The following is a 144,179-nucleotide window of genomic DNA, read 5'->3' as shown; positions in this document are numbered from 1 at the left end:
AGTGTGGAGATGGCAGATGGGTTGCAACGATTTTTGTAATTCCATGAATGCTTTCGTGTACATTTATTTTAGATACCATATTTGTGGCATAACTGTCTAAGCTTACTCCCTGTTGTCATCTCTAGTTTGGATCCTACCAACCCCACAGCCGTTCGAGTGACCCTTCCCACTCTATACTAGCCAATCATGGGTATTTGTTAGGTTGTGGAGCAGGGCACTCTCCTTTAAGCCTGCTTGGCTTGATGTTTCATAAGTGGCAGTTCAAAACGATGGCTGCCCTCATGTGTTTGAGAATCTTCCCAGGCTGTTAGGGTTCGTTCAAAGGGAAAAAGGTCTAGCTAGAAGGTGGGAACTGGTGAAGACTTGGGAATGGGAGAAAATTGGAAATAAAATATACATTCAGTGATTCAGTGATGTACTAATATTAAATTTCTCTTTTAGGACTGTGGAAACAATAATTTCCTTCTCCAAAAAGATGTGTTTCACTTTTGTATCCTATTATGCATTGCTGTTAACATTAAAGATTTGACAAAAGAAATACAGCAGATAGTACCAATATGAATTTGCCTCTAAAGCCTCTATTATTATGTATTTATGTCATATGGGCATATAACCTCTCAGATATTGTACCTTTCAGCAGCCATTTAAATGAATATTCAACATATGATTTAGGGGAAGTATTCATTGAAAGGAAATGACTTTAGTTTTCCCATTTATCCCATATCCTAAAATAGTACTGTACGCTTTGATTGTTTCAAGAGGTTTGAGAAGTGATTTATGTGGCTGGCTTCTTGTGACACAATAACATCATCATAACATCGGTTTTGACTTAATGCTTCTCCCAAAACCAATTATTTACTTTGATTGTCTTATTTTTCTAAAAATGTTTACTTACAAAATTAAATAGAAAGGAGAGATGGCAGGAAATGTGTGCCTATGTGTTCTCATGCTAATCAGTTGGAGTACAATTTCCTAATTTTATTGCCATTTTTCTTTCTAAAATATAGTACAGAAAATTCCATTCTACCTGATCAAATGCTCTTACTACATCAGAGGAGAACAAATCCATCGTTTGTTAGTATGCAACGCTCAGACAAGCTTCCATTCAAAAGCCTTTGTGATGAGTGTTTGCCCCACATTTTTGTCCCCACATTAAGTCAGCTTAAATGAAAGAAATTGGTCTGAGAACATTTTGTTCTGTAAGTTCTATACTAGGTGCACATTTATTCAAGGAACAAGCATCTTTAAATGCAATTGATGAGTTAGTATGCATTGTGAGAATGTTTGCATACACCGTTGCTGGGCATTCTAAACAGCTTTTAGGACATCTGCCCAACCTAACTGGTAAGCAATAAAACACACACTGAATGGTTCAGACAAACAAGCACTACTAGAAATATAGCTTTCAAGTGTAGAGATATGATCCTGCCTGTGATTCTGTGAATCACTAGCACAATCCCTTATAACATGACCTCTCTAACTAAGAACAATGCTAATGAAATTCCTTACAACATGTACCTATATTCTTATGACCATACTTATTAAGAACAGTGATTTTAAATCAACACTAATTCAAAAGTCTCCACTACTGTGTTTAAGTTTTTATATCTTCAGATTAAGTAGTTAAACGATTATGAAATGAACATCACCTTTATACTGCATGATCTGCCAATAAGCTTTTAGTATTTATTTTCCTGGTCAGCCAGGAACTCATGTTGGTAAAAAGACCGAATGAAATGAAATGATGCACAGAATAGTTATCTTTTTATTTTTATCATTACAACAACCTATAGAAACTAAAACACTGTTAGTATGGTTTAACCAGGCATCTTGTTGTATAGTAATTATATGTAGCTATTCACTAGTTACAGTTCCAGCTGTCTAGTCAAACCAAATCAGTCAACCACTGTTACCTATTAGCTTAACAGTTACTCAGTACACCTGTGAGTTCAGGCCTCAACCACTGTTGCTATGGGTAGGGGAATAAAAGGATTTTTTTCCCCCCAATAGTCACACATCACTGGTTACAAACTGTAGTGGACAGCAAGCAGCTCAAAGTCTCCACCAACATGACATCATCTAAAGAACCCCAGTGTTTGATGCAGATGACACTGCTGAGTCTACTTACATAACAATGCAATGCTTGTAAAGTAGCAGGGTTGCTATTTGGTGTATGTGTGATATAGTCAGGGCCTGCGTGTGGTAGTACTCACCTCCAGGATCTTGCAGCGTTCTGAGTCACAGTTGCTGTCCTCACATGGGTGGAACATGCCCAGAGTCACACAGTTCAGCAGAATTACCAGCATGCTGGCTCGCTCAAACCATGTATGGAACAGCAGTCAAGGAAAAAAAGCACTCCCGGAAGAAAATAACTTAAAAGGCACCTCTTCATGTACTCAAATTTGACACATTTGACAAAATTGACAACTGTGGCAAGTTGAGAAGTTATGACATTATATGAGATGACCAAGCAAAATATACTAAAACAGCATTAAGGACAAATATATATATATATATATATATATATATATATATATATATATATATATATATATATATATATATATATATATAGAGAGAGAGAGAGAGAGAGAGAGAGAGAGAGAGAGAGAGAGAGAGAGAGAGAGAGAGAGAAAAGCATATTGTTTTATTAAACAATAATAAATAATAATATTGGTAAAGGAATGAAAAAAATAGAAAGGGATGAAAGTTTAGAGGAGAATTATATTACTATGTTACAAAGAAATTATTAACAAAAGTAACATAATTGAATTTACAAAGCAGCCAGAAATATCATTACAGATTGCTCTGTCAGGGCTACAGCAGGGTCAAATTAGCTAAATGTGTTAAAAGAAAATAATGATTTTGTCATTAGGTTAGTCACTATTTCTCTTGATTTACTTGTGGGGGATGAATGATCCTCTACACACGGCTCATAATTGATCACCCAGTAGGCGAGTGTCATGTCCTCAGAAGGCTGATGTCCAGCTAGGGGTCGTGCTCACACATTTATATCTAAATTAAATGCAGGAATGGTAATGGACACATAGGGGGCTGTCTGAACACTGAGGCAACAGACAAAGAGCAGCTCATTCTTCTCAATTACTGGTAAAGGCAACACCAAAGGGACACAGTTAAAATAGCAGTGATAACAGCTGGGAGGATGCAACATCAAACAAGAAACTTCTAAAGGGGATCTCGCTGCCAGTAGAGGTCTACACCAAAGTCATGGGATATACTGCCATATTGGCTGCACAACTGAACAAGAAAAGGGTATGAAAGACTTGCTGTTTACAATCCTCCCCCCCCCCCCCCCCCAAGGACTTTTCAACACGCCTCACTCACACACTCTGAGAAGCGTTCTTATCACAGTACAAGTACCCTTTCTTGTCAAGAAAGCCCCCTATCCTTAATAAACACTGTCACAAGAAGCAGAGAGTCTCATCTGGAGCCAGGTTTTATTCCCACTGACAAATACCAAGGCATGTCTTGGGTTGCAGTTACAGTTACAGTCGCCCAAAACGAAAGGCCCTGCTTGCACAGATCAGCTGAAGCTGTAATGTATTCTTCATGAATAATGTAAAAGACAGAGTGTGTCTCACTCCAGCAGTCGGGGGGGTAATTACAAGCTGCTAACTGCTGATGGGCCTCATTGTTCTCCACACTGCACTGGAGCCTCAACTAGATAGATGAGCGTTAGTGGAGGCTGATATAACGATGGACTTGGTTGGGTACATTCAGCAGGTGATGAAGCGCCTTAGAAAAGTGGCCTTAGTAAAATCTCTGAGTTAAGATGCAGAACCCTTTTACTTAAGTAATCAGGAATTGCCTAGTGGGCCTTTAACCTGAGTGGTAACAATGTCTTTGATGTGCACATTTCCAACTCTGTTTAAAAAAAAGGTTACTTGTACTAAAACGCTTAAGACATAAATCTGTATATATGAGTACATAATTTGCACTGATTGCACTTTAGACTTATACGGGAATTCATGACAAGCTGAATGCAGCAAATGTGGTGTGAAAATACAGAGTGACGAGAACACCCCCATGAACCCTATGCTCTTGGAAGTGTAATGGTATTTTTTCTATGTCCCTGGCAAAAAAGGGTGCACACAAGGACATGTTCTGCCAGCAGTTCGAGCGTATCCGTCCTCTCCTCCATACTCTGGAACAGGCACCTCCAAACGCCGGCACAATCTGTCACGTGGACGCCCAATGCTGTTCTCCCACCACTAACCGAGTGTAGGCGGAGTGAGCACACAGTCGGCAGCAGCATCAAAACCTCATCAGCACCCCACGCGCCATAGCCAAATTCACTTAGTGGGGCCTCTTCATACACCAAAGCCTTGCTTTCTCACTCCTCTAACAAGGCTAAAGGAGCAAGGCAGAGGCTTGGCATGCCTGTGCTTCCACTGCTATCTCGAACCGGCTCCCCATTTACAGGTGGATTCTGCAGACTAACAGCAGAAATCCAGCTGGCAAATGTAATTGAAGAAGGTGACATGAGTTAAACTGGCCACGCTGTGCTGAGGAATGTTGGGCTGAATGTTCACTTTGATCATATATTTACAAAAAATAGTGTAAGCACATAAATGCTGGTCTAATATAAAGGCATTTTCAATATTTTGAATAAAGCAAGTGTAACATGACACATATTTCAATACAGCTTTCTATATAAAACCTACATTATATGCACACTATGTATATGCAATATGTTCTAATAACAATAAATGGAACATTTTATAGAATGTTACAAGAATGTATTTTCACCATTTAGTGAAGACTATGTGAGGTAAAAAAAAAAAAAAAAAAAGTTGGCTAGACTCTTCTAACATCCTAATATGTAAATTGGAATAATATACTGTTATTTAAATTTCAAAACATGTAAATCACATATTGAGAACAATATTGTAGGTGGAGTGTTTATCTTATACAGATTATTGTGTGCACAGAAAGCAAGAAGAAGTCTCATTGACTTTGGGCTCCTCAGGCTCCTGAGAGCCATACAGGAGCCAGGCTATGGTCTGCTAATGGCTTCCTCTTTATCTGGTTGGCTCTAGTGCTGGCTCCGTCTTGGCATGCTGTCCTCAGATGCGGACCTCCTGACACGGCCGTGGGCCAGGTCTTCACCCATATTACAGGCCCCAGTAATGCTGTACCTAAAAGCCGGACTTTAAAGCAAGCAAGACTGACCCCAGCGAGGCTCCAGAAACACTCTGCTCCTGTTGTAGAATTTGAACAATCATCAGCTGAAGATTGCATAGCCTCATGTCATCTTTGTCAGTACATTTGGTAAAGTGTCATGTTTCATAAAACTATCATGTCATGAAAATCTTGACATAGCACAATCACTGAGAGTGCATTAACCTGTGGAGTTTACCGGTGTGTAACCAGTATGATTAATAATGCCTCACGAAAAACTCAACTGTAAATATGTCAATAATTTAAATACATGTACAAAGATTTAGATGTATGTCTCAGCCAGTTCCATGGAGGGATAGAGTGATCAAACAGAAAATGGCGCTCACTATAGTCAATATTTCATGAGATGTCTCGCTGACTCTTTGCTCTCCCTGACACATTCTCACTTTTCCTTTCGTAAAAGAGCACCTATCTGTCAATCATACACAGAGAAAAAGGGTAAAATAGCAACAAAAAAAATCTGAGAGAAGGGAGAAAAAACGTGGATTTGTAGAAGTTTGGGGAGAGATAGGAGGTCGTTGTGGTATTATCATGTTTTCATCTCATACTTGAGACTAAGTTTTCTTCCCTCCACACTTTGTAAAGTTTCAGAATTGAACATAGCTCAGACCCATACAATGGCAGTGCAGCATGCAAGGACCTCCAGATAGTCCAACATACACTGGACATCCAGTTAAGAATCAAATGAAACTACAGGAAGAGATGTAGTGCCACAGCACGGTTTAGTTTTCAGGCAATAAACGATGAGTAAGACAAATAGGTAACATTCATTTAGCACTGAAGAAGAACAACTTGACAATGCAAACCAATGTTTACTGAGCTCAAAGCAGAGAAAAGAAGCAGGAACGCTGGCAGAGACTGCCCTCTGCTCTACACAAGGGAATCCCTCGCAACCAGAGGAAAGAGCTAATGCAATATGTTGCACCAAGTGAAAACCTAATCCCTTCTAAAAAATTGTATGCCAAGTCCCCAAATGAGGCTTTCAAGTGAGAGGCTGACTCTTCTGAAATGCATATGTACAGGCATGGGAAACCATAGAGGAATCAGGGGTGTATAACATGCAGGAAAATAAGGAGAACGTCAATGCAGGTCTCCTTATGAAGTGTTTAATGAAAGTAGCTAACGAAGGGGAAAAAATGACGTAATGACAATGACCAACAAAGAAACAAAAAAGGCTTATAAAGAGACACAAAAGACTTATAATTATATTAACATAACAAGCCCAGGTGGTGTGGCTAATGAGGAACAACACACACCACCTGACGGAGGTGTAGAAAGAAATCGAAACAGATAGATGTATATCAGAAAACAAAACAAACAAAGCCACGTGGCTTATGGGGGGGGTTTGGGGCGTATCATTGCAGGAGGTAAAGGATCTGTGATGCCAACACACTGCCACAGGAATATATCGTCTTTCACCAGCCATTAAAACCTCATTATATGGTTAGAATTGCAAGCTTTCATAACATTTGAAAAAGAAACCATACTAAATGCAATATGTCATGGGGCTGCTTCAGCATGGCTTTGATGCTACTTGACCTCTGCCTTTGCTTTTACATACATTAAGGCTCATTACACACCAACAGTAAGAGAAGTATAGTTACAGTCAGAATCCCAGGGCCACACCAGGACACCGAGAACACAATAAGCGCAGTGTGACAAGCTCTTCGCTGTTTAACACTAACCCTGGGTCAGATGGGGCCTCTTCGCTAGGAGAGTTTTTCGTGCTCATATGCCAACGATTTTCTGTCACAGGGTATTAGCTTGTTTAGTCTCTCAAGGTTCGGGATCACATTGCTGTTCCCTCCCTGTGGTCTCTCAATGTGTCCCGGACTTTTCCACCATCTGCTTGTGTGTTCTTACACGGCTGGGTCCTCTTGGGCCAGCAAAGATGAATGGGCCACTAGAGCTTAGACCCAATTACAAACCTACCCAGCCAGGACTTCAGCCGCAATCCTATTCCCTGGACAGCAGCTATGCGGCTAATCTCTACTGCAGTATATTCCCAACACAACCCCAACAGCACTTTTTACATGGCAATACTTCTTGAGGATTTGTTGTCAGCCACCTGATAAAACACTACCCTCACACCATAGTGCCCATATTCTGACCTGGACATGCACAATAATAGGAAATATGAAAATGTCACGGAAAAAATATATTGACAATTATGCTGCTCCTGGTTTACAGAAATTGCTGCAGAACACTGCATGCACAGACACGGCACGTCCTTCAGGCATTTCAAGAAGAGCTTCCTGGAGTAATTCCACCACAATTACTTTGCTGCTTTTTGCTGATGAAAGCTGCCCTCTGTGCTTTGTCACCTGATGAGGAAGTTCAGCACTCCGAAATAATATAAAAGGGCTTTCCAAAGGAGGGGGTGGGGGGGCGTGCGTGGCCAGGCAAACTCCTGATTTAGCAGGAGGTAAAGCTCGCCAGGCAGCTTTGATTACTTTGCTGTGGGGAGACAGCATACTTACACACATGAAGGAGCTGACCTCAGTAGACAGTGGTACATGAAGCAGTGCTAAGATCTCTCAGGAAATGTCACTCCACTATTGATCTGAGCCATTTAAAAGAGCTAATACAACAAAACCAACACAACCACCTCCATATCATAAGTATCAGTACAGTATAGAACACTGTACAGAATAAAAGGTATAGTGGCATGCTTTTGGGGCCACAAGTCTATTGAGAGTTCCCTTATTCAGTTGACAGAAGGAGATTATTTATACATATTTTAATAGCTTTATCTTAATCACTCTTGTTTATCTTTCTCTGAGACACTAAACACATCATTCCCCATCATGTTTCATAAACTCAAGAATATGTTCTCTTTTTTTCAGAGGCAATCTGTCTAATTTGCATTCACTTCTTTATTGTGCAAGAACATGATATGAAAAATATATAAATATATATTTGCACTGCCAGAAAATTTGTTTCTAGATATTATATTGGATTTAATTTAATTCCTGATGTAATAAAAATAATTACTAAAGGTAAAATATTATTGTTATCAGCACTATCTATGAAATGCAAGATTTGCAATTCAAAGGAAGCATCTCTTTTAAAATACAGAAAGAAATTACTCCACCACATTATTTAAGTGTTATCTTCAAAGTATAAACCAATCACTGCTTGTTGTACTATTCACTTAACTGACAACAAAATAATAATTGAGGCATTATTTTGCTGAACCATGATTCTTTCTCATGAAAGCCAATGTTGCCTAGCAACAGACATTTCAGCGCACAAAGGAACAGAGGTGTTTCCTGGCTCAAGCAAGTCTGCTGTAAGAGTTATTCACCAGTGCAACAAGGAAAGGAATAAAACACAAATAGACCTAATTGTGTGCAAAATCTATGCCAGTGCTAAAACTAGGGAATTATGTTTTGATTTAATAGTTTTTAACTGCCTTTTACAACCCTTAGTCCCAGCCCTTCCCCACTATAATAGATATTTAAATTATACAGCTTTTATTGGGATTGATGCAATAAATACTGCTATGTATGAGAATGTGAAAGGGTAGTAGGCCAATGGCAGTACCAGGAAAGGGTGGCTCCTGTCTCTGGCCAACAGTGCCCTGCAGGCACAAAGCAATCAAGCTCCCTCATCCTCACCACCTCCACAAAGTGACTGCAGCCTAACACTGGGACACTGGTGCTCACTGATAAGCCATTCGGCTCACCACAGGAGCATCCCACACCGCAGGAACTATGGTCTGGTTTAAAAAGCCCATCATCGTTGAATGCATGTGGCTATATTTGTTATTTTTCAGTTATATAAGATTACTGCAAGCAAGCCTACAGTAACTGTAAAGGGATAGCGGTTTCTATGACTGTGTGGAGGTCTGTGTCATGTTTTATTAATACCACGCTGCCTCTGATCCTTTCCCCAGCAGAACCTGAACAAGAATAAGGTGCTGCCCTCTAGCTTGAATTCATACTCTATCTATTACTCCTCTGAATCTCAGGGGAGCTTTGTATTTAGGTAGGTGGTCACCAGTGGGGAGGGTCATTCTGCCATCTCAAACTGTTTCCCTACAGTTGACAGCTGTTCTCTCATCCTCCATACACTACTGATGTTCTTGGATGCTTGCATGCAAACCTACGCTTCTAAAGTTTTGCCAGTCTGTGCACAGCTCACACTCAAACATGGAACATTTCTGGGACATATTTAATAGCACTTAATATTACTGATTAGCCTTTCCCTACTTGGCAAACATTTTCACATATATCATACATATCTTTTTCAAGTGGTTCAGTGTCTCTGGATGCAATGTTTGCTTCTCCATGTGTGTTTTCAGGATGTTGGGATGGATATGGAGGGAGAAAGAGTGAGTCAGGGAAGTTGGCACAGTCTGACCCAGTCCTTCACTCAGCAGGGAGAAGAATTAAATTCACATTCATCAGCATTTCCTGTCAGCACAACTATTACAATCCACTAAAACCCCACTCCAATTACAGTCAAATAACCACTCCAATTACAGCAACCGCACTCTCAACCGCACAAGCCTCTCGCTGTACCACAGAACCTAAACTACAGCCCATCTGCCACAAATAGAGTAAACGGTGAAGTCTTATGCTAAAACATTTGGTACACAATGTAACAGAGATGCACCAGTTCAAGGTGAACAGTTAAACAGGAACAAGTGAAGTCATCCCATTTTACATATATTAATTACAATCATAACTTTTTTACTATGAGTCTATCAAAATGTGCACTTCCGATTCCAAATCCCCACTAATGGTCCACTAATTCTGGGTTTGTCTAGTCAAACACTGCACAGAACTGTGTCATTTTGATTTCACAGCGAGAGTGAATTATTATTATCTGCAGCATCAACTCTACGTGTCATAAATTAAACCCAAAGGAGACTTATATTTTCCTTCAGTCTACTGACGGCACCTAAACTCAGACTCCCCGAACCCTTCAGCTTCTCTTTCACTCTGGTTTCTTAAACTGTTCTAAACACTTTTCAATCAGAACATAATCTCGGCTTTAACCTCTCTTAAACAACACAGAAACTGTGAAAGTAACACTTTTACATTTAGATTAGCAATTATACTTATGCATTCTTAGCATACAAATGGACACAAATGCATGCTGTGCTGCAATGCAGTTAACCACACAAAATAAAATGTAGATCATCTACAGTGTGAATTAGCTTTGTAGACACAAACACACACACACACACACACACACACACACACACACACACACAAGCACATACATAGCCATTTGATCATGATTATGCTTTAAAATCATATATTTCACCATCAGTAGTGAGCTAACGTCATGTTCTGATGCACATGTGCTTCACTGGCACTTTTTCTGGTGTGCTCACCTTTCACCACATCAGCATTGTGAGGGCGGGCGTCACTCAGGGGAGCTCAGTGGGAGCTCTGGCTGCGGTGCTCTTTGAGCTGAGGGTCAGAACACATGTGTGTTGCTGGCAAGGCCTGAGTTTGACACCAAGTGTGGTTCTTGCCCTCAGCCTTTATCACAAGCATCCTCAATTCAATGTCCTAAGGAAGCAAAGTGTCTAGGCAGAATTCCCTCAGCTTAAACCATAAGCACACCCGCGTATTTAACCCGCCAGGCTTAGCCGCACTCACCTGTAAAGGCTTTACAAAAGTGGATAATTTCATCCATACAGCAAGTATTTGTACTGCAGTAGTTGTATCAGTTTACCTGTTATTATAAAATACAATTTTTAAAAAACATTTTTTTTTATTCTAGAAGGAATTCCAGTTTTTGAATAGATGCAGGTTTTTAGGAAGGAAAAATATAAATTACTTTAAAATAAAGGTGGGTGGAGCTAAATGGTCCAAAGACATGTTTGTTTCCTAAGGCAAGAAATCGAAATCACAAAGAAGTTTAATTTGCAATTTTGTAAATTGTTAGAAATGTTAAGCATCACCATAAACCTCAGGATACATTTTACTTCCCTTAGAAGCAGTCAGAGAATCAGACCCGTCTTAGCAGTTGCTGTTGAGGAAGCTGCTTTTGGAGAAAGACATTTTCTCAAGAAGTACCATTGGATTCCAGGCACAAAACCACAACTAGCAGCAGTTTATTACAAATGCGCTCTTAGATATGTTGATGAAGTACACAACCATTATTACATATAAGAGCCTATTTGTGTACAGGAGGCTTACCTTCGGTATTAGCTCTGAATACTGTATCTTTCAAAGGATTATAGAGATCGTGGTGAAAGACCTGGATTTAACTGTACACATGACCTGCTAATAATGGGCAACAATGAACTGTTGTAGGACTTTCAACAGATCCTACAGCAGCTCCTGGAAAACAGGCTTCAAGTACAAACACTGAAAGGTGAGATTATCTGAGCCACATGTTGGATGGAAAGAGAATGCTTGACCCCACCCCCTGATTTCAGAGAATAGTAAGCATAGTGGCAATCAAAGGGGGAGAGAAGAGGAGAAAATGCTGGAAATCCAACCAGCGGTTCACTCAACCCTACCTCGATTAAAACATGTTGATCTGGGATACGATGAATGGTATCTTAGTGTTTTCTGAAAGAGATCTCCATCATAGATGGGTGAAGTAGAGGGAGCAGTGAAGGAGGACTGCCCAGACTTTTACTTGGACTTCTGCACTGGGGTGCAGACAGAGGAGGTGTGGAGGGTGAGAAGAGTCACTGCTGCTAGAGATTAAAGTGGTTTAGCCATGCAAGTTCACACTGCTGCTGCTCTAGAACCTGTTCTCAAGCCAGACTCAAGCTTTCTCACTTAATCCTTGCTTTGTGAAGTCTTCTTTAATGTTGGGCAGTCATCAACTGGAGCTCCATGAAAACTTTCTTCTCAAGTGCTGACATGCACAGGCTCTTCACAGGGTAGGGAGATATGGAAGAGATATGCCAGGGAGGAAATCACTGGTGGAATCATTTTAATATGTTTATTAAAACTTTAGGTATTAGGAATATTAAACTTAGCACATCACCAATTCGACCCTGTCATGTACTGTGCTGTTGTTCATCCAGGAATGACTTTGAATGCATTTTAAATTATTTGTAGTAGATACAACTGGAGATACATAGTCCGTGCATTACAGCATGGTGCCTCTTCCAGGATTCAAATGTATCACTGCAAGCTGTAAGGTACTCTAGGATATTTCAGATCATTGGATAGCTTACACTAGAAGACCCCTAACAACATCAGCCATCAGAAAAACAATTCCTTCTCAAGGCATCCATCTAAGAAGGTTGGACCAGCCTTCCTCTGAGATTCATCCACCCCCTCACATAAAGACTGCAAACATGACAAAGATCTAAGCGCTACCAGTTCCATATAATTCCATAGTCTGCTATTTCACTATGTATATGAAAGCATGTCTGGGTGGTAGCATGTCTGGATAGTAGAGTGTAGGTTAGGTCTCATCATTTAGCTTCAGGGGAATTTATGACCCCCTCCCAGCACTGCACGCACCAGAAGTGAAGTTGGCAATAACTCCATGTGAAAACGCCTGTTCAGTAATTCACGTCTGCAATGGCAGATGAGACAGAAACAAATCAAGCACTCCTCCTGAGCTGGGGAAGATGAATAAAACATTTGAAGCCAAAAAAACAGAGAGAGGCTCATTTAGAACAGTTTCCTGACACGTGAGGAGAGCACACGGCTATTTTTACATGACAGTCAGCTGAAGGCAGGGAGGATCCTGAGAGCAGACTCAGTGAGCTCAGTGAGCTGCTGTACTCCAGTATTCATAGACTCATCTGTGAGGTAAACACATATACTCCAAGTAAATGTGGGGACAAATTTAAGATAAAACTGTTAGTACAGTGAACTGTTCTACTGAATATGTGCAAACAGGACATGATTGTTGGAGCTAACTTTACCAAATCCACTTGTGGGTAAAACCCAAACTCAGTGAACAACAGTACAACACAATGGCTTACAATGTGTTAATAGTCATCATAAATGAAATCACATATGACGATACGCCGATGCTAAAAGGCACAAAGACCTTTACAAAACGGACTTTTCTGTTCCGATAAAGGTCTGTTTTGCTTCTGATTACGGTCTGGACGTCCTTTTTGTCCAGAGAAACTCCAAATGTCCATCTTTTCCTGGTTAGCAATAGTGCTTGTGTCAGTCAACTCTTTAGTTTCACACAATAAAACCAACTTGCATGATTCATTAAGAGTTATCTTGACCATCAATACTCTTCGTCACATTGCAGTGCAACACCAAAACTGGCAGCAGGACAAGGTTACATCATTTACTTCAAATTCATGTCACTCTTTTATTTTTAAGCTATTGTAGTTCAGAGTAAGCCTATGACCCAAAAGTAAAGCCAACCTTTGTGAGCTTACTGTCTGTTTTGTTGTGCAAAATTAATATTGGACTGACTAAGAGAATAAAAACTCCTGTAGTCAACCACCAGTTACAATAGGCAATATTTGTCTTCAGAAAAATTGTCTGGCAGAATGAAATTAGCTATAAACAATTAACATCATTTCACGACGGGCAGTGCATTGTTTGTAAGGGGGCAGCTTGGTGGGAAATCCACCCACATCCAGAGCGGAGTGAGCTGTTTGACAGCACACCAACTCCCCATGCACTTGTTTGGGTTGTTTGTTTGTTTTTATGAGGGGGAGGGGGGTGTTTTAAAAAAATAAAGCCCCCTCCTCCAGCACACATTAAAGAGTTTGCTTTGTTTTTGGTTTTCGTGGGAATTCTTTTTTGTAAAAACAGCCTTTGGAATCTCAACTTGTCTACCTTAGTAATTAATCACTGACCACAAATCTCATTTGTTTCTCATTGATTCCTGCCAGACTGAATGATCTGAGTGGAGGCCTCATTAGAGGGAAAGGAGACCATGTCTTCCACCCAGCTCAGTAAGACAGGTGAACTGTATGGCCCAACTGATACACAAGTGGAGCAGTGTCCTGGTCCTCACCAGACACAGAGAGAGAGAGAGAGAGAGAGAGAGAGAGAGAGAGAGAGAGAGAGAGACTTCTGGCACTATTTTAACAAAGACATACATAAAGTTGAACGAATATGAAATGTGATGCGGCTACATACTGTCAATGTGATTTTAGCACTTTGTCTTGAGCAAAATATTCAATAATGAAAATAACCCTAAGCTAATAAATCAGTATAGCAATGCCCAGGACAGAAATTATGTTTTCTGAGCCAGTTCCAGCAGTGCAGAGTCCTGAAGACATGCCTGAACAAATACATCTATAATGACAACAGGCTCATGTTATAATCTACAATAAAGGGTTTACACAATATTCAGTATCTTTGTCTTATTACAATTTAGCAATCATACTGTTGTGTCTAAGATATCCTTGCAAGACATAAAATGAGTCGTGTTCAAAGACACATAAGGAATATTTAACAAAACAAGATAAAAAGGACATGAATCTCTCCATGCATTAATGGAGTTTCAACAAAGATCTGTCTGACTGGAATAGTTTTGTCTTTACCAGTCCCTACATGCTCTTGTGCAGTTGTCTATAACTACTGACAAAATGCTAAAAATCAACACAAAAAACACCTTTGGTTACCTTCCAAAGTAAATGATAAAGATGAACACAAAGGTCACAAAAGAGCTTTACAAATTAAAATATTAAAATTACTTCTCAAAGAATGGTCAATAAAGTCAATAATTTTTTTATTCTTAAGGGCATTTGATTCACTATGAATGCCAGTACTCTACATATTACATAACATTGAACTCATATGAATAATCACACAAACATTTATACATGTGGGAAAAATGCATTCATTCATTAAAGAAATATCCGTACTAAACAGCAACTGTGAATTTTCACATATGAAGTAAATAAGGTGTAGAAAGCAGTAGTTGTATCTCCTCTGAACTTATCCTGTACTACAGTAATTCACCATTTTTATAAAGCTGTTTTAGCCAATTCAGAGCACTTGATTGAAAAAGAAACGGTGAGATAACATTATATAAACTGTATGTAGGTTCTGAAACAATTATATTTGCTTAAAAAGATGCTACTGACTTGGATAAGCATTCATATTTATAGTGGAACTGAAGTGCACACTGGCTTAATTAGAAGTACAGACTCCTCACAGGGCAGGGACATATGGAGGAGATATTCCAGGGAGGAAATTGCTGGAGGTTTCATTTTAATAAGTCTATTAAAACTTTAGGTAAGAAAGAATATTAAACTTAGCACATTGACAATTCGACCCCTTTATGTATAGGTCAAGAAAGACTTGCAGAACTAATACTACTGTACATTATTAAACAGATTACGTTCTCTATTTAAAATCATCCCCTTTCCCTTGTATATTTCTATTAGAATAAAATGGTAGGAAAATGGGAGCAAAAACAAAATATGTTTTATATATATTTAAGAAATACATCTTAATATTAACAATGCAACAGTATTTGTGTAAGAATAACTGGCCAGTATGACTTGTGTTAAGCATAAATAATGGTTCATATGCTAACATGCTAACATAGCAACATTATTAACTCCTCTAGATCTTGATTTAGGAAAGGCAGAGGAATTCAGCACACAAGTAGATCTGGAGCCATCTGGTTGACATGAGGCTTAATTTCAGTGGCCTTCTAGCACAAACAGCACATAGAAGGTGGGGGGGTATACTGATGAATTGGGCAGGCTGGGTGGTCTTTTACAGTGTAGAGGGCTGCTTCTGCCTGTGAATTCACTGACATCTACTCTATCATTGTCTACATTACATGACTGGTTCCACGGTGAGAAAGAATTTGTATCTCACTCAGAAAAGCTCTGTAGTCTTTAGCTGCAGATGTTTCATATCTTAGAAACATCTCCAGCTAAAGACGGCAAAGCTTTTCAAAAAAATCCCCTATCTTCATAAATCCCTGTGCTCCTGTATGAGATGCTCAGGAAAGGGTAAGATACCAGAATAGCTCGGACAATCTCCTGGCAGCTCACAGCCCATTATAGTGAGTAAATAAAGCAGAACGCCTGCTTGTTCACTAACGAACCATAAATAAGCCACAGGAGAAAGAAGCCCCTGGATACACACAGAGGCCAGCTGGTTGAATCTGTGGGTTGCAGATCTTCATGCAGACACAGAAGCACTAAAAAGGTACAGCGAGTAACCAGCATGATGTCACCCCAGCTTGAAATGAACAAAACTGCAGCACATATGCAACACAGTGAAATGAAGGACTTCTAGATTCCAATTGTAAAAGTCCTTTGGCTGGCTTGCAACATAGAGGTAATCATCTTCACAAACACTTGAACATTTAATAAGATTAAATCACTCTTCTGAAATTTATTACAGGTTTACCAGACATTTAACAGAAATCAGCAGGGAGTCATGAAAGTGGGAACAGAGTATTCCAACTGAAAATCCTGTCAATTTATATCAGGCCATTTTTTATACCAATAACTGTTGGGGGAATGTTAATGGATCACTGAATCTTTTCTGGTTTCCAACCCCTCTTTCCTGACCTGCAAAACATGCTCCTAGACACACTAATGTTGAATCAAATTTCAGTGAATTGGAAATGCATGTAAACACACAGTGACTTTCCATGGCAACGCAGTTGGGTTTGACAGTATGTTTACACTCCAAAGAACTTGGTACTTTTCATTTTCTTGTTGTTAGGAGATCTTGTTTCTATGGTAATTTTGCACTTAAGCAGATATAGTGGCCATTTTAATAACCCCTAAAAAGAGGACATCACACCCCCAAACGGAGGACATGTGTGGGGAGCAGGGATATGACACTACAACACAAAATTAAAACTATAATATATCTAGCTAGCTAACAGAGTTGACCAATTTGATCTAGAAATTACTAAATTACTGTTTTACTCAACAAACTTGAGACCTACTTGCAGTATTTAAATATGGCATAGTGTACAGAAGGCATGAAATTCATCTTTTCTACTCTTCAAAAGGAAAGGATGTACTGATTACTGAGAACTGAAGTTGATTTGGTATTTTCACACTATTGCAAACGTCCAAATTGTCTATCATTTAGAGCACAGACTTTCTATATTGAGCTGGTAGGTGAGGTACAAGGCAATCTTGTAAACCAATGAAATTCAAGGTATTGACATATACGTGACATATTGACACGCTAAAATAATACCGGAAAACAACTACCAGTAAACTCCAGGAGGATAACAAAGTTAGACAGAGGACAGGGAGCTGAAAAACTGGAGGATCCAGCATAAAAAAGGTCGTCTGGTCACCCTATACACGGACGATCTTCCTTTTAGGGAGGTGGCCATGTTGTAGTTATGCAGACATATTGAAATCATTACATCTTGGACAAATATTGTGTTTTGTTTTTGTTTTGTTTTTCTCCAATTTGCCTGAAGTGTATTGATGCACCACACAAACAAAGTAGCTCGCACTTTGCCTCATGACCATGTATCTGAAAAGGTGTTTGTTTTCTGACGTATTAGACTTATTGTTCTTCAACGTGAAGTATGCTATTACAAAGCTATCTATCAAAAAAAAAAACATGCAGAGGCAACCTTTAACACGGCTTAATACTGTGTTCTGTAAAAACAGTAAACAAATTATTAACCATGCATGGAACCAACAGCAATACCAAGCAACAGTTCCATAAAGAGGAAATAATCTGAAGATGATCAATTGAGATTAAGAGACAGAAGATTGCTGGGACAGAAGGAAAGATGTGCAAATATGAGAAACCCAAGAAACTAGCCAAGGTAATTCAGACAGAATGTGCAATCTGAGTAAACAATCTCAGGAGACTCCGTGTGCAAGAGCTGTGTGGGCGAGGACAGAAGGAAGAATGAACAGAAGGGAAGCAGAAGCAGATCAGCGAGAGAATATGGGCAAAGCGAAGTTCACTTCCTGCTTACTTCCTGCTCATAAAACCTGAAAGGAATGATGTTTTTGCAGGTACATGAACAAGGCTGAAGGCAAATGAATAAAGTGCATCAGACAGATGAAAGAGAAAAAGAAAGGGATAACCGGATGTCCGGGATGGGGGTAGGAGTCAAAGCCCAGACCAAGGAAAGAACTGTCATTTACAGACAGCACCTTTAAGAGTCTTTCTGACACTTTAGGGGTCTCTCAGGTTCTCAGATTCTATATGTCTGTTCATATAAGCTTCTGTTTCCTTCAGGCAGCCAAGAGCTAAACAGTGAGAAAAGTAAGGATGCAAGGATTATGGTACACTAGGAGACCAAGGCAAGGGAGGAATGCTCAGAGGGACATCTACGGGGACTATGTTTGCCATTCAACCCAGCACAAACAACAGATTATTATGATACTATCTCAACCAAATGATGATTGTTACTTCATGAATTATTTATCAAAATGCTGCAGAGTTTCTTTAAGCGGTAGTAACAAAAACAGTTTGAACTTTAAAAATAAATAAATAAATAATATAATATAAAAGTATTAAAAAGTAATATAAAAGCTTGTTAAACATGTACAAGATGTCACACTATGAAACTGCCGCTGCAGTATTTGGGGCTGGAAGGGATTAAATAGTAGCACCTCCTAGTGGAGGAGATAGGTGGTTTTTTGCTGGGCCCACAGGTGATCATCTGTGGGTCTACAGGTGATCGTTAAATAATTACTGCTGCGGGAGGGCAGGACAACGCAAGTTGAAGAACTTTTTAGCAAGCAAAGCTAAACTAGATGGAGTAAAATCCCTAACAGACGAGTAACTGGACCGTGCCTGTAGTGGACAGTAGTCAAAACTGTAGTCTGACTGTAGTCAAAACTAGCATCTGTATATATCATATACAGACTACTCACATTAACGTCTCGATCCTTGGTGTACATATTTTGGAGCCACTCACATGGGCTAAACATACTGATACAAACAGATTGTGGTGAACCCCTGCATCCTTAGGTCCTTCTACACATGAACTATTGAAAGCATCCTGATTGGTTATGTTACTGCCTGGTACTGGAACTGACCCACTCTAGACCACAAAGCCCTGCGGAGGAAGGTGGGGCCTATCCAACACATCACCAGGGTAGAGCTCCCGTCCGTCCTGGAGCTGTACACCAAGCACTGATTGAGGAAGTCCTGGAGGATCGCAAGAGACTCCACCCACCCAAGCCCTGGCATCTGGCAGACAGTAACAAAGCATAAAACCCAGACCCAGCCAGTCCTGAGACAGCTTCTTTCTTCAGGCCATCAGACCACTGAATAGTCAGTAGATACAGACATGTGGTCTGCAGTCACACAACAAACCTAAAAGTAACATGGATAATCTCAGCCTCACGCTCATAAGACCCCTAGTCCCTCTGCACTTTGTTGCTACTGACAGTGTTATTTAATGGCTCACTGCACACAACACGCATTTTGCAGTGTTGATGCATATTAGATAGGTTGTTTGAATTGTACGTTATAGTATGTATTGTAGTGTGCCGTGCGTATGATGCACGGATGTTAGTCTGAACGATGTATATATGACTGTGTATGATAATGTGTGTAGTGTATGTAATGTGTATGATTTTATGTATTTCATACTGCAGTGATGTACTGAGCTAAACCCCTAAGATTTTCACCTTCAATCCTTTATAAGTGCGTTGTAACAATAAAACTGATTAGATTTGGCAGGTATTCTGGCATTCATGTTAACATAAATGTGTGGTTAACATCATAAAATAACCATGATTTTTTTTCATGTATAATCAATTTTTATTTACAATGAAGCTTCCACATATTTGTCCTGTCTTCCTTCCTCTTGGATAATTACTCTGTTCATTTTCCAAATTCATGTATTAATTAACTGTAATATTTCAGCTATATCAAATCTATATTTGATCCATAAATTCATATTTAGACACCCGAACAATAGTGGTAGGCAGCAAGCACTCAACACATCTTTATTTCAGTGTTGGACTGGCATGATCAGCTTTACTTAACGGCTTGTCCAAATGTCACTCGCAACCTCACAGGAGTGCACTGCCTCTGTCAACACGGCCACAGGGTGGATTCAGCACCACTGGACACACAGTGCAAAAGGTAATGTAGGCAACAGGACTGGAGTAATCACAGGACCAAACAAAGACATTTTCTTGGCAGCACTGTAATTCACAAACACAAAAACCATGAACTACACAGCAGTCATACATGAACACACACTGAGAACATGTGCTGCAAAACAAAAAAGCAGCAGCAATCAATTCCTGTTTGCTGTTTCGTCTCATGAAGTTGCTGATTCAGACCACTGTCCACACACAAGGGTGTTCTTTTGCTGTTGTTAAGAATCAAACCACTTAATCCTTCTCCCACTCACTTGTGATCCCTTTTCAGGCAAAAGCCCAACAAACATAGAATGGAGAAGTTAAAAAAAATTCTGCAGACATTCAAAAAAAGAAAAGAAAAGAAAATGAACCAAAAGGAAAGGAGTCCTGACTGTTTCCTGAGTGTACATAACACTGCTTGTAAGGATTGGTATGATCAATACAATTCATCTAAACTTTTTCATTTTGATAATATCAGTGACATCTGGTAACTGTTGCAGCCCTCACATACAACTAATAAAACATGCAGCCAAATTTACTGCATGATCCAATTTACTCAAGCAGATAAAAATCTAGCTTTAAATTGTTTCTACAAAAGTTGATATGCAACTATAATGAAAACTATATATGGTAATTTCCCTTACACATTACTCTCTCTGTCAAGCTGTTTTATCATACATTCTCTAATTTCTCTTTGTATATTAATAAAACATTATCTTCTTTCTGCCTGGTTGCACTAATTTTGCTTTATGAAATAATTCTGCTGTCAATAATCAATAAGTCACACAGCTCTACCTGGGCTAAGAGCTAAGTGTCCAGGGTCTGTGGAAGAAACTGCATAAAAATGCTTGCACTTGTCAGATTCAACACAATCCTTTCATTATTTATCATGCTATTGCGGCAGACAGAATTACAAATTGGTGACAAATCCTTTAAAGTCCAGAAAACAGCACATCAAATGAACTCTAGTCACCGTGTGCATGATATCTGTATCTTCTGACAACACCAACTGATTTAGACAGTCAGGGCCCTGACATTGTCCCCTGCACTGCACTTCAACACTGCAACTTTAAAGACAGTCTTACAGTTATTGTAAAGAGGGCTTTTCCTCGCTCTACTACACATCAGAAGGTTTATTTGTACTGTCATTATTCATGGTTTGTACACCATACACGACTTTCAACAGTTGCAGTTGACGGAACCTTTTGGCTGTTGAATGGAATGCATTAGATCTGACAGTGTAGATCAGAGTTTCCTGTAATCATTAGTGAACCTTAATGGAAAGGAAGAGCAGCAGCCTCAGATTATCTTCGTGGCGATCATGTGTGCCTTAATGCAAGGTATTTAAAAGTGACCTTTCAATGTCCTTCCTCTGCTAAATACACATCTATTATACCACTTTAAAAAAGGATTGTTTAGAGTTAGACTTCAAATATTAAAAAGCCATATTTAAAAGAAAATCTTCTGCTAGAAAGATACTATCCGTGCATAACTCCCAGTAATACTAGAATATGCAATTATGCTTTGGAATTCAGAACTGGTTCAGTATTTGAGACAATACTATAATGTAGTGGATTTAACAGAACATTTATGTAAGACCACAGACAGGCTGATGTGTGAAGCATGTGCAAGCGTACTACATCACTTCTGAAGACACCGGGACATTTTTTTTCAGGTCCTACACCACCATCTTTATTTATTAATTAATTCATTTATTTATTTATTAACATATTGCAGTCCTCAGTTTATATGAAAAATGTCCTGGTTATTACTCAAATTTCTTTACATCTTTATATAATTTTAAAGCAATAAAAATGTTTTCTATGTAAATTTGCTTCCAACATAATCCTACAGGTAAGGGAAGGAATGTTTTTCACATCGTAGATGAACACAGGTTAAAGGGGGAAAAAACCTGTTCAGCTGTATCAAAAGATCTCCCTTAGATGGAAACCTGGCGCCCTGGAGGCATCTAGATAGTCTCTGCTGTTCCCAGCTCAGTCCCACTCATTATGGCCCACATATCGGAGTGGAGTCTGGGCCTTTTGGAACTCGTGTGTGATCGGAGAAGCAGTATTCATCTCTATCACTCTTGCCCCACCTCCCACCCCACAGCAGCTATGCCTCTCATAGCCAAAAGCCCAAGTACAATCAAAACCAGTAGATGAATATGATTCTGTGTGTACTGATGAGACAGATTTGTTTGAAAAATTTCAGAACCAACCAGTGGTTGCTTCAGTAATTCTATAAGGGAGGGAGACTTGCATTTGGAAGCTTCTCTCAAGTACCATGTACTGACATAAAAAACATCAAAACTCTACTTACCAGTTCATATTCCAGAAGCTTCAACTTCACCAAACTGCAGCCCTGTGCTATTAGAGCTAATTTGTCCACTTTCGGTTGCAGCCCAGGCAAACAATGGCTCCCTTTTCAGGATGCAAAGAGATTCCATGCTTGTGGCTGGCGGTTTAACCAACAGTTACGAAGGACTGGAAGAATTCTAACAGACACAAAACCTTGATTTTAAGTAATTCTGCATTAAAACACTGCATGAAAACACTGGTTTTCAGACTACACGGACTAGCACTGGGACTGCATCTACAAAGATTATAATCAAAATCTAAACACAAGAAAGGCCCAAAATATCCAGTAAGATTATCAGGGTCCAAACATTTGTAATAGCATTCATTAAGCAGATTTGGCTTTGTGTGTAAGTGTTTTGGTATTGTTATCTTATGTTACACTAAACATAATTGAAGTTTTCTTTCTGACATAACAGATCCAAACAAAAGTGACTATATCCTCACTATCCGCACTGAACAGCAAGACGGAACTCTTAACTGTGAGACCGAGAGTTGTAGTGAGTGTGCCCTCAGGAACACTACTATGTATGAGACTACACAAAGCCCCAGGACGTGCAAGGAGAAGAGCAGAAAGTCAATAGCACAAAGCAATAGTTACTGTCCTGAAATGCCGAGTGCATGGCCTCAATTCATCAGATAAACTAATAGTTGCAAATAAACACATAAGGGATAGAAACGGAACTTGTACTAAGAGAAGTTTTCAAGAACACACATAATAAACAATTGTTTACACACATAATTTATAACATAAATTAAGGATTAATATAATAATAAAAATAAATAATGTAAATTAAGGATTAAATAGAGGAAAGCAATAATCCAAAAATAATTCAGACTCCACCCAATAAGAAATCATCTGACCTGGAGCTCTTTGATGATTTGGGATGGATTATATCACACAAGATATATATGGCTGCTTGTTACAGTTTACAGCAGCAAAAACTTTAAATCTCTCCTCAAATCGTGATAAAGACGTATTTGTCACAATTTTAATTTTTACACTTAACTGCTAACAAACTGGCTCATACCACAACACAGGCCATTTCAAGTGTTAGTTGTGTTTTCAGCGCTTTACCACACACTTTTGCAATAGAGTGGTATCACATATGCAGTAGCATAGTGATTTTAATACAGAAGAGTTTAAAATGAAGTACAGAGCCATAATTTTCACCAACCATATGAAGAAGCTCTAATTTCAAAGGGTTACAGATCTGAACAATCAAGGCCTTTCATCTATTATAGCTTTGGCATCCTGCCAAAGCATAAGCAAGGAGTTTGAAATAAGGTATTTTCCAAAACAATAACTGTTTGCTTTCCACACAGCTGAAAATGTCAAGAATGCCTCTCTCTCTTGAAAAAGAAAAAAACCTGTAATTAGCCAGTTCTTGATTCTCTTCTGTGTGCTGCTCATTAAACGACTTATCGCCACATCCTTGGCTGTTTTTGAAAGGCAGAAAGTCTGATTAAAGCTTCAGATAGTGAAGGCGTAGCCTTGATTAATATTTCAAGCCTGCAGGAACAGTGTGGCTGTAAAGGAATGCTTGACTCTGTGGAGGATCTTCTACGCTTACAGAAATTGCAAGGCCTGCTTTTTTTGAGGCCTGCGCTCACAGGGTCATTAACGCAGAACACACTGACTTCATCTGGTTTGTGTTACCTCGGAATCAACAGGGAAGTGCAGGGATTCTCAGACCCTATTGGCTAAGAGCAAACAGTGCCTCTATCTCCTATTGGTCTACCAATAATAGACCCCCTCTTGAGCTGTGAGTGCATTTTCAGGAACATTGAGGAGCTGTTGCAAATAAAGTTGTCTTCCCCCAAAACATATATATATATATATATATATATATATATATATATATATATATATATATATATATATATATATTTATTTTTTATTATTTTTTCCTAATTATAAAAAAGCTATTAATACCCTCGGGCAAAGATCTGTGGCCTGATTAAGTAGCCTTAGCTTTCCATAGCCTTAGAAAGATGCAGTGAAATGAGGTGTTTCTGAGGTTGCTAAGAGGCAGACAAGCACAGCCACCCACACAGACATCCACACTAGCAGACGAGTGCTCAGGCTGCCATTGCGGCAGCTGGAGCCCACGTGTAGACAGCGCATGGCTGAACTGAGGTCAGGTGGAAACTACCACAGCTGCAAAGCTAGGGGCCTTTCCAGAGTGGGAGAGCCCTTGTGTGCTTTCTTCAACCCAGCATGGTCCAGAGCACGTGGAGATCAGAAGAGGCTTCCCCAAGAGGAGAACTCTCCGAACGTTCTCAAAACAAAAGGCGGGCAGGGGGTGGAGAAAGAAAGAAAAGAGACTGACTTTACGAGTTTATGAAATCTGATCTGTTTTTCAGAGAATATAATTACTGGCCCATGAAGAATACTTCTGAGAAAAAAAAAATCTATGACTGCTCTCAGAGGGATATAGTATTTATAAAGCATTCATATTAATCAGCATATTATGCAAGGCAAATGTGTTTTCTCATTTAATCAGCCACTGTGTAAGCCAAAATAGTCCAGACACACTGTCTAGACCAAATGTTTCACTCCTTTCAGATTAATTGATAGTATGACATGAGTGTAAAATTTAATTTAAACTGCAGGAGCTAAATGGCCGAGATATAAAAGCAGTGAGCCAGATATTCAAGATTTATGCCCCTTAACTCCCAAACATTTCAGCAAACTATATCAAATCTATAGTCTCATACAATCATGTTATGCTGTTACGATTGCAAGTATTTGTAATGATAATGTTATAGGCTAATAAATCATTAAAAGGCACGTGGTTCTAGAACCACACTTTGTACAATAACCCTTAACTTTCATAAGCTTACCAATCAGATTCTGAGGAGTAGAAAGCAGTGCAGTCTAGTGCACTTCTGCTGTTTTGTGATGTATTATCACCTCCAAATGCTACAGAATTCAATAATGATGAATGCACCCTAGTACAGACTAAATAAATCTCTTACTTATGCACTTGCATTGACAGTAACATTTTATTTTGAGGCACAGCAGAGGAAAAGCAATGTTACGAAAAATGTTGAAATTGTTACTGAAGAGTTTTTGTAATGTGTGTGTGTGCGTATGTGCGTGTGCACATGCGTGTGTGTGTGTGTGTGTGTGTGTGTGTGTGTGTGTGTGTGTCTTAGAAGCACTCTTTGAAGTAGTGGTTGGGGCAATGTATGAGACTTCCTGGTAGGCCTTAATGAGGCCAAGGAGAAGGCAGACTGATGTAAAGTATGTTGACAGCAGGGCTTTGGTGGCGTTTGACTCTCCATAAAGTTCATAATGCCTGAGGTCTCTATAATGCGACTACAGCAGGCTCCAAATGCCAAAACCTGTGGAGACTACACACACACCACACTCAGCCTCTAATCTAAATGTCTCTAAACATTTTAATTGAAAACAAAGTAACACAAATTACCTTTCTGTGCATAATGAGGTGAGGAGAAGGTGTTTTGTAAGTGGTAGTTTTAATAAAGCATAGAAACACACTTCTTCAAAGATCACAGTCATTCAAATGAGTGTTCCGCTTCCCAGCAGAACATCCGAGGCGGAGCATGACAGTAGTAAGCAATAAAGCACAATCATGAGTGAGTGGGAAAGCACAAACCTCTAGAGAGGTTTCTACCCAACCCCCAATGGTGATCATCCCTCTCTGTGTGGTTACTCAAACCCCACATCCAGCATCGTCAACTACTCCAAGCCCAACTACAATGATGAACCAGAATATGATCATATCTGAGCATGAAAACACATAATCAGATATGATGACAGCATCTAAGTAAAGCATGTTAGATTGATGAGTGCAAAAAAAGAAAAAAGAGATGTAGAATTCCTGGAGCGCTCTGGCTGCACTATGCCACCATGTTAACTCTCCTGCAGAAGCCAACACATGGATAGGAAGAAGTTACTAACTGGGACCTCCTCCCTCTTTATTCTTGATTAAGGACTTCTTTTGCACAGGACCATCAAGAGCATAATAATATGATGACATCGTAATGACTTAACATTCTGGATCCACATTTTACTGACAATTATAATGAAAATGCTTTAGGCAGAGAGAATTTAAAATAAATTTTGATGCTCTATGGAGTCAGTGAAATTTTGGGGGCAATATTTTGCATCTAATATCTCATGATTACACTTTAAAGCTTTCATTATTATTTTAAAAATGAGAATTTTGCAGTTATTTGGAGCTGTATGTTTTTTATGTTGTTTTTGGGGGTTTTTTACAGGAGTTTCTGAACGTATGGCTTTCACAAGCACCTGTTGCAGCAGTACAATGAAGTAATGCGTCAGTGGCAAAGAATCCGGACTAGACCTTTATTGTGTATTCCACCCTCTGCTTCTACATTTGTAAAGAGGAGGGATGGATATAAAAGGGCAGAAGGAAACAGGTAATTATTGCAGGAAATCTGAGCATTTTCAGGGCAGATTTCTGCTCTGTCGTTTGCCAGTGAGCACAGAAATAACACCATCAGCAGCTGAGTGGTGCTCTAGAAGAATGTTGACAGGCCACCATTTCATTTCTGCCTTGGGAAACACTACTAAATTAGCCTTTTCATCCATTGAGATGCTACTTCCTCTTTTTTAATAGGTTTTCCTCAGTTTCCCTAATAATGTGGGAATTAAAGCATTGCTTGAGAAACTGCCACCCTCACTATTGTGGATGTTTGGAGAAGATTTAACATTAAGCATATTTGCATATTTGCAGGTACAGAGAAATTGTATATTTTCATTGCTGACTTACTGACAGTATTAGCACAGAGCTCTGAACTCTCTCAACATCATACCATCTTATAAAACTGTTTGAGTCTGTCAGATAAAATATATGAGACATTAATGGGCCGCTCTGTAAGAAAAAAAAACAACACCTCAAAAACACACAAAAGGACTGGCTTGTAAGCAAATCACATAAGTATTAATATCTTCACATGAAAACAAGGGCACTCATAAAAATTCACATTTTTCTTTATGAAAACATTTTCTGCATATTCAAAGTGCATAAAGATGTTGGGATAGCTTGTTTTGTTATAGTCTATGTATCTGTTTGTAAAGGAACAAATTTTTAAAATTAAAAGGTGAAGCACTCACACATTTCCCTTGGGTTACTGCACCAATTATGAATGTGTATTTTAAAAAATTAGCATGAAATCATTGTTGACATTCACTTAATGGCTAGTGTTCTGTTCTTTATCAGATGTTACCATATGAAATAACAGCACAACTGAAGGTAAACACTGCATTGCTGCCTTACTGAAATACTTAAGTTTCTAAAAGTACATTTTCTCTTTTATTATAAGCCTTGTGGAAGCCTAGGAAATGCAAATATTTCATCATATCTTGCTTAGAAGCAGAAAACAGGAGCTTTAAAATTCTAGGAAATGTAGAAAATGCATGTTTTGAATAGAAGTGGAAACTTCCTTTAGTGTTGATTTATCAATACTTTGACAGGAGAACACTACGTAAAACTGCATTCCAAATAAGAAGAAATCACTCCTCATTAAGCTAGCTTGTGCGCTCGTTACTCATTATTCCAGTACATGATGTGTTTTTCATAAGCGGCGTAGCCACTAGGATAAACATGGTCTCGTTCTCAGAGCTATGTTCCCCCAGCATAGGGCAGATTCGCGGCACACACAGGCTGCCTACAATAGCAGCACGAGGTATGTGAAGTGTTGCCATCTACGCACCCCTCTAATAAGCACCCATCCCCTTCCATAATCACCTCAGGCTCGCCTCACTCACTTCTCCGGCCTACTTTCGCTCTCGTCCATCCTTCTCCTCCTCCACAAGTTTGAGACTTTTCATGCAGTATTTATGAGGAGAGGTCTAGGGACAAGAGGAATCTCTTCCAGCCCCCAATTCATTTCTTCTATGAATGAAAAAAAAAAGAAAAGAAGCTATTTCCAGCAGCTACAGGGAGGCAAGCGAGTGTTTGTGCGTCCGGGCTCGTTTCGTGACCTTTAAGCATTATTCTATTGCTTCATCTAGAAGAGCGGCCGCTTGAAGAGTGTGGGGGAGTCAGAAGTATAGATCAAGTGGCAAGAATAGAAGAAATATCAATGGCAGAAGAAGTCAATAAAGTGAGATCCAATATGACGGAGTATATTGGAGTACCACACACTCTCTTTTTAATAGCGGATAAAAATGATTTGGAAGCTGTAGAAATTGTTCCATAGTGAGGTTATGTTTCTCTGTAAATACACCCATGGATCTACCTAAGACCATTATCACTAATAGTCAACATTAGTCTGATTTAATTATTAGAGTAATGCTTAGTGTGAGACAAGGGCTGTCAGTTTGCCCAGGGTTGGCTTTTTGACTAAGCCTAATTCCCTTAGGGTTGTTGGGGTTTTTTTTGGTTTTTTGTTTGGTTTTTTTAGCCTAGTTTAGAAGAAATACAATAACAGCCACTCAAAACTGAAACAAAAGACTGAAACTTTTTTCTGATAGCATCAGCATAAATACAAAACAATGCACACAAAGTTTTTTTTCCTGAAAAACAAGTGGTGTTAACCGTCTGCTGCCAACCCAGATGAAGCATGATCTGGCAACCCAGTTGAAGCATATAAAGTGATTATTTGGAGGACAGAAGGCTATATAAGTAACTTGGTTGAGCCTCGCTGAGGGAAAAGCCCATCTGAGCAACTGATGTCTGACATACATATCATTTAAAACATTTATAAAATTAAACATATCAGACATGGTTTAATATATCTCACTTGGCTACCAGGCCTAATTAATTCAGTCTGCCCCTGGTATTTGAAGACGAAGCTATGCCAAATGTTTGAATGAAATCCATTTAATCTGAGGTATGAATCTTGCAAAATGTCCAACACCACATCTGCTCTGGTAGTGTTTTTAACTAAGTTATTATTTTGGTCTGATAGAGTAGAGCTCATAAGTGATTAGAATGGGAAATGTTTTGCTTAGCCCAAGAATTATACTTCCATGACCACACAAACACAATCATAACACAAACAGACTAATTTTATTGTACTGACTGGCAAAGTAGTTGTTTGTGTAGCCACCAAACTGCAACCCCTGCATTTGGGTTGTAACTCAATCATTCAAGCTTGACTAAAGAGTTTCAAAAATCAGCTGAAATTATTTCTTCCTATATTGCTTAGTCATACATGTGTGCCTTTAAAGGACAATGAGTTCAAAACATAGTCATTTGCTTCTTTTGATACCAGAAAAATGTTCAAGAACTCTGATCAGGCCAGGCAAATGAAATCAAAGCAAAGCATGTTAGGTCAGCATACTAAATCTGAAAATGTCAAATGTGTTTCTAATTATATGATTCATCCTCAGGAGTGAATTCCCTTTGAACTATGCTCAGGTATATGCAACTATCGACGATCAACTATCAACCATCAAGCACTTTTAGCATGCACTTCTCTCTGCAGACACTTCTGTCTTCATTCCACCACATCACACAGGCCTGTAGATGCAGGCATGGCAACACCCCAGAACAACTACACCCTATGTACGTGCTCTTCCAAGAGAGCAAGAGTGTCCAAACAGGCCACTACACATGCAACAGTAAGGGAGACAGAGGGGGCCAAAAGACGAGATAAACAATTTACAGCTCTGTTCTGTGTCTGCCCAATCCACGTGCCCTTTCACACACACAAACACTCAGGTGGGTCTGAAGCAAAACACACAGACATTGGCAAGGGTTTTACAGACATCTGTGCAACATAGATGTTGGGAAGTATGATAGCACATACCCACCCAACCCACCATCGCCCTCAGCGGCAGAGTTAGATGAAAGTGTAGGTGGAATTTTCACAGCAGCACGCTGTGTCATCCTAATATAGTGGTGTATGGATCTTCTGTATTCTTAGGTAGGAAAAAACTGTCATTTCGCACTCGCTGAGACACAGCAATTAGTCATTCTGTGGTAGTGTACAATTTATTACTGGTCCACCATATTTCACACATAAACATCCCTCAGGAAGGTTTTCTTTGTTTTGTCAAAAATCTTCCAAAAGCATGAGGTAAGGTATGAGGGAATTAAGCAGACTCAGTAAAGTAGAGTATCTGCTGCAGAGTTCATTAAAGGGTGGCATTTACTACAAAGGCTCCTAAAGAATGCTTCAGTGGACCAACATAAGAAAAGCCCTCCTGTGGATTCCCCAAGTTGAGGAAACGCTCTTGACACTTTTTTCTGAATCTGTCATGGTTTCTCTGTGTTTTTGCAACCTGAGATCCCGAATTTAACCACAGGGAGGTACCTCCAGTCAGTAGGAGGTACAAAAAAAAAAATCAAAAAAAAAATCCCTGCTTCCGATTCCATTCAGACATACAGTAAGTGAAGCTGTCCTCACAGACACATTCTGCTCCAGTGAAAGGTACTAATCAAGCCCTCCATGCATGATTTTAAACACTTCCTCACCCACACAGTCTCTCATAGCCTCCTTCCATTTTTTTGCCCACGTCTACCGGCTGCAAAAGGCATGGCTATATGGACACTAAGGAATGTTATATACATTACATGTAATGTCATGTAACAACAAGCCCTTTGCCTCGTGAGAAACTGTGGAGGAAGCAATTATACACTTTGAAATATTTTAGTGCAATGTTACTAAAAAATCTGCAGAAGGTAGAAAGAAAACAATAATACTGCAATACCATTCTGACAGCATGGAGAAATCCACTGAAGCTCGAGCTGGTTGGCTGTGTTTGTCAAGCGCCTTTCGCTGTTGTGGTATTTGAGTGTGGTTGGCAGTAGTGCACTGTGTGAAAACCTTACATTAATGTTCTAGGAGAAACACAAGTACAGAGCATAATGTACCCTAACTTTTAAAAAGCTGTAACATGTAGAGAATGATTTTAGTGTACTGTAGAAATAAAAACACCAGAATTCAAGATACTGAATATTTCTTCCAGGAGGCCAGCACTGAGCGTTGCCACATTGTGAGAAATTACAAACAATTTTTCACGTCATGAAAATTAAATGAAATAAGAAATAAAAACAAAGTGTGATAGCTTTATCGCCATAACCAAGAACACTTCAGTGTGGGACACTTTATAGGCTTCATTAGAAGGCGTAACTGTGACTGAACGCTCGCCTCCCGTGAGTCACGTGGTTTGGCCAGCCACGTGCAGTAGGAGGACTTTAATTTGTGGCCACGCCTGCGCACACCTGCACCTCGTTTTGTCTGTGTGCGTTTAAACTCACGTCAGGGTGTGCGGCGTCGTTGGTCATTGTGGATGCAATGTCTAAATGTAACGTGTTTGTTAGATGTGTCCTTGTGTATTGTGTTCGTTTAACGTCAATCGTTTCTTGTTAATGTTTAGCGTTTGTAATACGTGAGTGGCGCTGTCGTTTATGTTATTAAATGTTCGTCCCTGTCGCGGAAGTCTGTGCGTCCTGCGGCACTCGGGCCACCAAACGTTACAGTAATGTTAAAATCTTCACAGCTGGTCATTGATTAGCTCTCTGGAGTGCCATTTAGGGCGAAAGAGTTTTTGATAAAAAATCAATAGAACAATGAAAAAGAAAAAATGATATAATGTATAACGCAATGGTTAATGGCAAGTGCGACAGGACCGGGAACAAAACTCATCAAGCTGCGTGTTTGGTTAATGTCACTATGCATGTGAGTCCGGAGGAACCGCTGGGTACATGTAAGACGCACCGTGGCACTGCAGCCAACAGTCTATTATCCCAATCCCTTGACAGCTATTGCCATGTCTCCACATCTTAGGCGACCTCCCAGCCAAAGGTACCGGTAAAGAGGAATGTCTATGACTGTAATCCCAAATACCCTCGCGGCCAAAAAGTAGCAATCAAATGCAATGTCAGGCCCTTTGAACCACAGCTGTAGTGTCGACATGCTAATGGTCCACACAGCACTAAATGCTCCTGGGCTCTCCTGGGTCGAAAGAGAGAAAACGACAGCAAAGGCCCTCACCAGCAGCAAGGACAATAGCAAGCAGGGGGAGGCAGCGTGGGCGACCGCTCCCGGACCAGAGGCCATAAACAGCCACAGCTCACATTATCACCATGTAATGATGCACCAGTAAAGCCACGATGAGGTCCTCATTTGCAATTCATAACACGGCTAAATTACCCGACAGTGATTTATTTATTTTGGTTTAGTGAGCGGGTAAGCCCCTCACAAGGGATTAAAGCACACTCCATACTGATGAGCAGTCCCCATTAAAGCCATTAGAAGACATTAGATTTGAATGGGTGCAGAAATACGCAGATCATCATTGGTGCAAAGCGAGGGAAGGATGCCATGATGAAGGTATGCTGAACTTCTAACCATTACTGGAAGGCCAATTCAGTGACCAGCCATGCAGCAGTCTGAGCTCAGGAAAAATGGCCATAGCAATTAGAAAGATCCAAATGTAAACATACACACAGACATACACAGATGCAAAAATAAACCTATAGATCAACATACTTCCTTCTTTAAAATAATTATGAGTGCTCCTAAGAGAATGAGTGGAATTGAAAATGTCACTATTGATCTATTTAGTACCTTATTAGAGAGCTTAACGAAAACATACTGTGTTGGCTAGAGTAACAAGCGCAAGCAGGGTTGAGATGTCCTAAGCAAACAGACACCAGAAGCTGACAACAGAAGAGGGTTAAGAACTCGCTGCGTGAAGATGGCATCTCTAGGACTGGACTCATGAACCTCAACCTCAAGTTTCCACACCAACATGGTGAAATGGGTGAACTTGAAATATTTCAGAGTCATAAAAAGGCAGACAATGGGGACTCACTGTGCACACAACTCCTGGCATATTAGAGGTACTGCAAGATAGAGGATTGTTACATACAGTTCACCATTCTATATACAGCAATGTTCATAAAGACAAATATATACTGGCTGACTGAGAACACACACACACAGATGATGCCATAACTGAGCATCGTACTGCAGTTCCTGACTTTATCCTTATCACCAACTCCTCCTCAGACGGATCTGGCATTCAAGAAGGAGTTGAAGTCCCCACTCTTCCATTCCACATCCATTTGAAGAAAAAAAGAGTAGCTCAGACTCAAAGAAAGTAAGTAGAGCGAGAGAACAGAGAGAGCGGGAGGGAGGAGCAAGAAGAAGCGCAGAGGGAGAGCCAAAGTCTGCCAGCCACTTCTGAAGTAACACCGTAAGACTCGGAAATGTCTGTATCAGGAGCAGGGAGCTGATTAGGAGAGAGGCAGGCTGCCTGGCTCTAATTTCCTTCCGATTATTTCAGAGCAGTTTTCATTCATCTTGACTCTGATGAGTCCGCGTCAGATGCCGATAAGAGAAGTGGTTGGAGGGTGCAGATGCTTGAGACCCCATGATGGTGAAAGCACCACGTGAACATGCGCAATGACGTCAGATATGAAGCACAGGGTAGGAACCACACCATCTGGGAGAATAAACCCTTCGTTAAATAATTAAGATGATGACATTTATGATCATTCTATAATATGGTTGAGACATGTGGTAAGTTGTGGTTGATGATATCATTTCTATGTTATTAGAGTGCCTGGTAGAAAGTTGCTTTTCTGCATCCAGACAACTCTAGCTATGATATCATCTTGGCCACAGAGACACTTTGCTAATGCAGATGGCTGTGGCCCAAGAATCATTAACATAGCTGTAATGTTAACACAGGACAAGTAAGAGGATAAAGTGAGAAACACAATGAACTCACTCGCTGCAAGTTACTCAACAACCACATCTTCAGGACACATTGCTTCTAGATTGGAAAACACTATTTGTGATGGGAAACCACTTAACCAGAGTAAGTCTAGTTATTGTCAGGAAGTGGAAAAGCAATAATTTTTGCAAGTGTGACTGTAATATCTGCCAAGACAATTCAAGTCTTAAAGGTACATTCTAAAGGAATAGGCTACAGGCTCCCTGAAGGACGCGCCATTTTTTGCATCAGGTAATTCCCTAAGCTTCCCAAGAAGTGGCATTGTCACAAACAATCACTCAACTTTAACCCAAAAATAAGAATTCATCGCATCCACAAAATTCATCCCATTATCTGTGAGAAATGTGAAAATAAAAGGCACAAAGCATTCTGGGTGTTACAGTAACCATTACAATATGGACTGATTTCGTCTTGACTTTCTGAAGTTTGTCTGTCTCATAATTAACATAACCTTCTTTGAATGCTATGCATGTATAATTCACAACAGTTTGTTAACCATTATGAGAGGAGCTGAACATATTACAAAACGGCATTATTATGACAACATTCTTTCAACCTACTCAAAGTGCATAACATGGCCATGTGTAAACCGTAAGGTAGTAGATGCCATCACATCACAGACTGCACAAGTACGGAATCCATTAATGTGGAATTCTTTTCAGCACCACAAGTGCTCTCTGAATGTATATAAATACTGTATACGAAGAGTAAACCAGAATGGCTCTTCCGTGTATATAAAAAGACATCTAGTCGAGGTGACACTTCATCATAGTCTGCAGCCCACACAGTGGACCCTGCTGTGTCCTTCCTGCTCCCAGAGCACATATACTGGAATGCACCAGGTGATAAGGAAAGTGTCTGTGTTACCAGAATGTCATTCAAAACCAGTCTGTGTGTTTAATCCAAAAATGGAGACATTGCCATCTTACGCTTCTTATAACTTCTTCTATTCTTTCCAGCATCAGACTTTCCAGTCTTTACATGTTTAATGATAAAGTCCCTATAGTCACCAGCATTAATGAAACAAAATTACTAATTAATAATATAGCTCATTAGGTAAAATGTTAAAATTTTATATATGTATATATTTACATCAAGTAGAGGCTAAATTGTGAAAGATTCATATGTCAAGTACGATATTTGTAAAACCCTAACCATTTAGCAACTTTTCAGTTGCTTTTTTTTGCTCCTCCGCACTACCCTACACACCCTCACATCCTAGACCTCCTCCTTCATGCTCTAAGTCTGAAATAACATGATGTTAAATCAGAGCTACAGATAGGCCTCTAAGCTGAAACATATGCAGTGCGTAAGTGGAGTGCAATCAGACTGATCCAGCCATTTTGAGCAATCCCCAGTGCCATACATTACCAAATTATTTAGCTCGGCTTTGATGCGTTCATACTGGCTAAGAAATCCCACAGCTACTGGTTGTAATTATAGCCTAGTCTCTCAATATCACAAAGAAGACAAACTAAAGCTGTCGTCAAACTAAAAACTGACAAACTGAAACTGTCGTCACGCTTCGTTGCACCCTCACCAAAACATTTTATTGCTCACACTGAGGTGGTTAAAACTACTGTATGTTTTTTAAGGAGAACACTTGTATTTCACACTGTTGCCACTGATATGTTATCATAGTTCTCCTACTGCTGCAGAAGTACTACTGAAAGTAACTGTTTTTTATGTATTTATTCAGAACCAATAGTACAATTGTCATTATTCATGATTTTGCTTTGCAACCATTTCATGCAGGTCTACCCTGTTTATCATACTGAGAAGGTTAACAGTCAAATTATGTGCAATCTGGTTAAAGTCTTGCGGTCCTACTTTTAAGATCTGACTTTGGATGTATGAAGCCATGCGGCTCTTGATGCCTGTTTGCCTTCATACAAATGTACAAAAGGTTCTTTTGAATAATGAACAATTGAGAGCTTCCAGTTCTCACAATACAATACAAGCAGACCTAGTCACCCTACCAGGCTAGGTACAGTCATAATCATGCATTACATCAGTGAGCTGTCCAAATCCCATTCCTAACAGGCTTTTTGGGGGAAGCATGATAACGACTTCTGCAAACTACCACCCATTCAGCCAAAAATAGCTACAGGAGCATTACACGAAGATGGCTTCTGATGGGAGCAGACATTATATGTGGAAAATAAGTACAACAAATTCAAAAGCCTGTTTAAGTTGGTTACGAATGGATAGAAAGACAGAGAGACAGAGAGAGAAAGAAAGAAAGGGAGGACTAAAGCGAATGGAAGAAATCTTTCCCTCAGGACATTCACACTGTTTGTGCCCATTCCCTCTATCTATAAATCAATCTCTCACTCTTCTGCAACCCACTCCTCTCTGCCTGCCTCCTCACTCCCTATCCACACCCTGCAGTTTCTGGCATTTCAAACAAGTTCCCAGCTGATTTTCCACGCCAAAAGCATTGGTGAGCTTTTGGCTGCCCAGGTGGAGCAGAGCGTCTGGTCAGTGACCATGTAGAGGACACTGGCCAAGGCCTGTGACATTCAGAATGGGGTAGTGGATTGTGACTCTTCAATACATTGTCCTGTGCACAGTGAGGGGTCCTGACCTCAGAAAAACAGCATGAAGAACAGAAGAACTAACATCTGATCTTAAGAGTACTACAATCCGAAATGGCATTGAGTGAGACACACACACACACACACACACACACACACACACAACCCATGCCCTCAGTGCATTTAAAACATTAGAGTCTGGAGTGGCTGAGCTGGCACTCTGAAGAGAAAGCCTGGTGTTTGACAGACGGGACTGCAGTGCCAGCTCAGTGCTGAAGAGGCCGAGGCGGATTTGGCTTTAACCCCGCTTAGCTCAAACTATTTACACTTGTGCTGTGCTCATGACATGATAATCCCGTCGAGACTGTTGTGCGTACCGCAGTGCATATTGGGGGATTTGCAGGCTGGGGGTGTCTCTGTGTGCTCAGGCAGAACAAGGAGAACTTTTCACCTCTGCTGACGATGAGACCTGGTAATTATAAGGCCAAACAAAGAAGTGGAGAATTTCACATTACCCTGGTTTCAAAGGATAAGGGACAATTTGTATCAGAAATTCAGTAAGCAGGAAATGACAGGCAGACATTGGAGAAGTATGGCATAGAGGTTTATGCCTACTCGACTTATCTGAATTGGCTGACCACAGCCACAGTGATTAACAGTAAGGGTCTGTGCAATGTGCATGTAGTGGTTTAAAAAGGCAATCACTGGGACCTTGAGGGGCACGACAGAAAGCGTTTGCCCTCTCATCGGAGTCCGAGGGAGCAAAATTGGCCCTGATCTCTGGGTGGGAGGGATGGCACTACTCTGTCAGTGTCATTCACTGCGGCACTAGCCAATCGTGGACGTCTGTGTGTTTGCACTTGCTGATGAGGGCAGTTACTGTTACTGTAGCTAGTCGGTGGGTGGGAATTGACATAACTACTAAATTGGGAGGGGGAAAAAATAGGAAAGGAATTTTGATAAAGCCAGACAGATAAGCTTGCAGTGTAAAAGAACCCGTTCCGAATGTAAGTTAGATGAATTGATTATAAGAGGTATAATGTGATTCTGTTGTATAATGTGATTCTTTTGTTGTTATAATCAGTATAGTCAAACTACAGAGAGTTCATTAAAATGTTTTCCTCATTGTTTTGTAGTCCAACATAAACAATTATATTAATAATCTTCCAATTTGTATTCAGATCTTAATGATTGTTTACTACCATGCTTAATGAATGTTTACAACCATTTCAGACTGAATTACAAATTTGTTTGTTAGATGTACTGATCATATTCATCTTATATTACTGTTAGGAATGGTGTCATATTGCATCAGTAACCTTTGAAAAATTGCCAAAGGTTTCACCACCACTAGAAGAGCCAGGGATGGGTAAGAGTAGGAGAGAAAGCTGGATATAAGGTCCTGGGAGACTGAGGATGCCGAGAGGCCAGATCACGCAGAAAATACTTAATGGTTATGCTGAGAATCCCCCAGACAACCCTGAAAAAGTGACCTCTGACCCCCTAAGGATGCCACAGTACCAGACCAGAGTGACGTCACGCTGAGAGAGTCTGGGGCAGATGCTCTTAGACATAAACAAAGCAATAGACATAGCAAGTAGATAATATGTTTTAATAGATTTATTATATTATTGGAAGATAAGATTATTTTTATAGCTACCGAAAAGAATCATGTGTTTAAGGATGTTTGCACCTGCAAAATTCAGTTCCATCATATTGTTCCTTGAACATCTGTGAGGATTATACAAAACATGTATTCAACAGCACATAAAAGGAGCTGTTTTAATGTAAGGTCAGCAAAAGTGCTAGCTTGTTTTTGCATGGAAGATTCCATGCGTCACAAGCTATTTGTGACATAGTGCCTAACCCTGCTGGTCCAAGAGCCCAGATGTACATCTTCTACCACTTTATTCCACATGTTACACATTATAGTGGATACCAGAATTGGTCTGAATTGCACACATACAGTGCAGTCTGCAAGTAATTGACAACGAAAATGTATGGGGTTTTTTTGGATTTGCACTCCAGCACACTGTATTAAAATGAAATAATGAGGTTAAAGTACAGAATATCACTTTCAGAATATCACAAATTACTTGTGGTCCTCTGAAATGAGAGGAGCATGTATGAAAAGAAATGGTCACCCAATACAGTGTAAGTATGTTTGATTTAAAGATGACATTCTAAGCATTAATTCTGTAGTCATCATGTCAGTGTGCTGGAGAAAAGAGTTAAAACACTACAACTTGTGTCACTGTCCAGTCATTTAGAGAGCCCACTACAGAAATCCAGTCCCAAAGACTCTAGGAACCATTTTTAGCAGGTAAAAAGCCCATCCCATAGGGGCAGTGGTAGATCAGTGGTTAAGGTGCTTGACTCAAGCCCCACCACTGCCAAGTCGCCACTGTTGGGCCCCTGAGCAAGGCCCTCAAGTGCTCAAGTTGTACTCAGTCATAATTGTAAGCATCAGGTAAAATGTACAGTTTTTTGGGCCCAACCCTTTTTCTTTGTCGGGGGTTTGTTTTGCAAAGGAGAACAGAAGTGCATAAATAGATTAAAAAAACCAGCCAAAATCCCACAGTGAGGGAGAGATAGCAGTCGGGGCTGCATACCAGGCAAGCCCCCTGGGGTACTGAGACAGGAGCAACACACAGAAGTCTCCACAAGGCCCGCCCCATAGCCGCTCTCATGACTACCATGTGACAACAACACTGGCCTTCCACGGAAAACACATGCTGTTTGCGAGCAGCTCACCAATGCATATACCACCATAGTTCTAAACTGCTAAAACAATTGACCTCTTGAACTACCTCACCATTCTCAGAGGAGGGGTGCGGAGAAGAGAGCTTCAGGTTTGTGTGCTGCAGAGCGAGGATAATGAGTGGGCTGAGCCAGTCATGCTGTTCGGAAACCCACCATTGCGCCACTCCACTTTACCCATCTTCCCTGCAACTACACAACTGAGAGAAGCATTACTATCTATACCAGCATATCAAAACAAACAATAACTCACTGGCTTAAATGCCCAGTTCCCATGTCTCCATAGCACACAGCAGAGAAGTGAAGAGAGTGGAGAAAGTGGGGAGGACAGAGAGAGAGAGAGAGAGAGAGAGAGAGAGAGAGAGAGAGAGAGAGAGAGAGAGAGAATACAAAAATAAAGAAATGAAAAGTCAGAGCTGACAAGATGCAAGAGGTGAGGTGAAAGGCAGAACAGCTTTTTTTTTTTTTTTTTCCAAAGTGTGAAAGTGGGACACATCAACAGGATAGTGAGCTGGCAGCTTAAGCATCACCAGCCTCCTGGCCCACTGTCCCCTATGACGGACTGCTGGAGGAATTGATTAGCAGAAGAAAGCTGGGTGAAATTCCAGCCAGCAAATCACTGTGGGTTCACCATAGAGTCAGCCAGGAAGAGCTCACTCCCCAGCTTCCTATGACCTGAAGATCCCACACTCACTGTCGCTCTTATAGACCAATACTTTGATCAAACGGCTGGTGTTTTACACTGAGGAAGCAGGACTCAAAAACTGAACTAAAGGCAAACAATTGGTTCTTCAAAGCAAATAATATATGCCTTTGGCAAAGACAGTTCTCACTTCACAAATTTACAAATGACACATTGAACATTATAATTCTCAGTTAAAACCTATTTACAAAACATTTTCCAGACAGATGTCTGTCTTGTTCCCGGTCACTGATATACTGCCCCTGGAGAAGCATCAGTTTAGCACTCTGCTCAACAACCACCCCTATAGCCCCTTATGCATAGAACTGACAGCTCTTGGACATATAGGTAATTCAAAGTTTTTATAAATAACCATTCAGTCACAGAGAAGTCAGCATCCTTAGAAAAAAAATTTAAAAAAAAATAAAAAAAAACAGGAGAGACTGGGCAGAGAAAATAAATCTCTGCAGATATATAGCTGTGAACAAGTACAACTACTCATAACATCTGCACTCAGAATCCCAAATTAAAATGAATGAACTAAAACAGGTCGATCATGCTTCATGCTGTTTTTCCCACTGCTCAGAGAGGGAGCTGAAGTGAATGGGACTGTAATGGAGCGATTAGACCTTCTTGCTTTGTTTTCACCCTCTGGCCAAGGAAACACCTAAATGAGTTGTTGTTCTTGCGCTGGGGCCAGAAACTGTTCGGTGTCACTTATTTAAACAATCTTGACTGAGCAACCAATCAGATCGCTCTGATTTTTTTTTCCCTTTTCATTGTTTTATTGGAGAAATGTTTTGGTTGCTAAAGTGGCAGAAGGTATTTCCTCATATCATAGGCTGATGTCAGAGTCTCTTGGCAGCCATGGCCACATTCTAGAAGGGCAGCACAAGCCCAAGTAGCACCAGAGTACCCAAATTTGATCTAGAGGTAATCAGATCAACAACATCTGCATTCCATCCGCAATACACTCAAATTCGCTGCATTCCCCAAACACACATCATTCCACACCCAACGTATAGCCATGGTAAAACATAAAAGTACATTAATAACTGATTAACAGATGGGTAAATATGCTTTGCCTGATCACAATGCGATAGCAGCCCTGTGAGAGAGAACGTTCGTAGTATGAACACAACTCTAGTGCAGCAACTGCTAGCCTTTACATTTTACATGTTAGCTGAAAAACGTGTTGCTGAACCATATCTCAATGGACACAAAGCAATGTGTGAACAATTACTGGCAGTGGGGCAGAAAGTAAACAAAACAGGAGAATCACACAGGGAGGGAATAAAGGAATTGCGTGAGCTAGGTTCTACTTTCACTCGTCGACAGAGAGAGGTGTGGGACTTTGGAAGGGAGGCACCGGCAAGAAATCTAAGTCTCTAAACATATCAGGCTCCTTTTACAATCTGCTATGGAATTTAACATTCTATTTTATTGTTCTTTCGAGGCAGCTCTGAAGCTACTAGTCTCTGTTTTCTCATGCCAGAGACGGTACAGGCTACTCTAACCTCCCACACTTCCACTACATTGCATGTGCCAAAAGGGCTCTCAATGCACCACCGGCGTTTTCTCTTACATCTCTACACTGACGTGATTCAGCCAAGAGACGGAGATTCCTCTGCTTTATCGCGGTCTAATCTTCTGATGAAGTAATTGGCATCAGCACCTGTAGTCACTGACTGGAACAGCTACAGAATTATAACTTTGTCCTCATTCCTCCTGTATTACCTAACAATCTGGCAGAACACTGCAAATAATAGGGGGACTGACTTTAAAGGGGTTGAGATGCTTTTCAACAGGATTTGAAGGTTCATGGTTAGATCCCCATTTGAACATGCCATTCCTTGAACAGCACTCTTGAACTGGTCATTCCTATGTTCCCAGGGTTCTGTGTTCCTCATATTTATATGGTTCATAAAATGAACATGACAAAGGGTCCTGATGTTTACAGGATGTTATGTTCTAAGAGTCCAATGTTCCCAGGGTTCTATGTTCTAAGAGTCCAATGTTCCCAGGGTTCTATGTTCTAAGAGTACAATGTTCCCAGAGTTCTATGTTCTAAGTGTCCAATGTTCCCAGGGTTCTATGTTCTAAGAGTACAATGTTCCCAGAGTTCTATGTTCTAAGTGTCCAATGTTCCCAGGGTTCTATGTTGTAAGAGTCCAATGTTCCCAGGGTTCTATGCTCTAAGAGTCCAATGTTCCCAGGGTTCTATGTTGTAAGAGTCCAATGTTCCCAGGGTTCTATGTTCCCCAGCTCTATATAGCACATAATGGGAACCCGAAAAGATGTTTGCTAACTTTGTATTCACTTAATATGACATATTGTTGGATCTTGGCCAAGGGGTTTTCGGTTTCCCTGTTATATAGAGAGCTGTATTGCTCTCTATATTATAGGCCTAGGGTTAGGGTTAGGGTTAGAGTTAGGGATAGGAGAGTTGTATTGTAACAGAATATTGAATTGGAGAATATAGAACCCTAGGAACTTGGACATACGCCCCTCATCAGCCTGAGGTAAAGTGATACAAATGTATTCATAATGTAGAGGCATTGCAGTAGTATTGCAGTATGGAGCAGGACATTAGTATTGTGGTGCGGAGCAGGACATTAGCATTGAAGAGCAGGACATTACTGACGGGAAGGACATTAGCATTGTGGAGCAAGACAGTAGTGTTGCATTGCTGAGCAGAACATAAGCATCGTGGTACAGACCAGGACATTAGCTTCATGGTACACAGTGCAGGTGTCCTGCACATTAGCATTGTGATGTGAAGCAGGACATTATCTTTGTGGGGCAGAGCAGAAAATGGAGCAGGACATTAGCTCTGTGGTTCGGAGTAAAACAATAGCATTGTGCTTCGGAGTAAAACATTAGCAGTGTAGTGCCGAACAAGATATTAGCATTGCGCTGTGGAGCAGGATGATAAACACAGAGCGCGAATCACCACACGCTCACTCTTGCTCTGACCTCTAAAACCTCACACAAGGGTTTCCATTAATCCAAAACGAGCAGGACGCACAAAGAGCTCTGAGAGAGCAAGACAGAAGAAGACATGGGGGGAGGACGGATGCCGGCCCATTTTCCATAAACTCACGATGAATCGCACCGTCGCCACTGCTGAGTCCAACGGTTCCCAGCATTTGCGGGTGACTGAGATGCACAGGTTAGCCTGGCCTGCCAGGTCCCCAGTGTTCCCTGACCATGGCCTGAGAAAAACAAAGGGGCCAAGATCCCTCACTCCCAGCGGCCTACTTAGAAAAGCAAAGTGCTCCTGCATCCACACTCAATTATATGCGACAGAAATGGCTCACCCTAGACAGGAGGCATATTTCTTCATTATTCAAATAATAATTACAGGCAGTGGGGACCATACACTATGAGGCGTCCAGGAACATTGCTATAATAAATGAGCATATACTTATAACTAAAACTTGAAACGACAGAATTTCGTAACAATACCGAAAGAATAGAACATGCTCTGCCTGCAGAAAGACTGCCGCAGTAGCCAGTGTTAAGTGAGAAGTTTAAAAAAAAAAGGGAAAAAAAGCCTTAAATAAAATAGCCAGACCATGTAAACACTGAGACCTTTTCAAGCTTTCATGGGACAAATGATGTGGAGTTGGTATAAACACAAAACATAAAAGTAAAACATACTGTCAGTGTTCCCTGTGTATTACTTGCTCTTACGAACACTAACATACACAGAATCCTCTGCCAGATAAGACTGACAGAGCTGCAAACAGCCTCGTCTCCCAAAAGACTGACGGAGTAGGGCCATACTGAACAGAAATGCAGACGCCGTCTGCTCTGGTGGAGGGGACAGAGCAGGCTGCTCGTCTGGGAAGTGATCATTACCTTATGAGGAAAAATACTCAGCTCCAAATAAAGTTTGTCATATTAAACAAATCCCATTTTACATCTCCTCCAAAGGAGGAGCCCACACTCTAAAAAACCTTTTGGTCTGAATGAATTAGGCTCCCATGTCACAACAGAAATACGCTACTTCATAAGCTCCTTTATATGCTACTTCATAAGCTCCTTCATACGCTGTTTCATAAGCTCCTTCATAAGCTCCTTCATACGCTACTTCATAAGCTACTTCATACACCACTTCATAAGCTACTTCATAAACCACTTCATAAGATACTTCATAAGCTACTTCATAAGATACTTCATAAGCTACTTCATAAACTCTTTCATTATTTCAGTGGCTTCATAACATGAAGGTAAACTAAATGAATACATTCTCACAACAGGACCCAAAAGTGGCCACACAAAAGCATAAGTGAAGCTGCATCAAACTATGCGCATACTTCTCTGCCTTTGACTGTTTTATCTCACCCTCCTTGGGCTCTAATTTATGCTTAGGCATCTGCCTCTGTTGTTGCTGTTTACAAACTGTTAACGAGAGAACTGTTAATAAGGCATGCTGTGCACGTACAATTCATAATGCAAATCATATCAACTTAGACACATACCACTCACACCCATTCATGTGCAAGCAGGCACACACAAGCACATGAAACATTACTGAGGCACTACTGAATGCGGGTCTCCAGCCACAGAGCACCACACCCGCTGACGGGTGTTGTGTCGCTTCATCAGGTCACCAGGCCCTTGTGTGCCAGCCAGGCTGCCTGTCATTCATGACACGTCACAAAGCACCAGGAGTGCTCACATATGCGAATGCTACAGAACTAGAATGGACTGGGGATCAGAGGTGCTTTAATCATTCTCTTTGATATTATCACTTTGACAGCCATAGGTACAAAAGCACAAATCTGCAATAAGGCCTGGCGTGCCAAAATTCTGCAGCCGTATTCACAGTGAATAATCAATCAAACATGAAATCAAAGGATAGTTTACTATAGTGTAGTGTGACTTAAAATTAGTTTACACAAGTGCTTATAATTATATTGTGTTTTATACAGTTTGGACTCTTCTCTTTCTTTTCTTTTCATGGAGGAGAAAGAGTTATTGCTTATGGTAAAAACACAGTCTATAGCAGCAGTGATTAGGCATGACTGTGGAATTGCATCTATTGGCTTGTCTGCTCTCAGACAGCCAGCCTCAGCTCTCTTTTGCACTCTCCATAACCAAATCCCAGACAACCGGTCATCTGTGATAAATTAGCACCTCAAAAGGGTGAACAGTGGAAAAGGGACGCCCTCCCCTACTCCGGTGACGTCTGCAGGGTAGGTACACACGCACACCCACGCACACCCAGGTGACTGTCACTGCAGATAACGGCGCTTTCAAGCGTGTGTGGTGTCACTGTCTTCTTCTGTCATCCTCTCATGGTCTCATAGGTCACATTAGCACCTCTCCCTCCTCGTCTTCCTCAGCCACCCTTCAGTGTTTGACATGCACCACTCCGACCAAATCCCGGGGTTCCTTAATAGAATTTCAACCAGCAGCATAGCAGAAAGAGGAAGGAGCCTGTCAGTGCTGCTCCAGAGTATTTTCATAAGGCTTGAGCCTGTGGGAAAAAAAAGGTTCCTTGAAAAAGCAGCAAATCCTTTCTGTTCAATATATGGTCCACTGCTATTTTTTTTAGTGTTCATGTCAATTCTGAGAATCACTGAGATAAGATGCAAGCAGTGATCCAGCAGTACAGACTGTATTACCTGGACCATTTCAGCAAGGTTCACACATGTTGGAATGCCCTGCAGTTCAATCTCGTTCCAATGTCAATTCTAATTAATTAAACCAATGATACCCATTTGAAATAAATCATATGCATACGGTATATATTTGCATGTGATCACTGATCAATTAATTGCACTGCTGTAATTGCACTGCTAAACTATGCAGGTCTTCAAATACAAAATGGAAGATGCAAAATTCTCCACTCCAACAGAGACACAGTGTTGCACACACTGCCGAGCATGAGACCTCCCCACACTTCACTGAGATGTGCTAGATCACAGCAAGACATCAAAGTTGCACACACAACCACAACCACAACCAGAGACGCACACACGCATACACACACACACACACACACACACACACACACACACACACACACACACACACACACACACAGTTTAGACAAATTCAGACAAAGCCATTGGCAATAGTAACAAAGGCTAAATTTGATTACAAACAGAAAAAAATGTAGAAATGGCAAAATGAACTCTTAAAGTGTAGTCTGGCAGCCTGGCACGCATGAACGGTTGCCATGTAGCGTGAAGTGGCAGTGGTGGCATGTTCCATGCCAGCAAGCAGTGGAGGCACTGTGGTAAATGACAGAGAAAAAAACACAAGAAAATCCAGAATGCACATACAAAACAAACTGTCCCATACACCCAAAAAGTTAGACAAGAGGAGAAAAAGAGACAGAATTCTGGTGTCTGTTCCCTTCACTTGTGAAATCCTGAGGGGCAAATAATCCAGGCCTGTCTGTGACCGCTCTTTGTGAACCCTGCCAAAAGGAGCACCTCCCCTGGTGTGCTACCAAACTGAGATGGTCAATGGAGATGTCAGCCTGATGGGCAACACAAAAACCAAGGTACACGCGGACTGTCACACCTTAACCGCACTCTAGGCAAGAAACCATAGCAACAAAGCAATGGAGGGCTGAAAAGGAGAAAGAAAGGAGTGAGATGGAAAAGAGAGAGAAAATAAAACCGAGTGGGGAAAGCAGGAGGAAAGAAGCAGTTTTTTTATGAAGGAGAACTGATTTCCATGACAACGCTGGCTGAGGAAGGGCAAGTAGTTATCATAGCAGAAGGAAAAGTACTCAGCATACAGTATTGTACATCTACTCATTCCAACGATTGCCAGAATCTGAACTCTCTGGAGGGAAAAAAAGCTGATTAAAATAAGACACCAGTCGTAAAGCAGGAGAGAGGGTGAGAGAAAGGGAGAGAGAGAGAGAAAAACAGAGAGAGAGAGAGAGAGAGAGCGAGAGAGAGCGATCTGGGAAGCCTGTGCATGACAACTGGCTGCTGTTCAGGGGGCGCATTCGTCCTAAAAGCTGGGATGTTTTGTGAGCACTTATCACCATGCCAGATCAGAAGAGAGCTTGCAGTGAAAGAGAGATGGGGATGAGGGTCTTACACTCATAGCTGAAGGCTTTTAAAAAAGGCACAAGCCCACCAATGGAGGAAAGGGAGGAAAAAACCACCATACTGCAGTGCCACTGGCCACTGCCAACAGTTCACTCAGCCTCCCTGCTCACTAAGTGTCCAGATTTCCTAGAGGGAAGAATCTAGCTAAATAATTCACATTTATGCTTGATTTATAACAGCTCTTGTTTTTCAAAGAGCTTCTGCAAGGTGTTAACCAACCAATAGATGCCTGTAAAATACAGCAGGTGCTATTTTGGAGGTGGAAGTGATTATTCACTGCACAGACTACTATCATAGCAGCGCAGCGCTAGAATACTCAAGCACAGTCACAGTTCAAGGTTTCTCCCAATTAAACACACCTTCAAAGGATAAGAACTGTCATAATAATGCTTACATGATTATTCTGGCAAATCAGTTTAAAAGAGTTTGTTAGAGTAAGTTACTTTGTTTGTCTAACTCACAATGTTGCATCGAGCAATTATGTCATATAGCTGCAGTTAAAACATTTATACCACCTCCGGTATGTGGGTTGAGCATCCTACTAAGCGGCAGAGCATTGTGAGGTACACCCAAATGCCACAAGGAAAAATAAACCGCACTATCTCCACTACATCCTGCGTTAGATAACAATCCAAATGTCCTAGTACTAACATGCAGTTTTAAAAGTGGCTCGTGCTGTAGCACCACGTTTCTGTGCCAGTCCAGACAGGCGCCGCGGCTCGGCTCTCCGCCAGGTCACCGTAGCAGCGAGGGCAGCTTGGAGGCGGGAGCCCCCCCGGGGTGTTCCCCGGACACCCGCCCGCCATAGCGCGTGCACACCGCTCCGATGATTACACCGCGCACGACAAGATAAATGGTGCGGCATGAGAGAGTCAGCAGCCAAGCCTCTCATTTGCTTCCCATGGGACGGTGTGCGTACCACAACAAGCCTGTGGCCTTTCTCACTCCTCCCTCTGATGGGGTGTTTGCTTGTTCTGAGCTCAGAGGAAGGAAATTATGTAGAAACGATAAAAGTTGCTGTCACGTCGCATGTCAGTGCCCATTTCTAGGTTGCCGTTTCCTTAGTGATCCTTCAGGAGGGCAAGGGGATGTCTCGGTTTCATGTCTCATGGAGCACGGTGGGTGGTGGAAGGTCTCAGATCTACAGCTCCCTTTTGGCACTTGTTTCATCAGCCATTTGTCCTGCTCAGGGCCATTATAACCTGCAGCGTCAGGAAGGAAAGCGCTCATGACTTCGGTTCAAAAATGCACTGCTTTGCTGTATGATGCCTTCTCAATTATTCATGCCAATATTCTTTGCCTATGCCGACTATATTAAGCCACATAAACAACGAGGGGCACATAGCTAATGAACTGCCCTGCACTTTTAAGGGTCAGTGCAATATTCAGTATAGCCCAACCATTGCTGAGTAATGCATACCACAAATTTGATGAAAACCAATGAGTGTCATGGGGTTTTGGAAAGATAACCCAGTGGAATAAAGGTATATGGTGTGCACACACACACAAGCATGCACATGCGCGCACACACACACACGTGCACACAGGCACGCACACAAATTGCCTCACACCAAAGCAAACGCTGCGAGACTGCCACCCATGTGAAGTTAGGAATTAAGTATTCGTGTCCCTTTGCAATGTGTGCGCTTCTTTTTGGATTACCTGAAGAATATGAAATGCATTTTTATCTCATTAACTTTGCTTGAATTCCATAGTCACTCAAAATAACTTTCAAGATGAGGAAAAAGGATACCCAGGTGAAATGACATGCTTGGCTGACTTTGCCAAACTGAACAAAGTCTTGCTGTACACTTAATTAAAACAATTCAAATTTTAAACTGTCTAATGCTTGACTGAAGAACACAGCAGAATCACAAAAGATCATATCTGAAGCATTCTTAAAGTGACCATAATCTAGTGATGAGAGACATGTAGCCATCACGCTTTTAGCCATTTCTGTGTTATCACCCTTCTAAATGGGCTTTTCCAATTTTCCACTTCATAACAGATGAGCATATAAAGGACAAGGTATTAAAGACCCCAGAGAGGGAGAGAAACTCTTTTTACTTTACATTACTATCCGAACAGTGAAACTGCCATTTCACTTAAACAGAACGCTATCAGTACCAATTTTTGGTAATGATTTTCTGTGCCTTCATTCAGTTATTCAGGTACATAAGTATACCTATAATACATATGCCACCACAAATACACGATCAGTTAGATGTTAGATAGAGACAAACGTCTATACACAATTAAGATGTGTCGCTCTGACCACTCACAAGAAATATTTGACCCCCCACCCCACCCCCCAAAAAAATGCTTGTGCTTTGCAGAGGTACCATACCTTAACAGATATTTATTCTAATTAAACTGAGCTCTTCAACATTTTAAAACTGAACCAACAAAGACTACACCCTTGTCTTTTTTGAGAGGGGAGTCTTGATCACTCTTTACCATATACTTGTATAGCTCCGGCAGGAATCGTATCCACTTCGTAAAGCTAAAAAGAATTACTTTCATTTGTTCACGTTGTTCCGTCTTATCAGATGCTGCTCTCCCAAGCAAGTAAAATGCAGAGTGTAAACTAACATTTCCACCCCTGACAGCAGGCCCAGAATAGGGTATGACGCTCACTGCATTATCTTACACATACTGGGACTGAAATCAGACCCCATGAAGAGGTACATAATAAAGGCTCTCGCAACAACAGACTGCAGCCAAGGTCCCTGGATTCATTTCTGTCTTCATGTTTTTCCTCCTCATAACTTCTACAGGCATTTGGACGAGTGCACTGCAGTGCAAGGGAAAGTTAGGACCCAGCGGACTCACGCCAATGTACTGTTGCTCTCCTGTAAATTAAAAGCAGACTTGTATTTTTCTTTTTTCCTCCCTTCTGAGAGAGGGAGGGGACAAGCAGGGCAGGCGGACAGGGTCTGGAACTGGTTTTGTAGCCACATCTTGTAGGAAATCCTGAACAGAAAATGTTAATGAGAGACACGAAAACCACCAGAACTGTGTCTCCCCTCCTCCCTTTACTCAGTGTGACAGCAGCACATATAGGCGAGAAGGCTAGCCCCAGCTAGCGCGCGCACACACAGACACACACACACACACACACACACACACACACACACACACACACACACACACACACACACACACAAAGGATCTCACATACAGCATTAGAACATTAAAACTCCCTCCCCAAAGCATACATAACTACACCAACCAACAAAATAACAACCCCACAATAAATTCCAATAATAAATGGGGGTTGGGGTTTAGAAAAATAAAACCAAATAAAAATTAAGACGTGTTCTGGGGAAGCCTGGCTGCAAAACTTAATCTGGCCCAGATCACAAAGACTGGTATGTACACTTGTTGCATGCAAGGCTCTAAATCACGGGTGCCCTCTGAGCCGAAAGCAGATTAAAACCCACAGTGGAAGGTAAAAGATAGAAGTACAACCGTGACCAAGAATACTGTGCGCACAGGGAGGTCACAGAATCTCCCACTATTGTGATGTTCTACTTTCAGAATTAGCTGAGGATGGCTCCAGCATTTGCCAACTTTTGCCATCTCCTCACGGTACAGTGCGGGCTCATCTCCTGCTATGGTCAGAGGTAATGAGGTGCACATTCACCTCTGAGCAGGACCATGGCTTGCACCGGCGAGGCGGCCCGGCCTCGCATTCAGGTGGGACCTGCCTCTTCCTCGCCCGCTTAAGCTGAGCTGCATCCAGCAGCACCACCTACAGTCATTAACCATAATGGGGTGGGAACTTTGAATGTCACCGTCACTTCTTGTCAATGGACAGCAGCAACATATCGAGCCTTTCCCTTATTGTCTTACTGTTAGCCACTTGCAAAATGGACCCTGATAAAAAGCAATGAAGCAGTACATTGTAATTAGTGTACAGTGAAGGGATTCTGGGAAGGTTGTACAACACCTATACCCCCCACCCCCACCCCCAACCCCCTTCAGGCTGGCAGAGTTGTGACTGCAGAAAATATTGAGGTGTGCCTACTGGAAGCCATTTTTTAATTATGACTGCCGTAGGAGACTGCTTGGATAAGTGCTAGACAACAATTATTAGAACACAATGTGACTCCTCTTACCCAAGACACTTTGGCCTTTAATTTGTAAAGAGGTATACTGTTACATTTTACTCTGTAAAGAAAAACATGCCTTGGACAAATGGGCATACTTTTTTTTTGCCAAGGGGCCTGTAAGAGATACATACAATGACAAACATACGTAGTGTAGCGAAAAAATGTAGCTTCCTTTATGTAACACCCCTCTTCCGTCCTGCTTCAAGAGATAATTAAAGGATTAAAGGATAAAGGACTAAAGGATTTTATCTTCAATAAGAAATGGCTTTTTTCAATTTGCAGACACTCTGTCCCAGACAGAGAATTCTGATTACAGATGTGATGACACAGGGCCTCTGAAGTCTGGGACCATGAGCAGTAGAGCGGTGGAGAGTCGTGTTGTGGGAGGTGGACTAGAGATAAGCACTGGTCAGTCCTGGGGTCTATCACTGCCACCTGAGACCCACATCCAGCGGAGCATGTCCAAAAAAGGGGCTAAGAAGGAGGTAAAGAGGCTAGGCTGACACTCCAGCAGGGGATGACAAGACAATCAGGAATGCCTCACCTCGTGAGCAGTGACACCCCCCCTCCCACACACACACACATCTCTCACACGCACATACCCTCTTGTGCATAGCCACTCAGCAAGCAGAGGCAACAAGTCAGTTTTCTGAAGCAAATGGTCCAGGCAAAGGAGATGTAAAATACCAGCTGGCAAATAGGTGTGAATGCAGTAAAACCAGCCTTAAAAACCCAGCCTGCAATGCAAAGGACTCTAAGAGGCACATGGGGCCATCGCAGTCAGTTTGAGCTTTGTTTTATGTGAAATGACGAAAGATGGATCATATGGTTACTTTTATCCAAAGAGTGTCTCTGAGGGATAAGCAAGGTTCAGTCCCAACGGTAATAATACTAAAGAGGAAGCAAATCGTGGTAGAGGTAACAAGCTTCAAAGGTCCTGTGGGAATCTGGTTAAGCTGGCCAACATATATCCCACACCTCCTTCTAATTCATTTTCTTTCTTTCTGTCTCACTCTCTCGCGCTTTCTTTCTCTCTCTGTCTGTCTCACTCTCATGCCATTCCCTTCAGCCTGTCTCCTCCACTACTCTAATGAGAAAAAGCTGGTAAGAAAATCCTGGCTTGATTCCTGTATAAACTTACAGACATCTCACGGAAAAGCCCAGGGAGAAGAAGAAGAAAAAAAAAGGAGGGGACAGAAGGAGAGAGAGAAAAAAAGAGAGAACGAGGGAGTGACAGGCTATTGAACAGAGTAAAGGAAAAGCATATATGCTATATCAAAATTTAAAAAATAGGAAAAACATAAGCATTGTCTTTAAAACCTGACATTATCCCTCATAATATAGAAAATGTATAATACATTTGTTCCTCTGATAACTACTGTTTAGTTCATTTTCATTTTCTCAGTCATCATCAGTGATTAAGTAAAACAAATGGGGCAAGGTGGCAAACATCCAAGGTAAAGTAGATGAATGTGCTGATTTTGAAGACATGAAAGCAATATGCAGCAGAACACAAAATATTCGTAAAACTGTCTCACTACACACACACACACACACACACACACAAACACACACACACACACGCGCACGCACGCACGCGCACACGCGCACACACACACACACACAAACACACACAAACACACACACACACACGCGCGCACACGCACACACACACACACAAACACACACACACAGACACACACACACAGATTTGGACCTGGCTTGTGGGTCCATTGTGTGGTTTTAACTGCATGCCAAAAATATTGCTTACATGGCCACCAGAGAAGAACACTACTAATGCCACAAAGAGATAAAATTTAAAAAACTGCACATGCCCACGTGCAGGTAAGGACACCTACACACACACAGAGACACAAACACACAGACACACAGAGGTAAAAACACACACACCCTCACACTCAGCACAAAGGGTCACTATAGCCACTGCCCTGGCACAAATACAGACACATGAAATTAGCTGACTCACAAACTCAGAAAAATACTGCCTGATACTTCTGAATTTTCTGACAAGTCTAAAAGCCCAGTTTACAGCTATATGCTATGTTTATGGCAAACAACCAAACCCACAAACACTCACATTTATTCAGGAATAAATGGCAGGTGCCCTTCTCCCACTATGCACATACACATGGATAATTGCACACATGAACAAAGCGCTTTAAATATGCCTGATAAAATGAACAATTCATACTGAAATGCTCTGAAGCTATTTTTTCTAAGGAAATATCATATACATCAAAGTTTCAATCGAACTCCATCAGTATAGCAGATAGATGTGAAACAGAGGGGTAATTTAAAGGACAGACGAGCTGTAATTATAACTTCCATCCCTGTTCAAATAGCTGCCTTATAGATGGGTGGCTTTGACAGGCAACCATAATGAGCCTCTGTACATTAATTCAAGTCCCTGGCATATATGGTATCCTGCCTGAAATGTGTTATAGGAGAAAAAACCCAGAAATGATAGAATTATGAAATATTCAACAGTGTGTAATGACCATTTTCTGAATGGCAAGACTGACATCAAGCCTTTTTTAACGCTTATTTCCTAGAGGCCAAAGAGTGAAATCAGCAGCTCGTTTGTGATTAATTGACAACAGTTATGGCCATGATTGCTTCAGGACTCAAACATCTTTCTTCATAAATCAACAATGCTATAGCATTTGGCAGGGGAACTGGCAATTAGAGCAGGAGTAACAATGCATATGAAGTACGGTGCTGCCAAGTCGAGTGCACTGCTGGTGTTATGGGAGCACGGAGACAGTGGCAGGAGGAGCCAATAGCTCCAGCACTTTCAAAAAGATTAAGAGTGGAACACTGAGGATGGGATAGTTTCCTAATGAGCAGAGCTCCTTAAATGCTCCATCCCATATCCTGAAAAAAAAACAACAACACAGCAGCCTTAGAACATGTCTTTGGAACGAAAAGCCATTTGCCTGAGTTGGGCTACTAAGGAGGGACTCTTATTATGTAAAGGTGTAAAGGAGTAAAGGCACTAGGCAATTTCTGCAAGTTATCACAGTTCAGAACTTTGTTAAATGGACATGGGTGAACACCCTGCAAACGCCTCCCAGCAGCGTGTGGCTGGGAAGACTGCGTGTGACGGTATTCCTCAGTGGCATATGTCAGTGAAGCACAGAGCCAAAAACCTGATAGCAAGATTAGCAAGCTCACCACTTCGAAAAAGCCTGCAAAAATCACATACCTGACAAACACAGGTAAAAGCACACACAAGCCATGAACACTCACAAACATACACACGTGCCTCGGGCTAAGGCAGCCTATAGCTCGCGTTTGCAGAGGGAGTAAGAACTGTTATGAACACTCCAAATTCCACGAGCTGATCACTCAGTATTCCTGTGGTAGAAATAGGAAGTGCTATGCACCCTGTACTGCACATACATACGCAAGCGCAGGGTTTTATTGTGGGTTGTTTCAATCCTAAAGCACATCAAGACACTTGTGAACCAGGGAAGTTATACAGTCTATAAAGCAGGAAGACCAAGATAAAATAAATAAATGAATGAAAATAACAAAACTGAAAGTAAAAATTGTCTTCTAATATTTTGCTTTTTTCCCTTTATGAGCCATAGATATGAGAAATAGTCTTCTAGCCCATCATTTTCTGATGAATAAGAAAGTGTTCACTTCATGTTCTGTTACTTTAAAGAGGGATCAGATAGCCAACAACTGCTTCATCATTCAAGTGGAAGAAAGAAAGAAAGAAAGAAAGAAAGAAAGAAAGAAAGAAAGAAAGAAAGAAAGAAAGAACAGAGTCATTTTCCACAGCAGTGAAGATTGCTCTTGTGCTAACCAGACTATTGGCTGAGAGGCAATACCTTCGGGATTCCACTGTACCCGCCATCCAATCACAAGCATTTGTTGAGCTAGCAGTGAGAATTTTCCAGACACCACATTGGAGACTCTTACTCCCTTGCCCATCTCCCTTCTCTTTCTCTCTCTCTCTCTCTCTCACACACACACACACACACACACACAAACACAAATACATATACAAATACTCACACATGCACATAGACATGCACACACACATCAGCATTGCTCATACTTCACAGCACCAAATATTGACTTCTCCAACCAAGAGAAACCAGAATAAGTCGTATAGAAAGACATCAGCCAGGGCTATAACTTGCCATTCAGAACCGAGCTCAGGGATTGGACAAATGAACCATGGACACAAACAAAATGAATCATAAGGCCAAAACAGAGCCATTAACTGACACACCGATGCATGCACACTGCAAATCAGATGGCTGGAGAGAATTGAATTTTTCAAGAAAACAGCTTATGTTGCATAGTTACTTTGTGATTCATTGTGGTGCAGATGTACAGAAATCATCATAACACCGCTTAAGACAGAAGGAACAGAAGGGTTGGCAGTGACAGAGGTTCAGAGTAGCTAAAGTCCATCAATAAGTGTCGCCATATACTTTCAAACTGGGAACACACTTTTTCATGTTTCCAATGGGAAGATGATCGCATCTACATTATAAACTAGTTTCAAAGATTGACCTTTATTGGAAAGCCATAGAGATGTATTAAAGGCCAAACATGTACACTACGTATATAAATAAATCCTTCCTTCAGTCAGCCTACCACAGTTAAGCCACATGCCAAGTCACAACAATGATTTCAAGCATGGAAAGCACCATTTGAAAAATCGGAGCACAGAGATATATCTATTGATAGATCTGTAACTGCCTCAGTACACAAATGTATATCTATATTTATAGAATGTTAATAACAATTGGGGTACTTTTCACTATATAGATTAACACTCACTGTTTTTTTATTATTATCATCATCATCATCATCATCATCATCATGATCATCATCAATGCTCACCACATCCCAGCACAATTCTTATTAGAACACCAATACAAAATACACTTGTGTATATACATTTCACTGTCAAAAGTATGCAATATTTTTCCTCAGTCAAGTTAACTCAAATTCAACTGCCTATTGTGTCTACTGACCTATAATGCAGTCCCTCAGGTGAACCATCACTATGCAGTTGTATGGCAGGGTGGAATCTGCAAGAAGGAATTTTCTTTCTAATGTTCAATTAATCAGTTCCCTTTTGGCCCGGTCCTTTCTTAAACAGATGGGTATCTGGGACCTCTGCACCAAGGAGTATGCAAGAAGAATATGGAAACGGGGAGAGGCGAGTGGGCCCTGTTCTCTCTGAGGAAGCCCAGAGGTCCAACACCTCTGTAATTGTTTAGGCCAAGAGAACCACACTGTCTTCCCTTGTCCAGCGGCAGTCTGTGAGGGCCATCTCATAGGGCTGCATGCCTGTAGCAGAGACGTGGGCTTGTGTGGTGAAGAGGAGAGCCCGAGGGGGGCCCGGCAACAAGCAGCAAGCAGGAGTGTGTTTGACTGGGCAGCCTTTCAGAGCCCGCAAGGGATCATCATCTTTCCTCACGAAGAAAAACAAAGCATGTGCACCCAGACATCACAGTCAGGTCCAGCCGGCTCGCCCATCCAAAAAGGCATTCTTTCCTTCCAAAGGGGCAGCAGCGAGTGCGCCTGAAACCAAACAGAGCACCTACGCTCAGAAGCTGCATGCCTGCCCCAGCCTGACTTCTCCCTCCCCTAGTAGGACTCTCACATAGCAACCAGGCGCCCACCCCTGCCCCCAGTCACCCCGGCCGCTTGCCGCCCTTGGAGTGCGAAAGGCAGCAGCAAGTGTTGGGCATGCACCCTCAGGATTGATCATCGCTTCCAGATATATTTCACTAAATGGAATGACTTGGTGGAGCCGCTCACAGCTCACGGCCAGTGCAGATTGATTGAATTTCACTTACAAAATGAAGTAGCTAATAAATCAGTATAGTTTGCATATCAAATAAAGCCCCTTGAAATGAATGGTTCCATTTGTGATTCAGCATATATACGCCCACTGCAGACAAACTGCGAACTTAATCTGAGAGCTGTATAATGCATGTGAAGAGCAGGTAGAGACTTCACTCTCCCATGATCAGTAAAGGGCAGTAACGCTACACAGCAGGTGACTCAAAGAAAGGTCACTAGAAATGCCTGCAAGACAGACACCATGACCAGGCAGCTGAGTTTAACGGATTCAAATGCTGCCTGACTGACCCCCGACCCGACCCAACCAGGGGGTACAATACACAGCACATAGGGGTAAATAGAACATTCTGCTGGGGAAAAGACATGCCACTGACTTTTGGCTGCTACAGTCACTTCCTCAAGCAGCTGACAGAATCCACGGAGCGAACAAATACACTAACAAATGAGGAGATTTGATGAAGTGCCTCAGACAGATGCTGAGCTGGCCTGCTAATGAGGTGTAATGACCTCCCTTGACATGTCTGTGCAAAATTTGCATGTAGCATTAATGAAGCAGTCAGAAAATGATTGGGACAGGCAAAATGTAGGAAATGTGATATTCCACATTTATACTGTCTATATCATGGAAGGTGCATGGCCTCACTGAAAACTGCCAAAATCATTATTAGTTATCACTAAAGCCATGAATGACTTATTTCTGTGATGAAACTTCACGTATGAATTCTACCACCTCAGGAATGAATTAATTAGACCTTTCAAAAATAGAAGTTAATTTCCATAACAGGATGCATGGGAAAGTGTGAATTTGTTTCACATTCTCAAGCACTCGTGGGGAGCAGCATGGGCACACGCCAGCCGTGCGTCCTACCTTCACAAGTGTGCGACCTGGGACGCCTGGCCTTGCCATCCACGCCAGGTAACGGACTTACGACTCAAGAAATGAAAAGGATATGGGTTGCAGACCATTTTCAGACACCAGCTCCGCGGCCGCGTGGTTTGCTTCAGGTAGAAAAACACGACGGGCGCTAGGGAGGGGTAGGGCAACGCTTCTCCACCACTGGCCGACGCAGCCTCCTCCGTCGCCGCGCTGACTCTGCTCTCCCTCCTCTCAGGTCCATCATCAGCTTCATCATCATTCCGTTCCCCGCCACTGGACAGGTCGTTAAGTCGAATAAAAGTCCTCGGAAGAGAGGACCTACCCTCTGCTTCCCTCTCTCTATGGTCCTCGGAAATATTTCCTCCATCCTCAGCCATCATTCACCTCCTAGAGGAAAGACAATGCAAATGAAAAATAAATAAATGGATAACAAAAGAGCAAATTCCATCCCTGATTAGTGAATCGTGCTAACATAATACAAGTAATGTATAAAATTTATTTATAAGTAAAATGTTTTTACTTGACAATAAATCCAGTTTTCAAAAGATAATGGCGTTTCAAAAGCGTTCTTGTGCTATTGTTAATATGGTCTCTAACTACGAGATTTCTACGACTTTCAGTAATTATTATGAGTATTAGCCTATTTAAAGCTACAAGAAACATGTTATTACAACCTAAAACCGAAGCGTTTATACTGTGAAAATCACGGTTGTATCATTAAAACGATCAATATTATCCAATAGACATTGCCAGTAAGTAAATGAACAGCACTGAGGGGGGGGGAAAATGACACAGTTAAGGCTATTTAAGAGGTACAGTCAACACTGCGTCTTTTAAAAAGTATTAATTACTGGATAAAGCGATTAATGTTGGCTTCTAGCAAATCAGAGAATTCAGCGCTGACTATTATCTGGACAAGACAGTGGGCATCCTAATCATTAATCTGTAATACAATACCAGCGCGCTTCACGGATAATCGTGTGTCAAATGTTGTAAGTGTTCATTTCCTACCTGTAATTGCCTCTGATAATAAGCCCAAACGGAACTCACTCATCGCATGATCATTTCTGGTGACAAAAAGTAGCCCGATTGTTGTAAACAGAGGCACAGAAAGTCAAGCTCTCAGGCTGAGTTTCCAGGTGGCGTTTACAGCTTGAGCAGGTTTACGGGCATCGCGCGTCAGACATGCACTCCAGCCCTCACAACTCAGTGATGCCTGGACACGAAGCCTTGAAATGATATTGTTTTCTTTTAATGAATACTAGATGAATGCAACTCCTGCGAAACTAGTGGCTCGCCGAAAATAAGCTCCGCTCTTTCCACCCGCTCTTACGAACACGCGCACTTCAGTCTAACAGCAGGTAAAACGTGCGCTAACTTTTTTGTTCTCCTAGAACATCGATGATTTACAATCCAAAACTATCCACTAGTCTGACAATTAGATACATCTTTAATTAATTACTATTTTCTTGATAACATCTTCTGTAGGCTACAAACAATAAAGTGTCAGTACAGCGACACAAAAGAAAATATGCGAAAGGGTTGTTTCTATGCAGAAGTGTTGTCCATTATTGCGAAAACACAAAAATCTCCATTTACTTCCCAGTCGGCAAAACGGTCTATAGCACGAAACCGCTCATCCAAACGAATTCACAGCTGGATTTGGATTCAGTTTACAATCCCCTCCCTTTCGGCAGCGCATCCACCAAGCAAATGCAACTAAAAGTCATGCTGTCTTTTAATAGGTTGAAGAAAACGTCTGTCAAAGCTCAACCAGCAGAGGTCTTGAGAAACAGCTGGAATTGTGTTGTTTACTGTGAGCCAATAAAAAGCTGGAAATTCTTTGGGATTGGACCAAACGCGCTCTATGATTGGACCATGTTTATTATGCAAGGGATTTTGTCAAGGAACTGGGAAGGAAATGAAGCACATGTGACTAGAGGAAGTAAAGTGCTGTCACTTTACTATGCAACACCCATGCTACTGTGACATCATTTCATAGAGGAGTTTTCCATCAAATTCCTAGGTATAAAGATATGTATTTGTGTGTCTCCTAAAGCCAAATGTGCAATGTGCTATATAATATACAGTAATGCACAACAGAAAAAAATCAACATTTATTACTGTAATGAATAAATAAAACTCAGCACAGTCAAGTCTTCAGTCACATAGACATAAATTTAGTGACAGTAAAAACGATAACTGTGCTGAAGAGGGAGGTAAACCTATCAAACTAAAGATAACCCACATATCAGGAGGGTTTGATTTCGGGCATTAGGCTGTGGTATTACATCTGCATTAGTACAAAACCCCTAAACACTAATTATCTAAAATTATAATCCTGAAGGTAATAAATATAAATTTAATCGCTAAAAGTGTGAATAAACAGAGCATACAATCCTTACTGAACACAAATAGGTCCATTTTTCCTTTCATACATCACTGGACCACTGTGATGAAACTTGCAAGTTCACTGGGCATGTCAAACTATACTTGCAAGCAGGGAAGGACCACAACTCTGAAGTTTTACCACACTGCCCCCTATGGTGAAAATTGAAAACACAAGCCCAACAAAGGAAAAACGCCTAAATCTATTACACTGATTTGCTATGGAAGAATTTTTTAAAAGCCTTGACTAAAAATTCATACAGACTAGAAGGAAAACCTTAAAAAATAACAAAAGCATTAAACATTTTGGAATTTATAGGCACTATGTGAAAGCCTAGTTAAATGCCACTCCAAACTGCAAGAAGAAAACTGCCTGAAATACATCCCATAGGCATTCTTCGCTTTTTACCACAAGACAAAAGCTGTGAAAAGCAAAATTAATCTTCATTAAAATGATCTATGGATTAATGTGATTCAAAAGCCACATCACAGTTTGGTTATTAATCCCCTATGGTGCCCTCTACAAAAATATATTTGATGCATTTTGGCACATCTATTCATTACGTTCACTTTTTGTGAATATTTATTTAAATTGAGGAAAACTGTAATAAGGCAAATCTTAACCTCATCGCTTCACTACCTCTTTGTATTTGTTTAATATGTGTTCATCATTGTTTAATATGTTTAATCATTAATCAATCATCAGATAATGGAACTTTGAACATTTGGAATATTTACAATCTGTCTATGCAAGCCACTTGCTAAATTTTGTGAGTTCTGACTCATGTGTATTAGCCACACACAAATACTAATATTTCCTTATTAAATAAATTATCTGATGTTTATACTTCTAAGCACCAAGATTAAGATTTTTATAATTATTAAATGACTGCATCAGTATAGATGGCACATCCTAGGTGTATGGCAGTAATGAGACCAAAAATATATATTTTTGGTATATTTGGTATAATATATTTTGGTATAATACATTTCCACAGCATCTGTTTACAGAAGGTTAAACTGATGGTGTCTTTCATCTGTGTTGTCTCTTAAATTATGTCATATTCAGCCAATATGTAAAAGTAATACTGGTAAAAAATAAAACTCTAAAAATAGCTGGTCATTTCTGTTCCTGCCTTGCCATTATCAACATTCTAATCTTTGGCCAGTATTTGGCTAACCTCTGCTACTCTGCTACTAACCTGCTATCCACAAGGTTAAATTCGTTTTCTTGCAGTTAGTGGGAAAAGTCAAGCCACTGAATTCCAATAGGCAGGTGTAAAACTATATTAAGTTGGGGAGTATCCTTTCTCAGTTCCATTGGCGTGGGAACTTTGCACACTAACCCAAAACCCCAGCGTGATGACCACAGAGCCTTTGGGAAGCATTGCTGATTCTGTTATTATTATAACCTGCTAGAGAGAAGTGCAGTGGAAGAGCAGATAAGAGCATTGTTCCCCAGGGCCCTGGAAGCAATATCTTTAGGTCACTTGGTATGGCATTTGGTCACGTAGTAGCTTTGACACTAGATGCAATTACTCATAGGACACAGCGACAATTATCTAGAGACAATTTATTCTAGCTGCAGTGTGTGCTATTAGGTTATCATGAAAATAGTTTTTAAAAGTAATTATCTTTTTGATTAGAAAAAAATTATATATATATATATATATATATATATATATATATATATATATATATATATATATATATATATATATATATATATATACACACACACACACACACACACACACCCACACACACACACACACACACACACACACACACAGTGGTGTAAAAAGTGTTTGCCCCCTTCCTGATATCTTATTTTTTTGCATGTTTTGTCACACGTAAATGTTTCAGATCACCAAACAAATTTAAATATTAGACAAAGATAACACAAGTAAACACAACATTCAGTTTTTAAATGAAGGCTTTTATTATTAAGGGAAAAAAAAAAAAAACCTACACGGCCATGTCTGAAAAACTGATTCCCCCCACCCCCCACCATTAAAACATACATTAACTGTAGTTTACCACATCTTCGGAAAGCTGAGTTCAATTTCTCTAGCCACACCCAGGCCTGATTACTGCCACACCTGTTCTCAATCAAGAAATCATTTAAATAGGACCTGCCTGACAAGGTGAAGTAGACCAAAAGGTCTTCAAAAGCTAGACAGCATGCTGTGATCCAAAGAAATTCAGGAACAAATGAGATACAAAGTAATTGAGATCTATCAGTCTGGAAAAAGTTATAAAGCCATTTCTAAAGCTTTGGGACTCCACAGTGAGAGCCATTATCCACAAATGGCAAAAACATGGAACAGTGGTGAACCCTCCCAGGAGTGGCCAGCCGACCAAAATTACCCCATGAGCGCAGCGACGACTCATCCAAAAGGAACTGTAGGCCTCAGTTAAGGTCAGTGTTCATCACTCCACCATAAGAAAGAGACTGGGCAAAAATGGCCTGCATGGCAGAGTTCCAAGACGAAAACCACTGCTGAGCAAAAAGAACATAAAGGCTTGTCTCAGTTTTACCAGAAAACATCTTGATGATCCCTAAGACTTTTAGGAAAATACTCTGTGGACTGACGAGACAAAAGTTGAACTTTTTGGAAGGCGTATGTCCCATTACATCTGGCATAAAGGTAACACAGCATTTCAGAAAAGGAACATCATACCAACAGTAAAATATGGCAGTGGTAGTGTGATGGTCTGGGGCTGTTTTGCTGCTTCAGGACCTGGAAGACTTGCTGTGGTAAATGGAACCATGAATTCTGCTGTCTACCAAAAAATCCTGAAGGAGAATATCTGGCCATCTGTTCGTGGCCTCAAGCTAAAGCGCACCTGGGTTCTACAGCAGGACAATGATCCAAAACACACTAGCAAGTCCACCTCTGAATGGCTTAAAAAAAACAAAATGAAGACTTTGGAGAGGCCTAGTTAAACTCCTAACCAGAATCCATTTGAAATGCTGTGGCATGACCTTAAAAAGGCGGTTCGTGCTTGAAAACCCTCCAATGTGGCCGAATTACAACAATTCTGCAAAGATGAGTGGGCCAAAATTCCTCCACAGCGCTGTAAAAAACTCACTGCCAGTTATCGCAAATGCTTGATTGCTGCTAAGAGTGGCCCAACCAGTTATTAGGTTTAGGGGGCAATCACTTTTTCACACAGGGCCATGTAGTTCACTTTTTATGCAGCTTAAAACATCATTCAGTTGAGGACATTCCCCACACAATCTGTTCAGCTTTAGCATATTGTTTATCTTAGGCAGCAGAACGGCTGCTCACATAGATGCATTCACTACTCAGTTCCCTGTATTTGTTTGGTGCATCACCTCATCACCTTAGAGACGGGATGTCCTCACTCATTTGATGTTCTCTTTTAATTAGGGCAGTATGGTAGATGTTTCTGTCATTCTAGTTTGTGGTGCAGAAGTGGAGGTTAGAGAGGAAGAAACGCAAAGCACCATCTTTAATCTTCCTGAGTTTCCTCCAGAACCTTTAGTCATATTCTTCTGTGAAATCCATTCCACTGTGCTGTGGTTCTTCCCCTTGGACACTCTTGTGTGTGGAGCATCAGACTTTCATAGCTAGAAGTCAGGAATTTAGTTCTATTTTAATCGCATAAATATGGTCAGTATTTATATTTACAGATTATTACATAAAAATCTCAGACTGAATATCAAAATTTAATGAAAATTATTTGAACAATATTTTGGATATAAATGTGGCTTCTCTTTGTGCTAATCATGACTTTCCACCATGAAAATGTCATTACGATAATGTCTTTGAGATAAAGGATTCATGTCCTTAAGATAAAGGAGATCTGTAAGCCCTCCAACATATAAAGTCAGCCATTACAGGTCTCAGATTACTCAATTAAATTAGATCAATTAAATACAAGAACAGATCTTTTTTTCATCTTCTATTTGCTGCTAGAGCCACTGAATGAATATGGGCAACTTATAAGCACGATGTTTAGCAGTGAGTCTTACTGCTTTGTGCCAACCATTTTAGGACTTGATATTATGATTCTACTGATTCAAATTAACAGGAACCCAAATATATAACTCAACACAGTCTTGCTCTTTCAGAGCTACAGCCATGGTGTGGTGGAGTGGTTAGTTGTGCCTCTTTAGATTACATTTTTTTGTGGATTAGTTTGTTTGATCATTGTTTAGGGGTAAATACTGGCAGTTGTATATGATGCTATAACCAGGGGAAACTGCAAATGTCTGTTTTCATGTTATTTTATAGTTTTGATGGGAATATTTTGAAGTTGAAAACTAATAAAAATTTAAATGACAAAACACTGTCAGCAAGTTTCCATTAACAGGAGTACCACTACAATGAAAATGACTAAGGAAATATTCGTAGATAAATAGTTCAAACACTGAAAGAAATTTTGGCCAATATCCTTTTGGTTGTCAAAATAATGTACAGGCATATGAGGCAGAGCAAACATGAGAAGTAAGTCAGACATTTCAAGCAAAAAGGCAGCTCCTGCCATATTATTTCATGCAGTTCTATAACTGCCATCATTTCAGTAGCTCTCTTCCTCTAGCCAGGGTTATTAACAAAGTCTGAACCTTCTACACCAAACTCCTTAAACCAACAAGTAGTCTATCATACACAGCCATTTTCAGAAGCAGTTGGAGAAAGACATACAGGGACAGTAGCTCACCTACAGGCCCTGGACCCCTCCAAGATCTTTTCATAGCCCTCTCTCAGGAGGTGACATTTTGTCACATTAAACCCTTGCCCAAGTAAATAACGAACCTCAAACAAACAGCTGTCCAGAAAAGACAGCATGGAGGCTGGAAACAAGCATTCCCTGCTCCAAGGGAGGAGGGGCTTTTCATACTAAATTTTGTGAACATAGGTCCAAATAAGAAAACAGCTGCATGAGATGTCACTACTTTGCAGAAAAGTGACATACATTTCTTTTCATTACGCATCCATTCCGTTCATTTGGCATGACACTGACGTTTATGAATTCACAATAAGTGTTTTTGGTAACACTGTACTGAAGGGCACTACATGGCAATTATACAAGCCTGACTTAATGACAACTTAATGAAAACTGACTTATACATACATAACCATTTATTAAAGCTTATTCCAACAAGTGTCAGCTGTCATAAAGGCTGCTTTTGATGTCATATTGACAAAACAAACTATGCCAAGATACTGATTTTTGATATTAGGATGTCATGACTCTGTATGGCATGAAATGGTCGATGTTATGACTTTGCACCTGAGCAGTTTTTTGCAGATTTTGCAGCTGAGCAGTTTTTTGCTATGTCTAATTGTATTTGATTATACCTTGTTCTAGCAATGTGGTCATTTCACACATTACTAATTAAAATTATGATTAGGAATTATTTTAGTTTTTTGAAGATAAAAACTATGGTGGCCCAGAGAATAAACTCACAATAGCATTTACGAGCAAACAAAAATCAAGGACATTACTGTGAGAGCACAAATACAATAAAGAAGAACACAAAACCAATAAGCCACAACACAACATTGCAAAAATGAAGCATTAAAAATTGCTGTATTTATGGAAACAATAAAAAGCTCACAGCACTGAAACTTAAGTGGCATCACTTTATTATTACAGCACAACTCTACAGCACTGACCCAATTGAAAAACATGTAAACCAATAGGGGCACGTAAAAACTACCCCAGAGAAGGTTATTATAAATACACACACTTATGTGTTTGGTTTGTGCTTGCTCATTTAATGCAGCCATATTTATATATTTGTTTGTATTTGTTTGTGCAAATGCTGCTGTGATCTGACTCTCTGGGCCACTGTTATTAAGAATACATCTGGATTTATAAAATATTTATGACATTCTTATATATATATATATATATGACTGAAATTGTCAAAAAGGCTCAGACAATGTATATAAAGATGTGATGCATTTTTGCATTGATCATTTATTTAACAAGCTTTTAAAAATGAGTTATTTAGAGTTAAATGTATAACACAGATGGCAGGTTATAGAATTCCTCTCTAGAAAGAAAAGGAAACTGAGAAAAAGAAAAAGTCTGGTCTGTGTGCCAAGATAACTCTTTAATTTCCTAATATGTCTCTTAATACGCTATGCTTCATTATGTTCTATAATGTGACAACAATATTAATCATCTTCCAACATCATTATTAATACCCTCACATTTATCAGATTGCTTTAGCAGAGAGGAGGCTCTTCATTAATTTCAGCCTGTGTCCCTGCAAAGGGAACGCACAAAGGACAGAAGAGGAAATCAAGCACTTTCATTTGTATTGTTGATAGAAGGTATCGGAGGTGACTGAGATCTTTTTTAAGTAAGGCATGTTCACATAGATGTGAATATGAGAAACTTCTTTAATTGTTTTATGGTAATTTTGGTCTTGTATAATTAGTAAAACTCCTCTTGTAAATAAAACATTTAAAGAAAGTATCCTTTAAAAAGGTTTTCCTTGTCAAAGGATTTGCCAGAATATAACATTTGTTTGATCTTTCACCACTAACACAGACAGTCACTACTGCTACACTCACACCAATACTACATTGGATCTTTGGCGTCTTGTGACCTTCGTAGTGCATGCAACACCGAAAATGTAAAAAACCAAAGAGAGCAGGCTGTCTGTTCTGACCTTTGACCCCAGCTCTCCTTCATTCCTCATTCTGTGACAAAGACAGAGTTCCCTTCTAATGGGACTCTTGGGTCTCCAAATGAGAGGATGGAGAACTCCATCTGATACGAGCCTCACTTCTACTGACAGGCTTGGTGGGGAAAATAGAACCGGCAAGTCACAGCTTTCTTTATTAGAGGCAGAGGGCAACCATTTGTCTGTGCAGACACTGTTACTTATTTATTTTATTTGACATTTTTGTTTTCTCTACCTGGAGATGTGGACTTATGGAGCATGAATAGTAAATGGTGAATTGTCCCCACTTGCATCCATCTGACATAATATAAACTCAAAACAGACTACAAATTGTCACAGCAAAGTAAACACTTGTCCCAAAAACAGCAAATATTTTATTTCACCAACTGAATTTTCACATACCAATCTATTAAAAATTCTGGCAATTATGGCAACAAGACATGTATTTACGACAAAGGACAAAATGAAAGCAGCAGGTATATATATATACAGTACTGTGTTTATATTTATATATAAACAGTCAAGACTTATAGCGCTGCTTGAAACAGTTTGAGCAGAGGAAATCTGTATTTGTAGGAAGTTGAGATCGGCTGCAGACACTGGGAGACCACAATATCCACTTAATAAGTTTAAGGCTTCCAATCTGTCCTGCTGCTTCACTGTAGTCTGTAAAATGATGAATGAACACCCTCTAGCTTCTTTAGCTTTCCACACATAACCAAAGTCTTGCTATACAATACCAGTTATTCCCGATTCTAATTTTGTTTAAATTCTACTTCCATTGTTCATGTTGTTGGGGGGTTGAGCATGGGGGGGATTGTCTTTGTCTGAACATGATGCAGACTGTTCTGTCCAGTGGGAGAGAGAGTGCAGTGTTATGGCTTTTCCTCCCTGGCTGTTGTGTGGCGCTGCTGTGCCCATCTGTTCTCATTCTGCAGCACTGCCAGCCAGCCCTGGTCACTTGCGTGACTATGGGTGTCTAAGTATGGGTTGGCCTTTTTGTAAATTGTTGTATGATTTATCAAAGTGCGCTGATAGAAATCACTATGCAGGAATGTAAATTGGAAGCAGTTCAGAGAACTGCATCCAGGCTGAGCAGATGTTATAGATGCATTATAATCTGCATTGCACACACACACGCACACACACACACACACACACACGCTCTATGTCATATCAGCTGCCAAACTTTGTTCTCTTGATAACATACTTGTGATTAAACAAAATAATGTTATATTCTTGGTCACAACAGTCAACAGTTTGTGAGTATTATGTCATCTGGAGCATTAAAAGTCTCTTATAGGCCTCAACACGTCCTGTCTAAGTTCACTATTCAATTGTGGTAAATATGCAGTCTGTCAAAGAAAATATTTAGCATTATGACTGATGACTTTTAATGTTTGCAAAATAAAACTAAAAAGAGATTAATTAATTTGATTTGGAAGGAAAAACATATTAACTATTGTAGTAAAATTTCTTCCACCCCTAGAAAATGTTTAACATGGTCCACATATCCTAAATGTGTCCTAAAACACCCAAGTCCTAAAACAGGAATTTAGACTAAATTCATCAAAATTGACATTGTTGACTTCACTCACAATTTTTTATTTTACTGAATATACCTGAGTATAAGGAACACAAATAGTCATTTGGAGCTGCACTTACCATTGTCTTTAAACAGACACACCCATTATATGACCGATCAATACTGTGAGTGCTTCATTAAATTCACATAACTGATTAGCTTTCATTATGGTAAACAAATGTATTTTAATAGAAGAACTAAGATAGTGTAGTGTAACCTGTTCAATTACTTGTTTTATGAAAAAAATGAAATTGAGTTTTGTAAAGCAAAACATCTGGTAAATACAGGCCACAGACAAACCCATTTAGGGAATTTATATTTGCCTTTGTCTTCTATAGAGAATATATAACTGGTCTTTAAGTGAGACAATAAATAATTTGAAATTTGCAAGTTTGAAGTTTGAAATTTGAGATTAGTAACATGAATTTTAATAGATAATACAATAGGCATTAATAGGCATTAATAGAAAAAGTGGAAATGTCCTGCCTTACGAAAATACACCCCACCAAACTCTAGCTTTATGTCTCAGAAATGATGCCAAAATGAGAGTCCTCTTGTGCCTGTGGCTACTGTTGGCATTGGCAGTAAATCCGGCAGAGTACAAGTGAGAAATGGAGAATATGTGTGAGGAAGTATTGGGTCTGCTGCCTGATCTACGACACTTCTCTGTCTTATCAGTAAAGGGATCCTCTCTCGCCGCACACGAGCCGGTGTAGTGGCTGGTCAGCAGTGAGCCTGACAAGGGAGATATGGGAAAAGAAGGCTTCCCCACTGAAATAATTTTCCCTTGAGATCCCTGGATTTGATTAGCCAAGTCGTCTTAACCCTATCTTCTGATCTTCTCACAAGGACAAGCCAGAGCTCTGGGGAGTTGAACACATGCATGTATTTCAGCCATATTCTACTGAGAAGAAATGAGCCATTACGTTTGATAACATTAATGGGTTTACCCAGATAAAACTTTCTAATAATTTCCATGACAGTCATGAGAAAGCCTGGTTTTAACTTCAGTAGCATAATGCTTAGAGCACATTTGGAAAGAATGCCCGTGCTTATTGTTTTATCAATATATGTGTCAAAGAGGACAATACTCCCACAGGCAAGAGGTTTATGTCTGGGGGCTTCTGTATAAAGCAGGTGCAACTCTGTACTGTCAAGCAGCCTTACGTCTTATACCTCTGTCTCACTCACTCAACCTTCCTGAACCAGACAGGGCAGATGGTAGTGCTTGTTGACATTTGTGCATCAATATTCTTGCCTAGTTCTGATTAACTTCTCATTTCTTCTGTTTACATGTGTCCAGAAATGTCAACAAATGTCAAGGAAATGTCAAGGGCTACTGTGGCCAGGCCACATTTCTGGTTGTACTGGAACACGCATGGAACTTTCTGGGGCCCCTCTGTCCTCATCTGACCTAGGCACGGAAAACGCATCTGCGTTCATGCATGTAAGAAAAAGAAACATGATCATTCGCTCTTCGTGAAGCTCCTAGTGTGTACTGCTCTGTGGCCCAAACCCCAAAGTGGCTCCTAGCAAGATATTCCCAGTGCAGCGCAAAAGGAACTTCAAACAAGCAGTGCATGTAGATTTAGCAGGTTTGTGTTATTTAACACAGATGTATCACACACTGCCAGATGAGCAACATTCTTGTGGATGTGATAGAATGATTGTAATCACAACAATTATGGGGAGTGTAAAACAAACACGACCCACTTTGAAAGGCACTGATGTAAGCTATGAACAATCACATCAGTGAAAAGTTTAAAAGGTGTGTGTTTAAAAATGATTGAGCATGTCGACAAAGCTGCTTAGGTGTGCAAAATATGACATATAAGTGTGTCAGTGGGAAAAAGGGCCAAGCCTTGTGCGCAGGCTAGCCTGCAGGCTGCTGGGTTTTTAGCGCAGGATGTATGAGAGGTGTGCTTGGAGCTGGTAGCACTAGGCTACTGCAGTGGCACTGTATGCTATGTGCAGGATTGATTTTAGCCAGTTTTCTCTCTGCCTTTCAAGTAACTAGGCTAAAATGATAAACTAGTCTCTTTATTTGCCACCACCTCTATTTGCTCTAGTTAGCAAGAATCTTCTATGTAAAACTACTTCCAGTAGACTTTATAAATCTTACCAATGAAGCTGCCAGAAAGGCGTGCTACCTCTGCTGTCTCTGTGACGAATGCGATATGTCTTCACATACTTTTTTCTCGCTATGTGTTGCTTTGTAATTTGCAATAACCAGAGGTTTCTAACATCAATTAAAAGCACATATAATGGCAATGTAGCTAATAATTGGTAGGCTAAATGGGAAATAGATACAGATACAGATCTACTGAAAATGTTCGTCAGCTCAGAATAAAATACTACACCTGCTTAGAATAATCAATTCTGCACAGCACTTTACTATCTCACACTGCAAGATACTTCCTTATGAACTTTAGGCAGGTTGAGTTGGGCTACAGAAAATACATGGACCAGCTCAGGGTCCATGGTATGTACCTAACCACTGACCAAAGGACATATGAGTTTGTTTTAAACAAAGTTTAATAAAATTGTTGGACAATTTAAAATGAACAAGATGTTTCTATGTTCATCCAAATACCACCATCAGTTGAGCGGCTTGTTAGTTTCTCCTCTATATAGGTCTTCGCACTTTTCACTGAGCCTGACCACATTATACACATTATGTTTGGGAATCTGGTCTTTTAGATGTACCAAATGCTGTCTTAGTGTGTTCATAAACTTAAAATATATAGGAATGTTGTGCTTGGAGAACACCCTTCAGAACCTCTCACCTACATACAGAATGAACACATGGTTGTGTCTCACAGTTCCTTTAATTTTATAGGCATGTTTCCGTTTTATGTTTTATTACAGACACATTAAGGTTTTTATAACAGCCCAATCTGGGTAGCCACAAAATATTACCAAGCACCAATATTTGCTTGTTTAATATAAATATGCCTGTTATCTCTAGCCTCAGAATGTGTGGCTCGCTTCTCAGCTCAGTACTGCAAAGTACAAATCAACCCTAGTTCATGTCCCAGTGGATGATGGGAGTCAAAGCATAAAATACTGCTCAGTAAGAGTGAGCTTCCAGTTTACTCCAACTAGGATGCTCCCCCCTTCTCCCACCTTTATAGAACAGCGTGGGAAAGGAAGTCTGTTCTCACTCATCTCTCTGGTCAAGTTTGTGTTTTTATCCACTGAATTAACGTGATCTATAAATGGGTCTATTCCATGGCTCTTATTGTCAGCCACAGTCCTGTATCAGTGGCTCAGGGCCTAACCCTTATAGGTGTTCAGCATTTTATTCTCCACGTCCTCGGTGTAGAGGTTGGCCACAGTGAGAGGCACTGGAGGAAACCATTGCTCAGTCATGTTTCTGTCTATAAAACACATCAATGTATTTGAAGTATGTGGAACTGAGCCAGTACCTGGCTGGAACTGAGTTGTGTTCTGTCACTTAAAATGTAGTCCCGATTCAGTCTTTCCCTCAACATATGTGTTAAAACTGTACTTTGTCAATTAATGAAGGAACAAGCTTGCTTCACCTGAAAAGGAGGAGGAGCACCACTATAAGTTATAATACTATCTTCCCTGGCAAGCACACATAAGGAGTCACATGATTAATATCTCATATTCTGTGCTGATTATGTGATTTCTTTGTAGTTTTTGCCAGAATTTCATCCTGTCACCTTCCTGTCAACTGATGATGGTGTTTGATTGAATACCAAATCATCATGATTTTAATTGTCCAGTGATTTTATTAAACATTGCTAAACCATTTTATCACCGGGATGTCTTGCATAGAAACATGTACATTTCTATTTTACTATTTAAAACATTTAAAATAACCCACGTTAGGCTGCAAAGGTGATTTGGGAAACTTCTCCTCTTCACTCCTGAACAGTGACCTATTTAGGATGGAGCAAGAAACTAGCACTGAAAAGTTCACAAGTACAGCTTCAACATATAAAAGAATGTTTTTTTACAAGGGGTTGATTTAAGACAAGCAAATCAGGAAGCCCCAGCAGCTCTGACAGCCTAGCTGGTGATGAGCGACAGTAATGGTTACAGTGCCTATGACCTCACATGACCACATCAGCAACCGGTTATTCACGTCTGGAGCATTAGCCAGTTGGTACGCTGCTAAAATGACAGACATCTCCCCTCTGTCTGACACTCTCGCTGCAGCGGAGTGAATTTACTGCCTATGTCCCATCACATGTGTTTGTGCACTCCTCCTCCTCCCCGACCTTCTCTGCTGATAAATATGTATGGCCAGATCCCATCCTCACCGCCTGGCTCCACTGGGCAAAAGAGAATACTAAAATCAGATCAATCTCTGCACCGGGGCCTTAACCACGCACACTCCACCTGCTGCTGCTTCCTGACATGGCGTGACCCACAATGGGAAGGTGTTAGGCAAGAGAACGTATTATGCTTTGAAGATATACAGCCTCTGCGCATTTAGCTGATGGCACAGGAATTCACGGTAACAATTTTCAAGTGGTATGGCAGTCAGGGGGTGTATCTTGTATCAAAGTGCAAAGCAGGAGGATTGCTAATTGTGTCCCCAGGGACGAGAGGATCTGGGACAGAGATGTTCCTGTGTGAATGGCAGTCAGTTGGCTTGATGAACCAGCAAAAAAGGGCACGAACACTGGGGAAATAACAAGACGCTAGCAGAGCAGTACAATTAAATGGCTCTGGGAATTAAGCCCTTGAAATGTTATATTAAATGGTCGTGAAACGTGATATTAAGTCTTGATAGCTCTGTCAGTGTTGCATTACATTTCTACACTGTCACGGAACGCTCCCCTTGCCACTGGTCACGTGGTACGGCCCGCCACCTGCAGTGGAAGTTACGTTGTCTTGTTTGTAACCACGCCCCCATGATGGCACACACCTGCACCCGGTTTCATATCGTGTGTCTGTGTGTTTAAACCCCTGTTGATGTGTGCGTCAGTGTTGGTCATTGTTTCTTTGCGTTGCTAGTCCTACGTGTATTCATGTTAAACGTATATGTTCGTGTTGCCGTCGTTAGTGTTCCTGCGAGTGTTACGTGTATTCATGTTAACCTTGTGTGAGTGCAGTCGTCGTAAACGTCAATAAACGTCTGTCAAAGTCGAGGGAGTCTGTACGTACTGCTCCGCGCCCTGCGGCACTCGGGCCGTCACATCCACTATATAAAATTCCAACGATAAAAAGCAATTCACAGGAGGGAATACACCCAGACACGTTTAAAGCTGATCTAAGTAATTTATTTTATGATCACTATAACTAAACTGTTCACACGATGATATCTTATCGCTAAAGTATTTGCTCTGAGAAAAGATCGTAGTGCCTGCCATGGGCTCTGCAATCAGCAACTAAACGTTTCCACATAATCCGTCTGAATTAAGAAAACAGGTAACGTCGTTCTTCCTGCCTGCCAAATGTGTTACTTGTGTATACAAAACCTAGAAGAGTAGGCTAAGCACCAAGTGTGCATCTCTGTGGAGGGAGGTGCTTCAGAGGGGCCTTGGTTTGGAGAAGTGGACTCTTGTAGTGGCTAAATATGGCAGATGTTGGCAAGAACTTCAAAATACACCAGTTTTATTACATAGCATTCTTGAGCTAAACTCACACAATGTCTCAGAGGTTATAACACATGACATCCAGTTGTTTTGAGTGTAGTCTTTCCACTCAGGTAATCAATGGTGAATGGATCTATAATCAACATGGCATGGCTTCTGGGCCTCTGTTAACGATCTCAAGCCAATAGACCACATGCACACACAGGAAGAAATCAATATCCACATAAACTCTTGTAGTCATATAGCTATGGTCTACATTCTGCTTTGGATGAAGTCTAATTTGAACTGCTGCAAGATGACTTATGGAAAAGTCCTAATAAAATATGTGACTGAGTCATTAGTGTTATTAAGTTCCCAAAAGGCAAAATTTTGGCAGAGAATAGTTCCCATTTTCTCAGGAGCGATCTACGAATCGATAATGGTTACACGGTGACAACTCATTAGGGTAATTATCAACCGGGTGTTAGAGCAAGAAAAACTCTAGAAGACAATGGAGACTATATGTGAACACCTTATACAATCTGTATTATTCCCCCTGCCATTCTTAAATGTGGTTTGCCTCATTTTTGTACAATTTTATAAGAGCAGACTTCATCATCTGACATTTTCATTCTTGTATTTCCTCATATCTCCCAGTGCTGCCTCATTCCCCAACCCCAATGTTTGAGGCTCAGATGACCCCACGGGCAGCAGGCCTCATGTGGCCTTATTACACAGTCACCTGGCAGTGGGCAGGGCCTTCCATTCACAGTCCTCCTGCAGTAATGATCTCCAAGGGGACCTCTCCTCCCAGAGACAAAGCTCTCAGGCTGGGAGAGAGACGATGGATTATGGGCTGTCCTGAAGAGCACCCTTCTCAGATGTCCATCTCCCAGGTCTGAAGGAAAGCAGGCGTTTTCCTCAGATGAATCCAACTCGGAATTCTCACAAAAAAAGAAAACAGAGGAGCCTGCTGCAAGTAACATTTTGTAAAAAGAAAAAAAAAATAGAAACAGCTTGGATTGCTGCACCTTTACAGACAGCACAGGTGCAAAAAGATGCAATCCAGAGTGGTCTGAATGTAATAAGATGCGGTCCACGTGCCCGTGCCTTGTGTTTCCTTAGCGGAAAAGTCGAAAAAAAGAAATGGTTTTATAGATTTCAGTGACGGCGCACCTCTCCACTGTATCAAACCACTTGAGGAGCTGAACTCAAAATGAAATGAAGAGGAAAGAGTGACTGCAGCATGGGTGGGTGACTCCTGAAGTGCACAGAATAAAGCGAGGACGCAGCAGAACCTGGAGCGCTGCCCCCTCCTCACAGCACTCCTCTGCAAAACGCTCATGTGACTCCCAGTGGAGGCACCAAGCAGGGAACTGGCAGTCAAAATCACCATCTACCAAAGGCATGTTTGTCTGGTTCAGCTGGCTGGGCTGTTGTGTGTGGGCACGGGCTGATTTTTTCCCCCTGCTTCTCACTCTCGCTCGCTCTCTTGCTTTCACTTTCTCTCTCCCTCACTGTCACACTCTCTTTCTGCCTCTTTCTCTCTCTCCACCTCAAGAAAAGATTGAGTCACAATGGCACTTTTATTCATTGTGTTCTGTGTCTTTGTGTTTGTTTTCAAAAAACACAGCGGCATTCACGCCTTCGCATCAGTGCTGTCAGCTTTCATGCTCGGAGCCCTGGAATGCTTACATTAGCCACACGAGGTGAAATTCAGACAGAAAATCTATGAATACCTCAGAACTTTAATATACTTCACAAATGTCTTAGCTTTTTCTTTTATTTTGTACAAAGCCTAAATGGCAAACTGGCTGTAAGTAACAGTTTCTAGTTACATTTTTGGGAAACAACATTCAAATATATATGGAATACCACAACATTTTATGCACTAAACATTTTATGATTGTAAAGGGCTTTTTATTGAATCAAAAATTGTGCCCCGATGAAGTCTGAAAGGTTTTTTTCTAAGCATTTTATAACTAAACACCTTATAGTCATTTTAAATGATGCTGAATGCTGAAAAAAATGGTATGGTTCTGGAATATTCTCTTAAATTATGTGCAGAATGTGCAGAAGGCCATACTCAGTGGACAGACTGTGCCTCACAATAATGTTGGCCATCCAGTATCTGTTTACTATTATTCAGAATTTAACTTATTTATTGCTTCCCAAACTAAAATAGGTGGACCTTATAATACTATTTATACTGAATCTGATTTTAGAATTTTTTTAATCATATATAGTTTTTAAGTGACGGTCAATGAAATTATACATTAAGTATATATTATTTATTCATAAATAAGGCTGTTATTTTCCTTAAATTGCATACTGACATACTTCTAAAATGCACATTGTATGATTGTTTATTCTTGGCCTTGATCATCCTTCTTCAGTGGCGAGCAGTAGTCCGCCAACCCAGACGGGATCCACTTTTTCATACATAATGACATGCACATACTGAACAAAAACAAATGATGGGGGATAGAGAAATCCTGAATATTTGGATTCACTATGCAAAAATAAATAATAAGCAGGTAAGATTTTTGCAAAAAGCAAAATCATCACTGACCAGTGATCAACCATAAACATGTTTAAACATTAATCTTGAGTTCTGGTGTGCAGAGCAGTAGGCCATTCTGAAGTTCAAATAATGAGTACATGGACAGATTGGGGAAAACATGCCAGTTCATTCAGTATCTTCATTCCCTGACCAATGTATGTGCTACTGAGGCATTTTTAAACTTTGTTTATTAATCCTCACAGCTTTCTAGGTAATATTTAGAGTGTGGGAAGACACTACAGAGTAGTCACGCATAAGAGTTCATCTCTACCGACACTGAGTACATGCCCGTAGTATTGTGCCAGTTTCCAGGCCAAAATCACTAAAGGCATTCTGGGCATATCCGATATATGATTCAGAATTGTTTTGGAGACTGCTCTGCATCCATGCAGTCATGAGAGAAATGTCAAACCATTGTGCCGATTCACAGCATTACCACAGCAGGAGGAGTCACTCCAGCAGGAGCCTCTTGAGCTCCTGAGGGCATGTGACAGGCAGTGCACAGGTAAAGTCCTGGCATATGTAAGCTGTGGCTTTGCCATTCTGCTGAACTAGCGAGGAGAGGATGGGCAGCTTCTGGTAGAGAAAGCCTTCTGTATTACCATCTGCCAGTATCAGGACCTGCAGGAATATAAAATTGTCAGATAAAAGCCATAAAGTTAAAATGTAAAGGTATTATTATTCTGAGTAAATGACAAAGCACTTTTGTAAGTCATTCTGGATAAAGTGTCTGCTAAATGCCATAAATGTAAATGTAAATATGGGAATGTAATGCGCTATTGAAATGACCACTAATTCTCCACTTACTGAAATATGTTATAGTTTTGAAATATCCTGAATTGCACTACTATGTTTCTTCTTCCAAGGTCAGAGCTCACCCATGTTCATTTTGTAATTGTTTTTTTATGGGCATCAGCATTGCCTCTTGGATCTAGCAGTATCTTAGTTCAATGATATTTGTACTCTAACCTATTTGTATTGCATTCTCTGAGTAGATGACAAAGCACTTTTGTAAGTCACTCTGGATAAGAACGTCTGCTTAACACCCTAAATGTAAACATGAGGAGAAGAATGCCGGTGAGGAACAGGAAGGGGTTAACAATAGAATGCAGAAATAGGGAAGAAGGAACGGAGAAGAAAAGCAACACGGAGACATGGGGAGAACAGGAGGAGAGAAATAACAATGTTGGTCATATTGATGACAATGAGGCGGAAGAGAACAGACAGTGAGTGGGAGAGCAAGGCTGCAAAGACAATGTAAAATGTATAATTCCCTACGTCTCTCTGTTCAGCATTAAATCATGACAGAGCAGAGTGAGGGGCGATTACAGTGGCAATTCTATCAGTGGCTCATTTCTGGTTGTCATTGTTCATATATGGTCCTCTGTGGCACAGGGGACATTTAGTCAGAAATGAAAAAGGCATTACCACAGAGACGACCCTGACCTGTCTTTGACCGTGCCTTCACAGATCTCCATTTATCTGACAATCTAATCTGTGGTCTGGCACAGTAACATATCAATATAGGATCATTGTATAAGACCCTGTATAGCATTAGCTACCTAAAAAAACACATGTAAAGCTCAACCTTTAATAATTCAGTCCTATTGATTCTCGCAGCCAGTGTTACCCACAACCCTTCGTTTCGTCCAACCCTCTAACAGAGAGGGAAGCCCAAAATAACTCAGTCAGAGCCGAGGCCAGTCAGGGGGCTGGCTGATAGTCAATGGTTTGCAGCAGGTCCAGTTAGCACAGCAGCAGGGATGGTCACCCTCAGCTTTGATCCCTATAACTGAGGGGAGACCCGACTGTCATTCTCCTTCCACCCTATAATAAAGCAGCAGGAGGGAAGAGAGAGGGAGTCTGAGTTCTCAGGAGCAGACAGTGACTGAAGGGAAATGGATGAAAGAGCCAATCTATTTTCTTTCACTGAGATGTTCCTTCTAGTCGGAGTGGCAGGGCAGAGTACCCAAGAGTCAGACGGAGTTATGAAGGACATGTTCCCAACTATGATGGAGGTTACACTTTAGGACACAGCTCTAGAGACAGAGAGAAGACCCAGCACGCTGAAGGATCAAGACTGCCAAAGCCAGCAATTCTATTTGCTTTCGGTTAATCTCTCATGGCCACAAAAAAGAACCTCCATAGTGTGATTTTTTTTGACAGTCATGGTAACAACTCAACTATGTAAAACCTGTTCCCAGTCACCTAAGCTGTGCGGCTCTCACCTGCTGGAGGGATCGCTCACTTTATTGCAGCTCAGAATTCCGCATCATTACCTTCCTGCTAGCAGCCCGGAGCAGCTTCCTGTCAAACGTGTGGGGACATCACATGGGCTGTCAGCAGCCAGACTCAAAGGGCCATGATAGTTCACCAAGGCAGTACATCAAAAACAACACGCAGACCAAACACAAACTGAAGAGAGACGCACAGACCTTAGGGTTACACCAGGTGACTTGTCCCTCATAGGCAGTCTCAGAGGTCTCTGTAACTCTGTACACTCAAACATTCCATTTTGCAGTGCCTTGTTGATATATGCAGCATGTGTAAATGGGCGGGAAAAGTATCTTACATTTTGTTGCTGACCAACAAAAAGATCCAAAAGCCATAATAACCATAAACCTTCCTGTCTGATGACTTATTCAGTTTTCCATTACTGATGATAACCCATTGCAACACCTTCTTCTCTGATGTCACACCAGTGCATATCCTGTGAACTGATACCCCTCCTCATACTGTCAGTACACCTAGTTCTAACCCATGATTCCATCCCCACAATCATGCTGCGATATCCACCTTCCAGTCTGTCAGCTCTTTGTTCTGCACACCTAAACAAACGCACGTGCATGTGCGCAAACATGCACACGGGTGCACACGTGGGAGTACACACACACACACACACACACACACACACACACACACACACACACACACACACACACACACACACACACACACACACACACACACACACACACACACAGTTGATTAGTCTGGGGAATTACATCAGCTTCATCTCCTAGCAGGATAGAGCTGCTCTAGAAAGCTTGAGGCTGTCAGCACACACAGGTGGAGCACACAGCCATTACTCATTCAATTATCCGCTGTGGGTTTATTTCTGAGTATGAGGGATGGGGCATGTCATTCCAATGTCTTCATTACCTTCTCCAGAGATGGGGACTAATGTGTAATCATGTGGTACTTCCACAGCAAATGCATCAACTGCTACATAATTTACAAACAATTACATACATACAGAAAATTTTGTTCACAGATAATAAAATAAAATGAATGTTGTGTTCAAAACCAAAAGTTGTTAATGTACTTAATATAAAGAACTGGGAAATACTAAGAACCGAAAGTATTTATTCAGCACCCTAATATGATCCATTCTATCACTGGCACTTATAATGATTTTGAAAAAAATGCCAATTTCAAGCATTTTCTTGAGTAAAAAAACAACAAAATGCCTAAGAGAATATTTTCATTCATTCGTTTTTTGCTTTTGCCTGATGTTCCTCCCACCAGGCCCCAGAGGACCTGCAGGGTGAGGGGAGTTTAATAATGGGAGGGTTAGAAATCCCTACACAAGTCTATTTATGCATTCAATCAGGTTGGGCTCCCAAAATGAAGGTGGAAATATCTCTTGCATTGAATATCCAATTTTGGCGCATATGTATAGAGAGGGTAATTCACAACTCTGGGCGTTTTACAGGACTATAGTGTGGCAGTACTCCTGAAGCATGTTACCTCTTTACCATTCAGCTGTCACTTGGACTGCTCATTAATTTTTTTCACTGGGTTTCCCACTGCTGTACAAAGCACATTTTTCTTTTGAGAAGGGGCACCTTAGAGGGCGTTCTGCTGGGGATAATCAAAGCTTTGGCACAAATGAGTCTTTCAGTGGTCTTTCTCCCTCAGCTTTAATTTGAGGATATTTATGTCTATTCTAGGTTAATCATATATCAATCAGTGCCTTTTTGTGCATGGACTAATCATGCAACTACACATAGCTGGGCCAGAAACAACTGAGCAGAAAACTGTCCAAAATGCATGGTCCATGAAATGGGAAGAAAATGTACAAAAGGCCTGTAATTCCTATACGGTTTACCCATATAGACATACCAAATGAAAGCTGATCTACTGCACTTGGAGATCATAAGACTAATTTATTACAAATCCCATGCACTACAGTGCAAAGTCCAAATAAACTGCATCAGTAAATAAGAATATATTTAAACTAGAAAAGAAATGCTGAGATATAGCCACTAAGATTTAGCAGCACAATAACTGAATGAAAATGACATATTTATAATGTTCTTAAGACTACTCTCTGGAAGCATATATGTTTTGAGGAGCTTTCACACCTGGTATGTCTTTCAGAAATTCTGAAAACAGATGGCACTTGAGGAAATTAAAGGACCTAAATATAGGCGGGTGCAGGCAGCAACACATGCTTTCTGACATTAATTAACAGCGACAAAGACCCTGTTTAATCTGAAGATGGTTGACATAAAAGAGAAGGACAGGGAGATGACACTTATCCCTTCCAGAGCAATTTAGTTCATGGTCTAACACACCTGAGGTTATGATTCTGAACTCGCTTGTGTAGGGCAGGATGTGTGAAGCTGAGTGCGAGTGTGACAGTGTGTAAGACATGACATTCACAGCCCTGGTCTCCCCCCAGCTCCTCCTGAGATCAGTCTCAGGCTAGAGGACCATGGTCAGGTGCTACGGAGTGTCTGACTGAAGCAAAAGTAATGCATACTTTCCCTCACCACTTACACTGAAAACAGAAGTAGTTCAGCTAAGCCATTGCTGATGCACAAACCTAAACCAATGACTAGTTTCTGTATCAAGTGGCCTTCACTTATGAATTGTTTTTAATATCCCAGGATTATTCATTTGTAATTTTAAATTAACATTATATAGTTACTGCTGTGTACTGCTTACATGAAACTAGTGTAAAACAGTTGCATGAATGGAAGCAGAGTTTGGACCTATCTTGTTCTGTGAGGTTTAAGAGGTTACCTGGACTGGGGACATAAGAATACACATTCTTTCTCTCTTTTTAACAACTGGCCAATCATACCTTTGATGATTTCCTAATAGCTAACATATATATATATATATATATATATATATATATATATATATATATATATATATATATATATATATATATATATATTTTATTTTTTTTTATTTATTTATTTTTTTTTTTTTGAAATGGCATTATCTGACACTTTTATCCAAAGCGACTTACAATTATAAGTGAGAACAACTTAAGCAATTGATGGTTAAGGGCCTTGCTCAGGGGCCCAACAGTGGCAACTTGGCAGTGGTGGGGCTTGAACCAGCCAGCTTCGAATTACAAGTCATCTATATTGTATATTGTAATGTTACAAACACAGAAACACAAACACAGACCTAATTTACTAGAGGCTGTCTTGCCTAAGAATAAGTGTTCAGTAGTACATATGAGACCTAAACACACTGTGAGCATTATCTCAGCCATTTATTCGACCTGAGCAAAAACCTAGGAGTTAGGATCTGAATTCAACATGCTCACCCCAAATCAATGTATCAAAGTAACAACAGACAACCATCCTTAACTTTGACCATCAACCATCTTCCTGAAGCATTTAGACCCTATTAAGCCACAGACTTGATCCAGTGTTCTGAATCTTGACTGTACTACAGAATAAAAATCAATTTACAAAATATGTGCTAGTACTAACTGCATCACCACCAGTGAATTAAATTTAGAAAGAGAAGAACATACAAGAAGTGCTTTCTGGTCAAATTCTATAATCCCTTGTTGTTTGGGTTTGCTAACTTGAAAGCCTCGTTATGTACAATCGCCTTCTGTCCTGTTCACTTCCTCTTGCTCGGTCCTTCTGTTTGCTTGTTAGGCTGCAGGCCTGAACCTCTCTAGTTGTTGTCTTTTCTCTATGGTCTTGGTAGAGAACCGGAGACGTCCGTCCCTATAAATCACTTGGTTGAAAATGTCTGTGGCCTAAAAGGCCAAGCCCCAAGTGCCTGCATTGCCCACATATGGGCCTTCTTTTCTGCATTTCTTTGATGGCCAAAAACCCTTCCAGAAACACGGTAATCTCCTCTCAGGTACTTGAGTCCGAACAGGTACGTTTTTGTACATTCTACAGAGTTAATCTAGTTTTTCTTCCCTTTGTTGACCTAAAGGCGACAAACTGTTAAAAGCCTCAAAAGCACAAAGTTCAACTTCAACGCAAACTCCTACAATATCTGCTCATAAACGAATGCTTGTCCAGTGTGCCTCAGGGGATTAAAGGCAAATTACTGCAGTGAGCAGCTGGCTGCCATCATCACAGAGATGGTGCAGTCGTTTGGAAGCTTTAGGTGTATTGCTGGAACCATCGCCTAGAGGCCATATCCATGCAATCACCATAGACCAAAACGTGATTACACCGCAGAGAGGTCTGTCCTAACAATTTTAATCAGTCATGATGTGATTTGCGATATTAATTAATTTACAGGGAGGTTTAGATTTAACAGTCTTGTTGCAAATCCGAATTTAATGAATACATACAAATGAGATTGAAAAAGTTAATTCTTACACAGTTCAATCCCCACAATTAAACCCCGTGCCCTAAAATGAACAAACAGATGACAGAATAATTGGATTTAAATTAAAAAAACATTTTCTCATCTGGGTTGGTAATGTGTCGTGGAAAATGTTCAGCGTTCTCCCTGAAACATTCAGTAAATACTGTTTATATTCATAAAAGCTTCAGGCCATTCAAGCCGAGTGTTTGATGAGATTGAACATACTATTAACACATGGAGGATATTCCACACTCATAAACGTGGTGACTTGATTAAGTTCTCAACATGTTCATAATTAGTAATAAGAAAGTACTGGGACAAAAATAAATTATTTGTCTCTAAAATCAAAGTGGATTATGTACTAACCGTCACTCGTGGGGAAAAATCCAAAAAAGTGAATAGTGACATTTTGAAAATGTTTCTGAGGAAAATATGCCTTTTTGTCAGTGCAGTTTGCATATCAAACTGTGTTCATGCAATAGGGGTCACTGTCTTAATTTCCAATTAAATTAAGCTTACATGAAGTAAACAATATAAATTGACTATCATGGTGTCCACATGAACACAAAATGCAGTATATCCATAAGAAACAGGTTAAACAGAAGAGTGGACAGGTGCAAGGAACGCTGGTTTAATATTGCTCAGTATGGGCCAGTTTAGTCTATGTCATCAATGGCCACCCTCCTGACGTCCCCGTTTTGTTTTCTCCGCCCCTCGTCTATCCCTCAGTTCTAGTCCATGTTTTGGTTGTCTGATTAATCCTTGATTGTTCTGGTTATTTAAGCCCTGGGTTTTGTCTTCTAGTTTGTCCGTTATTTTGTTAAGTCAGGTTTGTTCGGCGTGTCTAGATTACATTAGCTATTACTATCGTCGCCCTTGCTTTGTCGTTTGCTTAGTTTATGCATTACCTTGCCTCAGTGTTTTCCTCTTGCATCTGTTTATTTTGCCCTCTGTGTTTTGTTACCCTCACTTAATAAACCACCTCCTGCATTTGCATTCTTCCTCTTGCCTGTTCCTGCTGGAACAATCAAGGATTAATCAGACGCAGGTGAACATAACAGTACAACCAAAACACGGACTGGAACTGAGGGACAGACGAGGGGCAAAGAAAACGAAACCATGGAACGGAACGACCAGGAACCAAAGGAAAACGGACACGGAAACAAGGACGTCAGTAGGGTGGTCATTCGTGACAGAACCCCCAAACAATGCGTGCAAAACCCAGAACACCAAAACATAACCAGGAAGAAAATTTCAAAATAGACCAGGGGCAAAGGGACAGGAATAAAAACAGACAAGGACACCGGAACAGGGACGTCAGGAGGGTGGCCATTCCTGACAGTCTATCATGGACACAATGTAAAGCCGATATTATCCACAGTGCACCCTGATGGCAAAAGGGAGCTTCAACATCATAAAAAAGGTTTCAGGTCTCATCTGTGTTTGCATATGGAAGCAGATCATGACTTTATTAAGTGTGAATGACCGTGAGTATATGTTGTTTGTGTGTGTGTGTGTGTGTGTGTGTGTGTGTGTGTGTGTGTGTGTTCTCAGAGATAAAGACATACTGACATATTTATAGCCCCTCTGTGAGGAAATATAGAACTGCAATACACAATGTATTCACAATATTGTATTCCTTTGTTTAGGTAATAGTACAATAGGAATACGGTTCACTGTGCAGGAACTCTATCCAAGCCATTCGGTCACTAAAGATGCTTACTGATTCTACCTCTCTCTACATGTCCAACGTGGATTTAAAACCGGACAGGTAACATATATCTTTAGATATGTCTGAAATGTTTCCAGATATTTCTGTATACCTTATACACCATAACTTCTAGCACTGCATAATATATATTTATATAGTATGCTAAATGTGTGTAGTAACTTCTAGGCTACTCCAGTGGACAACCTGACACCAAAATATGACACCGCAAAGCAGAATTTTTTCCAGGTCTCTAAGAATAGCCCTTTCCCCAGAGGGTTTTAGGTAGGGATGACGATTTGACTGCAGGTTTGGCTCAATAAGAGAGTCATCTATTTTTCAGTGTGCTCTTCCGAGTCTATCAACAGGGTGATGCGGCTGGCTCCTTCGATCATGTCTGAGTCAATTAAACAGACAATGCGGGCCGGGGTCCATCTGAGACTTCGCCACTGTGAAACGGGGCCATGCGTGGGCTGCCCACTTTCTTTATCAGTGCCTGCCCAGATGAAATTCTATTCTGTCCCTTTTTCACTGGCCTCGCTACCTCTGACTCATTACTGCCAGCCTCTGCAGCTCTGTGCCCAGCTGTGTCTAGGCAACAGGCTGGATTCACCCCAGCTGTTCTGAAATCCAGACGATGGGTGAGACCTGTGGACATGTGCACTGAACACGTGAGGATATGCGATTGAATCAGCGTTTCCTTAGATTGAATTCAAGCACCGCAGCTGAAAGGAGACTAAGCCAGGTGAATTTCTAAGTGCTCTGTGGCGTGCCCTGCTAATCCATCACTAATGCTAATCCATAAATATAGATTTAGACTCTAGATGAAGATGGCTGTAGATACTGATTTATTCAGAGGTTCACAAGACAAATGTGTCCTCCACATTTTTTAAATTAATTTTGCTGCAGTCTTATGCTACTTTGCCATGTTTGTTTAAATTTGTACTTACTTATATTAAGTCCAAAACAGCAGAATTTAATATTCCGATCGTTCTAGAAAGTATATTACAGTGACAGTTCCAGCAGGACAGAGAGGACCAAACACTGCTTGGTAGAGCAGCAGATCAGATCACAGCTCTGTGCTTCTGTCACTGGGCCACTGCAAGCTAGTATGAGCTGGCACTTAGTGTCCCACATACTGAGTAAAGACAGGTACGACAGGGGTCAGAGCCAGGGTTAATGTTAATGACCTGGAGACAGCAGCTGGCTGAGGGGACAATAATTCACAACTAAAGCAAGCAAAAAAGAGTCTTTCCTAATCCATCACTCTCAGACCGTTTAAGACACTCCATAAATTTTTTTGTTGGAAGCTCTGTACAAAAAGGATATGGTAAATAAATAGCTTTTTCTTCTGCAAAGCCCACAAGTAATGCTCGCATTAAACATGACACGGCCTCGTTTTGAAGTCAGCAGAGAAGCAGATGAATGGGCAACGACTTTTGCTTCCTCGAGCAGGGACGGGTCTGCACAGTGGGCCCATAGGAACTCAATGAGCTACGGCTCGACACTGAAGCATCGCACGGGGAGCAGGTTGTGCGAGGCCGGCAGATTCATGGCCATGGCTGACCTCAGCTGGTCTCCCTCCTTTTTCTCTGCACACATCCACCTGCTCCAACAGAGCCACATGGAGGAAGGTGGAGGTTCGGGCCTACTTTCCAACTCCCACAGATTTCATCTCTTTGCTTTAAAAAAAAAAACCCTTAGCTGTTCCCGCTAACAGGGAAGAGGAGGTGTCTCCCGAGAGCCGTGCTGCTTACACAGTAACAAGATTCCCAGTATCAGATTCCCTTTGCGAGGCAGCTTCCCTCCTGCACACACACACACATTAGCGAGAGATGGAATCGGGGAGCCCCTGGTGTAGGCTCTGCACACGTGTTGAATTCGGTATGTGCGTGTGATAGTAAAACAGTCAAAGCGCAAAAGTCCAGGTGTGATATGTGTGTGTGTGTGTGTGTGTGTGTGTGTGTGTGTGTGTGTGTGTGTGTGTGTGCGCTCTCTGCGTCATGGTGAATGAGGCGGGAAGCCATGAGTGCAGAGCTGGAGAGAAGGGCAGGAAGGGTACAAACGCCATCTCTGAGCTACGATGACCTTTTACACTAAAGCATAGCCAGGCCCGCAGCCAGCGCCCACGGAAAAACCAACTTATTTTAGTAATTATTCCAAAATGATTCTACGCACGTTACGCTGTGTAGCTGTTGTCCGAGCTCCTGGCTCACACTGTGCATCAGCATGCACAGGGCAGAAATGTGACAGCTTGACCTTTTGTGCGAGATTGCTTTTGCCCGCTCATTAGCATGAGGGCTCCAACTGGGCACTGAGGCACATGGCATTCTTGGCAGACCAACAAGTGTGTCATTCAAGAAGGTGAAGACTGGAGTAGATGCCAAGACGTAGAGCAAACATGCAAAAAAGGCAACATCAGAATTTTGTAAGGCTTTGACTACACTGAAGCTCTAACTGCTAAAGAAAACAAGACAAAAAGAATTTTGACATGGGAAAGTAACATGGGAAACATTGTATGTACGTTACCAACGAAATCTTGTGTTTATATTTCAGTAGAATTTTAATGTCTCTGTCCAGGTTATATCCAGATGAAACATCAAGGACAGCACATGTCTACATGCAAGTGGCACTACACAACTTCAGACAGCATGTCATTTTCAAAACAGCAGTACTCCTGATTTAATGATGCATCCTTGAAATGGGTTCTGCTCATTAAAAATAAATAAATAAATAAAATAACACACACACTGACCAAGATGAAGTAGACATGAGCTGGGTTGCAATAATGTTATTGATTCTGCTGGGGAATGTCCTACATGACCTATTGTTCTGAGTATGGCTAAGGGTGCGTAACACCTAATCAACTGTCCCTCAAATGAGGCAAATCGACTCACTTCTGTGGATGATTAAGTATCATACATTTAAAACAAACTGCACCAATTTAGATGTCCGATGGATACACTGACCTTTAAACTCGAACCAACATTATACACTGTAGGTCATACGTACTACTTACTTTGAATCTTGATATTTCTGTGTATTTTAGTACAAGTACTTTAATACTTTACGTTTTGCTCAAGTGGAGGATTTTTGCACATCCTCCTCCGCTGCCAATAATCAGGCAGTGTAGCCTGGTCAGTGTGTCTCCTTATTCTTACCAAGGACATAAAGCCAAAAAGTGGAGGCGACTTGCCTTGTAGGGAAGAAACAGGGAGTTGACACAGGCAATTAGACTGGCTGTGTCCTCAGCATCACGCTGGCCACAGATAATCACCTAAGAAAGACAGGAAGAAAAAAATGGAAAGAGAGCAAGAAAGACAGAAATGAAGTATGACAGAAAAATGAGCGAAAGAAAGGAATGGGGCGAGGCGGGTCAGGCTGGTGTGTTTTGGTAATGAGGTTTGCCCTTGCCAGGGCCTCTATTTTGTCATTCCTCCTCTTAAGATCAAAACGTCCCCTGGGCAGGTGAGTGCCCGTCGTGGTGATGCTTTTTCATGGCTTTTAAAACTACAGGACTACACAAGGAAACTTTGAGGGGAAAGTGCCATCACGTGTAGATTGTTTCACAACGTAGCTGTCAGTCATTCGTTGCTGACAACGGTTTATGCATAAAAGTGATCCGGAATGCAAAGTAACTGCCGTGAGTATGAACTGATCGAAGACGCTGCGTTCACTATCAGATAGGGAACATGGAATACAGTGTTTACAGGTGAAATGTTTGTATTCAGGAGAAAAAGCATTCATCCACGGCAGATTCATCCATCTTTACACAGCACCATGTAATTAAAACAGCGACAGCTACCATTTTTTGTGTGTGTATGCGCAATAAAGACAGGAAATGAACTCTGTGTGCTGTAATGGAGACCGCTCAGACCAACACTGATTACCTGCTTAAAAGTGCAGTGATGGGCCATCAAGCCACGGACCATGTCAGGAAGGGCGATTGGCATATTAACTAGCCTATCAGAAAAGGCAGCCAGCAGTCTCCGGGAGCGCTCCAACCAGTCCCATTGGCCCATTAGGTGGGAGAGACGTAGTAAGTTCATTGCAGAGACAGAGTTTGCACTGGGCTCTGCACCATCCTGATCTGGAGAGAGAGAAAGCAAGATCTCTTAAGCTAAACACAGTAATCAAACTCCAACTCCAACACATCGAACCTTTTTCTTCTCATTGTTAATCTGATACAATTAATTCTGCTGTGGGAAAGTAAGCGCCATTGCAGTGATAGTCCAAATTATCATTGTGACCTTTACCCATTTATCCGGCTGAGTGAAAGTGGCTGATACAGCATGTAGAGTGGCAGCCACTTGAGAGACGACTGGTTTTTATCTCGTGTGTGTGCGTGCGTGTCTGTCTGTCTGTCTAGGGAGAGGACAACTGCATGACCTCATGCATCTGGAGTTGTGGACAGCCTGGTGGCCCTGGGCTGAGGGAAAAGGGACTGAGGTGACTACTGACATATAGCACAGCACTCTCATGCAGATGCTATTATGTGGCCAGAATATTAAACACACACGCACACAAACTCAGTATGGCAATCGATGCCATATAACACATGTAATCCAACGCTCGTTCACTGTAACAAACATAGACACTAAATGTAAAGCATTCCATGAACAACCATGAGAATAGAAATTCATGCATGGCCAAACAAACAACAAAAAACTACATGGGGAAGTGAGTGAGGGGGATGTTCACAGGGCATCTGTGATTTGCGGGAAACACACCGCCGATGAGAACAGAGACGGCATGGCTGTGTTTGGGCAGGGCGTAAAATGGAGAGTGGCATGTGCTCCGGGAGGTAATCCATCTTCTCATGACAGCAGCATGGGGAACTCTGGGATGACACACTCGGCTCTGCACAGCCCCTGATGAAACTCTACACGCTAGGCTCGCTGGTTAATGGTGTAGTCACTTTTAAAAAAAACGAAAAATCTGTCTTACGTCCCATTTAATTTATCAGTGGCAACAACAAAAGCATAACTGTTTCCATTTTCTCCCTTTCCATGTGCCACTGGCGTCAGTGTCGTGTTCACAGTGGCGTCAGTCACCGGCTGAGGCATGATGGCCCTCTGATTCCTGGTACAAAATATGGAACTGAGCCATCTAGTACAATGGCAGATGTTTGGTGTTTTTTTGTTTTTTTTTTGGTGGGTTGCCTCTTGCACCAATTTCAATCCTCTTTCACCAATTTCCATAGGGTTGGCACATAGATGGACAAGATGACCATGAAAAGGCACTAAACAAAAAGAACTACAAGGAGTATAAAATTAAGAGTGAGTGGAAAAACAAAAAAAAATGGAAATAAGAGAAGAAAGGAATGAAGGCAAGATGCATCTCACCAAAACTGGCACTTTAAGATAGGGCGGTAGCAGAGTGATGAAAGACTCTTCTAACTTTGCAAGCATGCTATCAGCAGTAGGGTGATGGTAGTGCTATGCAGTGGAGTGATGCTGGACACTGAGTGACAGCAGAAGATCTCCATCAGGCTGTCCAAATGACTCCCTCCCTCAAACCCCCACACACTCCCACTCCAATCAGCCCATCCGAGGTGTGACACAGCCCAACCAGACTGCAGCCTATTCAAGATATGCAAGAAATGTCATGACCAAAAAGTGTCATGATACTGCCAAATTCTCAATAAATGGAAATAATACATCATTATGAAAATTTAGCATTTAGTGAAAATCTATTATTGTTGTGCCCATTCTCTGTTATCTGTTTAATCCAGTGTGAATAGTGTGCAGTGGACTTCGCATTGTCCCACCCTGTTTGAGGGACAGCAGCAACATGGGATCTGAAGGGTCACTGTAGAAGTAACCACTGCCCTGGGCATCCCAGAAGAGCTGGTCCTGTCTGAGCTGGAGCTCCTCGGCCCACTGCAGCCAGTGTGCATTTTGTGTGGCTTCAAAGAGGTCCAGGAGACCACATACCACATAGGCATAGTCATCCAGGAACCCTGGAATGGGTGAAGCTCTAGAGAGAAGAACGAAGGAAACTTACCACCGACCTTGGACCACAAACACAAGCAAGCATACACCGACAAGCAATTTACATGCAAATATGTATTTTCTCATATCCTGGGACTGGAAATGTTTTAGGGTAGTGGTAAAGTAGCTTTACTTCTACTTGCATATTTGCATTTATTTGCATTTGTATACAAGTACCAGTTCTAAATACATGTACCTTTCTTTCCCATATGAAAAAAATAAAGTTGTCCCATTGACATGTTTTTCTTCTTTTTTTTTTTTGGAAGGAGCATGGGAGGATGTTTAATAGTTTCTTTCACTTTTGAGTTCATCTTGTTTTCTCCCACCATCAGTGTCTTTGTTTGGTTACTGCATCACGAAGATTTGGAAAGAATCCTTGGAAGAAAAGATGGATGTCTGAATCATCGAGTCTGGGAGAAGTGGAGCTTTGAAGCACAAGATCATTCACAGCTTCTTTGTTCTTGTGCATGCTGATCTCCTCGACCATCTGTGCAGTCCTCTTCTTTTCTAGCATTGGACGAATATCTTAATGTGTGAGAAGTGTAATGTGTGAAATCATGCTTTAAGGTGTTGAAGTCGTCTCCAAAGTGTTCAGTACAGATATGAACAGTGCAATATCTGCCCATTTTTTAATCAGTAAAAATGGGAAATTCTTCAGGTGTGACTCTGGGAATGTGTGAACACGCCTAAAGGCTTTTTAAAGCTTCGATTGGTTTTCTTTTGCTGGGTCAAATAGGGTAATTTAGAATAGATTTGTTTAACTCCTAAAATACAGGTTATGTTTCAAGTTCCAGAAGTGCATCTAGTTCATTCAAGTTATGAATAACTAGTTGACTCAGATGTGTCAGAATGATTCCGATGGGAAACTTAATGTACTTTATTTTTTTACACAGATCATGTGTTGAAGACAATATCCATTTCCTTCCTGCTTGGGTACACTAGGTAACAGTCTAACGCACTAATATAACTAACCACCTATAGTTGTAGTTCTATACAGTGGTATAGAAAAGTTTTTGTGAAAACTTGTTGAACGTTATCTGGCCATGGATATTATTCGATATTTGGTTTAAAAAGAGGACATATTCCAGAGCTTCTTCAAAACCCAGTATGAAAACAAAAACAAAAAAAAATCCATATCACAGTCCACCTTTATAAAGTTTTTTAGGTCTTTGATGCAAACACTTTTACGTCTGCAGGACATTTTTCTGATGTAATACTGGTGAGAGTGGTAGGTGTACTTTAAGATCTCTTGTAACAGTCCACTTGAAAGGCAAAGCCAGATAACTAAGGAAATTCTTTGAAGTTTAAAAGAGATTAGTTTGATGATTTGGGCAAACATGTCAGGGCCTCTTTATCCCAGGCACGACCAGCGAGGTGGTGGTGCTGCAGTCGACTACATGACTGAACTAGGACTGAAGCTCCCACTACAGTGCGGTGCTTCTTGGTTCAAGTCATGTTAAGACAACAGAGATTTCCAGAGATGAGAGAAAAGTGATGTGGTGTTGAGCATAACAGGGCCTGGTGGTCAGAGCTCATGGTACAGGCATGGAAGACCTGGGACATACATGCCGCCAACTGTGAGATTTGGAGAGCTATTAAAATTCCATCTGCAGAGTTCCAGAGTGATTCGAAAAGCAATGTAGTACACCCTGCTCTGCTGTCAGAAGACTTTCAACACCCTGGGAAAGCATCTCTGCTTCATGCACGCTCTGCTCACAAAAAGAGCCCTGGGTTCAGTGATTAAACACAAATCCTGTTTCTACAGGTGAACTCATAGTGGAGGGCAGCTACCGAAGACCTGGGAGACAGCAAAAACAAATCCAAATAGGCCAGCCCATTTATAATGAACGGCTCCGTGACTGGATTTTTCATTCCTGCGCTCACTCAAGCTCCCCCGAGGACGCAGCTACTCCACCATCTTTCCTCCATCTCTCCTGAGGAGACCGTACACAGTCATTCAAAATCACTATTCATGGATTCGCTCAAAGCATGATGGAAGAGTCATAAGCATGAAGGATGTGGCTCCTCTACTAAGTTCCTTTGCTACTGAAGAATGAACAGAATGATGCTTAAAAAAATTATTTCCATATTACCACCACTATACCTGATCCACATCATATAGCATGTTTTTTTCTGTTGAAAATCAAGTACCAATTGAATTCTAAAAAGTTTTTCAAAAAGATTTTCAACAGTAACTGCAAAAAAAGCTGCCTCCTCCTCATCAGGTTTTTTTTTTTTTTTTTTTTTTACACCTGACAATGGCTATTTGATTTGGCTCCTGAGAAAATGTTGACTTTAATTTGCCAAGTAAAAAATTCACAAGGAGGAGCAGAGAAATGGAAGTGCTCCTAGCGACGATGGAAGTGGATTCCCAGTCGGCAGCCGGCTCCGGTCTTCCAACTCCTGTAACGGAATCTGCCCGAGTCTGCCCCTGCTTTCACACCCCGTTATTATACCCAGAGAACGGAAATCTTCCAGTGGCAAAGCAGGGGATGCAAATTAAAAGCAGCCTGACATCCGGTGCTTCTGTATCTCAGCTCTGCACACACAGCACACAGCTGCTCCTGAGAGCACAAGACTCATTTTGCTTCCCACTGTAACAATGAACATTTTTATGCAGGAAATAGTTCACCATTTGGATGTCTGTGATACGTTGTGAGGTGTCATATGACAACCGTACAAAAACATGCAACATAAAGCGCGCAGGAACGTGTACAATATAGAAATTAGGTCTTGTACACAATTTCTGGAAGGCCTTGAAATTTAGCAGCCAGAAGATTCCAGGAGTACCTGCAACACACTGTGCTTAAAGATACAGAGGTGTAGAAAGACTCAACTTTTCAGTGGAGAATGTAAGGCTTCCAGAGGACTAGGTTGTTTTGGAGGTACTTCATCAGCTATGCTTGTGTACTAACTGTTGCCAGCCTCCTGACAGCACTGGTAAGCCACCATTCGAGAATAATTACAGGAGAACAATTTATTCCACAAGTGAACGAAGACACCTGCTGAGCTGACAGTATACATAAATGAGGAATACAGCTAAGAGTGTACACCCGAAATAAGGCCAACAACTATTTGTATATTAGCACAAGGAAGGCTTTGTTTTCTGCTGAGTCTAGGTGAATTCTACAAATATGTGTGCCAAGGCTGGGTGAGCTGGGTACTGAATGGGAGGTGTTCTACTTTTCTTGGGTAACTGAACTCTATTGCCACCTTGCCAGAACAGCCTGTGTGTACTGCAGTCTAGCCCTGCCATATACTATCATCACAGACTGCTGAAATTCAAAGATTACACATCATTTAAAATCCAAACTCCAGTGAGGTTTGTCTAAGCTTTTTCTGCCCCACTGCACTGGGATGATTATGAAACAGGTGGAGGACAGCCAGCCAGCAGGTGCCCACACTTTCACAGACTGAGTATGGAACCGACGCGGTCCTCTGTGTGAGAAGACCCGTGTCCTGCCAGTACCAAAAACCAGGCTGGAAAGAAGCTTGACCCCGTTCCCATGTGAGAGGAGCACAACAATGAGTTCTTGTTTGCTTCTAGTCTGCTCATGTAATCGTGTGACCCTACGTTTGCGCAACCTCCATGTTGTCGCCGCGGTAGCAGGAGTGCAGCATCTGCTGTCGTTGTCCATCCCACAGGTGCTCGTGGAGAAAGCGTGCAGTCTGCTCAGCTCTCTGCAGCAGGGCTCCTTCGCCAAGCACTGCCCCCACACGAGCCAGCCCTGACAGCATCAGCCCTACCAACCGTCAAGGTTTATTGCAGAGTAAGCACACGCACACACACACACACACACACACACACACACACAAAAAAAAAAAAAAAAAAAAAAAAAAAAAAAACACTCGTCAGTTCATTGTTTAACATCCTGTACACAGTGAGGATGCTTATATTTTTAATAAAACAAATACCTCTAAAAGTACACACACACACACACACACACACAATTTGCTGAATATTATGTGAATATATTATATTACTCTAAATTATTCTGGCATTTTGGTGAAACTATCCATCTAACAGCACAAGTCCACTGAGAGTCCCAGGTAAACACAAGGGCCAAAAACTGACACTGGTGCTGCTTGCAAAAGAGGACGAACATTTCATCTAAAGTAACAGGCACCCAGAGCTCAGAATCACTGACAAAAGGCCTGTCAGTGTGTTCCATTTGACTACAGAAGTGTGGGAAGGGTCCCATCATCTTTGATTAATTCATTGAGTTCTTTTTGCAGGTAAAGGCAGGTAGTCTTATTGAATTAGCAGAGTAATGCCATGGGTCACACCAAGGACCACTGTGATTAAACACATCATTATTCACCACGATCAGCATTAGACACTGGGAATTCTGAATAGACCACGGAACCCTAGGAAGGTTTCACAGCCTTTCATTAGCCGGTCATGTACACAGCAGACAATGCTTCTTTGAAGGCTTTCGAGAAAACTTGGCACCGTGTTTCTGAGCAAGTCAATCTCGAGGGAACACTCACAGCAGCAGAGCTATTAAAGAAAACAATAGTGCAGCCCAGCATTTATAAAGCCTACTCTATAACGATTGCTGCTGTTGGCTTACAACAATCGATAAAGAAAGTGGGTTAGAGAAAGCAAAGCCAAGTCCTTGAGGGATACACCATGTTATCCATGCCTCAACGTCTCACTTATTAATTGATTGACTGTTTCCATTAGAATGTGACATACAGTAATTAAGAACACCAATTAGTGTGTTTACTAGGATCAAAGCACCGAGTTTTCCTGCTTCACTTTAATGACAATTATACCACCTGCCTCGATGGACACAATACAAAAGGGATGATACTAGTATGGGGTCGTACCGTTCCAGGAGGCCAGCATCTTGGTGTCCAGGTGAGGGCGAGGGCGGACCCGCCGCACCTCGGCCAGCCTGGCCCTGGCGCTGGCCAGCACCTCAGCCACCCTGTCTACGCTGAGGCCAAAGCGTGCAGCCGTGAGCTCTGGGGAGTAGCGCACGATCAGAACATTCTGGCCCTGAAGCTCCCCGTGAGGATCCTGCAGGTGCATGAAGAAGCCAAAGATGACAACACCAACAACAACAACAATAATCAGTATTTAAATTGCACTTTTGAAAAATTTGAATAAAATTGGAGTAAAATGAAAATGACAGAAAATAAAATGTACAGCAAAAATTACAGAAAAAAAAATTAAATGGAATAAATAAATATTTTAAAATCGGAAATAAAAGTACAGGAGTCGTTAGAGGAATTAAAGGCTAAACTGAACATGTAGGTTTTGACCATCCACTTCAATGTGCCTAGACTGTCAAGAGCAAGGCAAGGAAATCCAGATCTTAGGACCACAGTAAGAAAAGGCTGGCTTCACCTCTTTAGGCAGGTTGAGGGGATGACTACTATGTTACTGGAGGTAGATCTGAGAGATTTTTGAAAATATAACTAAATAAATCAAGGTTTGCCATGGTCATGAAAGCATGTGAATGTCATTAGTTTCTTAAAATTTATGAATTAAGTAGTGCAGCTATCTGAGAATATACAGATTGTTTGCATATTGGTGGAAGGAAATTATATATTTATTCATTATCCTGGCTTACAGCAGAATGTGCAGATTAAATAGTGCTGGTCCCAGGATCAAACTTTGAGGGACTCAACTGGGCAAAGTATGATGCTTGTATGAGCAAATTCTAAGCGCAACACATTATTCACAGCCACTCACGTAGGTTCAGAGCCGATTTAACACAGAACCAGAGAGGTTAAACGGGTCTAAAGCAGAGAAAATGGTAGAAGAAGCAGATAAGAAACATGCATCTTGACTCACTCTAAGATCGCTCTAAGATAAGAAAGTGCTGTTTCTGGTCTACAATGAGCCCAAAAGACTGGAATAACTCACTTAACATACTGGAACTGAGAGTAGCATAATTCTGTGGAAAGCAGCTACACCATTACTTTGCTAAGTAAGGGAATATTTTTAAACTGGTGTACAGTTGCTGAGAATATTGGGATCAAAATTACTTTTCTTTAGAATATGCCTGAGAACAGCTGTTTTAAAACTTCGTTGATAAATTTCTTGCGGAAGTGGCTGATTGATGATGCACAGAATCTGATTTGAGAGTAGAGTGAACACGTTTGAAGATGAATGAAGGCTCCCTGGAGAACATGCACTCACTACAATGGCACCGAAAGGAGAGAGATAAGATACTGAAAAGAAGAAGAAGAAGAAGTTTAACACCCAGACAGTAACGCACCTGTTCTGGCTCTACGTTGCCCTGGTCTCTCACGCCGTAATGATGCATGAAGATGTCGGCTTGTGTGACCCCACTGGTGGCTCCCTCCACCACGCAGGAGAGCAGCTCCCTGATCTCACTGGCTGTCCAGACACAAAACGCTCCCTCTCGCTTCTCCATTGACTCAGCTGTGGGCAGTGAGTCTGCATCCTCTGCACCATAGAAGCCTCCAGACTGCAGCAGGAAGCAGAGTGTTAACCGTAATTTGAAACTAAGTTCATTGTTAATACACTTTACTAGAAAGCACTGTAAAACATTTGTATTCAGTCAGTCACCACACCACAACAAGTGAAAATTGAAATTTATACTGTCATTTCTAGAATAAGACACCTCCTTGGTCATCCTTTCTCCCAGTGGTACATTCAAAAGTATACAGTTAGATTAAATCACAGACAAATTCCACAGACAGAACTAAAGACAGTACCAAAATGGTTTATTATAATAGGCCATCAAGGCCTGAGGTAGTTAGCACAAGCCAAAGAATGATTTCCTGCTGATAATGGAACTTGCCCCGTAACCTCATCCTTATAGTGTAAAACCATAAAACTTGACCTCCAACAAAAGCCATCACGAACAAAGAAGATTCTGCACAGTAAATGAGCATCTTAACACATAATTACTTCATAAATCATTGGACACATAATTACAACAATTCAAAAGATTTTAACTGTTCCTTTTGTTCCCTGGCAGAGGACCATTCATCATGGCAAAATGGCTGATGTGCTGCACCAGCACACGGAGGTGGGTCGACCTCGAAACCAGCAAGGACCCAGACCATTTTTCTCAGATCTGGCTACAGTGCAAACTCAGCAAAGCAAAGCAGGCAGGAGCTAATAAGTAGAACGGTGGCTTACCTCGTGGCTAAGGTCTCTGGAGACATACTGCAACACATCCTGGGCCACATGTGCAAAAAGGCACTCTCTGGATACCTAGAACAAGCAGCAGCAACAGGAAAACACCAGCCAAATGAAACAAGTGTTACATCAAGTGAACTGCTGAGGCAAGCCATACATCTCAGTGAGCAACAGATTTAGCAAACCTGCTGGTTCTTGTGACCTCCTTTTAAGTGAGCAGGTACATATAGCTACATTTGTAATAAGCCAACTTAAACTTAACAGACCTATAAAGCTTTTTAAAACTAGACATGATAAAAAGATCTTGAATTATGCAGATAAGAGAACTAAAACAGATTCTTACATGATACATTTTGGTTTAGTGAGAGTATCCATAAAGAGTCTTTATGGATAGTCAGAATCTAAATGTCTTCATGCAGATCATGCAAACAGAACATTTGTGTTGTTGCACACATTTTTGTGTTGTTGCACACATTTTGCGCGCATACACACACCTGGTACGCAGTGATGTAGGCCACTGCCAGCTGAGCCTGATCATACAGCATCTTCTCAAAGTGGGGCACATGCCAAGAGGAGTCTGTGGAGTACCTGTGAAAACCCTAGATGGGAGGGGAGGGGAGGAGAGGAGAGGAGAGGAGAGCATAACATAACATAACATAACATAACATAACATAACATAACATAACATAACATTTGGTGCTTGACTTTTCACTTTCTGGTCACTGGCCATTCAGAATGTCACTGGGGGTATCTATGGATTACCTGAGCCACATGGTCATGAATTCCTCCTAAGGCCATCTTTCTAAGGGTGTGGAGAGCCATGTGAAGAGCCTCTGCTCCTTCAGAGGCAGCACAGTTTACTGCCCAAAATGACATCAGGAACACCAGGTTCACTAGGAGGCAAAAAGCCACAGGTCCATCAGTGCAACAAAAGGTGGAAGAAAGTTTAGTGACAAGTTTATTCAAACACGCTACTATCTATACTATCTATCCCCTATAAAAAGCTGTCATCAAATCCATATCTGCATCTGTTTACCTGGTGTGGGGAATTTGGGTGCCGCTCGGAAGCCTCCGTACTCCTCCTCGTATGACTGAGCCAGCTGCTGCAAGCATCTCTTCGCCACGTCTGGGGCTGGGGGCGGAGCTTCTCCAGGGTGGGCGGAAATGGAAGTGCACTTCCGAAGGGTGTCCATCACTCTCTCCCCACTCAACCTCAGCGCTTCCCTGTTAGTCTGCCACTGAGACGAATACAGCACAGAGAGACGGCCAGGGCAGGTCAGCACTACACGGAGCACTCGTTACCTTCATCTTCATCATAGGTGAGGTGTGCACGCCTGTGCAGGTCACAAGGAGGGATTTACACTGCACCTGTTCAATTATCCTCAAAAGCACAGTTTTAAATCCAGGTCTTCTGCCATAGTCTCCTGGAGGGAAGTAGGTGCCACCTAGAAAAGGTCTGAGATCTGGAGTGAGCCACACGCTCAACGGCCAGCCGCCACCTCCACTGGTCGCCTACGATGACAGAAAATAAAATTCTTGACACATGATAAGGTCTTTGATGCATGTTGTAACACATAATGATGATTTTGATCAGTCTGATTCTGTAGCAGATCACACCTGTACAAACGTCATGTAGACTCTGTCAACATCAGGTCTCTCCTCTCGGTCAACTTTTATGCAAACAAAGTTGTCACTAAGGATCCTCCCAATCTCTTCATCCTCAAATGACTGCTTCTCCATCACGTGACACCAGTGACAGGTAGAGTAACCAACTAAGACAGAGTGCAGCTCTGCTCAGCAATGAGTTTGGAAATGATAGAAATGGTTTCTGATAAACATGACCCGTTACCTGACAAGAAAATGGGCTTGTCTTCACTTTTTGCTTTGTCAAAGGCCTCCTGGCCCCATGGAAACCTGAATACCAACAAAATACACAAACAGATGCCTGTTAATTCTACATACACACACGCAGCTCTGAAAGGATTTTTTTTTTCTTCATTTTTCATCAAGACAGCATCAAAGTAACAGCCCGGGTACTCTTGCAGGAAGCCCCTTACCAGTCCACGGGGTTGAGTGCATGCTGGAGAAGGTAGGGGGACCTCTCTTTGCTCAGACGCTTTGAGCGCTTTGGTGGGTGTAAACTCCCTGTCGCCATACCAAGGCAGGCTGCAGCACTCCTACACAAACAGAGGCGGCTCATATGAGTGTCCCTTATGTAGTTTATCGGTGTAAATGTAAAGGCACGATTAACGTCAAGGTGTTCGGGCTTCTTTTAGGCGTGTGAAAAGGACAGTAAAAGCGAGTGGCCTTTAGTTGCGGAACGTCATAGGGTTGTTAAATAGCCAGCTAACCTAACCTGTATGTTATGGTTGAGTCAGGTTTGGTAGACATGCAGACCAGACTTGCTGGCCATAGCCAACTTACACTGCATGCTGTGTCATATCTTATTTTTAACCGGGACTTCCAGGTTGCTGTTTGCTCATGGAGCTCTTATTTAGCTATTATTTTTATTTGTTTGCTAGTTAAATCGGACAAGCAATGTAGCCAATCCGTTAGATATCTACGTTTGTTGATGTCAGCTAGCTAGCTAGCTGATGTTTACAAATCAGCGGGAGACCATTCGACATATTTTACCTGAAGTTACCCAAAGACGATCTGCAATTTAGAAGTGAAGGATAACTGTCAGAGTCGTGGGTGGACGTGGGTCCAGAGCCCCGGCTGCTGGTTAAAGTAGCGTTATGAGATCTGTCGCGTCTCAAGAAACTGAGCAGTCTGAAGGGATTGAAGCGTCTGGTAGACGAAGGTGACCATGTCCAGACAAACCGGAGCATCCTCACTTTGCAGAAAACCCTGCCTCCTCTGCAGACCTCCCAATTTTACCACAGGAGGTCGCACTACGTATACGGTATATTTATACTTTACACTTATACGCACCAAACCGACTGAAGGGTATAGTGAATCTGACACGGACGTAACGTTATTCGATATTTGTAAACTTCAGACCAAACGCAGGCATTTGGATGCGTACTTGTGTCTGGGTTTTGCGTGGTTTCTCTATAAAAAAAAGTTTAACACCAGACTTTTCCACAAGGTGGCGCCCTTATTTTCTTGTCATTACTACACCGGAAGAAGTTTTTATTACGCACAAGGAACGCTTTTTACTTCCTGTCATCCTAACAATAACAAAAAGTAGCTTGCTAGCTTGTTGGAAATGGTTGACGTCGGAGAAGACGAGCTTAAGAAGCTCGAATATTTGTCTTTGGTGTCTAAAGTTTGTACTGAACTTGACAACCATTTAGGGATCAGCGACAAGGACCTTGGTGAGCTAGCAATTTTAATAATAGTATTTCTGTAACTGAAAGATTGCCAGCCATATTTGGCTGACTAGCTAGTCCGCTAACTGCGCAGTAATTACCTTGCTAGCTAAACAGCCTGCTTCGAAGTAACCTGTTTTGGAGTACTTTAAGTAGTAAAATAGTTTCAGAGTACTTTATGTCCTTTGTTTACTGAAATAGTTTTAATCTTTACCTAATATAAGCAGCAAGCCATCACAGTACATGTGGGTATGTAGCTGAAATCGATAGCTGGCGAGCTGTTATACTTCATAATTACTAATACCACGTTGTGATATTTACAGCCGAATTTGTCATCAGTCTTGCGGAGAAAAATCCGACGTTTGATGGTTTCAAGTCAGTACTTCTTAAGAATGGAGCTGAGTTTACAGTAAGTATTGTCAAGCGTTAGGCTAATTATCGACCAACAAAGCATCTGTTGTCTCTTCGTTACTTGGTCTGTTGGATGTTTTTTGTTGAAGTAGAATTGAGAATATTGTTTGCATAACTGCAGTTATTTTCATCATAAACAAGGCATTGTCATAGTTAATTGTTTTTCTGCAGGATTCACTCGTTAGCAACTTGCTCAGACTCATTCAAACCATGCGGCAACCAGCTAAAACATCCACGAGTAAAGGTGATGAGCCGTCTGTTTTGGCTTTATAGTCAAGAGTGTATAATTACAAAGAAAATTTGTTCTTGTAAATTCTGACTTTGCATGGTTATTTTATGTCTTGCAGGGAGTGAGCCTGTTGTCAAGCCAAAGAGTGAGAAAGATAAATTAAAGGAGATGTTCCCTGCTTTGTGCAGACCAGATAATCCCAACACTAGGGTGGGTTCTTCTCACTGGCATAAACTGACAGTAACAACGATAGTGTTCCAGTTCCAGTGAATCCAGTCATTTGAAGAGAGCACTGATAACACTCACCTCCTCTTGCTGTAGACGATGCTGGATGAAGATGATGTGAAGGTTGCAGCAGATGCTATGAAAGAGCTGGAGATGTTCATGCCCAGTGCCAGTGGAACAGATTCAAAGAGCAGCAAACACAGGTGTGATTCATGATATTCATTGGTAGAAACATTCAGTGGATAAAATGTTGTCAAAGATCCATCTGACCTTCCTAATCCTTTATGAGTTTACATGCCATTTAAGCATGACTGTAATATGTGAAATTTATATCATAAAGATCTGAAACCACAAACAGCAGCAAGAAGACCAGGAGGAGCAGGAGTCGCAGTCGAAGCAGGGACAGGGACAGGCGGAGACGCCATTCCCGTTCCCGCTCCAGATCTCGCTCTCCAGACAGAGAGAGGAGGAGGCGCAGGACCCGCTGGCATTCTCGCAGCCGGTCCAGGAGTCCAGCCCGAGGAGACAGGGAGAGGGGCTCAGACCGCTGGAAGGATAAGCATGTGGACCGGCCGCCCCCGGAGGAGCCGTCAGTTGGTGACATTTACAATGGCAAAGTCACCAGCATTATGCAGTTTGGCTGCTTTGTTCAGCTGGAGGGCCTGAGGTTAGTCACCATGCGGAAATTCCTCGTAAATTATTCTCGTTTTGGCTTTAGGTTCTGTTTTGTCCTTCATGCCTACTTTGTAAATGTAAAGGAGCTTCTGTATTTGTGACATGTTGTAATAAATGTTGCTAGCAATTGAGAGCCTTCTGTCTTTGTAATGCCTTGTCTTTATGTGCAGGAAACGTTGGGAGGGGTTGGTTCACATCTCTGAGCTCAGGAGAGAAGGCAGAGTGGCAAATGTGGCAGATGTGGTCAGCAAAGGGCAGAGGGTGAAGGTCAAGGTGTTGTCTTTCACAGGCTCAAAGACTAGCCTTAGCATGAAGGTATGTGGAAGCACTATAAACTGCAGAGATATACATACAGCTGTTTGTGCTTCCTCAGTGCAGCATGTATCGACGGTTTGCAAGTTCTCAATGCATTGGTTGCTGATTGCTGGCATTTCATGCTTTTGTCAGGATGTTGATCAAGACACTGGTGAGGACTTGAACCCTAATAGGAGGAGAAACGTTGCGGGGGAGGGCCAGGAGGAGTCAGCCATGAGGAACCCAGACAGACCCACCAACCTGAACCTGGGCCATGCCCCTGAGGTGGAGGACGACACACTAGAACGTAAGAGACTCACCAAGATCTCGGATCCTGAGAAGTGGGAGATCAAACAGGTATGAATTCTTGTATGTGTGAAAATCTTGACTTGGAGTCTGTTACTCTTAATTATTTAGCCCTTTCTGGTTCTCATTAGATTACTGAGAGCTATAGATCCAGTCTGTTTGGAAGTGGCCCTTTGTGTTTCAGCAATAGATCCAGAATTGTGTTCTCATTGCCACAAGGTGGCAGGATTGTCTTCACTAGTAAGAATTATGCCATTAATGTGATAATTTGCTGTGTGAGTGTTTTAATATTTATGTATAGGGTTTAAATTTTTTGTGTGTGTCTGCATGTATTTCTTTAGATGATAGCAGCCAATGTACTCTCCAAAGAGGAATTCCCAGACTTTGATGAGGAGACAGGCATCCTACCTAAAGTTGATGATGAAGAGGGTACGCAATAGAAACATCTGTCTTTGTTTAGTCAGATTTTGAAGTACAGCTTTGTAGCTGCTGTTTATTTTTCTTTCTTGAGGAGGAACACCACTTCATGTTCACTGAGTGTATTTTCCTTTGCCTGTTTCTTTGTTTTCTCAGATGAGGACCTGGAGATTGAGCTCGTGGAAGAGGAGCCCCCTTTCTTGAGAGGACACACCAAACAGAGCATGGACATGAGCCCTGTGAAAATAGTGAAGGTCAGTAACGACTGTGGTCATATCGCAGATTCAGAAGCATGTGCGGGTCACTTACTCATGGCCTTTCCATCTCTTCCAGAACCCCGATGGCTCTCTGTCTCAGGCGGCCATGATGCAGAGCGCCCTGGCTAAGGAGAGGCGGGAGGTGAAGCAGGCCCAGCGAGAGGCAGAGATGGACTCCATCCCCATGGGCCTGAACAAGCACTGGGTGGACCCCCTGCCCGATGGTGAGATTGGCTTAAGCAGCAGACTGATGTAATAGATAGGTTCAGTGAGTGCTTTCCAGAGAATTGGGTTTTCTGTGCATTCAATATGTCTTGCACTCCAAAACATGATGTAAATGATATGTAATGTTGAAGAGTAGCTGTTTCCAGTCAGAGAGGCCACTCTCCGGCAGAGCTGTGTGTCTGATGGCCATCGGGTTTCCTGCTGCCTGTTAAAAGGGCGGATGGAAGCTGCACTTATCTCTGCTCCCTGTTCGCCCTCTGGCCTGGGAAGAGTCCATGGTGTTTGTCCATTTCTCAGTAAACATACCCTCTCCCCGTCCCCCATGCAGCTGATGGCAGGCAGATTGCTGCCAACATGAGAGGCATCGGCATGATGCCCAATGACATCCCCGAGTGGAAGAAACACGCCTTTGGCGGCAACAAAGCTTCGTATGGCAAGAAGACACAGCTGTCCATCGTGGAGCAGAGAGAGAGCCTGCCCATCTACAAGCTCAAGGAGCAGCTCATCCAGGTCTGTGAGGACAGAATAGCACACCGATATATGCAATGTTCTGTACACAGACCACCTAGGAGTAAACTTGGAGAAACTAACCACATTCTGCTGTTGTCATGTCACTGCAGGCTGTCCATGATAACCAGATCTTGATTGTGATTGGGGAGACGGGCTCAGGGAAAACCACTCAGATCACTCAGTACTTGGCCGAGGCGGGATACACTACCCGTGGGAAAATTGGCTGCACGCAGCCCAGAAGAGTGGCCGCCATGTCTGTGGCTAAGAGAGTGTCCGAAGAGTACGGATGTTGTTTGGGCCAAGAGGTAAATACTGATTAGAGTGCCTTACTGTGCTTTATATTTAGACATTCAAATGTTTGCTTGCCAAAAGCCATTTGTTTGCTGTCGTTTGTTGACCCTTCGCAGTGCTAGGGACAAGGTTGCAGCTGTAATCATAACATCTGTCTTCCTGTCTACCCAGGTGGGCTACACCATCCGTTTTGAAGACTGCACAAGTCCAGAGACGGTAATCAAGTACATGACAGACGGTATGCTGCTGAGAGAGTGCCTCATTGACCCCGACCTCAGCCAGTACGCCATCATCATGTTGGACGAAGCCCACGAGAGGACCATCCACACCGACGTGCTGTTCGGCCTGCTCAAGAAGGTACGGATACAGTTCAAGTGTGTGGTGTTTACTTATAAAAGGCAGTTTTTCGTTTCTTTTCTTTTTTTTTTCTTCTTTTTTTTTTAACATGTCTTTTGCCTGGTTAAATGTCCTTAATCAACTATATTGAATCAACTATTATATTTCAAGACTGTACAGAAGCGTCCCGACATGAAGCTCATAGTGACCTCCGCTACGCTGGATGCCGTGAAGTTCTCCCAGTATTTCTATGAGGCTCCCATTTTCACCATCCCTGGTCGCACGTACCCAGTTGAGGTGCTGTACACCAAAGAACCTGAGACAGATTATCTGGATGCCAGTCTGATCACCGTTATGCAGATCCACCTCACTGAGCCACCAGGTAATCAGGTCAAATCCCTATCCACGAAACATTTGAGATGCTCACATTCCTGACGTAGAGGACCGACGGACAGACTTTACACGCTGTTTTCAGTAATCCCACTATTAACCTTTTACTATGTTTGTGTGTGTGTGTGTAGGTGATATTCTGGTGTTCCTGACGGGTCAGGAGGAGATTGACACAGCCTGTGAGATCCTGTACGAGCGAATGAAATCTCTCGGCCCTGACGTCCCCGAGCTGATCATCCTGCCCGTGTACTCCGCCCTGCCCAGCGAGATGCAAACTCGGATCTTTGACCCAGCTCCGCCTGGTAGCAGAAAGGTCACTGTCCTACAGAAACTACTGCTGTCTTCAACATTCAAGCATATCCCATGATTAACCTTGTTTTTCTCTTTTTCTTCACAGGTAGTCATTGCTACAAACATTGCTGAGACATCTCTGACCATTGATGGGATCTACTATGTGGTGGATCCAGGTTTTGTCAAGCAGAAGGTATACAACTCCAAGACGGGCATCGACCAGCTGGTGGTGACGCCGATCTCTCAGGTAAGCTGCCTAGATAATAAACAAGTCATTATGGCCTTCAGAAAGGCTGAATGAAGCCACACGTTTCCACCGTGATGTCTCAGGCGCAGGCTAAGCAGCGGGCAGGTCGGGCGGGGCGGACGGGCCCGGGGAAATGCTACAGACTGTACACGGAGCGCGCCTACCGAGACGAGATGCTCACCACCAACGTGCCTGAGATCCAGAGAACTAACTTGGCCAGCACTGTGCTCTCTCTCAAGGTGGACCTTCCCTGGCATACACAGACCTCTTTAATGTTTCACTGTATCTTCTTTTTAAAGGAATTTATTGTTGTTGGATATTTTTGTAAAAACTCTATTCCATTCTGTCTCCCTGTTTAGGCTATGGGCATTAATGACCTGTTATCATTCGACTTCATGGACGCTCCACCGATGGAGACACTGATCACAGCCATGGAACAGCTGTACACACTAGGGGCCCTGGACGACGAGGGACTGCTCACTCGCCTCGGACGCAGGGTATGTCAGTTAGGGGGATGGATTTGTGCACATGTATGCGTGTCCCAGAATTTTTACAAACACTGACGTGTTGCATCAGATAATATGAAGATGAATGCTGAAGGACCGCCACCCTCCCCCCCACACTGTCTTTCCTGTCTGTCTCAGATGGCGGAGTTTCCTCTGGAGCCCATGTTGTGTAAGATGCTCATCATGTCTGTCCACCTGGGTTGCAGTGAAGAAATGCTGACTATTGTGTCCATGCTCTCTGTGCAGAATGTCTTTTACAGACCTAAGGTACTACTGCCAGCAGCCCACACCTACACCGCGATCCCACCGTGGGTGACATCACCCACTCATGAACCATGTCCTCAAGGGAAATAAATCAGTAGATGGATGCTTGAATGAAATGTATAGTTGAACTAAATGTGGTTAGCGTTAAAATCACATTTAGAAGGAACATAGAATTAACATGGCAACATCAAGACCAGATTTTGACTATGTTTTATTACCTGATATTTTTGTTTACACATACATTACTGCAAATCAGGTAAATTTAGATGCATAATCTGTGTTTCCTGTATTTCAGGACAAACAGGCTCTGGCTGACCAGAAGAAGGCCAAGTTCCACCAGCCTGAGGGTGACCACCTGACCTTATTGGCTGTATACAACTCTTGGAAGAACAACAAGTTCTCCAATCCATGGTGCTACGAGAACTTCATCCAGGCACGCTCCTTGCGGCGTGCGCAGGATATCCGAAAACAGATGCTGGGCATTATGGACCGGTAAGGAATTTTGGAATTAATTTAACGGGTCTTTCAGACTGCAGTTAGGCTTACTCAGTAATAATGTCATACTGCTTTAAAATAATCAGGCATTGAGAAGTCAGTTTAACTTTCCCTCTCATTTTTTTAGACACAAGTTGGATGTTGTATCGTGTGGTAAGGCCACAGTGCGTGTACAGAAAGCAATCTGCAGTGGTTTCTTCCGGAATGCAGCTAAGAAAGACCCCCAGGAAGGCTATAGGACCCTCATAGATCAGCAGGTGGTCTACATCCACCCCTCCAGTGCCCTGTTTAACCGTCAGCCAGAATGGTACGTCAGCATGGAGGCTGGGGAAGCTGAATGTTCAGCCCTGTTATGGTGTTACGGTTATTTATTTATTTATTTTTATTGTTGTTTCTTGCATAACTCGTGCCTTTTTTGTGTGTGTGTGTGTGTGTCTACCTTTTAGGGTGGTGTACCATGAACTGGTGTTGACCACCAAAGAATACATGAGGGAGGTGACCACCATCGATCCACGCTGGCTGGTAGAGTTTGCGCCGGCCTTCTTCAAAGTGTCTGACCCAACTCGCCTTAGCAAGCAGAAGAAACAACAGCGCCTGGAGCCTCTCTACAACCGCTATGAGGAGCCCAATGCTTGGAGAATCTCCAGAGCTTTCCGCAGGCGCTAGAACAGTCCATCAAGACACCCAGACTACCAGTGTCCCCCTGCTGGTGAAGGGTGACTTCTATTCATACAGTGGAAGCAAGATGTACAGAGAATGCAGGGGGTTGGTGGGGTTTTTTTTTGTTTTGTTTTTTTAATCCCAATTTGAATGTGCGTATATGATTTTGGAATCTTTATCCTTCAACCTTTATTTATCAATAAATGGGACATTCTCGGTTTAAATTACCATCTAAAAGAAATAACATTGTAACTTGTTTAAAACACCTTTCAAACATAACTTTGGGCTCGGGCCTCCTGCCCTGACCCATTTGTATTGTAAAATGATGTATAGAGTTTCCTGGCCCTGTGGCTCTTACACAGGAGAGAATAACCTGATTTTAGTCAAACCGTTGTGACTGAAGTGCTGAAAAGGAAGGAGGTTGTGATTTATTCAGTTTATTTCATTCTCTGTCTGTTTCTCTCACACAGTCTTTATTTTAGGATTTAAGATAGTTTTATGGACCATGACTCATCACAGGGACAGCAGACCAGGCCAGCTTTGTACTGTAATTGTATTTAGTGGCAGGAAACACTTGGGAATACTGTGCAGAAACTTTTTTTATATCATTAATCTGTGTTTGGCATCATTTCCATGTTGCATTTAATAAACATTGTCATTCAAAATGGACCATTCTGTCCAATGTTCTCTTTTTATTGCCTCCAAAAAATAAATCAATAAATGTTTTTGCTGTTCATGTATCTCATAAGACTTGAAGTGCACAGATGAAGCCATCAATACTTTGTAAACCTGTGAACAGTTTTAACAGCTGCTCTAGCTGAAACCAAAGATAGTCACTTAACTTGTAAAGCCAAGAGTGTTTATTTAAACAGCATTAGACAGAGCAGATGTACTACCAGGAATATGCAATCTTGGGGGAGAAAAAACACTGGAGTATTACCTGATAAACATTGTAGTATTTATTTATAGTATTCAAGTTATTTGGATTATAGTGTTACTGCTTTAAGAAATGCCCCACTCAGACTACAGGTCCAGCATAATATTCAAGCTGCAAGTCAAAGGTCACATGACTGGTTGCTGAATGAGTAGCCATGTGAGTGATATTTACATCATAGAAGGCAATTCTGTATTGAGGTGTCTTAAACAGGAGTTCAAGAACACTGGGAAATATGCGAAGAATATTTGGTGAAGAATGTTTATGCTGGTCACATGTTGAGTAGGTGCAGCTACCTGTGAATTAATATGGTGGAGGACTTGGATTTGGCTTGTTTACATATTCATATGCTAAAAGTGTTTGTTCATGAAAAAAGCCCTTTGTCACCCATTGATTGCCAGCTTACCTAGTACGTTGCATAACTAATGTATAGATAATCTTCACAACGTTGTATCCTCAACACCAGTATCTAACATTCAATGCCAAAGTGGGAAAACAGTCCGTTGTCGAGGTGGTGTGTTAATAGTACTGGGTCTTTATTAAGCAATTTCTTGAAACACAGGCACGTGTTTGCATTGGCCAGGCCTCAGAACTGAGAGGAATGCAGAGTCCCTAGTGATATTAATTTAAACAAACCAAAAAAAGAGACAAAAAACACCATAGCCCTATATACAAGTGAACAGGGTGGGCATGTGCAATAGGTGCATTGGAAGAAGGGTGTGGGGATCGCAGGGCTCATGGTGGTGTTAGTACATGTAGCCTTTGGAGTAGGGCTGAGGGCCCAGGTTGGTGGCAGCTGTGTCAGAGGGGCATGACACGCCTTCATCCAAGTGAGACAGCGGCACCGTGTCCTCCTCGTTGACGTAGCGCTCGAACTCTGCCTTCAGGCTAGGCCGCTGATTGTCCGGAAAGGCCAGTGAGATCAACGCCTCCGGCTCGCACACAAATTTGTAAACGTAGCGCTCGCCTGCCACCTGAACACACAGAGAGCAGCGTAGTCGGTTTGCACACGATCAGTGTCATTGGCAAGACCGCGAATGAAGATTTGCATTAGAAATCTGCAGAGCATCCGCTCCGTTTTTGGTCTCACTGGTACCTTTTGCATAATCCCTTTCTCGTAGTAGTAGCGCAGGGAGCGACTCAGTTTGTCGTAGTTCATGGCTGGTCGGTTCTTCTGCATCCCCCACAGCCTTGCTACCTAAGAAGAACAAGAAGCAGAGGAGAAGTGAGAAGAACGGAAACATTCCGTGGAAGCTCCATTATGTTTTTTGGATCTACTGCATGACCCACGTCCACACACAGCTCATGGTCCCTTGATGGAAAAGGAGGATTTCACCAACTCAAAATGGCAGGCTACTTTACAGCTACCCCTTAAAAGGTCCTAGAAGACGAACACTTTAATGCTGAAAGTTTTCAAACCCTGATGACCTTTCACAGAGAGAAAAAAACAAACACTCATGTGTGAACCGGTATTAACCCTTCACTAGAGGGCGACAGTGACTGGGTGAAAGCCATCAACGCCATCATCCTGATGGGAAGGGTGAGAAGTATCCATATGTTCTTATGGTCCCTGCTAATGTAACCTTTTTAGATTAACCAAAAATGACACCACTGATTGCAGAAAAAAAACAGGTGACATTCCTCTCAGAGACGTAAAAACCAAGATCCGGGTATCATATCCGGAGTATAACGATCCTCTACATACAGGGGCAACGGTATTGTACCAGAAGCTCAATCTTCCACTAATGAGCTCGTTGTACCTGATTAAAACTTACTGTTATATTTTAATTGTCATCTGTCAAAACATGGGCAATAACCCAGGCAGACTTATGGTGCAGAGCACATGTCCCATGGGTGCTGCCGATTTTGTTTGCACTCTTAGAGAGCTCCCATGTCTAATTGCAGTCATAAAACCCTGGCAGTAATGAATGATTAATGCAGTACAGTGGGGCAGGCCTGATGGAGGCATCTCTGCATGACGGACTGCTGACTCACGCCATTTAGCCGTCTACTGACCACAGACAATGGGAGGTTAACATTCGTGCCTAAACCACCGCCTGCTTTGACTCAGCCAGAGTGGAGGGCTGTAATATTTGGTAATGGAGCTGTACTCCATTTTGTTTCGCTCTGCTGTTAAGTGGGGTAAATAATGCATGGCAGCTAATGGAGTTTGAATTTGTGTGGGTGGGGAGACCCTGGGGAACAGGGGCTGATCACTGGAAAATCTCTTCAACCGATCTCTCTTTCTACTGACGAGCTGAACTCAGATTACTGACCCGAACTAAAATTGCTTGCAAGCATGGTGCGTGCAAAACATTTTAGCGTTAATCATTGTTGTTATGCTTGAAGCATTTAGATCTGAAGGCCCTGGTAATCTAGTACAGCTTTCTGTACAGCCCACAGACACTCACCTCTTCAGGCTCAATGAGTTTGAACTCCATTCCACGGCCAGTCCAGGCAATGAAGTGCGCATTGCCAGGATCATCCAGGAGAGCAACCAGAAACTGCCAGAGTTGCAATGAGCCACGCCGCTGATAGGGGGCACCCTCGCGGAACACACCGCCCCCCTCCTGCTTTACTTCACCTGAGCAGAAGCAAAGAAAAAAAAAGAAGAAAAAAAATCACATTAGCTCCTTGGTTGCATGCAATGGTGTGCTTAATAGGGTAACAATGGTGTATTCCATTGATTGAGACATACTACCTTTGGCAAATTGTTAGAAGCCTCAGAGAATTTCTTAGAAAGTAGGGGTTAACCGGAGTGTCGTGACCAAACCTTCTATTAGAGACAGTAGCCTTCTAAAATGGCTAATGTTCTTTCGCATCTTCTCTTCAAATAACTATTGTACACCAAGCACAGTGCAGCAAGCTGTGTATGGTATATGTCTTCCATGTAAGACCATTTTATACATAAGCTCTGTAAATGCAGAGGTCATACAAAAAGGAACAGCCTGACACAAATGAAGCCTTCTGTGTCTAGTACTTCCAGTTTTCCCATGATGTATTCACATCAGTTTCATATTAATGACTCTGCTTTACCAAACCAGACCGTGGGAACCTTCGCAAAACAACTGACACCTCAGCAGAGTGCTTCTACCAGTCCGGCTGGTGCAATAACCTACAACTATTGCAAACCCATCAATCACCCAGGCCATGGGAACTGGCAGCTCTGTTTCCTTCAAGACGTCACAAGAGCCTGGGCCATAGTCATACATGAGAAACTATAGCCTCTGACCTCACTCAGCACAACACAGCTTATGGAAAAACAGGCAGACCGCTTATTGTTCAGGACAGTATCATATGCTTTTAGACAGTGGATGGTGTTACTGAGAAAGAAAGTTCAACATGGTGCATGTAATCCTGAGCTTGTCTGCAACAGGGATTTGGTCTCAAACTGTAAGTTGCAAGAGGTTGTGTTTCTCTCTCTCCATAGTGGGTGCTGTATGGTCTATGTTTTTGTTGTCCGCGGTGACGCAAATCTCAATGGCCCAGTTTAAGGTCAATACAGATGAAGATCTTTGAAGTTAATACTGGTGGGACATGGATGCTTGAGATTCACCTTCAAATTTCTCAGGGACAACACGGGAGTCATTTTCAAACATGTAGCCTGCAAGGAGAATGAAGGTTGTGTTAGTTTGCTGACTAGTCTCGAGTCTTTTTTGTAAAAATGTCAGGGAGGAAAAAAAACGAAACATTATGAAATATTAACAACAATCTTTACTAGAAATGGCCCTCTAAAAACATGCCAAATAATTACGTAATTGTAGAATTTCATAACTTTGCCACCACAGCCAGTAATTTGGGAGTAATGATGAACCAATTACACTTAATTATTATTATTACGAGCAGTTATCACACTATTCTCAGGGAAGTGCCTACCTTTCAGTAATTAATCCCCATTAGGGAGCAAAGCCCAGCCTTGACTGAAATGACCCAAAATGGAGTGACCAGTGCAGTGAGCAAAGAGGCTGGGTTATTTTTCTTTGCTCCAGGAAAAATACTGGCCTTTTCCAGTAGTAATATTTACCCTAGAATTCTCCGGACAGCAGAGAGACTAGCACTGATGCCAATGGAAATACAGACCCACTGGCTTGGTTAGCCAGTGACCGCACAGCACTGGCCAATCACAGTCTGATGGGCATGAGACGTGCACCTCCCAAACTCAAACATTTCAACTGCCTACATTGGGCACCAACTGTCACCATCCATACACAAGCACCTCCATCTGAAATCGTCTAACACATATGCTTTATGCACATAATCTGACTGTAGTTTACCTTCATTGCTGTGCTGGGGATTGGGGTAGCTCTCGCTGTGCTGGTACATGGAGGTGCAACCAGGCACATCTGTGGAGTAAAACAAGGATAAATAAAGGTTTTAAATAATGGCCTTAAATCTCAGAATATAATCTGCTCTGCTGCTTATAGACTGGTCAATCACGCATGAAGCCTGAGAACCTACCAAACACATCAAGCACAAAACATTTGTCATGTTTATCAGCCATGACAGACAGAAGTGCAGTGACATTATGAAAGTGTTTAATTCGTTCTCAAGCATAGAGCCAATGTATCAAATCATCAAACAATAAATCAAGCTCTCCCTCCCTCCCTCTCTCTCCCTCTCTCTTTACGTGTAAATAAGCATTAGTGAGGTTGGATGGTGGAGCAATCTTGTCCCCGAACAATGAGTCATGCCTGGAGAATGCAGTGGCCCAGGCTAAGATAAGATGTCACAGGGGAGCATAGAGTTCTCAGCTTGGAGGGGCCGTGAGCCACGTCTCTCACACAGCTAACGGTAATGCTACCGGATACCCATGATGTCCAAACACCCTGATCCAGAACGGAGGGTCACGCCTGCAACACCCTGTTCTGTGTTCCACTTTCATTTTGAACGGGCACCATGTTGCGCAGGGAGAGCCCTAAACATGTGAAGCACATCTTTGGCTACTTGTGTGGGCCATTGAGCACTGCTCCCTAAGACTCAGGCGACGTAGAGCAGGGGCAGCAGTTGGCTTGGCCATGCCTGAAACATCTACAGATAAGCAGGCGCACCAAGTGGGCCTCCGCCTCAGATAGCACAGCGTGTCCACACACAAACATCCTCCCATCCGTGCCTCACAGCTCACGAGCAGAGTTCTGCATGTACAAGGATGAAACCTGTCATGGCATCAGAGCCGTCTATAACAAAAACAAAAGAAAAAGTAACACAAATACTGAAGCGTTTGCCGTTGTTTTTGGTGATCAAGTTAAGCAGGTTTCTTTAGTGTAAGTGACTCTGGCTGTGTGAAAGTTCTCTTCTGCTGAATAACAAAGGAGCTCAGCGACTGCTCTCGCAGTGTGTAAGGAGGGTTACTCACTCCAGCTCGTGTTTCTGTCTCGGTACAGTCACACAGCAAAGACAGATCGCACTGACTTGTGCTGTGAATGCTAGACCAGAGAGCTTCCAGCCCTGACTCCCCAAACCCCCACAACCCCCCAACCAACACCTCAGTTACCCCACCCTGCCCTGCCCCCTCCCTCCACTGGCCAGGCTCACGTTACGGCGGCTATGCTCATTTTTCCATTATGAGTTCATCTGCCTGCAGAAAAAGGAAGCTGCTGGTGCAACCCAACACCCTGGAGCGCTCCGCTGGGGATTCTAGTCTTTCCAGTGCCCTCCATTTTCTCAATGAAATTCCTTTGCCTCACTGCCTTTCACAGAGCAAAAGAGGGGAGGGAAAGGAGAGAGAGAGAGAGAGAGAGACACACAGAGACACAGAGAGACAGAGAGACAGAGACAGTGAAGAACTTTATGAAGTGTGAGGTGTGTGGGAGGGCAAAAAAACAAACTCCCTCGGAACAAGAGAGAGAAAAAGAGAAGGAAAGCATGAACAGCTCTTTTTGGATATTGTGGCCTTGGATTCACTGTTTACAGTAGTGCACTCAAATATAGCCTTTGATCTTCAAGAACAGGAGCAAGACCATTTGAATAGATCTTGGAGCAGTCAGGTTACCAGATCAGTAATGTTTCCTTAAGCCTTCCTGCTCTCTGTAGATCATTTGTGTCACAGCCTGCTTCCCTGAACGCCACTCACCAGGCTCGTAGGTGTAGTCTGTGGGCTCCTGCTTGACCATCATGTGGGCCGGGGGAAACCTCTGAGGGGACGGTCCAGCCGCATGGGCCGCCCTGTCATACAGGGGGTCCAGGAACTCCTGCTTGAAGCTCTGCTGCAGGTATGGCATGCAGGGGTCAGAGTGCTGCCGGTGGTACGCACCACCTCCCCCGGCACCTCCTCCCCCGGGCGGGCCGGCGAGCATGCGCTGCAAGGCAGGGCCTTGGGGCCCAAACGGGGGACACATGTCGACGGAGGCCGCCGGGAACCTTGAGCTGGAAACAGTAAGTGATGACAAAGCTCCGATCACGAGGGTTTTCATTAAACCACTGTCAGTACAGGAGGACCAGCAGAGAGACACACTGATTAGTGGAAGTGAAATACACCGGTACCTGTGGTTCATGGGGAAACTGTGACTGGGGTGCGACTGACTGGCAGAGGGAGGGTTCATGTACCCTGTGTCAGGTCGAGCGCCCACCGGTGGCTTCGGGGAGTAGTGCGGCATGGGGGACATGGGGGTCCCGGGGCAGGAGCTCGGGTGTCCCGCTGCTGCTGCTCTCTTCTGTTCATAGGCACTGCAAGACACACGGTAGCGTACAGTCAACAGCAGCACACGGACCAGGAGAATAAACCGAAACAGACAGGCAGTAAAACAGACAGAGGCCAAGCACGGCTCGGTGAGTGAGAGCGGACGGCAACGGTCTGCACTGACCTGGCGTAAAGGCACTGCTCTCCGGCTGGGTAGCTGAAGCTCTGCTTGTGACTGCATGACTGGCTGGGGTCTGAGCCAGGGCTCCGAGGCTCCTTCTTAATCTTTACCGGCGGGCTGTGGAATGCCACTGCTGTGACACAGACAGATACATTCGTTAATGCAGCCACGTTCCAGTGCGCTCCTCTGAAGACAACAAGGGTAGGGGGTGGGGTTGGGGGAGGTAAATACTTCTTTGTGTGAGCTGGAAAACACCAGACCGGTTCAATTACTCCCAGACCAAAACACAGCGCAGAGAGAAGAAAAACACGCGCGCACATACGTTCCAGCTAGCCTTGGCGAGCCGTCTACATCCTTGCGTGCGGCGCGCGACACATGTCCGCGCACAAACGCAGGCATGCACAAACACCTCCGACACTCCCCGCCCTGATTGACAGGTTCAGCCCGGCTCTCCTACCTCAGACACAACACGGCTATTAACATCCCACGCACTCAGCAGGTCATTCAACTCTGCTGCCGTCACACGACTGAAATACACAGCGCCAGGGGCGCACCTTTGTTCGGCGTCATGCCTTTACAGCCGAGGTATGCTGTGGGGAGGTTTCTTGCGTCTGCTTTCTTTTCTGTGCTCACTTCTTTTGCGATCAGAGAAAAGCCAGCACGCTGGTGCACACGGGCAAATGCCTCATCAAGACATTTCGCAACACTCGCTTTAAACAGCACTTCAAAGCATGGCAACGGCAAAAAATAAACACCAGCCGTTGGCCGTGTGGGAGCACGCACACCTTTCGTGCACAGCCCAGTGCTCGGGACGGCTAGAGAAGAGTTTTCTTAAGGAGTTCAGTCAAGCTCGTTTTCCGAGTGGTACCAGTCTGCGGGGTAGCCAGTGAGCCACCCAGCACGCAGGGACCGGCCCAACGCTGCCACGATGCACTGCACTGCTGTTTATTATTGGAGAGGAGCGGGCTCGGCTCACAGGCTGCAGCGTACAGGATGTTTTTTTTTTCTTCCAGGGCCGCTCAGGGTAAACAGCAGCAGCTGTGCTCCTACAGCTGAGACCCAGACCTGTGTTTATGGCTGTTTATGTGTTGATTGTCGTGGGCGCAGGCCTGACGGAACAGGCCCCATCGAAGACCAAGTCCAGGTTAATTATGCATTCCCTCGGAAAAGAGGAGAGCCAGAGAGTACAGGAAAGGGCATCGTCTCACTGTACTGTACTACTGTGACGCAGGCATCAGCTCGGCCTCGTGCACCACAGGGAGAAAGGGAAAGAGAGGGAGAGGGACGGGGGGATGGCACTTGTTTATCTCCTTTTCCCCCCCATGCTTGGCAGAGTGATGAGGAAGTGTTGGCTTAGAGTAGAGCTCAGGATGGATTAGGGACTATTTAAGCAGACTTCTCACAGAGGGAGTTAAGACTTTAATCCACTCAGCCAATGGAAACATGCCATAAAGTCCAGGACTTGTCTATGAGTGACATGCAAAGTCATACGCACTCTGCACAAGCAACTATGCTTTGGAGTTGACAGATCTGAACGCTTATATCAACATCAGCTCTCGCAGAGGTAAATGAAGGGAAACTGTAAACAGACCTTGGGCAGCACCCGTTCCTCCTACTCTGAGACATGGGGTACTCTTTTTCCAACATTGTCTTCTGGACATAAGTTGGAAAAGCAACACAATCTGCACAGTATGCATTAATGAAGAAGACAGCCACTTGGCACTGGAGGTTGGCGTTGATGTTTCAGGTGAGAATAGGGTTAGCAGTTGTCTGTCCCAGTGGGCACGGAGTTTGGCTGACCTCACTTTCTGCCCTTAACAAATCATGTGTGATTTATCCAATTAATCAAGCTGGAGACCAGAGGAATTCATGTTGCACTATTCAGCAATGATTACATGCTTCAAATCACAGAAATGTAATAAAATGATTACACTGATTACAGGAAAAAGCATTGCAGGACTACACTAAATTCTGTACTTTTAAACAGTCAAAATGTGGCCTATTACTCTGAACAAGTGTCACGGTCAGAGGAAATCCTTGGAAAAAATGTAACACTATCAAGACGTTTCCTCGCACCGTTAAAGCTGCCCTGAGTTTATACCCCAGTGGCAGGAGAGTAAGCAGAGCCATGACACTGAAGAGACCCCATGCTCTTTCCCCTTTCTTTATTTGAAGTAATGTGACCAAAGTGCTCAGGTTCTGACTCCTCTCTTCACAACTCATTTTGAAGTGACGTCACTTTCCCCCAAACCCACTCATATTTCACAGGCTTCGTCTCTCGTGCGAGAGCAAAGGGCTCCGTGAACCTGAACATGGACAGACATCTGGGTGAAGTGTTTAGACGTCCCTGGTAAAATACTGTCCACAAAGAACGTGATATGATGAAAAGTTTCTCTGACGCCTTTCCCAAGTTTGTTTGTTTGTTTGTTTTTTTAATTACTACAAATACTACAGCTGTTAAATACAGATACCCACATACATATACATTAGATTACTCTCCTATGTTCTACTTCATTTAGGTTTGAGGACAAAAGGTCTGAAAAATGATGACGTCTGCATCTACCTCTTCATCCCAATCTGCCAAACAAGGTTGTAAGCAGTTAACACGCAAACTCTGCCATTGCTTAGCATTCGCACCTCTTTCCTAGAAACACGTACGTGTGAAAAACCAGTAGCATTGTGTGCGAAGGCGAGAGTGTCTCTAAAGAGGCAGGCCAGGCCAGTGCGGAGGAGCTGGACTTTACATATGTAAATAGTGTCCTTCAGAGGAGAGGACGGGGAGGTGAAGGGGGGGTGGATGTGGCCATGCTTGAGTGCTTTAGGAAGTGGAGCATCGTTATGGGGGGCCATTCTGTCAGCTTCCACCACAAACAAATCTCAGGACCTCGATACCCCCCCCCCCCCACCCAGCTCCTGCCACAGGACAAAGAGATAGCCACCAGCTGTGACAGATGGAGGCACCAGGGGCTCCTCCACAGCCCGGGCAGCTCGGGCGGAGGGCGGACCAGTGGCCGGCGGCACCGGCCTGGTGGCCGGGCGTCCAGAATCGGCACCCGAGCAGCCTGTATCGCAGCGGTTTAATTCCACACCATAAAGTCCTGGTGTGCAGGTAAAATAGAAAGCTACCCTCAGGACTGGCCATTAAAAGAATTTCATTGTGCGTGCTGTGTTTTTAAGATGGGCCTAAGTCTCCTCTTCTTGCAGTCTGCTTTTGAATTAAACCTCAACGCCACTGAAGATCTGGATAGTGTTAACGCATTGTATATTCATGTCAGAATTACTTCCTGCGAGTTTTCAGCTGATGACAGCCGTGGATGAAGCCAACCCCTCAACAGGTACGGTGATTCACTGACTTTCGTACAATTATTTCATGGGACCATAAACACACAGTACTGTATGAGAGCGCAGGCCAGAACACGTGTAGTTTATTACAGCAGCGTTCTGGGGGGGAGACACATGACCAACTGCACACAGTGTGCTCGATAAGATAAAATTCAGACCAGCGAATATAATGGACTAAAACTTGCCATTTGGACCAGCATGTTATAAGCAAACATCCTTCCACACATTGCAGTGTGTTTGCAATTTGATATATTGCGGCAACACAGCCATACATTAGGCCACAGTGACAGACTGCAAGGCTGGGAAATCCACCTTGCAGCCCACTGACCAGCTGTAGCCAACAGTGACAAATCAATAAGAACAACAAGGATGCCAATTATGCGAGAACGGCTTTAATGTTCAAAATGAGGGCATTGATTTTTGGTATGCCACTTAAAGCTGCTTTTAAAAGCCTACCGCTGCTCTGCAAACACTGGCTGTCAAAGGCTATGGATCAGGGCGTGAATATAATGGGGACATAAGGGTGTTATGGGTGACGGTCACAGCAGTTACATGTCTAGTCAGGACACTTTCCCAAAGGCACAAGCGTAACATGAAGCCCTGGTCATGAACAGAACTTTCGAAGCTTATTATTCATTAGCCTGTTGTTTTGCAGACTGGGATTTGTAAATGCTTCAAGTATTAGACAACCACTGGCAAGAACATTCTATTAGAGGGCTATTTTTGACTGTACTGCTGGGACCTGGAAACCTCATTCTGTTTCGGAGGGTTTTGTCTGTTCGGGCAGTTTTCGCATGTAACTCTACCTTTAATAAAACCATCAGTGGTAAAGTGGAGCAAGGGGCGGGAACAGGAAAACGGCTGGGCCGTAGAGAAACAAGCCCGTCGTTTCAAACGAGCGTAGGAACATGTGTTGGACATGTGGCGTTCAGGTCAGCGTGAAAGCACAGTGAAAGAGAAAGCAGAACTCAGAGACAGAAAGCTTCCCCCCCCCCCCCCCCCCCCCCGAGATCTGTCCCATCTATCCAATGGATGGAACTTCTTTCATGAGGTCTGAATCCTGTTTTAAATTTTTACATATTATTGAACGTGAGCTATTAAACCACTTCGATACGTTAAAAGGATTGTAGAAACTGGCCAGGTGGAAAACCAGGTACCAATTCCTAATTTTAACACTGAGTCATTAACAGTGTTAATAACACAGACATGAAATGTCCTATCCCAGGTCATGTGGCTGCCAGTCACCGCGAGTTGAGAAGGACACATTCTGTTGTATTGACACTTTCACTTCCCTTACTAGACGATGAGCAGACTGGAGACTTGATTGACCAACCGCAGAAACTTTCCACTGTCATTTGATAGGGGCCCCACCAATATGACATATCAAAACAAAGTATGACATATCAAAACAAAGTTTTCACCCATCATTTCTTGCAACATCAGTGAGATGAGGAATGTACATGTACATGATTGTGTCTGAGAATGTGAGAGAGAAAGCAAGAGCCAGAGAACACGAAAGAAACTGCATGAGAAGGGTGGCTATGAGTATGGTGTATGTAGAAGGCAATTCATCTCTCCACTTTTCATCGCTTGGCCCTCAGTATAGCCGTCCTCTTTAAATGTTTAATGGACATATTGATTTCCTCCTCATTGCAGAAATTATATAATGAGCCCCACTGTAAAGACACCATTTGTAAGGGTGATGTGCAGGGGAGAAAAAGCCCAGCTTATCTCCGAGAGAGATAACGCATGCCCATTGAATTCCTGTCAGGCCCCTGAGAAATACATTTCCACCAAGACCACAGTGGCACTCTCTCTCTCTCGAGCAGGGTGGAGGTCTTCATTATAACAGAGACACTCCTGCGTCTCGCTGTCTTTCATCTGCACTTAGAATCGACTGATCCTTCACTGTTTCTTCAATATATGACCTGGTCTGTCTCAGCAGAATCACAGAGAGACCTGGCTAAATAAACGGGAAGAGCAAAGTGACGCAGACACGGTAGTGAACCGATCCAATCTGGCGTTTAACATGCTGATGCAGCCACACCACCTGTCACAATCCAACGGCGCAGCTTCCAAAAGGCAGCCTACAACAGTGAGCGCAATTTTTCAAACTCCTTCTATTCTCCTAGCTCCTCTCCAGTGCGATGCTAGCTGTAGGCCTGTCTTGTTATCATTAGTTCTTCCTCACTGATTCTTTTCCTTTCAACAACAGAATGTGTGTGTGTGTGTGTGTGTGTGTGTGTGTGTGTGTGTGTGTGTGCGCGCGCGCATGTGTGTGCGTGTGTATTTGTGAGGCAGCGGGGGAGGGGGTTGGAAGGGTCCCCCTCTGAGAGAGAGGGAGAGCAGACGACGTCCTGGGCTGGTTTGTGTTTGGTGTAACCCCCGCCCCCGGCCAGCCCCAGGAGCCCCTGGCTGAGTGATGCAGTAAAACACACACTGCTGTCCATTCACGCTGCAGCTTCACCACTGTACCTTAGCCTGACTGAACCACAGGCCACGGCCAGTGTGTTACAGCCAACGTTCAGCCACAACAGTCGGAGGTTTTATCCAAACATGGCAGTGATGGTTTACTACAGATCATAGTTCAGAGCATAAATAAAATGAAAAGACTTTTCAGGGGTAATAAAAAACCATTCCCAGTGGTGAGCCATATTTAGGTTCTATATTAACAAAAAAAAAAAATTTTTTAGTGTTTTGTATTGTTTAGAAAGAAAAGGAAAAAAAGAAAATGACAGAATCAAGAAAGCAAAGAAAAAGAAAGAAAGAACAGACAATAAGAGTGTTGTTGAACAGCACAACACTCAAGCAGCCAGATTCATGAATGGAGATCTCATTTTCACTCAGTGTGCTGCCTTGGCCAATCCCTCACAACCAGCTCATTCATACAAATGTGGCGCTTAAGTGTGTGTGTGTGTGTGTGTGTGTGTGTGTGTGCACGCGCGTGTGTGTGCATGCCTGTAGATAGGTTGTTTCTCGGCAAAAAGTTAGGGAGGGAGGAAGGGCCAGCCCCCTCTACGGGATAGGCCAAGTAGTCTCAGTGCATTTCTGGCAGTCTTGAAGATGTTTTTGCAGACTTTGTTGCATAGCAGCTGTATTTTGGAAAGTGGAGAGAGCTGGAGCAGTGTATTTTGTTAGGGGAGGGCTGAGTGGCCTGTACACTACAGTGATTCACTGATATGCTCAACAGTATGGCAGAGCAAGTCCATAGGCAACACAGTGCAAACAAGCAGTCTGGAAAGCCAGAGAACTTTGTGCATTCACTAAACTCTCTTGTATTTCTCTCCTTCTCTCCTCGTATCTCAGTCTCGCTCTTTAACTTGCCCCTTTGTAACAGCTGCAACTGGATTTATAGCCACAACTTCCTATATAATTACTACAAGGCACAAAACCAAACAATCGGCCCACACAACATTGCAATTGCTGGATTAGCTCACATCTTGGAACATTCAATGCAGACAGAGAAAGAGAGAGAGAGAAAGAGAGAGAGAGAGAGAGAGAGAGAGATGGGGGGTGAAAAGGAGAGCAGTCCAGATTTTCACAGCTCAGTTTGTAGAGAAACAGGAAAAGGGGGGTTAAACCCTCCATTCAGAAAAAGGAACCTTGAGGGTGGAGCTTGCTGTAGGACATTTTCATGAATGGGGAGACAGAGTTCTGTTTTGAGTGTAGCCTTAAACGGCACATAAATCTCACTTGTTTTCACTTGTTTCATGATTGTTACATAGTGTAAATAAAGACAAATACACATGTAGATAACAATAATCTGTATCAGACATTTTCCCACGAGAAAAGAATCACAAAAATACAGACTTTAAAACCAGAGTAAGTCTTTAGTTTCCTTGTCAAAAGGACTTGGTGTTCCTTATTTACAGTGATAAAATCTTCATTGGCTCATACTACCTTCCATTAGTAAAATAGAGCACATTGTGAAACAACCTGGGTAAGCAAATAAACTTGGATCCCAGACACTTAAAAGTATTTGTGAACCTTTATAGCTTTGTTCACAACTACCAACCATGTTTAGCTGACTTCGAGTGTAACTCTACAAGGATGCTATCTTTTAAACTCACTGTTGTTTGCGCTTGTGAATTGCTCCCTACAATTCCAGTACAAACCAGTGCAGGAGTGCAGACTGACCAGATTGTTTCAGGGGTATCAGAGCCATGCCTTAAAGGCAACGTTCACCTGCTGTGAGGTTTCACTTGTAGACCACAAGGGAGAGAGCTCCCAGCTGTCACACACAGAGGGACTGAAAGAGCTAGCTAGTTAGGTCTCAGTGTGGAAAACAAGGGAGAGATGTGGATAGATTCGACAGCTGTGCAGGTGTTGCACAACATCATTTTCTGCTCAAAAAATAAAAGAAAAAGACATTACAGCCAAGCTCTAGCGTTAATTCCATGCTTCCTGTCACATCCAGACAGGCAACAGCTCGACTGAAAAGATAGCTTTGAAACATGCGATTCAATCAAAGCTTGTTTACATATGAGACACAAGGAGACTGTTGTGAGACGAAGCATGCTGGCACAGTTCGGCAAAAACATCCGATTCACCTGAAATGTCAGCACCCACTCCCCATGTTTGGAGAGGGCCATGTGCGCACTTGCAGTAGAGCAAGGTAGCGGTGTGTTCCTGCTTCACTGGTGACTTCGATGCACCTCAACCAGAGTGATCAGAACCATGACGGAGACTGAGACTCCGCTTATGGCTGCCTGTCAGCTGCTGCCTCTCCTCTGCTCAGACACCCCAGAGCATGCATAAGTTATTACAGCGGTGTGTCTGAACGAAAGGGCGGGCGCGGCCGTCAATCATAGCAGTGCTCCACTTAACTAACGTGACAAGACTGTCAGGCTGCAACCCTGCTGCCTCTCACGGCCAGACTGAACGGTGGCGATTGGCCCTGCCCTGCTGGGGTTAAGTAGACATGACCCTTCAATGCCCCAGAGTTCATCTCCATTTCCTCCTTTCCATTGTGGGTCAACAGACAAGGACAATATGTTATGAGGAGCATCTGTCACCACAGGTCAGGCATGTGATGGGGTTAAACGGTGGTGTTTGCATACACTAGATTTTGAGCTTTTCCGAGAGGCAAAGATTCTGTCGTCTAGACCTCAGTGAGCCACTGCCCAGTTCAGGTTACGACTTCTGCTGTAGAAAAAAAAAGGGCTTTATTTGTGTGACTCATGCCTCGAACTCTATAACCCTTAAAAAGGCTAGCAGCAGTTCCACAACTGGACCCGCAGACTTGTCAGTGTGGTACAGGCCCAGCCTGTGGGTCTGTGAATGGCTTTGACAAAAGATTCAGGAGAGCTGTTTACAGAGTGCACACCCCTCCACAAAGCCTGGCACGCCATTGTGCAGCGACACAACAACGCAAAAAGGAAACCAGTTGAAAAGGTGGCCTTGTGTGCTACAGGAATTTGCTTTTCCATTTACACCTCTGACAGACACAAAAGAGAATCTTTGTCTGCGACTTCTAAATGATCTTTTACCAGTTTCCTGAGCTGCTCAACTGAGCCTTTGAACTGCATGCAAATGGAGGGCGGCCTTTAATATGAGCATCCAAATATGTCTGTAAGAGTAGTAGGTCATGTATCAAGGCTTTCTCACAGTACTTCTTACGTAAAGCTCCACGACGGCACTATTATATCTCCGACTACCGCACCTAAGCCTCAAGCAGTTCCTCAACCAATCATTCTCAGTCTCTGTCCAGTGAGCTTCAACCTTCTCTCTCCTTCCCTCTTTCTCTTACTCACTCCCTCACTCACTCACTCCGTCACTCCCAGTCACTCTAGCAAAACCTTTAATACAACACAAACTAACCAAAGGTATAAAAACCAGAAGTACAAAGAGAAGTGTACTTACAGTTTTCTGAATGGAAGTCAGGTACAAACTGCTCATCATTATCAGGAACTTGAGCTGCAGCGAGGAGAAAGAGAAGACATGTTCAGGACCTCATCTCCTGGTTCACTGACATACAGCTACATAACAGTGTACAAATTAAAAAAGAGAATGTGGGAATATCTTACTGATATCTCACTATAGGCATAGGCTAAAACTAGGGGCCACACTATGGAAGATGTTTTCATGAATTATCATTCTCACAAAGAGGCAATAAGATCATAATTTGTCTTTAAACAGAGGCATTTATCTTGAACGTGGGCGCTGCGCTCCAGAGAGGAGGCGATCAAGTCTGTTCATTAGGCGAACGCCTCTTTCCCTTCATCTTCATCTGAGTGAAACCTGAGTTACTGCCTCTGGACAGCCATGTGACCTTCAGCTCCTCTTTCCATGTGCCAGCACTTTTACATCAGATCAATACCCTTGCTGAGTGTGGCCTGTGCGTGTGAAAGAATGACTTGATTACTACTGGACTCCATGAGACCACTAGTGCCTAATCTTCTACCAGTGCGCAACATTTTGTTACACCACTACTAAAGGAACTGATAAGCAGATGCAGGAGTTCACTAAGTTCTTAGTAGGTCACGTTTTTTGTTTTTCACTCATATTTTTACATGCATGTTAAAAATGGTGTGTGTGTGTGTGTGTGTGTGTGTGTGTGTGTTATTGAACTGAACTGATAGTGGATCAGTACAGGAGCACAGGAAGTGATGACCTCAAGCAGCAGTATCTCAACATCTTATTCTGCGATTCCCTGATATCACAGCTAACCTATGCGCCCCATCCACCCTGTGCACAGACGCCGCAAGAGGGGAGAAACAGAGAGAAGATTTGTTGGGCCCGTGTTCATGCCAAACATCTTTGTCTGCTCACAGGCAGCCGGCTGAAGGACATTTCACTGACGGGACTGACGTGCTTCGTTAGGTGAAGGGTTCTGGAATTCATCACCTGGTTTTAAGTGCTTTGCAGTAAGAAGTGGCTGGCGAGAGAGTGGGAGACCACGAGAGAAAAGACAGAGCAAAGAGGTCCTCACTGCTTCCTTTTCCACGATCACAATTACAAATCGCAGGCAAAAACATTGTTAGTTGACTTTAAAACTACTACTTCTGCTTTGTGAACATCTCTGCCATGCGAAGATGCTGTTCACCCTCTTATCCCAGAGGAGTTAGCATGGAAAACTAGCTTCCTGATAATAATCATTTATGCCCCCTCAGGGTTCATATTGGGTGAAGTCCACACATATATAAACGCAGAGTCAGATCAGGTAAGTCTTAGATTGCAGGATGACAAGGAAAATTTAATATGGTTCCATAAAGTGCATCAGTGGCCTTATGCAGTTATGCTGAGTTTGTATTTTATGTATTTGCAAAGGAAAATACTGGGTCAATATTTGACTCTAGTTTCAAGGATATCCACTTAGTACAACTAAGAGGCAGAGTCCTTCCAAGTGTATGGCTGACTCTTCGGGTCATACAAAGATTCATGCTGTCCTGTTTCATACCGAGTGCTGGTGAAACAGAGCAGGGAAACAGCTAAAATAAGAACAGCCTAAAGAGACAACAGCCACACAAACAACACTAGCTCCACATACCAAACTACCCTTCAGTTGAACATGCAGCTAATTTATCCCAACCTTCCAGCCTGCTCTATGCCAGTAACTGGAGCCTATCTATGACTTGGATGACCTTTATGAGTAATGATTTTGTCCTCCAATTTACCAGCAGCCTGGAAATTTCACTCTTATGGTTTATAGTTGCCACAGTTCCGAATGAGAATAGTTCTGAGCAAAAGTTGCATAGTTGTTATGCAAAAGAAGCTTTTGCGGTTGCAGGTGCTCCACTGGCATTATTGTGGTCTGTGTGAATTTCTATGGAAACAAAAAAACTCATTTACTCTCCACCTTCTTCTGAAAGAAGTACTGGTGAATCTGGAGGAGAACCTACTGGGCTGCCCAGTTGCAGCTGGCGACGCTCTGTTAGGATGCTAGGTAAGAGCTGGTCTTGCATTGACCAGAGGCCATGCAGAAAAGGAGTGAAGTAAAGCAATGTTGCTATGGTAGCTGTGGTGCTGCCAGTGCTTCACTATGTCTGCAACAGGCATATTCAGTTGCATATATGACAAGGAATAAAACAATTTCAGGAAAGTTTTAACCTTCATCAGAACTATCGTAAAAGTGACAGACAAAAAATGACTTCATCTTTTGGGCTGTCTGTTGGTTTTGAGCTATTTGTTTCTTTATAAAATGGTACACAGCGTACGCAGTAAAACACTGTCTCACAGTTACACTGAGTCATTTGGAAGATTCTCTCAACAGTGCAGGGAAAAACAACCAAGAAGGGTAAAGCGATTAAAGAGTGCACAGAGTCTGAAAAGATTTATAAGCTAAAAAATAGAGTCTTATCTTTGCATAGTCAAATACAAATAAAACTCAAAAAATTAATTGCAATAGTACAGCAACTGAATCGACTTAGGTTTCTTTACAGTCTTAAATAGGCTGGAGAACCTCTGATTCATAAATAACCCAGTTAAATACACAAAAATAAATAAATGAGTTAATTCATTCAGATATGCTGCCATGTACCATAGTAGTAGCAGGAATCAACAGTGAAAAGGCCCAGTGTGTGTAGTGTAGGTGCCCCAGTGAGGGAGCTGATCTCACATAGTTAGGAGCAGAACTGAAATCTTACCAGACTTCACCCGCTTTAAACTCCATTCTCAGCCGGCAGACCATAAACACAGAAACCAAAAAAGAGGAAGTCTGACACTAAAGATTACTCTGCCACTTCCTGTGTGATGGAAACTGGGCTGATGCCCTTTTGAGCATGCTCAGTTAAATCACATTAATTTCCCACATACTGCTCTATCCTGCTGCTAGAGTTTAATTAGAGTTTAATTCTATTAGACCCACTCATAGACCCACTCAAGTTTTCTTCTATGCTGCCCTGAGGGGGAGCATGGGGCTGTTTTTTATGACTCAGAGCAGAGGCCAATATTTGGTCTTCCAGATCAAACAATACAATAATTTGAGCTAGTTCCAACATGCCTGAAAAAGAACACATGCAATGTGTAAAGACAAAAACATTAAGGATTGTCTCACCATCAGTGCCCCTGGCTCACTGTTTTCTAGAGCTAACTGGAACCAACCCACTCTTCTCTCGCCGTGTGTGTGTGTGTGTGTGTGTGTGTGTGTGTGTGTGTGTGTGCGTGCGTGTAGCCAGTTAGCTTCCAGGAACATCTTGTCAAGGGCTTTGAAATGCAAGTCAGCACAAGACTGGAAGTGTGTCTATGCAAGCATGGAGACACATTTCCTTTTTCTCTCAGGGACCCTGAATGACTTTTTTTTTAGTCGGGCAGATCCTGGGAGGAGCCAGGAGGTCCATCTTAAAAAGTAAAGGCTAATGACAAGACTCGACAAGCTTATCTATTCAGAACTTTCTTGTCCCCTTTCTCTCGCTTCCTCTCTCCCTTTAAAGTGCAAAAGCCCTCAAGCCGCTGTTTTTACAAATGGTGAAATCACCCACAACCACAATCAACCTGATAATAAGCTGTTTAACCTATATAGATGAAAAAGAAAGCTTTTTTGCTCTCAGAACTGTAACAGGCTACTGTCCTGTTTTTTAGTGGAAACCCTGCATGCAGATGTGCACTCAGAATAATCCCCCACTACTCATTTAGTCTTTCTTTAAATCACTTGATTCACACTTCAGCCCTTCTGTTAACTACTAGTTAACCTTTCATAATTATTGTCTAGTTCCAGTTCTACTTGATAGTTTCACATAAGTACACACCTAAAAGTCTTCAATGTAGTGAGGCTATGAGATAGTTCTCATTGTTATTTTTACACTCATTGGCCTGTCTCTTTTACAAACTTTTTGTGAACTTCACAGCTCAACACGGCATGACACCAAGCACAGTATGATAATTGACTGTTACTGAGCAAGGCAACATCCATTTATATGGGGCAATTTCCACTCACTGTAATCAATGATGCACTTGATCTGATGCAACCAAGATGCTAGCTCATCTACAACTAAATCATAACTAAAGTATACTTTTCAAAGCAATAGAAAACCATTAAACATAAATGTGCTATTTACACAAGAGGCACGGCAGACAGGCTCATCCAAGTTCTGATAGATAATGAGGATTCCCATGTTTAGAGCCATGAGCATTAATTATGGCTCCACTTGGACATGTGAGCACTGACCTTGAACTACAATAGCACAGTGTCTGTACTGGCCTCTCAAGTACTCCCATTCATCTGAAAGAGCAGTTCCTAAGAACCACAGGCAACAGTTCCACATATTTAGCAGGCTTGAACTTTCTAACTCACATATGCATAGAAAGGCTTTATTTAAAAAAAAAAAAAAAAATTAAAAGAGGAAAAAGGCAAAAAAAGGAACTGGTGTTTAAAAAAAAACTTTGTAAACAAATCCATTCCTCTTACTTTCATGAAGCCACAATTGATTTTGATTTATTTTGTTATATTCATAGTTTTTATTGGGTTATTAAAGTATATATTTTATATAAATAAATAATATTTATAAATCAATAAGTAAGTAAATAAATAAATGTGATTTTAGTTTTCCATGCATTACAAAAACTGGCGTAAAAAGCTCAAAATTGGATCAGTTCTTTCTAAATATATTACACAGTACTTGAATAGATGTTGGGAGTTGTAAAAACAGAACAATAGCATTACTTTAGTTTTAAAACTTCCGCATGAAAATATATATCTGTAAAATCTTGTATTGCTTAAACTTAGGAAAGTGTACATTAATATAAAAACATCCTCAGCTGGAATAATTATGGTATCAGACTATCAAATTAAAATTCTGTTTACAATATTCTGCTTACATATACCCATTTCCCTCTCAGAGCAGCATAATAAAGCAGACTCTGGCTCTGGCCAGAGGTCAAAGAAATCATGTTTCAATCTGCCTTGTACTATCCAGTCATGCAGCTAATAAAAAGGCCCTATTTGGTATCTAAATAATACTTTATTTTCGACCCACAGAGAAACACTGCTGTACCCAAGCTGCCTTTGACATCTGCTTATTGTGAGATTATGACAAACACTGCCATCCAGACATGCAACACAATGCCAGTCTCACCTTCTGTGAGCCATGTCTCCTGAAGCTGACTTAAATCCTGAAAGAGATCTGGGGAGGGAGGGGGGAAAAAAGATTTTTTTGCCTCAGATTCAGTTCTTTGTAATAATAATTTTAAAAAAGGTCACCTATTCTCTGTAAAGTTCAATACAAGCTTCTGTTCTTGATAAACTCCAATGTCCTGACTGCTGTCAGGGTCTAATGTCCAAATAAAGGCCAAAGTAAATTTTCTATAATTTATTTTGTTATTTTACCTTCAGATTCCTGAGGGGGTAATTCGGTGTCCATGTATTTCCTTTTTGCTGCCATCAACAGTCTATTTAGGGGTCCATTTCCTTGTGACCTCTGCAAAACAGCAAATATATTATGTAAGTGGAAATACATATTCATGCAAAAAAAAAAAAAAATTAATAATAATAATAATAATAAGTGTATGTTATTTGAAATACAGTGATGAATAATAATTTGAAAAACTAAATGAGATTAAATCTATCATCTAAAATACAATTGGTTATGGATTTTAAATACCAGCATCAAAAACTGATAGCAACAGTCAAATTGTATGCTTTATTGATACCCAAGGGTTACACACACACACACACACACACACACACCAGTTACCTACTGCGTGAAAGAAGGCCATGCAAGACTATTACATGTTGCCAAATATCCAATCAGCGAATCCTTTTAGAATCCTTTCACATATTTAAAGCAACCTAAATAAGTCCCTGATTTTTCATGACAATTACGCATAAGGTACAGTCTAGTTGAAATCCGAACTAAGCTTACTTTCTTGGGAAATATAACTAATAGGTACTAACTGTACACAACTCAACACAAAAGTTTCAAAAAACGGTGTCCTAATATCGCCGATAAGTACTGCATTAGGCTCTGAGTTATTTCGGTTCAAACTCCGAACAGTTTTCATCGCGGTGCGCTCCCTTGAAACAAATCACTGGCAACGGCGGTCGACTGAGCCACAGCAAAACGCGTTCAGTAAAGCTTTGGGAAACACGATAAACCCATACTTACATTAGCTAAAGTATAAGGCACTTGCTGATCTAGATATCCATCCATTTTATAATCCATCCGTTAACCGTTTGTGGTCATTTAGGCTGTGTTGAATGAAATCCACGCAGCCTGCAGGGAGAAGGCAGAGGGACAGAGGCAGCAATAGTTGTGAATGGAGCGGCGAGAAAGATGCATACGTAATGAGCTCCATTCACAAAAAAGAAAAATGCTGTGGCGAAGCGCACAGGCAAACTAGGTTATTTAGCGGGCTGCGGCTACCATCAACACCAACATGCATCCTTCTCGAAATCAGAGCTCAGTTCGGGCAAAACACTTTTTACTGCATATCCACCCGCTATCGCCTTTTGCTTTCAGAAAATTATAATCTGTAGAGCATTTCTGTGCCAAATGTGATGTGAAAACATGTCGTCTGCTGTTGTTCACCAAGGCACTAAAAGTCGCAGACCAACTAACTAGAAGTCTAAAATGTCACATTCCTCAGCTGTTTATGTTAAAGTTCCAAATGTAAAAACTAAAGCATGCCTGAAATGATCAAATCCAGAAGATGCAAAGCGTTGTAGTCTTAACATCTGATGTTTCATCTACCCAGATGCTAGAGGTAAACAGTTTAATGGAGAAACATTTCCCGGACTTTACTGTTGATTTTCGTAAGAGTTGCTTCTCTGTCGTGTTCGCCCGGACACAAACGTTCGTGATTGGTGGATTTCTTCTTTCAAGAGCTCAGATTTCTCTCTTTGTCCAAATGAATGGTCTTACCTATGAATGAAATCTCGGCTCCTCCTTTAAACCAATCAGATTCGAAACTGTACTAAAGCCCAGCAAGTGGGGTGGAGCCTGCTCCTATCTGACCAATCCACGGTGGAGACCCCAAGAGTTTTCCTTCCAGATTTTGCAGTTGTTTTTCATTCACAAAAAGGAAAGAGAAAGTTGAGGGAGAAAAACTCCATTCATAAAACTTACCCTGGCATGAATGTACGGAGTTGTTTTCAGCGTACGCTCTATTAACAACAGACACAGCTTGAAAAAACATCACGAGGTCCCTCCTGACCAAAGCTGCAATACATTAAGTAATTTAAACGGTTTTGACATACTATCAATATCTTAAAGCACCAGTACACCCCAGTATATTTTCACCGTGAATTGAAGAACAACTACAGACCATTTCAATATTTTTCAATAATTCAAATGGTACATAGCCTAGCTCTATCTATAGTTTTTTAGCTGGTATTACTCGTATCGAAAATAAAAGTACGTTCAAAGTAAAGTAAGTATATTAAAATTTCTGGTGAATGTTTAATATTTTTTGGAGGATTGCCACTTTATATCGGCGCTGCTTGTCCGGACATTTTGAAAAATCCAACAGGCTATGACTGACTGAAAACAAGTTTACAGCACACAGAAAAAAGTCAGATGTCATATATCCTGTTGAAACGACGTCTGATAAGAGAACAAAACTCTTTACTGCGCTCGCTCCACAAATATCCGCGACTAAGTAATGAAGATAGTAAGCAATAGAAAGCAAGTTAATCTAAGATTAGTGTTATTTATATTGCCAAAGTCTTCAATATGTAATTAAAGAAGTCTACGTTCATTCTGTCGAAACATCGAGCCGTTGAGGACAGTATGATGAAAACGTCTCATCGCTAACAACGTTAGGGCTGTAAAGAATTGAAGAATGCCTGTTTAATCGCACACTTTAGGCACCAGTCAAGATTATTTCCTTTTCTTTTAGGTAAGCCTCATGGTAACTGACATGATCATATAGACTGGAGTCAACGCATTCGATTAAACTGAATGAAACTAATGACAAAATCACATAGCTAACTGCATTTTTAAAAAGGGATGCTAACGTGCATTTTAGTTTCTATAAACACGCGAGAAAGAGCCAGATTGTTTATGCAGGAGTAGCGATGAGATTACCTGGTCATAGCATATTATCTTATCAGCTCTGTTCAGGATTTCAATTTAAATTTGCTGACAAAGAAAAAGATGTTGAAACCTACACTGTAATATTTTAAAGGTTTAATGGTTAAAGCATTAAGTCAAGCTGCAGCCAGGTTTTGCACTGGGTAAGCGTCCCGCACTTTGACCCCCTATTGAGATTCCCATTATCTCCCAGGCTTGAGCGACTTGTGCAAGGCATGAAACGTATGTTCAGTTTTTGTTGCCAGATAATCAATTTGTCTCCCAAGTGTATAACACCGTGCCTAATAGACATTTCATGTCATTTTCATCAGTGTAGTCTATAGCAGCCATGCCCTGATCTAAGTTGTGGGGTAATGATGCTTTTGTCATTGCTGATTAATTCTTGTAAATTATATAGACTACTGTGTATTACAGGTGAAATGTGTAAGAATAGCAAGAATTGCTAGATTGATTAGATTATTTAAATCAGTGGGTGGGGGTTCTTCCTTCAAACTTCAACTATACACAGAGACTAAAAATAAGTCTCCCAGAGCGCTTGGCCGTGGACTTATCTGACATCCTTTTTGTGCCAGGTTGCCAAGTTTGGCCTGGGCTGCCTTATATTGCAAGCAGTACTGCTCCAGGCGCCGGTCCATGTCTGCTCTGATTTCCTGCAGTTGTCAAAGACAAGGAATGAGTTTCACCTGAACACCCTCCTACAAAGCCCGTTGTGTTGGAGTCACGGCCAGGACTTACTCTTGCCAACAAAACACATGTTTGAATGTAAATGTTCATGGCATGGAGGAAATGACACCTTAAGAGCTTGTTTTTCAGAATGCTCTGAGAAGCTGTTTACTTTTGTGACTCATTTCATTGTGGAATGGGATCTTCTTTATTATGATAACCATGTAGTTTCTCCATTAGTGAAAATTCCTCTACATTTTGTTTAGGTATCTCGAAACCATCACCTGATCTCTCCATAAATCGGGAGCAAATTGTTTTTATTATAGCCATTCCCTTCTGTTTATTTAAAGGCTGCATGTCACTATGAAAACAGTAGACCTCAACACTGACCACAGTCAAACGCACACTTAGTATGGCTGTTGGTATGTGGCTGTCTGTGGCTAGTTGTAAGTCTTTGTATGGAGTAGTGGCAGACACTGTCAGATTTACACACTCGGGCACAGGGCCCATGTGTCACGTTGTTCTTCCACTACACCGGCACACATTAAATGATTTCTCACCAGCCCCCCAAGCAATGCCTGGCACTGTGGAACACACAACCAGATGAGACCTAAGCTTCTTTATAACAAATGTGACTGAGTGTCTGTGTCTTTCCATGTGTGAATGTGTGTTTGTGTCTGTCTGGATGTGTAGGTTTTTTTGTTTTTTTGTCTGTTGTAGATTTCAATGGGTCTTCTCCTGTGTGTGTGTGTGTGTGTGTGTGTGTGTGTGTGTGTGTGTGTGTGTGTGTGTGTGTGTGCTCATCTTTGCATTTAGATGTGTTTTTAAGCATGCTTGTGCGTATGCAGGTTTCTGTTGCTCTGACGGGTGTTTGTGTGTGCTTTGATATTGCTCCTGGCCTGGTAGTCATTCCTGCAGAGTGTTTGGCCGTTGCCTGGGTGCCTGTCTGTGTGGTACTGGGCAGGAAACGTCTCTGCTGGCATCTAAGAAGCCATCTACGGCCCGGTCCAAGCGTGCCTCCGAGCACCTGCAGCCTCGCTCTCTCCGGAGGCACACAGAGGCCTGCTTGTTTGTCAACAGGCCTTCTCCCTGTTCTTGTCAGGGTCTTGCCGTAAGCTCGCCGCTGTGGGAGATCAATCAGCCTGGCACAATGGGCTCCTGCTTTATGGCTCCGCCCTTCAGGACCATCTTTCTAAGGGCCACACAGCTGCACTGGCCCAGCTGAATCTGTACATCAAAAACAATGTCCTTTCCCTCTTACTCCAGTTCACAGCTTTTCTCTGGCTGCCAGCGACACATCAGGGGTCCATGCAGAGAGATTTACTTTTTTTTTCTTTTCTTTGGTTCTAATTCGAGAGAAACCACCGTGCAGCAGGCACACAGAGGAGTGTTGTTAGCATCCCTGACAGTGCTGGTTTTGTTTAAACCCTCGATTGTTGGCTCCGTCGACTCACCGACATTTACATTTACAACCTTTTTACCACTTCATTTCCATGCTAATAAAACAATATCACATGTATGTCTGTTATCATAATCCCCTTGTATTTATCCTGGGATTTGGTGCAGGGGTGTGTCAATAACATTGCCAGAGGTCAATTTTGAGCTTTTATTTACAGCATTTGGCAGACTCTATTATCCAGAGTAACTTATATATTTATCAGTATGGTACTGTGGGTGCATCGTGGGAATTGAACCACTGACCTTGGTGTGGGTAGCAGCTTCTGCTACCAGGGGAGCTAGGTTATGTTTTACACTCGTAGTGTTTGTTAAATCTGCTACATCTACCAGAAATAACTACCAAAAATAGATTAAACCAATAATATCCCATCGCACCACAACAATCACAATGTCACTGCAATGGGGCTTAAATCTATGAAATCTGTTAAATTGTTTTAAGATAAACTGGATTTTATATCAGATAGCTAAAATAGCCATATAAGTGTTTTTGGGTTTGTTTGTTTTTTGCAGTAAAAGTACCTACAACTAACCTATCAGTTTAAGTGCTAAGAATAATAGCTAGTGAAGTTTATTTAACTAAGAGTGAACTAATAGCTATCCCAAAAAAACTAATAGCTATCCCACCAGCCCAAAAAAAGTAAAAAACAAAAGTATTCAAGTCATATTTAGGGGAATTCAAGAGTATTGCATTTGTTTGCTTCCAGCATGTCATCTGTTTTTACTTCATGCTGTGTATTGCCACATCGCAAAGCGGATATTGGTACAATTATCTGTTTGTGAATGCTTTACATGGCTACCATAATTCTAGACTAAAGAAAGGAATTAAATGATTACTTATAATAATTACAAGTAGCTTTTTTGTCTACAGTTACTGGAGAGGTGGATTATGCTTATCATTAAATGAGCCCTTGCAATGAAAAACACACATCAGCCATTTCCCTTTTTTGTGTAATCAGTTGTTTTTTATTTTGTACAACCTTTACATTAAAATGCTAAATATACTTTTTTAGACTTATCATACTTCACTCATGTGGACATTTTAGAATAAAACTTACAATAATGTTTTATATTATTGTTTTTATTTTGTAGAATGTGGAAGAACAGTAGATCTTGTTGCAAGGGCTCAAATATTAGTGTTTGCATCACAGCAACAACAACAAATAACAGTATGTCTGGTTTGTTTAATTATTATAACTCATTGTAAGATTGTGAGATATCACTTTTCAGCATATTATAGAGTATAATATAATGTATAATATAGTGCAGTTACATGTTGTCTGTGTGCCTTGTGCTATATTTGCGTGAGAGGAATATTACTATGGTGGATGTTTTGATTATTGGGTTTATTTTCTACTCTGACACTTCTGTTTGGAAAATGTTTAATACAGTCAAAAATGTCTCAATGAACTTCAAAAGAAGCGTTTCCTCTTAAATGCAAATATATCTTTGAGAAACTCTTCTTCTTTATATGTATTTCTTCCGTTTAATGTTTTCTAAGATAATTATTGTTGGATGCCTATAAAGTAAATTATATAAATACAGCAGAGACTGTGACATTATAGATCCCAAACAAATAGGCTTACATGTTTGGTTTGGATTTATCTTGTTATATGTTACCTGACAACTTTCAGCTTGGCCACAGATGTACACCCACTTTATGGTTAGTTGTGTGTAAACTGAGTTGAACTCTTTCCCCTGGATCACATTTGCTCCCTTTATTTATACAACTAAAATTATTCCCCAGGACCAGAAATGTTATCCAACAAAGAGAATGAACAGTATTCAAATGCTCTGTTGTTTCGTGTGGGCTGAGACAAAACAAAAAAAATATTATATATATATATATATATATATATACTCTGCATTCCACTTTGAGGAGCAAGTTAAATCTTTTATGTTGCCCTGTTGTTAATAAAGTACTGCCACTAACTTTCTCTGAAGCCTGTAAATCACAGAGCTGGGACCACTTGTGAACGGAGCTTTGAATTCCTCGCTGTGTCCTGAGCTGGGCGGAGGATGGAGGTGAGAGGCAGCTGGAATGTCCGCGTCTTATCTCTGTGATCAGAGAGGCGTGTGGGACCTGTTCTCTGTGGCTGCTCTGAGAATACTTTAGTGCCAAACCTGTATCAGATGCTTCCAAGACTGGACACGCTTCTCTGCTCAAAGCAATCCACAGTAATGAAACAGTGACTGCTGAAATCTCAGATTTACAACTACATAATGCCAGATTACTCTTATTACTTCACTTGGAGAAAAGCTTAAAAGCTTTTTTAATAGATTCAATGAGACTTCGTTTTAGGGCTTGGGCATGCTTAAATAATGTGAAGTGTTCATTAAACCATCCCATATCAGCTATTTAACATGGTGAGTTAGGACACATATAGTAAATGTCACAGCTCCATGTGTCAGCATTCATTAATCTTTTCTATTCCAGTGTGTAAATTTGTAAATGAAAAGCTCCATACAGCACTCAGTCTGCATGCCTCAACGCTTCCGGCTAATTCTGTAGTCGATTATTTTGGTCCTTCTCACAATGGAAAAGTGATATCTTTCTCAATATACATCTCCATAAAGCATCTTTATTCTGTTTTATTTGTTACTTCAATTAAGATCGGGTGTTAGATTAAATCAGTTTTGGCCTTTGGGCTTCCACTACTGTGATTAATTTCGTTTTTATTTCCAGCCTTTTTGCACTCCTGTTTGTGTCGTCTGTAATCATCATGTGTATGTATTTAGAAGGCATTCGAAAGACGTGCTGCCCTCCATTTCAGGAATGAGGGCAGGTGCGTTCTGATGTCACACCTCTGCCTAATGTCAGTAGATGAAGTCAGTGGTATTTGAAGGCATGAGATCATTTTTCCATTCATACCGCACAGTGGGCTGTTGTAAGAGACACCTCCGTCTCACAGTAAAGGAGAGAGCCTCGTCGAGTTCAGCAGACTATCTGATGAGTGCCCACCGTCATGTTTCCTCACCTCGCCCTAAAGCTGTAGCCCCCAGCACGCACGCACACACACACACACACACACACACACACGTCCTTTATCTTCATACACTCATCTGATCATCACAATAGACCCCTTCCTCCTTTTCCGCTGTTCACGTTACAGACGGCAAAGTCTTGACTGTGAACCTGCTTTGCTTCACTATCTTATTTGAGGAGGACAAATTCATGGAGCATCATACAAGATTAAAAACTGCCCACTGTCCCACTGCACTATACCCTTACGTTAGCCATCGCAACATGACATCAGCCTGTGTCTCGGTTACACATCCTCCCCAGTGTCCTGATGGCTGAGACAATACAGGAAAGTCACTGATTAGCTGGGAATCTCGTTACATGGAGCAATGAATCCCTCCCTTCCTCTTTGCCCTAATTGAGATGAGCTGAGCCAAAAAACCAAGCAGGTGAGCGGAAGTGCATTACTCTCGTCCTCTCTCTGTCTCTGTCCCTTTCTCTGTGTCCGTCTCTCTCTCTCTCTCACAATCTCTCTCCTTCAGAGTCTTTTAGTCTTTCTGTGTGTCTGTTTCTCACCTTGTGAATGTCGTAATTATAGAGCTCCATTACTTAGATGAATGACCTCGCTAGTCTCTCACGCCACCTTGGAGGCATGTGTGATGTTTTTGTAACATTTCCTAAATGTCACAAAACCAGGTTGTAATGGTTGTATTGGGGAGTGTTCTGCAGCTCCAGGCGACCTCCTGAATAGTTAAATGACTGCCTTAGTAGGGTTCATTGACCCAGAAAATAGGTTCTCCACCAAACTAAGGAGGAAATGATGGCCAGAAATCAAGTATCTGTGAACGGTTTAGAAAAAAATGTCGCATGGAGGAAAACCAAGGCTGTAACATATGCCAACAAATCACAGGATAAGCAAGATAATATTGATTTGATTCAATTTGATTTGATTTTGTTTTGTTTTGTTTTAACTGAAATTTTAAAAAAAGGTGAGGGGTTTTGTGTCCACAAGTAAATAGACCACCAGGACTTTCTAATGATCTAATGATGAAGGTGTTAGCGTATCTGCAGCTCCAGAGATAACGAGACATGAATTCATATTTGGTACAGAGCAAAAGATGAACAGAACCATGCTGTTTCTCTGTGATCATCCCGAGGTGTTGACGAGTTGGAATAATAGCAGCCAAATCCCACAGTGTTCCACAATTAGCCACTGCACACCACCTGCAGTGTTCATCTGCTTTAGCTCATCTCAGTAAAATCTGACCTTATCTGTTCACTGACTCAGATCTAGCTTACCCCACATTGTATAAGCCATCACTTTTTCATGGACATTCCACAGTTTCTTTCTTTCTTTTTTAAAATTTATTTAGCACAGGAATCTTGGATGTGTAGATGAGCAGTTTGGGTGGAGCTGACTGACTTGAAAATACCATTTTCTCCATGCTATCCAGTTACAATTGCCATTCCACAATCATATGAGATTCAAAAGAGGTCATTTAGCCATTTGTTACTTAAGCTCTTTGGAGAACCTTTTCTGTGGAGTACTACAATATGTAGGAGGCAGGATCCATTTCATATTCAGGCATGGCTAAGTGGTGGCCCTGTGGTGAACCATTCTCACATATCATTTTGTAAATATAGTACGTACAGTAACATTCAGGTGGGAAGAAAAACAGTTAACCTGGCTGTGTTCACACTCACAGGACTCAGGAATTGTTTTCTCTCCACAAATGCACACACAAGAACCTCTCAGTTTCAGGTGGCTTTTTTTTTTTTTTTCTGCTTCGCAGTATCGTTCCGTTGGCCTAGACAGAGTGCCAAGGTAAATCTCAGCTTTGGTATCCTCCTTGCCTCAGTTAAAACAGTGGGGAGTATCATCTTTAGAGGATCCTCACCTTTAGATCACGTTTAGTTCAGCTCTGGCCAATGTGTATGGTGGGGAAGGATCCAGTTACCCATAACCAAGCATTATGCCACTGCCATGGTGAAAGTCAATACCGCTCCTTTAACACACGGGCTGGCAAAAGATGGCAGTGTCACTGAGTAAATAGAAACACAAACAAACAGTTGTGTACTGGTATAACCCTGCCCAGCAGCCTCCTGACCGTGTTCATGTGTGTTAGTGGGTGTCTGCTGGCACAGAGGGACCGTTCAGAGAAAAACCTTCATAAGCTTTATGGTACTATCTCTCAGCAACAGGGCCCAGTGAAATAAATTCAGCCTTTTGTTTGAAAGAAGTAAATTTTCCTCCCACCTTGTCGGCATCTCAGGAAAAGCTTCAGACTTCCATTTTTTTCTGGAGAGTCAGGAAGATTGTTAAATGTGACAAGCATAACACAAGTGTTACATGAATGTGGATTTATTGATTAGATTTAGCTGTTGCAAAGGTTATTACAAAATCGTTTGGCTTAGTTTGCTGAGTTCGTATTATAGCCACAAGCCTCGTGCAAAGGACATGCATGAGGTAGAGATGTTCACTCTATGAGGCCATGTTGTTTAAAACAGTAGTACAAAAAGCCAAGATTTTTGTAATATTAATGTCAGTATAGCAACAGCAATGCAGAAAAATAGTACCCACTAATATATAGCAATGTGCTTCCTGTACTCTTTGCTAATAAACGTAGTATGCAATAAATTAGTAAATAGTAAGTCTACAGTTAAAAGCTTTAAGAAATTCCCTGAAAATACCTCTGAATAATAAGCACAAACATTCTGAACCAAAGACTGACTTTCAAGTATATAACCATCAAATCAGAAATGGACACTTATAAAATGATAATGGACTCTTTAGTGGTAACCGATACCACCAAGTGGTCACTAATGGGATATAACTTAAAAACAGTAAATTCACAAAAACAAAATTCAAATAAAAAACAAACTCCGGGACATAATTTTCTCAAAGAGAATTGCTTGGGTTTTATCATTATTTCTGAAAATATTTCTGGTTGAATGCAGCATATTTTCAAAGTTATAGTATTTGTCTATTTATAGTACTGGTGATTGGTAGTATGTCATAGAACTAAAAATACTTAAATATTTATTATAACAATTAGTGAAAAGACATATGTGGCTGACAATTGGCACCCCTATCCACAGAATAAATGCTTCTGCTAAATCCCTGTTAAAAAAAAAAAATTTTCTTTCAGTAGAGTGTCCACTAGATAGCAGCAGAGGCCTCCTGTATGTCTACTCGGCTTGTGCTCCATCAAAGACTGCATGTCCATCACTGAAGTATTGACTATAAATTTGGAATTTGTAATTAAATAATACTCTCTGGGTTAATTTTGACAATACTAATGCTAATTGGATATTTTATTTATACAGCCAAAAAGAAAAAAATATTTGTGTATGGAGAGAGAATGAGTTTGTATAATTAGGTCTAGATATGCTTTAATGTCATGCAGCTCAGCTGAGATTTGGAAAGATTTTTAAGCAAGACAATGAAATCAACAGGGAAGGGAAGTCCTTCATCTTTCGCTGTGGTTGTACACTAAGAAACATACACACCCACACAAACACACACACACACCCGCCCTTGCATATGCACCCAACTCTTGTGCATAATAATCACTTGTATACATCTAAACCAGTCTTACACCAAAAGTAAAATATGGCGTCTTTCATATTCATTCCAAGTCATAAGGTAAAGATGTTACAAGATGTCTTTATTGTTTCTTCCGCACAATCGCCTCCTCTTCTTGACTTACTGTTTAGTCTCTCTCTTTCTCTCTCGCCCTCCTCCCCCATCTGCCTCCCTTTTCCTTCCCTTCTGCTTGCTCTCCGCTCCCTCTTTCCTCCATCCCGCATCCCTGGAGATCTCTGGCCCGGGACGATGACTGGAAGCTCGGCGAGACAGAAACACGTGGGCTAAGTGTGGAGTGTGGAAGGCCGGCAGGTAATAGCGGGGGCCTTCGTGGACCAGGCCCTGGATTTCAGCAGCAGCCTTTTGCTCAATAGAGAGGACAGGAGAGGGCTGGAAAGTGTAGAATAACACCCATTTGGCCCCGCGTCTGCACCAGATGACAGATTCCCTCTTTCTTCCTGCCTGTTTGCTGGTGTGTGGAACATTCCTCTGTTTTAAATATGATTTCGAAATGAGTTTGTTCTGCGAAAGCTATCGGGGAAGGAAGCTGCTCACAGGGACGTTGGACGCGGGGCCTACTCGGGTTTGGATCAAAACCACTCCAAGAAGTGGGCTCAGGCCCGAGCGCCGTGCGCTCATCCATAAACTCCGTAGCCATTTCAACTGACCTTCTCAAGTGTAGACATCGCTGCTTTTGTCAATGGATGTGTTTTGTTTTTCTGGTTGTGGATGGTGCAGGGTCTTCTTATAGCCGGTGTATTGTTTAGCCGAGAATGGAATTCTCTCCTTCGAGCCTCATGTCTTCCTGCGTCCTGGTCAACGTGCTGTTTTGTGGTATTTCTGTGTTGTTCCATGAAATAACATTTAATTATGCAAATTTAAAAAAAGAAAAACATTTAGTATCTTTTAGAATACTTAAATTACCTTTAGAGGGTGGTTAAGGTTGCTCAAGAATATTTTCTCTACGTTGTAAAAAAAAAAGGGATATTTTAGCTACTGAATCCATTTTAAATCTAGTGTGAATATCTACTATTTCTCAATCTGTGGCTATATTTATGTGATATTTTATGTGATATATGTAGCTTATATGTAATTTTTGTTTGTTTTAAGACATTTTAAGTAAAATGACTCTTAATATATTAATAAAATCACTTAACTAAAGAAAAAAATGAACTTAAATCTTTTTATAATATTTTAATATTCATGCTACAAGTAAGATGGTTTTACTTGCAAAGATTCTTTTTTCAGCATATGTGTGATTTATTTCACAGTATTAAAAATATAACAAATTTACTGTATATTTCTACCAAACATTTTGGAGGTTTTTGGCTTAAATTGTTTCTTTGTTGTTTAATTATTTAATTCAGAAATAAAACGTTCCTCTACAGGTTATCTGCAATCACAATGCTAATAAATTATTCTTTTTTTTTTTAATTTCAGATGACAGAACGTATTTAAAATATTTTGAAAATAATCATGAGACAACTAAATTGTTGTTGTTGTTGGTACAGCCTCTAGCAGTCCCTTGCATCATATTGCCTACTTGTAGCTTGTAGTCAATAAATTTCCTGTTCCTAAAATGATCAAATGACATCATGCTATCATATTATCTAAGACTAACATCATAAGATTGTAGGTTTACCAGTGTAATTAACAAGACCTGTGGGCTGTCCAGCAAGTGTTTGGACAATGCTCCTGTAGCGTGGACAGATTCTGTCCCACTCACCCCCCAGGCCAGGCCAGAGCGTCAGAACCCCTGCTGGGTTCTAGCTGTTTATCTCTTCCGAAGCGGTCGTGATTAATGAGGCCCTGAA

General features: G+C 41.8%; 4 protein-coding genes across 20 annotated transcripts in view; 1 reads left to right on the top strand and 3 right to left on the bottom strand.

Annotated features, from left to right (window-relative positions):
* The window catches only part of cacna1g (calcium channel, voltage-dependent, T type, alpha 1G subunit), a 152,602-nt gene extending 92,794 nt beyond the window's left edge, over positions 1-59,808 (bottom strand). For all 13 annotated transcript variants that reach the window (XR_004776808.1, XM_027019414.2, XM_027019419.2 and 10 more), the window contains exons 1-3: positions 59,152-59,808; positions 58,216-58,527; positions 2,214-2,325 (exon numbers count right to left, since the gene is read on the bottom strand). Coding sequence is in view for 12 of the 13 variants with exons in the window: in XM_027019414.2 (XP_026875215.2) it covers positions 2,214-2,325; positions 58,216-58,520 (417 nt within the window). In the remaining variant the exon portion in view is untranslated. The remainder of the gene's footprint in view (positions 1-2,213; positions 2,326-58,215; positions 58,528-59,151) is intronic.
* Positions 59,809-75,994: 16,186 nt separating this feature from the next.
* spata20 (spermatogenesis associated 20) lies at positions 75,995-101,375 on the bottom strand. The gene is made up of 16 exons (XM_035533828.1): positions 100,951-101,375; positions 100,374-100,493; positions 100,166-100,230; positions 99,934-100,088; positions 99,685-99,828; positions 99,353-99,554; positions 99,079-99,209; positions 98,811-98,915; positions 98,317-98,391; positions 97,424-97,636; positions 96,024-96,216; positions 94,765-94,933; positions 90,968-91,176; positions 89,088-89,287; positions 88,394-88,474; positions 75,995-77,522 (listed from the first exon to the last, which is right to left on the bottom strand). Exons 1-16 carry the CDS (start codon positions 101,145-101,147, stop codon positions 77,352-77,354), a joined length of 2,430 nt encoding a protein of 809 aa, XP_035389721.1. The 5' UTR covers positions 101,148-101,375; the 3' UTR covers positions 75,995-77,351.
* A 50-nt stretch (positions 101,376-101,425) lies between these two features.
* On the top strand, positions 101,426-109,328 carry dhx8 (DEAH (Asp-Glu-Ala-His) box polypeptide 8). 3 transcript variants are annotated; one of them, XM_035533827.1, is made up of 23 exons: positions 101,426-101,636; positions 101,954-102,039; positions 102,213-102,285; positions 102,389-102,480; positions 102,592-102,698; positions 102,857-103,162; positions 103,341-103,485; positions 103,618-103,821; positions 104,112-104,199; positions 104,344-104,441; positions 104,521-104,668; positions 104,998-105,179; positions 105,290-105,484; positions 105,642-105,827; positions 105,978-106,188; positions 106,328-106,509; positions 106,594-106,734; positions 106,818-106,973; positions 107,094-107,231; positions 107,379-107,507; positions 107,800-107,996; positions 108,127-108,306; positions 108,446-109,328. In XM_035533827.1, the coding sequence occupies exons 1-23, from the start codon at positions 101,528-101,530 to the stop codon at positions 108,663-108,665; spliced, it is 3,573 nt and encodes a 1,190-aa protein (XP_035389720.1). In that variant the 5' UTR covers positions 101,426-101,527; the 3' UTR covers positions 108,666-109,328. The 3 variants fall into 3 exon arrangements, with proteins under 3 accessions (XP_035389720.1, XP_026861919.2, XP_026861918.2); XM_027006118.2 differs by having other exon boundaries at positions 102,854-103,162; XM_027006117.2 differs by having other exon boundaries at positions 102,836-103,162.
* A 267-nt stretch (positions 109,329-109,595) lies between these two features.
* On the bottom strand, positions 109,596-132,750 carry etv4 (ETS variant transcription factor 4). 3 transcript variants are annotated; one of them, XM_027006121.2, is made up of 13 exons: positions 132,734-132,750; positions 131,774-131,881; positions 130,996-131,086; positions 130,745-130,792; positions 125,595-125,648; positions 116,394-116,523; positions 116,074-116,256; positions 115,664-115,956; positions 113,868-113,936; positions 113,150-113,197; positions 112,005-112,177; positions 110,690-110,791; positions 109,596-110,567 (listed from the first exon to the last, which is right to left on the bottom strand). In XM_027006121.2, exons 2-13 carry the CDS (start codon positions 131,828-131,830, stop codon positions 110,340-110,342), a joined length of 1,476 nt encoding a protein of 491 aa, XP_026861922.2. In that variant the 5' UTR covers positions 131,831-131,881; positions 132,734-132,750; the 3' UTR covers positions 109,596-110,339. The 3 variants fall into 3 exon arrangements, with proteins under 3 accessions (XP_026861922.2, XP_026861921.2, XP_026861923.2); XM_027006120.2 differs by lacking the exon at positions 132,734-132,750 and adding an exon at positions 132,296-132,477; XM_027006122.2 differs by lacking the exon at positions 132,734-132,750 and adding an exon at positions 132,296-132,477 and having other exon boundaries at positions 116,394-116,520.
* Positions 132,751-144,179: the final 11,429 nt, after the last annotated feature.

The sequence above is a fragment of the Electrophorus electricus genome, chromosome 14, assembly GCF_013358815.1.
Source record: "Electrophorus electricus isolate fEleEle1 chromosome 14, fEleEle1.pri, whole genome shotgun sequence".
NCBI lineage: Eukaryota > Metazoa > Chordata > Actinopteri > Gymnotiformes > Gymnotidae > Electrophorus > Electrophorus electricus.
Note: the sequence above shows the minus strand (reverse complement) of the source record. Positions and strands in the feature narration are given on the sequence as shown.

Excerpts from the sequence above, each read along its gene's own strand:
- spata20 (XM_035533828.1), bottom strand. The coding sequence starts at position 101,147 with ATGCTCCGGTTTGTCTGGACATGGTCACCTTCGTCTACCAGACGCTTC. Across the intron at positions 94,934-96,023 it reads GATGCTGGCCTCCTGGAACG|GGCTGATGCTGTCAGGGCTG; the intron begins GTACGACCCCAT and ends GACGGTTGGTAG. Across the intron at positions 88,475-89,087 it reads ATCACTGCACTTTTAAGCAG|GTGATTATCTGTGGCCAGCG; the intron begins GTAATCAGTGTT and ends TGTCTTTCTTAG.
- dhx8 (XM_027006117.2), top strand. The coding sequence starts at position 101,528 with ATGGTTGACGTCGGAGAAGACGAGCTTAAGAAGCTCGAATATTTGTCT. Across the intron at positions 104,200-104,343 it reads TAAAGTTGATGATGAAGAGG|ATGAGGACCTGGAGATTGAG; the intron begins GTACGCAATAGA and ends TTGTTTTCTCAG. Across the intron at positions 104,669-104,997 it reads GGTGGACCCCCTGCCCGATG|CTGATGGCAGGCAGATTGCT; the intron begins GTGAGATTGGCT and ends TCCCCCATGCAG.
- etv4 (XM_027006121.2), bottom strand. The coding sequence starts at position 131,830 with ATGGATTATAAAATGGATGGATATCTAGATCAGCAAGTGCCTTATACT. Across the intron at positions 110,792-112,004 it reads AACTCATTGAGCCTGAAGAG|GTAGCAAGGCTGTGGGGGAT; the intron begins GTGAGTGTCTGT and ends TGTTCTTCTTAG. Across the intron at positions 110,568-110,689 it reads AGAAAGGGATTATGCAAAAG|GTGGCAGGCGAGCGCTACGT; the intron begins GTACCAGTGAGA and ends CTGTGTGTTCAG.